The 139,649-nt window shown below is 34.9% G+C and overlaps 8 protein-coding genes and 4 pseudogenes across 9 annotated transcripts; 5 read left to right on the forward strand and 7 right to left on the reverse strand.

Moving 5' to 3' along the window:
* Positions 1-35,358: 35,358 nt before the first annotated feature.
* On the reverse strand, positions 35,359-37,229 carry LOC120124526. The gene is made up of 5 exons (XM_039143186.1): positions 36,783-37,229; positions 36,588-36,689; positions 36,207-36,507; positions 35,723-35,824; positions 35,359-35,653 (listed from the first exon to the last, which is right to left on the reverse strand). The coding sequence occupies exons 1-5, from the start codon at positions 37,044-37,046 to the stop codon at positions 35,547-35,549; spliced, it is 876 nt and encodes a 291-aa protein (XP_038999117.1). The 5' UTR covers positions 37,047-37,229; the 3' UTR covers positions 35,359-35,546.
* A 3,851-nt stretch (positions 37,230-41,080) lies between these two features.
* LOC120124527 (glutathione S-transferase U7-like) lies at positions 41,081-42,060 on the reverse strand. Its single transcript, XM_039143187.1, has 2 exons — positions 41,674-42,060; positions 41,081-41,547 (listed from the first exon to the last, which is right to left on the reverse strand). The coding sequence occupies exons 1-2, from the start codon at positions 41,986-41,988 to the stop codon at positions 41,188-41,190; spliced, it is 675 nt and encodes a 224-aa protein (XP_038999118.1). The 5' UTR covers positions 41,989-42,060; the 3' UTR covers positions 41,081-41,187.
* A 2,074-nt stretch (positions 42,061-44,134) lies between these two features.
* LOC120124568 lies at positions 44,135-46,010 on the forward strand (annotated as a pseudogene).
* Positions 46,011-46,216: 206 nt separating this feature from the next.
* Positions 46,217-58,017, reverse strand: LOC120124603 (annotated as a pseudogene).
* On the reverse strand, positions 50,411-51,337 carry LOC120124604 (annotated as a pseudogene).
* Positions 53,305-55,152, forward strand: LOC120124605 (annotated as a pseudogene).
* Positions 58,018-68,334: 10,317 nt separating the features above from the next.
* Positions 68,335-72,463, forward strand: LOC120124576 (serine/threonine-protein phosphatase PP1 isozyme 2-like). The gene is made up of 4 exons (XM_039143216.1): positions 68,335-68,758; positions 71,573-72,132; positions 72,212-72,396; positions 72,427-72,463. Exons 1-3 carry the CDS (start codon positions 68,581-68,583, stop codon positions 72,386-72,388), a joined length of 915 nt encoding a protein of 304 aa, XP_038999147.1. The 5' UTR covers positions 68,335-68,580; the 3' UTR covers positions 72,389-72,396; positions 72,427-72,463.
* Positions 72,464-86,774: 14,311 nt separating this feature from the next.
* Positions 86,775-91,605, reverse strand: LOC120124606 (serine/arginine repetitive matrix protein 1-like). The gene is given in 15 exon segments (XM_039143231.1): positions 86,775-87,340; positions 87,343-87,496; positions 87,584-87,733; positions 87,843-87,914; positions 87,995-88,258; positions 88,307-88,757; positions 88,760-88,929; positions 89,124-89,180; positions 89,268-89,312; positions 90,119-90,252; positions 90,369-90,455; positions 90,544-90,711; positions 91,005-91,127; positions 91,239-91,328; positions 91,428-91,605. Coding segments are annotated over 15 exon segments (2,406 nt in total). The 5' UTR covers positions 91,449-91,605; the 3' UTR covers positions 86,775-86,920.
* A 1,752-nt stretch (positions 91,606-93,357) lies between these two features.
* LOC120124554 lies at positions 93,358-94,242 on the forward strand. The gene has a single exon (XM_039143203.1). The coding sequence runs from the start codon at positions 93,358-93,360 to the stop codon at positions 94,240-94,242; it is 885 nt and encodes a 294-aa protein (XP_038999134.1).
* A 10,639-nt stretch (positions 94,243-104,881) lies between these two features.
* Positions 104,882-108,283, forward strand: LOC120124607 (D-xylose-proton symporter-like 3, chloroplastic). Of its 2 annotated transcripts, XM_039143233.1 has the most exons (14): positions 104,882-105,197; positions 105,276-105,376; positions 105,588-105,666; positions 105,794-105,853; positions 105,960-106,026; positions 106,105-106,229; positions 106,321-106,422; positions 106,502-106,879; positions 107,020-107,067; positions 107,173-107,235; positions 107,340-107,420; positions 107,535-107,633; positions 107,830-107,967; positions 108,044-108,279. In XM_039143233.1, the coding sequence occupies exons 1-14, from the start codon at positions 104,991-104,993 to the stop codon at positions 108,176-108,178; spliced, it is 1,683 nt and encodes a 560-aa protein (XP_038999164.1). In that variant the 5' UTR covers positions 104,882-104,990; the 3' UTR covers positions 108,179-108,279. The 2 variants fall into 2 exon arrangements, with proteins under 2 accessions (XP_038999164.1, XP_038999163.1); XM_039143232.1 differs by having other exon boundaries at positions 107,340-107,633; positions 108,044-108,283.
* Positions 108,284-109,972: 1,689 nt separating this feature from the next.
* Positions 109,973-111,318, reverse strand: LOC120124567 (transcription factor PCL1-like). Its single transcript, XM_039143211.1, has one exon. It carries the CDS (start codon positions 111,008-111,010, stop codon positions 109,973-109,975), a length of 1,038 nt encoding a protein of 345 aa, XP_038999142.1. The 5' UTR covers positions 111,011-111,318.
* A 7,519-nt stretch (positions 111,319-118,837) lies between these two features.
* Positions 118,838-124,366, reverse strand: LOC120124555. Its single transcript, XM_039143204.1, is given in 3 exon segments — positions 118,838-122,251; positions 122,606-123,255; positions 123,415-124,366. Coding segments are annotated over 3 exon segments (5,016 nt in total).
* Between the last annotated feature and the right edge of the window lie 15,283 nt (positions 124,367-139,649).

A 139,649-nucleotide genomic window follows, 5' to 3' on the forward strand; every position in this document is an offset into this window, starting at 1 on the left:
CCTTTAAGTTGCCCAGATATATGAAAAAAATATTCCACCATCTTTGCTAAATCCTCCACACGAACTCATAATGGCAAAATAGATTAGTAGCAGTTTCTTGCTCCTTAAGGTAAAACACATATAGACATGAACCTGGAATCGAGACTCCTCATTTAAAGAGCTCTACTGCAACAGGAATAAACAAACGCATCCACCTTAGGGACTAGATTTTCCCAAACCAATTTTCAAAAGCTGTCGGGATCTGAGACACATCTAACTTCATTCAAACAAAAGTTCTTAGGGGAGTAAAGGCCATTCGGCGAGCCTAGTAAGCTTAGTTGATCCTCACCGGAATGACCCAACATAGCTTTATTGATCACGTTCAATAATTCATTCCAAATACTGCTCTACCAATTAAAAAAAATGCTCTTCTTAATTTTATATTCCATGACCAGAAGCCACTCAAAATAGAACCGAACTCGGCAACCCTACCCTTCGTCTCCACTGCCACACCGAATATCCTCGAAAAAGAAGATTTTAGCGAAGGGACCTCAGTCCAGAAATCAACCCAAAATTCGATGAATTTTTTTATCCCAAACGACGCATCTAACATTGTTTGTGAATAAATCAACTGGGTTGCATAATGGAGACGAGATGTTCTGTCACACCTCAGACTTTTTTTTTTGGATGAATTATTTTCGAAATCAACGACAAATGATCTAAACCACACTTTGCCTCTAATATTTTCCTCCACAAGTTATCCGGATCGGACCCAAACCTCTACAACCATTTATTCAAAAGAGCATGATTTTTCAATCTTAAGTCAAAGAAACCCAAACCTCCTTGCTCCTTAGGCAAACACACGCTGTCCTACATAACCCAGTGAATGGATCTACCTGTAGTTGAGCCCTAAATGAAATTAAAAATGATCTTATTAAGCTTCGAGGCTACAGCTACCGGTATTAGAAACAACGACAGATAATACATCAGTATATTAACTAGAACTGATTTAACCAAAGTGATCCAGCCCCAAAAGATAGTAGATTCCCCTCCCACTCGTCAAGTCTAAATTGAGATTTTTCCAAACTTGGTTTCTAGAGCTCCATCCAATTCCTTGACTGACCAAGTGAGAGACCAAGATACTTAGTGGGAAAACAATCCCAATCCCAATCACATCTGACAGCACCCGCCCACTCCACGATACAACTATTCTCCACGTTTTATCCCAAACAACTTTGACTTATTCGAATTTAGCCTTAAGCCCGAAGAAAATTCGAACACTAAAGTAGTCTTTTGATATTTCTAACTTGCTCGACATTTGCTTCAAGGAAAATAATCAGGTTGTCCACAAATTGGATATGTGAAACTCGAAAAGCACTAGACCCCACCGAAACACCCTTTATCAAGTCCTCACCAACAGCTTTACTGATTATTCCGCTCAAGGCTTCTCCAACAATGTTGAACAAAAATGGTGAAAGGGGACAATCTTGGCGGAGCCCTTTCTTGGTGCTAAACTTACTTGATGGGACATTGTTCACCAACATTGATACGGAGACTGTTGAGATACAAGAGCGAATCCATCTCCGCCATCTACTACCAAAACCCATTTTCTTCATGATGAATAGCAAAATAATCCCAATCCAACGAATTGTATGCCTTCCTGAAGCCTGCCTTGAAGATGATCGCTTTGCTTTTTCTCATTCTCAGGTCCTCAATCAATTCATTTGCTATAAGAGAGGAATCAATAATTTGTCTACTAGCGATAAAGGCAAATTGAGCTTCTTCCACCACTTCAGAGATACAATTTGCCAACCTCCTGGAGAGTACACGAGCCAAAATCTTGTATATACTACTCACAATGGAGATAGGATTAAAATCATCGAAACAGATAGTGTTATTCTTCTTAGGGATAAGATTAATACAAGATTAATTAAAAGATCTATTCAACAAGTTACCGTTGTAAAATCATCATAAAACTTCTTAAGCCGTTGAGCATAGGCCAAAACTTCTTAAAAAAAATCAAGGTTGAAGTCGTCTGACCCTGGGGCCTGGTTACAATCACACTATTTAATAGCGGACCAGTCCTCTTCTGAAAACAGCGCTTCAATATCTCTCTTTGAGGTCTTCCCAATTTATTGAATTAAACATCAAAGTCTTTAATTGGAATAGTGCCAACTTCGTTGAAACTTGCCCGAAAGTGATTGACAAAAGCCTATAAAATTTGATTGTGTTCATTAAACATCGAATTCTCAATTCTGATCGGATAAATGTGATTGAAACTCCCTCTTGGAATCACTTTGACTTGGACTTCTATAATCATTCTCTCACTTCTTGTCTGTATTTGGACCATAGCTTTCCTTTCAAAGATCTTCTCCTCAACCACCTCACTCTGATGAGACGAGGACAAAGTCAACTCTTCAAGAACTTCGATCTTCTTTTCTATTTCTAAAATAGAATCTCCATCCTTTAACTTAGCCGCAGATGTCCAAGCCTTAACTGCCCATTTCAACTCACTCAATTGAACACAAGGCCTTTCTCCGACATCTCAAGCTAATAGATTTAACCATATTAGAAAAACCTGTATCATCTGCCCAATGGGAGAACCATTTGAAAGGATGATATGCCCAAGCCATACCTTCTTCATTGATAACCACGAGGTTGTGGTCTGAGAGGCTTCGAGACATTGTAGACTAAGAAAGATTGTGATAACAAAGCAGAACTTCCGAAGAAATAAAAAACCTGATGACAACCCGTCGTTTAGATGTCAAATAAATATTCCTTAATCTTAATAAAAATAAAATAAAGAATAATATAAAGAGAGTAAGGTAGATCTCCAGAGACTCTATGAAGTAGTATTTGCTTATGGACTAGGCGAAAATTGCAAATAAAAGTAAAGGGGGTTTTGTTTCTGAAATAAAAGGAAGAAAAAATTAAACAAAAGTAAATTTAAATTGGGATTCAAATAATAAAAATCAGCCTCATGCTTTGGCTTTGCTTCAAATTTCGTCAAACATTGAATGAGAATTTAGCTTTGGATTTATGTCAGTCACAATCTATAGGGCCCTACCCCTATAACTTATTTTTCTCTCAAATAAACCGACAATACAAACCAACTTTGATTATCAGTCCTTATTTGGACTAATTGCGAAAATCGTTACTAGCACCAACTCAGTTAAAAAGCTTTGGAAAAACCCAACTCGAATTATAGTGTCTCGCTGAGGATCGAATCCTATCTCAGTTTCCCTTAGCGAACCGTCGGGGAGTGTGTTCACAGAAAGTCAAATGTGCTACAAGATGATCATTCCTCTAAACTTTTAATCGAAAACAAAATCAATCCAAGATGCACTTTTTGGAAAGAAAACGTTTTTATTATAAAAAGATGGCTGATTATCGATCATTGATTCCAAAAAACTGAGAATGTAACCCGAAGGATATTAAGTGTTTTTCAATTATCCCGAGAGAAATTTTGTTAAGTATGATAGAAATCATACTTAGAGTTTTTAAAAGAAAACTAAATAAAAATCTAGCAAAGTAAAAACTTAATAAATGAAGAAAGCAAGAACAAAGAAGTTCAAAAAATTCGAGATATGTATGAAGCTTACCCCAATGGGGTATTTATAGCTTCCTAAAAGTCCTAAAAATACTGAAGATAATTCTAAGAAATTACAAAAGATAATCCAAGCAAATTGTTTGAATTAAATCCTAAAAATAAAGATAATTCCTAAATTCGAATTTAATTTGCAGCAGAGTCTACTATCTTCACAAAAATGATGATTGGACCTTCTAGAAGATGCTGACTGGATACCACGTAAGACGAGTCATGCCCCAAGTCATTCCCACTAGTGCAGCCTTGACTCAAGAAAAATAAAAAATGTAGAATTTCGTCCTTTTTAGCATAGTTTCTGGAATCTAATGTCCTGCACAGAAAATAAGAGAAAAATGCCTAAATTAGCAATATAATCCGACGAACAAGGAGTAATTGACAATAAAATAACAACTATTTAAATCACTCCTCAAATTCCCCCTCACTTATTTGATACTTGTCCTCAAGCATTTCTCAATCAATGTATCAAAAATCTCAAGTTGCCATCTCAATTTCACAAAATTTCCAAGACTTCCAAGTAAATCAAAATCAAAGAAAATGATGAAATCCAAGAGCAGTCAAGCAAAAGGCATAACTAAAAGCAAGCTTAAGCAAAGCATAACATTCTAATTATTCGTTAATCTCAAAGAAACAAGACTTAGTACCTCACAGTGATTGACTTATTTTGCTCAATTGTTTCGGGTAAAATAATCGCTCAAGCCTAACTAATCAAAACATTTCCATAGGCTTGTAACTAAATCCAATGACCACTACTAAGTATGAACATTATGAAATAATCAAGAGGTCTTTAAAAGGGATGTAATGGGGCTAAGGTTCGGGTAGGATAAAGGCCAAAAACCTGGTTAAAAACTCAAGACAAAGAGAAGACCATTCCAAATAATTATTCAAAAGGAAGTAAAAAATCAAAGAAAGGAAAACAAGAAATCAAATGATGAAGGCTTATATATTTTTTTTTTCTTTTCTCCTTTTTTTTCTACTTTTTTCTTTTATGCTCTTATTAAAAACTTTTTTTCCTGCACTGATCGTAATAAAACTGCAATGTTTTTACACTGTTCGAACCAAAATGCACTATTTTTTCTACTTGTTCGAATAGTTTCCGATTTTCTTCATTATTTTCTTGCACTGTTCGAACCAAATATTTTTTTTCTTTTTTTTTCTTTTTTTGAACTCACTTTTTCCCCTATTTTTTCGTTTCAAACCAACCTCACATTTGTCTTGAAAAGGGTGACAAAAAGAGGAAAAACAAAAATAATGTAGGCTCGGGTTAATGATGTGGTAAACAAAGAAAAGGATAAGGCTCAAAATCAACTAATTAAGGGGAAAATAAACAAAGATATGCTATTTTTTTTTTTTGGAAAGAGAAAGGGTTAAATCCTAATGCCTCTATCACACTAAAGCATCACATTTAATCGTGTAGTCTCGACAAGCATTATGCTACAAGTTCAAGAATGTAAAGAATTAGTTGGCACACTCAAATTAAACAAAGAACAATAATGTAAATGTATGCTCATTAGGCTTCAAAAACTCACATGAAATGTTCAATTGTACTAAGTCATGCTATCAATTAAACTAACAAATGCATGGAATGCCAAAAATTTAAAGAAAAATAAATTAATCATGCCAATTGCTATTATGTTTCCTAAATTCAAAAAAATGTGAGATTGAAAATTCACAAGAAAAATCAAAGAAAAAAGTTGAAAATGAGATACACAACGAGAAATATTACAACACGTCAATTCAAGAAAAATTCAATTCCAAGCAATCAAATAAACAAGGTAAGATTTGATGCAATTTCTACCCCCTCACTTAAGTCATATTGTCCCAATATGAAAATTGAATGCACAAGAGAGGGAATAGAAATACTTCCCTATTTAACATTGGTCATGTTCGCGACTATGTTGAGATGGGCCTGGGAAAAAGTAAGAGAGAATCTTGACAAGGTTCGTCTTGATGGAATCAAGTCAGTCATGCACTTCATTGATCTCATTGTGCACATCCAACTGCAGATGCTCTTCTGGTACCGCATGTGGAGTGGTCCTATTAAGAAATATGAGCGCATTGAGCGGGTGATAACTCCGTAAAAAGACTATATTTTGGGTCTTTTACTTCAGTTATTGATTATATAAAAGTCATTGTCATAAGATTTTAGTTTCATATAGTTGCATTTAGGACATTTATTGCATTTGGTGGAAAGGTTTTACCTTGGCTAGTTTTTCTTTATAAAATTGATGTTGCTGATAAGAAGGGTTGTGTGTTGGTTGTGATGATGCAGGTGATAGAAAATGATCGAGGAGGAAATTATTTGCCATGGAAAATTTTGTGCGAGGGCTAAAGGAACTGAAGACGATGACCATGAGGAATAATTTTTGCCACAGCAAGTTTTATCTTGCAAGTCTGGACGCAGTACAAGACAAAGTAGATGGCATCGAGCGACCAGTTGTCCAAGAAACCTCACGTGAATTCCCTGCCCCTGCTGATATTTTGGGACCACCGCCAGCTTCTTTAAAATCACATTTTGCGCTTGATTACAAAAATAAATGAGGAAATTTCAAGGTCACAAAACCCTAGAAATTCCCCTCTATAAATAGAAAATGATGCCTAACATTTGAAAATCCCCATTTTTTTATTTCACCTTTTGATCTTTAGAAGAGAAAACAACATCCTTCTTCTACACCTTCTTCATTTTCCTCCTTTCTTGGTATCCTCCATAGCCAAACTTTGTTGTAGTAGCAGCTAGGCCCTCGAGAGAGGCTAGCCCGCTAGAGCGGTCCATGGTGGTGGTTTGATGTCATGGCAATAACCCCTGTTTTGGGAGTTATTTTCTCCTTGTTCTTAGTTTCTTATATTTTTAATGGGATTATACTTATTGATGATTTGGGATGATTTTAGCCACACCCTGAACTGATATATTTGGTGTTAAATTTGTTGGGTTGATGTTTATTTTGTGTTTAATGGATGATTAAGTATATTTATGTTTAATGTTGTTTTGTTCACTGTTTTAACTTTATATCGTAGCATTGTAAGAGATTTTGAGAGATCCCCTTATGTCACGACATAAAATTCTTAGTCTTAATAAGAGCTATTGAGAGATAGCCTTCTTTCTAAGAGTAGATACCTAATATCAAGATAGTTATGTTAGATATATGTGAATAAGGGAACTAAAATGGGATAGTGAGGTTATAATTTACCTTAGAGATAAGGAGATGGTTTCAAATGACTAAAAGGGATAATATTTAATCGATAGCCTAGGGCCACAGTTTACGCTGAGAGGTATTGTCGTGGCATTAGTTTTTTCAGGTTCCTTACTAGAGATAGCCTAGGAACACTTCTAGTAAATCCTGTCGGGAAGCATAGACATAGTGTACTTAGATCACCCTAGGCATAGAATAATTTCTCTTAATAGCAAATCCAACCAATTACTCCTTTAGAAGCTTGATTGTGTGAGGTTGTCAGCCTATTTCTAGAGCTCAAAAATTTCTTGCCTTATCAACTTTTAATTGTTTACCTTCATTATTTTCTTGCCATGACAAAAAATTCATGTTTACTTCACTTCACTAAAATTTCTTGCCATAGCATATTTTCCACCTGTTAATACCATCTGCCACATCATAATTTTCTTGTGTTTATATCATTGCATTTAGATGCTTAGATTTAGTTTGTGACACCTTTTTGCTATAACATCTTTTGAAAGCCCTACAACCCCTATAGAGACAATACTTACTCACTAATATATTACTTGCATCGATTGTGTATATTTGCACATATTTACGTGCCATGACACTATATATTTACACGCGATCAAGTTTTTGGCGCCATTGCCAGTGATTGACAATTGTTTTTTTAAGTTTTGTTATAGCATTATTTTAATTCTTTATTTTTTAGTATGAATTTATTTGCTATTTTTGTTTACCTTTTTTAGGTGTTGAGTTATTGCAAAACCTATAGAAGACCCAATGAACCATTATCTCATTTTGAACCTAAAATCGAGAAATTTTTTCATCAAAGAAGATGTATTAAAAGAGCTCAAAGAATTATATATGAAGTTCAAAATGAAATAGAGGATCATGAAGTTCTAAATGATGCAACAATTCATAATAATGATGTTATAACTCGACCATGAACTATTAGAGATCATTTAGTTCCCACCTTGGATGATATAAAACCTGGTATTGTAGCTCTTGAAATTCAGGCAGTCCACTTTGAGCTTAAACCGGTCATGCTTGACATGTTGACTTGATTGGGTAGTTTGGTGGTGTACCTCATAAGGATGCAAAGTAACATGTTCGAGCATTTTTGGAGGTGTGTGATTCATTTCGGTAGCAAGGTGTGTATGAATATGTGATGAAATTGAACTTGCTTCCATACTCATTAAAAGATCGTGCTAGGGCATGGCTTAATGGAGTACCTTTCGGCTCGATAAAATCATGGGCAGACTTGTGTAAAAAAAATTTTCTACGACATAATCCACCCAATATGAATAACCATCTTAGGAATGCCATAGCATCTTTCTGTCAAGCTGATGATGAGTCTATGTTTGAATGTTGGGATAGATACAAGGGACTCCTACGCAAGTACATTGACCATGGATTCCACAATTGGGCGCAAGTTGTTATGTTCTACTATGGTATGACTGCTCCAATTAGGATGATGCTAGATGCTACAGCAAGTGGTACTTTACTAGTCAAGTCGCATAAAGAAGCATTTGATATCATTGATAGGATAGCGGATAACGACTATCAATTCTATTATTCAAGGCTAGGAACATGGAGAAAAACTCAAGGGATATTTGGGTTTGATGCCGAGGACTCTATTTCAGCTCAACTGTCAACTATTACTAATATGTTAAAGAATATTCAATATCCTAGCAAAGTGAAGGAAGTCAAGGTTTCAAGTTTTGCATATATTTTATGCCATGGCAATCATAATGTGAGCAAATGCCCTGACAACCACGAGTCTACCAACTATGTGGGGAACTTCAATGGGAGCAACAAAAAACCTCTACTCGGACACTTACAATCTTGGATGGCTTAAGCATTCTAATTTTTCTTGGGGGAATCAAGGAGCCAACAATGCCAGTAACTCAAATTGGCATCATATCATGACTGAACCCCTAAGTTTTCAAAAATAATTGACGTGGAAAAATACTAACCAAGGGTCAACATCTTCAGCGAACACCAGCTCTTTGGAATCTACTCTCCAAGACTTAATGGCAACTACCAAGGCTCTATTTCAAGATCACACCACATATATTGAGAGCCAAGGGGCATGTTTGTAAAGTCATAGTTCATCTTTGTGAGCCTTGGAAATCCAAGTGGAAAAAATGGTTGCAGCAGTACATGTACGCCCATAGGGTAGCCTACCTAGTGATACTAAAGTCACTAAGGTTGAAGACTCAAATCTGATGGAAAAAAGGGATGAGGGTTCAAAGAGTGCAACCAATGATGACAGGAAAAATATTGCCACAACAAAAGATAAACCCCCACTAACAGACATGAATGAGCAAAGGGTAACTTCCAATGTCTTCAACATGCTCAAATATGTTGATGATTCTAGGGAGTGTCAATCGCTTCAAGATGTGGAATCTAAGATGGAAGAGTAAGCTACAGAACTTTACCACAACAAATTTTTATACACTAATGATCACTTGAAGCTCGATGAAGAAGACGAAAAGGAGCTCGAGGATATTTCGAAGGAGATGAGCCAATCTAGCTTACTCATAGCTAGACCAGGTACAAAATTTAAACCTTTGAATTTCATTGAATTTACTCATCCTAAACCCCAAGTAACTGGCCATCTGTCTAGGCTAAAAATTCTGAAAGAATTAAAGAATGAGATGAAGATTAAGGAAAAATTCCCTGATGAAAAATTATTATTTGCCAAAATATTTTTGTGGTATGTTGACATTTCAATTTTCTCGTTAGTGGTATTTTGCTTCCTTACTACGATAGGCAGAGAAAGAACAAGGTCATACACGATGGTGGCTACTGTCATTGGAATGACCCCTACCTCTTCATGGAATTCACTGCCTAGATGATTAAAAGTTGCCACAGTGAAGAGGAGCGAAAAGAGATCATATTCCACTACTATTCAGCTTCATGTGGAAAGCACTTGGAAGGAGAGATGACTACTGAAACGGTCCTACAATTATGATATGAAAGACACGAAATGTCAGAGCAAAATATTTTGAAGGTGAAACTGTTATATGTGTGAGCCATTTTGGTCTATACTGGTGCTCTGATCGAACACGACAAAAATGTTATCTCAATTTAGGATGTTTTGGAGTTTGTATAACTTCAACCCTCTTTAATTTTTTTCTATAGCAATTTTGTTGTTGTTGTTTTTATTGTTGTGTGTTGTGTGTTTTTTGTTTTTATTTGATTTATTTCTTTATTTACTTTTAATATTAGTTTTTTTTTTTTTGAAGAATAGACTTCCAAACATGTGGACAAGTGTAAAGCCCCCATGGATGCTACACTCACTTAGAAAGAAGACTCAATTGTTGTTGGCACAAACGATGCAATTATTGATGATGTCCAACCATATGCACAAATGCCAAGGCAAAACTTGTAACACCTCTGACCAAGCATTGCTTGAAGAGGACAACCAATCACATTTGTGTTAGAGTATGCCCAAAGACCAATCATATGATGATTGTAATAATACTTTTATTTACCGATTTTATTGAATAAAGGCATTGCCGCTATTATTTTCATTTATATATATGTGTTTAACATAAACTGAAAGATAATAAAGTCCATATAATGACATAATTGTTATTATTAAAAGATCCCTAGTCAAGTATTATTATGGGCATGGACAATAACAATACACTTAAGATTAATATGTTATTGATTGATGACAATGAGTTGTCATTGACATAGAGATGTTAGAATTGATACATGATTATTTTGTTAGAGAACAATGTATTAGATTGACCGACCATGAGCATATGTCTTGGATTATTATGTGACAGTCATAACATTGCTCATGGTGATGACTATATGTATGATCCTCAAACTTGAGATCAATACTATCCCAACATATATTGTTGTATGTTTTGATACAGCTAAACAAGCTCCGTAACTGGTTGCTCTATAAAGCCTGTTATTGAATATATCTCAATATATGTTGTGGGTGTGTATGATTAAGATAGGATTTGTCCTTCCTACATAATAGGAAATATATCACAGACCACTTGATTGAGTAAGACTAGAAACGCATGGCCATGCTCGAATAAGTTTATATGAGATATCATAAACTATTCGTTAATTAAAGTCTACTCTAGATAACAAGAAACAATAGATGGGCTATACAAGTGTGACTATTCCAAGACTTGTGCCTATTCTAGATATAAAGGACATAAGGATGTAATACATAAAAGAGTAATCACCAAGATGATATGTCAAATCATATTTTCTTGTAACTTAGGTGACAATGATATATTGCTAGATGTCACTAATTGTATGTAATATTATAATTGTTCTAATAATTACTGCTAACGTTACAAGAACCTACAAGGTTACACCCTAGGATTGAAACGAGCAAAGATGTACAATTGTTGTACGTTACTAAAATATATATCTAGAGTTAATTAAATATATGTTTTAATAATCCCAAATATTTAATTTTAATTAATTAAATATATATTTAATTAATTTGAAATAATAAAATCCCTAATATGATTAGGGTAACTTGGATATAAGAGGATTATTAAATTCCAATTAATCAAATATAGATTTAATTAATTTGAAATAATAAAACCCTAATATGATTAGGGTAACTTGGCTATAAAAGAGTGTGTTAGGTCTAGCAGCCATTGAACAACACACACTTAAAAATTTTCAGCCGTTTTCTCTCAAAAGAGTTTTAGGGAAAACAAACATTGCTCTTAATCGGGTGAACTGAGTAGAGGTGGAGACGTGATTTCGTGAAGGCTTAAGATTCGAACCGATCTGTACCACCAGTATTCATTGTTGTCTTTGTTGTTTTTCAAGGAACCCACTATAAGTATTCGCATCTCTTCCTCCCGATTTTAGTTTTTCATACTTGGATCGCTGGTGAGACCGTCGAGTTTTTGTTTCTGCTGCTCCATGGGGTGCGCCGACGGTCCCAACAGTGGTATCAGAGCCACTTGTACGATCTGATTTTGGGTTAAATTTTTGGTTGATGCGATATGTATGAGATGCATATTCTATTTTTATCGATTTCGGTAAATATGTTGATATCATTGTTCGAATCGATACCCACAACGATTAATATGTTAATTTATTAATATGTTTTTCAATCGATTTTTGTTGGATGATCTATGGGAGTGCGATAGCAGATCGCGTTTAGCAGTGGAACAATGATTGTTCCGATGTAGAAAACTTTCGGGATTGAAAATCCCAAAAGAACGATTCTGTTGATAATTGTTATCAAATCGTGAAGTTTTTCCATGGAAACAGAAGTACTGTTTTTCAAAAAAATCCTACCGGTATATATATATATGATATGTTTGTTTTGCATGGTGTTTGATATGCATGGTTATAGCCCTTGTTCAGTTCATAATGGTTTATTTTGAAATACGGTATGCGAGCCGTGTCTTTCTATACCTCTATTGTATTTCTCTTCTCATCTTACTCCCTCGTATGTAAAACTAGTTTCTTTAAAATTATAAATCTATGAAGATTCACAAGGAGCAGAAGAATGGCGAGAAGATACCTAGAGAGCAGTCTTAGGCTTTAGGGTTCTTGGTTCTCCCATTGGCTTGGGATGGGCCACCTTAGTCATTGGTTTGGGCTATAACCATTGCATCTTATTTATTGATATATTTGTTATGTATGCAATGCATCAAATGATATAATAAGAATAAATATTGATGAGATCAATAAGGGTCTAATATTAAAACAAACAATGATGAGATAATTACGCAAATCCCTCTTTATAATCTAAGTTAACTTAACCATCTAATATTTACCCTCGTTAAGGCTTTGATCAATATTGTGTAGCCTTTGCCAAAGCATTGGCACATAAATCTATCTTGGTTAAACGCGAAGAATAAGCAAGTGATATTCACCGGTTGAAATATTGGTAATAACTTAGCTAGGTTATTCTAATAGGATTAGAAACCTAGAGGTTAAATATTTGGATAAGTCATGAGATGACTTGAACAAAAGTTGTTCACCAAAATGAGGAGTTACATTAGACGTAACTAGTCAAGTGTTACTTACCTAAATAATCACTATCCTAAAAGAAAAGCCAAAGTTGATTTAGGAAATTGATGTATTATGGATCCTCACCCACTAGAAAAATTTTTGTTGAATTTTTCTAAAATTTAAACAAAGAGGGTTTTTAATTTTGAATAAAATAGTGGGAGTAATTTATAAATAAAGTCTTATTTATAAATTTAAATTCGGTAAATTTACTTACTTTAATATTTCTATTGTTATAGATTTAATGGCAAACAATACTTTATCACTGCGATCACTCCTTGAGAAGGATAAACTTAATGTCATAAACTTCCTTGACTGGATTCATAATTTGAGAATTATTCTCAAACAAGAAAGGAAGGAATATGTCATTGAGGAACCTGTTCCTGATGAACCGGCAGCTAATGCTTCAAAAGCTGACAAAGACAAATTCAAGAAACATATGGATGATATGTTAGATGTTGGATGTCTAATGCTTGCCACCATGACTCCTGAGCTTCAGAAGTAACATGAGGACATGGTTGCATATGAGATGATTCAAAATCTCAAAGAAATATATGAAGGGAAAGCACGTCAAGAGAGATATGAGACCTCTAAAGCTCTATTTCAATGCAAAAGGGCAGAGTGAACTCTTATAGGAGCTCATGTCATCAAGATGATGGGCTACATCCAAACGTTGGAAAAGTAGGGATTTCCTCTCAAACATGAATTGGCTACCGATGTTATCATGCAATCGCTGCCAGATAGCTTTAGCCAATTTGTCCTTAATTTCAACATGAATAAAATTAACAAAACTTTGTCACAGTTACTTGGCATGTTACGAACTGCTGAAAGTAACATGAGAATGGTTGGACCTAAGCCCATTCTGATGGTCCACAAGGACAAAGGAAAGGGAAAGAAAAAGGTAGTAGCAAAATGGTAAGACCAAACCAAAAGGAAAAAATGCATTGAAACCCAAAGGGGGAGTTAGCAAAGAAGAAAAATGTTTCCATTGCGATAAGACCAGACACTGGAAGAGAAACGGCCCTGTTTACCTTGAAGAGGTCAAGAAGGCAAAAGAAAATGAAACGTTTGTTTCAGGTATTTATGTTATTGATGTTAATTTGTCAAAATATTTCTTGGGTATTAGATACCGGTTGTGGTTCTCATATTTGTACTTCTGTACAGGGACTGCAAAAGAGAAGGAATCTGGCTAAAGGAGACGTGGACCTACGAGTGGGAAATGGAGCAAGAGTTGATGCATTATCTATAGGGACATATGTTTTATCTTTGCCTAGTGGAATTGATTTAAATTTAGAGGATTGTTATTATGTGCCTAGTTTGACTAAGAACATTATTTCTATTTATTGTTTGGACAAGATTGGCTTTGGGATTATTATTAAGAATAATTGTTGTTCTTTTTATCTCGATAGTGTTTTTATGGTTCGGCACAATTGGTTAATGGTCTCTATATTTTGGATCAAGATAACACCATTTATAACATAAATACTAAGAGATCAAAAACAAATGACTCGAATCAAACTTATCTTTGGCATTGTCGTTTAGGCCATATAAGTGAGAAACGCATATCAAAACTCCATAAAGATGGATTCTTAGATTCATTTGTTTTCGAACAATATGATGTATGCGAATCTTGTTTGTTAGGAAAAATTACTAAAGCTCATTTTAATAGTAAAGGTGAGCGAGCAAGTGATTTATTAAGGTTAATACATAGTGATGTATGTGGACCAATGAATACACAAGCCAGAGGTGGATTCCATTACTTCATTACTTTTACTGATGACTTCAGTCAATATGGGTATATTTATCTTATGCGCCATAAATCTGAAGCCCTTGAAAAGTTTAAGGAATTTAAAAATGAAGTACAAAATCAACTAGGAAAGAGTATTAATACACTTCGATCAGATCGAGGTGGAGAATACTTAAGCATAGAGTTTGATGAACTCCTACAAGAATGTGGGATTGTCTCACAGCTTACACCACCTGGTACACCACAGTGAAATGGAGTTTCTGAAAGAAGGAATCGAACACTGTTAGACATGGTTTGACCGATGATGAGTCATAGTGATCTTCCAACTTCTTTTTGGGGATATACACTTGAAACAGTCGCTTTCACACTAAATCGTGTTCCATCTAAATCAGTTCAAAAGACACCATACAAGATATGGACTGGGAAATGTCCCAGTATGTCTTTTATAAAGATTTGGGGTTATGAAGCTTATGTAAAACATCATATGTCTACAAAGCTCGAACCTCATAAGTGTATATTTGTTGGATATCCTAAAGAAACTAAGGGATATTATTTCCTCAACCCTAACGAGAACAAAGTGTTTGTTGCTCGAACAGGAGTTTTTCTCGAAAGAGAATTTCTCTCGAAGAAAGGGAAGGGTAGAAATATTGAACTTGGAGAAGTTCAAGAACAACAAATAAATGAACCTGAAGTTGAGCATGTTTCACAAGTTATTAAGGAGCATTCAACAGATTTAAAAACACAATCACTGCGTAGATCCACAAGAGAACATCGTGCACCTGAGAGATTTGGATTTCTCGTTACGACACATGGAGATGTTCTTCTTATGGATCAAGATGAGCCCATGACTTATCAAGAGGCAGTGTCTAGCCCAGACTCTGAGAAATGGCTTGAAGCCATGAGATCTGAGATGGATTCCATGTCAGTAAACCAAGTATGGACTTTGGTTGAACCACCTGAAGGGGTCAAACCTATAGGGTGTAAATGGGTTTTCAAGAAGAAAACTGACATAGATGGTAATGTACAAACATACAAGGGGCGATTAGTCGCTAAAGGTTTTTGACAAGTTCATGGTGTAGACTATGACGAAACATTCTCCCCTGTAGCTATGTTTAAGTACATTCGAATCCTGCTCGCAATAGCTGCATTCCATGATTATGAAATCTAGCAAATGGACGTCAAAACCGCCTTCCTTAATGGAAAACTTGAAGAGGATGTGTATATGACACAACCAGAAGGTTTTGTCTTTCCAAGAAATACTGGGAAGGTTTGTAAGCTACCGAGGTCTATTTATGGACTAAAGCAAGCTTCTCGAAGCTGGAATCTTCGTTTCAATGATGCAATCAAAGAGTTTGGTTTTATCAGAAATGAAGATGAGCCTTGTATTTATAAGAAGGCTAGTGGGAGCATTGTTTCTTTCCTAATCTTGTATGTAGACGACAGACTCATCATAGGAAATGATATACCCACTTTACAGTCTGTTAAGACTTAGTTAAGTAGTTGTTTTTCTATGAAAGATTTGGGTGAGGCAGCGTATATCTTAGGAGTTAAGATCTATAGAGATAGATCAAGATGACTTCTAGTTCTGAGTCAAAGTACATATATAGACAAAGTGCTGAAAAGGTTCAGTATGGAAGAATCCAAGAAAGGATTTTTGCCTATGAGACATGGCATTTCTCTTTCTAAGGAAATGTGTCCTTCAACTCCACTAGAAAGAGAACGGATGAATAAGATTCCATATGCTTCGGCTATTGGTTCTATAATGTATGCCATGATATGTACTCGACCAAATGTATCGTACGCTCTAAGTATGACGAGTCGATATCAAGTAAACCCTGGTGAAAATCACTGGGTTGCGTTTAAAAATATCCTTAAGTACTTAAGAAGAACTAACGATAAATTTCTTGTCTATGGAGGGGAGGAAGAGCTTAGTATAAAAGGTTGTACTGATGACAGCTTCCAAACTGACAAGGATGACTCACGATCGCAATCGGGTTTTATGTTTTGTCTTAATGGAGGTGCTGTGAGCTGGAAAAGTTTGAAGCAAGACACAGTAGTTGATTCTACAGCAGAGGCTAAATACATTCCAGCCAGTGAAGAAGCAAAAGAGTTTGTTTGGATCAAGAAGTTTATATCAGAATTAGGGGTTGTTCCCAGCATATCAGATGTTATAGAACTCTGTTGTGACAATAATTGAGCCATTGCACAAGCAAAGAAACCAAGATATCATCAACGATCCAAACATATTCTTAGGCATTTTCATCTCATTCGAGAGATCATTGATCGAGGAGATGTGGAAATATGTAGAGTACACACGGATGACAACATTGTTGATCCCTTGACGAAGCCTCTTACACAGCAAAGGCATGATCGTCACACTGAGTCACTCGGTATTAGATATGTGAGTGATTGGTCTTAGTGCTAGTGGGAGATTGTTAGAGTATGCCCAAAGACCAATCATATGAAGATTGTAATAATACTTTTATTTACCGATTTTATTGAATAAAGGCATTGCCACTATTATTTACATTTATATATATGTGTTTAACATAAACTGAAAGATAATAAAGTCCATATAATGACATAATTGTTATTATTAAAAGATCCCTAGTCAAGTATTATTATGGGCATGGACAAAAATAATGCGCTTAAGACTAACATGTTATTGATTGTTGACAATGAGTTGTCATTGACATAGAGATTTCAAAATTGATACATGATTATATTGTTAGAGAACAATGTATTGGATTGACTAACCATGAGCATATGTCTTGGATTATTATGTGACAGTCATAACATTGCTCATGGTGATGACTATATGTATGATCCTCAGACTTGAGATCAATACTATCCCAACATATATTGTTGTATGTTTTGATGCAACTAAACAAGCTCCGTAACTGGTTGCTCTATAAAGACTGTTATTGAATATATCTCAATATATGTTGTGGGTGTGTATGATTAAGATAGGATTTGTCCTTCCTACATAATAGGAAATATATTACATGCCACTTGATTGAGTAAGACTAGAAACGCATGGCCATGCTCGAATAAGTTGATATGAGATATCATAAACTATTCATTAATTAAAGTCTACTCTAGATATCAAGAAACAATAGATGAGCTATACAAGTGTTACTATTCCAAGACTTGTGCATATTCTAGATATAAAGGACATAAGGATGTAATACATAAAAGAGTAATCACCAAGATGATATGTCGAATCATATTTTCTTGTAACTTAGGTGACAATGATATATTGCTAGATTTACATTAGAATTGTTCTAATAATTACTGCTAACGTTACAAGAACCTACAAGGTCACACCCTATGATTGAAATGAGCAAAGATGTACAATTATTGTAAGGTACTAAAATATATATCTAGAGTTAATTAAATATATGTTTTAATAATCCTGAATATTTAATTTCAATTAATTAAATTTAGATTTAATTAATTTGAAATAATAAAATCCCTAATATGATTAGGGTAACTTGGATATAAGAGGATTATTAAATTCCAATTAATTAAATATATATTTAATTAATTTGAAATAATAAAACCCTAATATGATTAGGGTAATTTGGCTATAAAAGAGTGTGTTAGGTCTAGCAGCCATTGAACAACACACACTTAAAAACTTTCAGCTGTTTTCTCTCAAAAGAGTTTTGGGGAAAACAAAGATTGCTCTCAATCGAGTGAACTGAGTAGAGGCCGAGACGTGATTTCGTGGAGGCTTAAGATTCGAACTGATCTGTACCACCAGTATTCACTGTTGTCCTTGCTGTTTTTTAAGGAACCCACTGTAAGTATTTGCATATCTTCCTCCTAATTTCAGTTTTTCGTACTTGGATCGCTGGTGAGACCGTCGAGTTTTTGTTTCCGCTGCGCCATGGGGTGCTCTGACGATCCCAACAATTTGAACTTCTCCACATGGGGAATTTAAGCAAAACAAATCCACCGCCATCAAAGTAGATGTTAATCAAGGTACGTTGCATTGCATTTCATCTTTAGTTTAGTTTCCATGCATTGAGGATAATGCATCCCTCAAGTTTGGGGGAGGTATTGTTCATACTTAGTCATTTGCATTGATAATGTTTAGTATAATTTTTTTGTTATGGCATTAGTTAGGAATAGGCTAGTTATTTGGAATAAGTTAATGATGTCCGATGATGATAAAATTCTTTTTACAATGGCTGGAAATTAATGTACATGACTTTTGAGGAGGATAGAACCAACCCTAGGACCTAATTCTTTGTGACTCTTTGAACACGATTGCATGTTTTCTATGCTTAAGGAACTTAGAAAATTTTTATGAAAGAAATTTTGCATGCCTTGGCATAAAATTTTGGTAATGAACTAAACTGCTATATCAATGTTTGAAAAGGCTAAGTTAAACTCCTCAATATTTTGAATTGTGTTGAATTGCAAATAAATGTCTCGACATAACTGTAGAGTGACACTCCTCTGTATGATAGCATTGCCTGGAAACCCTTTGAATAAAGGGCAGCCTTAGCACAAAAGTGAATGAAAGTATTCACGAGATGACTTTACTTAACTAGCTCGGAGATGGAAGGTATGCTCTCATTCATCTAGAGTGAGGGATTGTAGTTGTGATAGTGTGACTCCCCTTGTGCAGTGCTAAAAAATAAAAAATTGAAAAATTAACAAGTTAAAGTGTTGAATAAATATGAGTAATTTTGTGCTTAATGAATAATTTTATGCCTTGGGAAAACAAAAAAAACTTACTTAGAGACTTTCTAATTTTGTTAAGCATAGATTAGATACAATCACGCACATAAACACTTGTAAAGGATCTTAACCTAGGGAAAGGTACTTGACTTCTCCATTAATCTAGCATGTTGAAGCCAAACTTTTTGTTGAGGGCTAAAATTTTAGACCACTTGACTATCCTGATTTAGACTTTGCCATAACATTTTATTTTTCTGTTGTTCATTATCCATTGCTTAGGGACAAGCAATACCTTAGGTTTGGGGTGTGATAACTCCGGAAAAAGTCTATATTTTGGGTTTTTTTACTTAAGTTATTGATTATCTAAATGTCATTGTAATACCATTTTAGTTGTATATAGTTGCATTTAGGACAATTATTGCATGCGATGGAAAAGTTTTGCATCGTTTAGTATTTCTTTATAAAATAGATGTTACTGATGAGAAATGTTGTATGTTGGTTGTGATGATAAAGATGATAGGAAATGACCGAGGAGGAAATTATTTGCCATGAAAAATTGTGTGAGGGCCAAAGGAACTGAAGAAGATGACAGTAAGGAACAAATTTTCTACGACAAGTTTTATCTTGCAAGTCTGGACACAGTACAAGACAAAGTAGCTGACATTCAGCGGCCAGCTGTCCAAGGAACCTCACGTAAATTTCCTGCCCCTACTGATATTTTGGGACCACCACCATCTACCTTAAAATCATATTTTGGGCTTGATTACAAGGGTAAATGAAGGAATTTTAAGGGTACAAAACCCTAGAAATTCCCTACTATAAATAGAAAATGATGTCGAACATTTGAAAATCCCTATTTTTTATTTCACCTTTTGAGGTTTGGGAGAGGAAACAATATCCTTCTTACCCACCTTCTTCCTTTTCCTCGTTTCTTGTTGTCCTCCATAGCTGAGATTTATTGGAGTAACAACTAGGCCCTCGAGATAGGCTAGCCCACTAGAGCATTCCATGGTGGTGGTCTGATGTCACGATAATAACCCCTGTTTTGGGAGTTTTCTTATCATTGTTCTTTATTTCTTATCTTTTTAATGGGCTTGTACTTAATGATGATTTCAAATGATTTTAGCAACACCGTGAACTGATCTATTTGGTGTTGGATTTGTTGGCTGATGTTTATTTTGTGTTTAAGGGATGATTAAGTATATTTATGTTTAATGTTGTTTTGTTCACTATTTTAACTTTATGTCGTGTCAATGTAAGAGCTTTTGAGAGATTTTCTTATGCCACGACATAAAATTCTTAGTCTTTATAAGAGCTATTGAGAGATAACCTTTTTTCTAAAAGTATATACCTAATATCGAGAGAGTTATGTTAGATATACATGAATAAGGGAACTAATATGGGATAGTGAGGTTTTAATCAACCTTAGAGATAAGGAGAGGTTTTTAAACGATTAAAAGAGATAACACTTAATTGATAGGCTAGGGCCACAGTTTACGCTGAGAGGTATTGTCATGGCAATAGTTTATCATGTTTCTTACCAGAGATAGCCTAGGACCACTTCTAGTAAATCCGCTTGGGCATCATAGACATAATGTACTTAGATCATTCTAGGCATAGAATAATTTCTCGCCGCAGCAAATCCAGTCAATTACTCCGTTAAAAGCTTGATTATGTGAGGTTCTCATTCTATTTCCAAAGTTTAGAAATTTCTTGCCTTAACAACTTTTTATTGTTTACTTTTACATAATTTTCTTGCCACGACACAACATTCATGTTCATTTCACTTCACTAAAATTTTTCTCCATAGCATATTTTTCCACTTGTTCATACCATCTGCAACAACATATTTTTCCTTTGTTTATACCATTACATTTAGATACTTAGATTTAGTTTGTGACACTTTTTTACTATAACATCTTTTAAAAGCCCTACAATCCCTATGGAGACGATACTCACTCACTACTATATTACTTGTATTAATTGTGTATACTTGCATAGATTTACGTGCCACAACACAATATATTTACACACAATCAACGGGGTAATGGTGTCAGGAGGAACAATGTGTGTTGCATCGGGGGTGCTGGTGAGAAGTCACATCATGTCCAAACGATATGCAATGTGAGTAATATAAGGTCCAATAATTAATAGGTGATCAGAACGCACAACTCGTTTGAAAGCGCGAGCGAACCAAAAGCTCAAGTTTACCTTCGTACCGGTTTGCATACACCACAAGAAAAATAATTTGACCTTACTTAAACAAGACATAGTAGTATTATATGCTAAGAACTAGTGGATATAGCATAAATCAGGATCGTAAATATGTCCTCCCTTCGTCGTCTTAGCATTGTAGGTGGAATGGGTCAATCTGAGTGCCTTGTAGGCCATATCTGTGTCAAAATCCTAGGACATCTTACGTAAAGCAGTCAAATAATCACGATTCATGACATCTGTCATGAATCCCATGGAAAAATTAAAATCAGATAAATATATGGTAAAATGTTGTCCAAGCAACTAAAAAGAAATAACGCCCGATGATTTATTAGTAACGACACGATGAGGCAAGAAAGTAAATGTAGTATAAAATTCAAAAACTAACTTGTAAATGTAGTATAAATTTTAAAAACTAACTTGTATTATGTACTACATCTAATTTGAGAGTATAATGTCCAACCAATCTCATTGAAGTACATCATAGTCTCGTAAATGTAAAGTATCAAGAGTGCGCTCGGAATTATACTTGCAAACCTGAAACTTACGGTGTTTGATGTTATCGAATCGCCAAGCTTCCTCATTATCAAAGTCTAAATAACCATGGAGAACCTCCTCAATCAGAATGGAATAGGTGCACCCACGACGATGACGCTCACAATAATAGTCGTGATCGGGTACGTGATCAACGTGCATGGGGGTTTCTCTCGAGCTTGCAGTGAATGACGATGAAGTGTGCGATCTGCCCAGATTATTGGGGAGAGGGTGAGACGTGAACGAAAATAGGAGATAGAGGTGTTTCAGCTGGAAATTCGCTCCTAAAATCTTCTGAATAACCAAACATATGATGCAATATTAGTAAAGGCTCAATTTCAATAGGTTCAGAATTTACCTTGGATTGTTCGAAAATTATCGAATGAGCAAAAAATGAATGAGCGACATCCGACATGGATTGAGAAAAGGATCCCGATGGTATGGAATAAAATATGGGATTTGACAATGATGAAGGAATATTTTACTATAGTCTAGATGGACCTACAGAACCATGCGATTGCACTACGAAATCAATAGAAGAATATGTGACCGAATGAGACGATAGCATGCGAGCGTGATCCAAATCGGAGTAGGAGAATGTGTGCGTGGCTGCTACACATGTCGACCTCCATGTTGAGCAGCGGGTTCGAGGGCACGAGCGGGCGGTAGATGCAGTAATGAATCAGAGTTGCTCAGGATTTAATTGATGGGTGGTGTAACAAAACAACAACGGTTACCACCAAGAGTAACTGACGGTCGAGATGGGTTGCCAGATTGATTTCTTGTTGTCACTATTGTGAGGAAAATGAGATGACCAGAGAAGAAACAAGGGCAATCGAACAAACGAATATGGGTAATCGATTAGAGCAATGGTGTTAAATTGGTGTAACAGTGTTGGTCGGCGCAAAAGAAGGGTAGAGAAGGGAAAGGTCGAGCGGCAATGGGTGAGAAAAGAGAAAAAGAGTTTTTTTGGGTTTTTAATTTGCACGTGAAGGAGAGGGGGTTATAAAAAGAAAAATAATTTAATTGAAAGTGGGGATTGGGAAATAATAATTTGGAGAAGGCATAGTGCTTAAAATTGAAAAAATGAGATAGGGACTAAGTAGGATCCACACGCAAAAAAGGACAAGATTGGGGAGTTTGGCAACTGAGAGAGTTTGATTAACAAACAAAAATGTGTTGGAGTATTTTTGGGGGGAAGGGTGATGTTGGGCGGAAGGAGGAAAAAAATTGTGTGTGTTTTTAACTAAGGGTTTTGCTATAATACACCGGTTTGGTATAGGGAAAGCTAACACGCACCATTTAATTAAGGAGAAGGGTCTGGGAGAGTTGTTGTCGTTTGACTTTGTTGTTACTATTGCGTGTTGTGAGTACTATGATTTGGATGCAAATTATGTGCAAGTATACACAGTTGCACAAGTAATAAACAGTAAGTGAGTATTGGTCCCACGAGGATCAGAGGAAATTGCAAGTTAAGTTAAAGCATGAATACTAAAATATCTAATTATAGTTAGTGTGGTAGTATGCACAAATGACAATGCAATGGCAAAATAGAATGTGTGCAGAAGGGGGTTTAATGGTATTGTGGAAATGTTATGTCAATGTGGTAGATAGAAGTATCGCGACAATAGAAGATGTATTTGAAATGTAAACAACTGAAAATGTTAATGTAAAATGAGTTGAGAATTCAAAAATAAGTAAGAAGACTTAATAATCTTCACACAACAAGCTACTATGGGAATGAATGGTGAGGTTACCAAGGAATCTTAAGCCTTGCCTCTCAGAATGATTCAAGCTTCTATGATCTATTTGCTCGACAGAGTTTACTAAAAGTGTCCTTACGCTATCTCTAGTCATTAGATCTGACAGATAAAAATGTCACGGAAAATTCTCTCGGCCTGAGCAATAACATATAACCTATCGAATAAGCTCAACTCTTATTACTCATTGAAATCCTACCTTAGTTTCTCTCGAACACTAAAGTTGGATTAGGCTCTATTTATTATGTAAAACTCATTGCTCACGTTAATCCTCCCATAGTTTCTCTCGAACACTAAGGATATTTAACCTAGTTTATCTAGAACACTAAGTAATGTAATTAAAAAATAGACACTCTCAAGCCTCCTACAATCCTAAGTAATTTAACACAATGTGCAAAACAAAAAATGAACATAAAAACCTCAAATCATTCATTAAAACAAAAGCTTAATCATCCATGACAAACCCACATCAAATAAAGTTTAGTTTATGGTGAGGTTCGAAATATCCAAGTGAATAAATCATTCCATATAACCCAAGTAATCGAAAGAAAAATGAAGCATAAGGGTGGAGAAAACTCCCAAAGCACGCTACCGGTTGCTTTTCGGACCACCACAAACGGCACCTTAGCATGCTAGATCCTATTAGACTTCTAGCTCTCCACTCCCTTGAGCTTGACTATGGAGGTACCTTGCAAATATGAAAATGGAAAGAAAATTGAGAATTTTCAGTTGCCTCTTGCATAGCTCACTCTTTCCCTAAAAGAATTCTCCCACATTTTAGTGCCCGCCTTTTCTATTTGTACTACGGGAATGTCTTAGGTTTTAGTGCAAAAATTCCCATAGTACCCTAAGGTACATTCCTCTCACATGGAAATGGGTACAAAGGTGGTTTTGGTCTCCTCCAATATGGTTAGCAACACATAACACGTGATTTACAAGACAGCTAGCAGCTCCCACAAAAATATCTTCTTCAATTTTGTCTTTTTTGCACACAGTAGTAATCCCAAATTCCTTTGGAAAATCACCTTTTTCACCATCTAGAAATGCAGCCGAAATTCTGTATGCTTACCCTTTGCTTCATCAACCTGCACATCATCAGTAAAACACAGTCTTCCCCGTAAAATATCACCACACACAAGGTAATAGCCATGGCAAATCTAAACCAGTACATACAATTATATGCTCCTAAATGCATCTATGTGAACCTATATGTGCTTTAAGATAGCCAATAACTTAAGTGAAAATACCCTAAATATAGCCTTTTTATGGAGTTATCAGCTGCGGGGAAGGATTTTCATCTTGTTCGATCAATTTCGTGCTATTAATCTTATTCAAATTCGACTAGGAACAACAGGGGACCTACAAAATGAAAATTAAAAATTAAAATTGATAAAAACATGAAATCAAGAATCAAGAATAAAAATTAAAAATTAAAAATCGAAATAAACTAAGAAAAATTAAAAATGGGTTACCTCCCATTAAGAGCTATTTTTAACGTCGTTAGCTCGATGACCTTTTTTTTAAATCACATGTTCCTCCAATTTAATTCCTTCGACTAAACCAATTGGAGTGTTGTCATGATACGACTTCAACTGCACCATGAGGAAATAATTAAATCACCGTGTATGGTTTGAGCCACTTCAATTTAAGATTACCTGCAAAAAATTTAAGTTTAGAATTAAATAGCAAAACATTTTGCTCGACATCAAATGATTTAAAAGAAATCACGTGGTCATGGAATTGTTTACCCACCCAATAAGCTCGATGCTCCAATTTAACCTACAAATGGAATGGATTACCGGAGACAAGGCGGTATGGAGACATTCTAATGGGACCTTTGTTAGTGGTTTGGTACGCCCATAGTGCATCAGGAAGTTTAAGACTTAAACCTTTCTGATCTGGTTTGACGATCTTCTTAAGAATTGTCTTGATTTCACGATTTGATACTTTTGCTTGCCCATTTGTTTGCGGATGGTAAGCTATCGCAATTCTTTGGGTTACTCCAAATTTCTTCATTAGCGCCTCAATTATCCGATTTGATGAAGTGAGTTTCTCGATCGCTAATAATTGCCCAGGGTGTACCAAACCTAAAAAAATAAAAAATTTCAAGAAGTTAACAGTTGTTCTTGCATTATTATTTTGGGTAGCTTTACTTTCTACACATTTAGAAACATAATCTACCGTAAGAATAACATATGTGTTTCCAAATGAAGAGGTAAAGGGACTCATTTAATCGATTCCCCATACATAAAAAATTTCACATATGTTAATCGAATTTCGTTCCTTCGGCCTAAATTACCTACACGTTGACATCTATCGCAGGTTTTACAAAATAAGTAAGTGTCACAAAAAAATAGTAGGCCAAAAAAACCACATTCCAAGATTTTATGAGCAATTTGCTTCGATCCAAAATAACCGCCACAAGAATATGAATGACAAAAATTTAAAATTGAATTTACCTAATCTTCAACGATACATTGTCGCATTACTTGGTCAGAGTAGTGCTTCCAAAGGTAAAGATCGTCCCAAATATAAAATTGAGATTCCCTTTTTATCTGATTAATTTCTGCTCTTGGTAAATCTAACAGTAATTTACCTTGGTCAAATAATTTACCATATCAGCGAACCATGGAGTTATTTTATTCGCCAACATCATATTTTCTTCGAGAAATTCTTCCTGAATTAGCATATCAGACGTAGAGAGGGGTATAGGACAAAGGTAATCGGCTATTATGTAACACCCATAACCCGTATAATTATACTTATACAGATTATAGATGTCACCTGAATTTCTTAAACCATTTTTTAAATCAAAAGTAATTTAAAATTTTATTTTCTTAAAATGGTAAATGATATTATAAAAATATCATATCATATGAATCATGTTTCGTTATAATAAATTTAGGGCAAAAGATTTTATTTTTATGAATAGTACTGTGAACAATGTACCGATGCACTGCTATAGTAACGTGAACAGTGCACCGATGCACAAAAACATCGAATTTAAAATGTGTATTGATGCACTGCTACATTAATGCTACAGTAATTTCAGCAAAATATATAAAACTCATAAAAACTTAACCTTTCACCACTATAAAGTTACAATTTTGTTTCCAAATTTGTTCAACAAAGCAAATAGAATATTAATAATTACATGTCACTATCTAAGTCAAAATCCCATCTTAGGATGTCTTATTGATATTTTAGTGTATTCTTGGATGCTTGGAGTGCCCTGTACTCTTTACTCTATTCTTGGCTTTTCACCTATGCGTGAAAATCATCACACGCTAAGTATATACTTAGTGAGGCAATTTAAAATAATAAACAGTGCAATACAACTCATGCATGAATTTCAATGTCAAAATCAAAATGCCATAAAATCATGTTACCTGCATATCCAATATTTTACCATGATCAAAATAATATAAAATTTCTTATTTATATTTTTACCATTTATCCCATAAGCTCGTAAGCTTATTTTACCAATATACTTACCATTTATCCCATATGCTCGTAAGCTTATTTCCATAGTTACCATTTATTAAGCAATAAACCATAATCCATAGACAATAGCCCAATATAACACCCTGAGGACCTTGGGTACACGAGTCAAATATAAGCACCGTAGTGCTAACCCGAGTATGACACATAAGGTCGTGCCCACCATATACACTAGGTATCCTTTAGTGTATTCCCGAATATGCAACCTGCTGCTGGACTCTATGGCATGCCAACAATACCTTGTCCCTCAATGACTTACTTGGGCATATGGTCTATTTTATTTGATCCATCCATGGCAAAGTATATTATCAATATTTAACATTGGGTAGTTCATACCCGAAATAATATTCATGGTAAAATATCACATTATTCATGATCAATGCATTATAATTTTACACTATGACATATCAATGTCATATCGAAGTTATAAAAATGACATATTATCATGCTGATATAAACAAGGTAGACTTGTCGCAAGTCTTCCTGATGATGTATAAAACATCCATGTATAATGTCATGCATGTATTGCACTCACCTTGACACTTTATAAATTCCAAAATATGTGTCGCACTATGTTCCACAATAAAACCCTTTATATTTTACTTGTTTCAATCGCAAATCAATCACAATCTGTATAAATCACAAATTCATAATGATACATATGTTAGTATTGTACAAACATAAACATATCCCAAAATAACTTCATAATATACTTGAAACTCATTTTCTATCAACATACTTAACACTTAATAATTCCTTAACATTGGAACCAACTTTTCCAATTTACACAAAATGATCCTTAACCATTTTATGACTTAAATTATTAATACCAAAAATTCCAGCAATGAAATTGTTACCATTCAAATGCTTTTACAAAGGTACAATTATATTTAAGTACCCTAACTATGCAATTGTTGTACTTAAATCACTAATCTTTTCAAACTTCCAAAATAGTCATATTTCACATCTAAACACTCATTTCAATTCCAAAACAACATTTTCCAGCATAATACATCAACTATTAAATAATTATACAAACATTCATAACTTTTCTAAAATTACCAAATTGGTCCCCTAACTTTTCAAAAATTACCAAATGGTCCCCAAATTTTCTAAGGCCTGTAGAATACTTCTTATATCATTTCCAGACCTTATATAATTTTTACATAATTTTTCTCACTCAAGTACATCATTATCGAATACTTTATCTTTTAAAACTATGTTTTCATGATTTTGCTCGATTTTGATTCGATTCAAGCATGAAATCAACTTTCAATCAACCTTTTAACATCTCTACAATCAAATCCCTAATCAACTATCATCATAACACAAAGTTCTCCATCTTATAATTTGGCCGAATTTTATAGAATTATTTCTAGGAAGATTGAACATGTTCTAATCATCATACAAACTTGAATATGAATCTACAACCTCAAAAACATCAAGATTCATCATCAATTTCATGATCCCTTATATGAAACAAATTGTATAATTTGGGATCTTTGAAATCCAGCAAGATTAGAAAGTAATATTGGTGCCAAATGATAGCATTTTTCACGTAGATCACTTTTCCTATTTCACGGCATAACTCGAATTCCAAATGAATTAACTCAAAAATGGAAAATAAATATTTTTCCCTTACCTCCAAGCTATCTCACGTCCTTTTCTGAAGAAGATGAACATCTTGGCATGATATTTTAGATTGATATCATGCTTATCATCCTTTAAATTAATATTTAATTCATTAACTTGGGAAAATACCAATATACCCTTAACGAAACTTCATAATTACCATAAAACCTAGATACTTATCCTTATCATCTTCCAAATCATGAGACATCAACATTATCTTCTGCCATTAGTCAAAGATGAACAAAATAGTTTTTCACTTTACCGTTTCGCCCTTGAAATTTCCAAAAATTACAATTCAGTCACTTTAATCCAACGGTTCAAATTAAACATGGAATTAAACCATTAAATATTATTTTCCAACATTTTAAAAATGTGAAAATAATATTTTTATTTTATTATTTTCGTGACCCATTTGTAACTTTTAAAATTACATTTTGGTCCCTAAACTTTTCAAAGTTTATACTTTGGTCACCAAACTTTACCAAATTTATAATTTGGTCACTAAATAAATCCATTTATGAAATAACATTCTTTTTGGAAAAATTACCACTTAATTCCTTAAACTTTTCCCAGTTTTCTAATTTAACCATTAAACTTTCAAAATTTACATTTTAGTTATTATCTAAATTTTTGGGGTTTACATACTAAGTTCTTACATCCCTTATTATCCTTGATCTCCAAATTGAATTCTTGAAGAAGCAAGATCCATCAGATAACTCTCGGATTCACTTCCTTCTTGCTCATCAAATACCTTAATGTTTCATGATCATAAAAAACAATAATTTTAGTCCCAAGAAAATACGATTTAAATTTTTCTAAAGCAAAGATTATAGCAAATAATTCTTTTTCGTTCGTAGAATAATTTTTCTACGTCAAGTCCAATGTCCAATATGCATAGGCTATAACATTCGGCACTTTATCTATATTTTGACCAAGAATAGTGCCAACATTTGTGTCTGATGCATCACACATGATCTCAAATGGGTAGTCCCAATTTGGCAATTGTACAATCAAAGCCGATATAAGCTTATCTTTAAAGATATTGAATGACTCCTTGCACTCCGAATTAAAGTCAAAGACTTGCAATTTTTTAAGTAATGTATAATGGTCTCGCTATCTTCAAAAAATCTTTAATAAACATGTGGTAGAATCCTGCATGACCAAGAAAAGATCGTACTTCCCTTACCGTTGTGCGGTAAGGGAGTGAGTTTATAATATCGGTCTTGGCTTTATCGACCGTAATTCCATCAAAAAAATGATATGGCCTAGGATTAACCTCTTACCAACCATAAAATAACATTTTTCATAATTCAAAACCAAATAAAACTCTGGCCATCATTTTAGAACATTAGTTAAATTGAGAAGATATTTGTCGAAAGAGTTACCGTATACTGTGAAATCGTCTATGAAGACCTTGGTGCATTTCTCAATGTAATTCGAGAAGATGTTCAGCATGCATCTTTGAAATATGACAGGTGCATTATAGAGTCTTAAAGGCATCAGTCGGTAAGCAAATGTTCCAAATGGGCATGTGAAAGTCATATTTTATTAGTATTCTGGTGCAACCAAGATTTGGAAGAAACCTGAAAATCCATCAAGACAATAGTAGTGAGTTTTATCAGCTAATCTTTCTATCATTTTGATATATAAAGGGAAGAGGAAATTGATCTTTTTGAGTTAAGCAGTTAAACTTCCTATAATCGATACAGACTCGTCATCCATTCTAAACTCTAGTTGGAATTAACTTATCTTTCAAGTTCTTAATTACGGTAACTCTGATTTTTTTTGGGACAACATGGACTGAACTTACCCAATTACTATAAAAAATCAGGTAAAAAATGCCGACATCAAAAAACTTTTATATATTTTTCACAAATTCCATCATCAGTGGATTTAATTTGTGTTGACCTTCTCGCGACGGCTTAGCCCATTCTTTGATTTTTTATTTTATGCATACAAGTCTAGGGACTAAGACTCTTAATGTCGGTGATCGTCCACCCTATGACCTCTTTGTGCGTGCACAACATTGTCACAAGGGCCTCATCTTCTTATTTTCATAATTTATTCGAAATTATCAAAGGTAAAGTCTCGTTTTCACCCAAGAATGCATACTTCAAGTGTTCTGGAAACTGCTTTAATTCAATTTGAGGAGCCTACAAAACAGAAGGTAAAATTTAGAATTTTAAGGAATTAAACGTGAATTGGAATAAATAGAAAAAATTTCAAACTCTTTGATTTCTTCTTTGTATTCCTCCAATTCCCTACATAAATCATCAACAAAGTTAGATTCCATAAATTCATCAATTGTAGGGTCAATAATATCGACAAAATTTAAACTAGCGACATTATCAGGATGTCACATTGCTTTGTATACGTCGAATTTCACGACCTCACCATCAAATTGCATCGTAAGAATTCCACTTTTTACGTTGATTTTTGTATGTGTCGTACTAAGGAATGGGTGCACAAGGATAATTTCATAAGCATTATTTTTCCAGTCGTTTTCCATATAATTGATATAGAATTTCACCGAAAATATGAGTTTATTTACCTTTACTAAGACATTCTTCAAAAGTCCTTCAGGATAAATTATTGAGCGATATGCTAATTATATCGTAACTCTAGTATCCTTCAAGGGCTTAATCGAAATTAAATTATAGATGGTTAACGACTTAACATTAATATAGGCGTCCAAATCACACATTACTCGCTTTATTCCAACCTTACCGATTTTACAAGGAACGATGAACATACCTTGGTCCTTCAACTTCGACTGAAGCTTTTGTTGGAGTACGATTGAAACGTGCTCTCCCAAATTAACTTTCTCGTGCCTAGTCAGCCTTCTTTTTGTTGTGCAGAGTTCTTTAAAGAATCGGTCATACCTCAAAATCTTTCAGATTATTTCAAGGAGTGGTATGTTGATTTGTGGTATGTTGACTTCTACTTTATGGACTACATCCAAGATTTCTTTCTCCTCATCTTGTTTGACTCTTTTCACCAATCTTGAGGGAAAAGATGGTAAGACAGCTAGGGAGATGCACAGAATTGTCTTGCAATTGGTTATTATTTTTCCTTCGCGATTCTGTGTCAACTCTTCTTTCTCTCTAGGAGTTTGCACCAATTGCTTCATCTTTCTTCCAGAATTTTGACTCTTCTTTATTTCTCTGGGATTGTGCGTCTACCCCATCTGGTATAGGTTGTGCAATAAATGTACTGCTTCAAAGGTTGATTGTGCTCATATTTCCTTCAGGTTTAACTCAGTTTACAAAAAAAACTTGCCTTGTGACTTTAGTCACCCCAATGTTTGGGCTAATAGATGATTTTCTTGTCTATTTCTTGTAAGTACACCTCAGTTCGAGTCTGGAACTTTTCTTGAGAAATAAATAGCCACTCAACTATAGATTTGGGTGATGTCTTTTACGGCTGATATGGTTGTTATGGAGGTGGCCTTGGTTGATAGGCTTGATTCAACCTAGGGTTTTGCATGTAACTGGAGTTTTGATGGTCTCTCTACCCTGGATTATACGTATAGTCGTGTGAATTTTAAGGCCTTTAGAGAGGTCCTAGGAAGTTACCCACGACATTAAATTGAGTGTTCGCCTCTTCTTGTAGCATCGGGCAACAATTCGTCATGTGATCGGGCAACAATTCGTCGTGTGATCGGGCATTATGCATATACTACATAGTCTTGTTGCTCCATTTTCCTGCAACAAGATAATTAATTATGTCAGTTAATTTATCAATTTTAGTTTCAAGCGAAATAGAGCTTATCTCGTGAACCTATCGGCTGGGTTCACTTGAAAACTGTTATGAATTCGTCACTATTGTCGAAATTAATTCACTTGCTACGTTTAGCATCATATTGATGAGAGCTCCTCCACTGGATGCATCGACCATTTTCATCTCTAAGAGAGAAAGCCCTTCGTAGAAGTACTAAAAAAATGCTTGCTCGGTTAATCCATGTTGCACACAACTTGCACAAAGTTTTTTAAATTACTACCAATAATCGTAGAGTGATTCCCCGTCTTTTTGTCACATTCCCATAATGTTTATTCTCAACTCGCTTGCCTTTATTGCTGGGAAAAACATCTCAAGAAAATTTTGAGTTAAATCATTCTGAGTGCTAACAAAATTCGACGGTAAATAGAATAGCAACTCTTTAGCTATGCCAGCTAAAGAAAATTAAAAAGCTCTTAACTTAATTTGTTCGTCGGGAACTTCTTGTGGTTTCATGCTTGAACAGACCAAGTGGAATTCTATGATATGTTTGTACGGACTCTCACTGGGAAGCCCGTGGAAGGTAGGAAGAAGATGTATGAGCCCCATTATGAGTAGAACAGAGTTTCGTCTTAAGGAAAGGCGATGCAAAGGAGTTGTTGAACAACGAGTGTTGTGGCCAACTCCCGAATCGTCTGATCGACCATCAATTCTGGTGGTTGCACGTGATCAATGTTAAGTGTGGCGTCAGGTATGGATTCTTCAGATTGGGCATATGATTTGGCTTATGATGATTCGATCGAGTGCATCGGATCTGAATAGAAGGTAGCATCAGATTCTTCGGGATTTGATTGTTCTTGTCACCTTCTTCTTTTATCTCAAAGTGTTTATCCATGAATTCTTCTAGCTCGTGCTTCGATCTCTGGGTCAACTTCTTTTAATGTGCCCAGGTTTCACTTGGTCATAAAAACAAAAACAAATTAACCAGTAATTTGTCGTAGTCCCCGGCAAATGCAACAATTTAACAACGCATCGTTTAGATGTCAAATAAATATTCCTTAATCTCAATAAAAATAAAATAAAAAATAGTATATAGAGAGTAAGGGTCAGGACTGTGGAGATTGTTGATGAAGTAGTCTTTGCTTATGAACTGGGTGAAAATTGCAAGTAAAAGTAAAATGGGGTTTTGTTTCTAAAATAAAATGAAGTAAAAATTAAACGAAAGTAAATTTAAATTGAGATTCAAATAATAAAAATCAACCTTAGGCTTTCGCTTTGCCTCAAAATTTTGTCGATCATTGAATGAGATTTTTGCTTCGGATTCATGCTGGTTACAGTTTACAAGGCCTAACCCCTGTAACTTGCTTTCTCTCAAATGAACCGACAATCCAAACCAATCTTTGATTATTCGTCCTTATGTGGACTAATCACGACAATCGTTACTAGCGCCAACTCAGTTAAAAAGCTTTGGAAAAATCCGACTTGGATTATAGTAGCCCATTAAGAATCGAATCTGATACAAGTTGATCCTTCCTCCCAACTTTTAATTGAAAACACAATTGATCCAACATGTAATTTTTGAAAAGAAAATGTTTTTTATTATAAAAGGATGGTCGATTACCGATCTTTGATTCCAAAAAACTTAAAATATAACCCAAAGAATATTGAGTGCTTTTCAATTCTCACGATCGGAATTGAGTCATTGCTTCAACCTTTGGCTTATGAGAAAATTAGCTAAGTATGATAGAAATCATATTTAGCATTTTAAAAAATAAATAAATAAAAACTAGAAAAATAAAAACTTTATAAATGAAGAAAGCAAGAACAAAGAAGAAGTTCAGAAAATTCGAGATATATTTGAAGCTTACCCCAGGGGGTATTTATAGCTTCCTAAAAATCCTAATAATGCTACAGATAATTCTAAGAAATTATAAAAAAGATAGTCCAAGAAAATTGTTTGAATTAAATCCTAAAAGTAAAGATAATTCTTAAATTCGAATTTGAATTTACGACTGAATCTTCTGACTTCATGAAAATGCTAATTGGATCTTCTAAAATAATCAAATTCGATTTAATCTTATCTTTTAAAAAAAACTAATATGATTTAAACTCGATCTTTATTATAAAAAAATTAAGTTTTATAAAATTAGATCAACTTAAAATCAGTCAAATTGTGATAAAATACTTATCCGTAACTGCATTTGAATTTTTTTTAAATTAAACTAAATTGATTATAAATAGTATATATTTTAAATATTTTTAATTATTTGACAATAAATAATAATAATTATTTTAACTATTAAGATAATTGATTCATGCATAAAATTAAATGCGTAAAAGAGGTAACAAAATAGTAGTTAGTGCATGTCATATGATTATTTCCCTATAAATCTGTTTAGCTTCTATGGTAAAATCAAATACTTTTCTGCCTATGAAATATCAATCGAGTTCTCATTGTATCTCAAAATCTGTTCGTCACAATCATGACGTACAAAGATAAATAATATACTAAAAACTAAAATTTTGATTAAGTTTATTTTCACGAATTAATTGATCATTAATTTAGCTACAAGCTATTAAATTACTTTTATTTTTAAAATAAAATTTATATATAAATATTTAATAATTCCATCAATAATTGTTGTGACAAAAGCTTATATATAAAATGAAAATAAAGATGGACATGAAAACAAAATTAAATTCTTATAGTGCTGATAGCTGATTTTTATTAAAAGTATTTTACAAAAAGGAGTAAAAGCCAAATCTGCAGCTAACAATGGTAGAGGAAGGTATACGAAGACTACCTACACATTTTATTTTACACGTGTCTATTCTCTCTAGATTCCCTATATCCATTTTACCACCATATCTTATCTGTCCTTTTGTTTCCTTCCTCTTTATTCCTTCCCGGAAATTTGTTTTGTTCCCTTCCATTCATCAATTACAAACCAAACACAATCCACACAAAGGCTTCCTTAATAAGTCCATTCTTGAGGTAGACTCACTTCTTCATGGTGGCTTGTACGCGGCACCGTCGCCCCGGACCGACCCTTTTGTGGCGAATTCATGATGTCGGAACCATCTGCATGGGATAATGAACAAGTTGTTAAACTAACATGTCAAAAGATAAATACGAAATTTCATTTCTTACTGTTAAAATCTGTAGTATTGAATCTTGATGGAACCCTTGTTTTCTCAAAGTGGAGCTTTAGAGCCTGAACTACTCTCGCGGGAATCAACACAGTAGCACACCCTAATCAAAACAAATTCCGATATGAGATAAAATTAAAAGTTTCAAATTATTCGAATCAATAAGATAAAATGTATTTTTGACATATGAACTAGGGACCCGGGAAGATTCCGGTTCACATTCTTGAAATCTTGGAGATCTAATTTGGTACTCTAGTACCAAAGTAGTCTATCTTTTATAAGCAAAATTATATTAGGTGAACAATAATAGAAAATACCATGCGATAGTTTGGCATAATTAACAGTCTACTGAGCACTTAACTATCCCCCAACTAATCCGACCAAACTCTGTCTAAATGTTAAAGCGACCCCATAATTAACATAAAAGTAACATTTCAATTACTCTTAAGATTTTTTTTATTGAAAGGAATGTACTTGTTTCTAACCTTGTTTCTTGCGTGAGTTGCAAGAAGTTCCGCCAGTTGCACGAGGCAAGAACACGCCGGTTCCTGAAGAACCGTTTTTCGAGACGGAGCCGGTAAAGAAAACCGCCCTCAAATCGGAACCGGTTTGTTTCTTGCTTTGTTGTTGATGTAGCTGCTGCTGATGTAGAGTATACCACAGAGTATTAGAGTGATAGCCATTGTTAAACCCTCCAAGGACTTTCCCTTTGCTTTGATGATGCTTGGTCTTCGGCTTTTGTTCTTTCTGCTTCATTGGTTGCTCTTGTTTCAGCTTGTAAAATTGTAAAATTATTACAAGTAAAATTACTACAATTATTTGTTCAAAAAAGAAAAGAAAAAAGGAAGATCCATGCTTACCTGCTTGATAGCTCTTATTTGTTCATCTATAAGTGCTTGTTTTGATTGAAACCCATGGCCATATGCTGCTGTTTCTTCATTTTTTTCAACCATAGGAGAACCATATGACTGAAAAACAAATGACAAAAAAAAATCAGTTTTTTCTTTTAAATAAGAAAAAAAAAAACAAGAAACCAGAAGAGAAAATCGAATGTTTGTTACCTTTTCATGTTTATCTTCATCTCGCAACATGAACTGAGCCATCTGGCGAGTGAGCTCGGCAATAAGACAGTCTTCTTCCTCTTCACTGCTCTCCGTGATGGTGGAATTGAGGTGATCGGAACCAGTGGGTGAACTCAGCTCTGAGCCAGACTCAGATGAGGCAAATAAGTACCGTTTATTGCTGTTGTTGCTTTGCAGGGCCTCAAAGTGATGATCTTGAGAAGAAAGGGTGAATAAGGCAGGGTCGTGTAGGTCAACAGCCATAATAAAGGAGAAAAATAAGTAAAAAGTTGTAAGGCCTGAAAGTGGAAGAAGGAAGCGGAGAGGGATTAGTTATTAAGGAAGATGCTGGGTGGACAATTATTGCCTCAACACTCAAAGGAAAACATTAAATAAATTGACAACGAGAGAGACAGAGGGAGAGATTCCTGTGGGACTTGCAAGCTGATGTTATACGGAATCCAATTGAGGAATAGGCCAACTGGGTTTTATATATTAGTACCACTTTTTGACCCTTGGATTGAAAGGGAAAAAAAAGTAATTTCAACATTTACTTATTTTTATTTTTGAATTTTAATTTTTTTAAATTAAATTTATCCAACAAAAATAATAATAGATCTACTAAATTCATATAATTTTTTGTCCTTTTTCCTTTTTAAATATTATATATTTTTATTTTATTTTGTATAAAATAAAAATAATTATGTCGTGATTGAAAAATAAAAAACAAATGACATGAGGTTAACAAATGTTATTTTTCTGTTAATTAATTTAATTCTATAATAAATAAATAATTGTTGTTAAAAGAAATAAAAAATAAAATTAATGTATGTTTTTAAAAAATTAAAAGGTCAAAAATATAATTAACCCAAAACTTTTAGTATAAAGATAAACAAGAAACTTAGTAAAGAGTAAGGATTGTAACCTAGTCCAAGGAAAAATTCTTAACAATCATTATTTAATTTACTAATCAATTAATTCAGATGAAATAATATAAAAAAATTATTATGAGACGTCCTTTGAATTAATCTTTTTATTTATGACATCAAATTTGAATTTCTCATTTCATATAAAAGATCTAATACCTACGGATGGGAATGGGACCCAAACCAAACGAGTTCCGGTCCGATCGGGTCGGATTTTTTAAAAAAATTGCTTCGGGTCAGATTCGGGTTAAGGTGGAAAATATCCGACCCGGCCTGACCTAGAAAAAATATAATTTTACCTTATATATTTAGGAATAATTACAATAATATCTCTCTATATATATATTTTTTCAATTAAATCACCGTTTCTAACAAAAATAAATTTTTTATTATTATTTCGGGTCGGGTTAAGTCGGATCGGGTTCGAATTTTATCTCAAAAAAATCGGGTCGGGTTGGGTTAGGACGAGTGAAAGATGTAAAATTTTTTGGTCAGATATGGTTGACCCGAACCCGACCCATGCTCATCCCTACTAATACCTCATCCCTCTAAATTAGGTTATAATTGATTTTGTTTAGTATTTTTTTTGTCTATTATAAATTATAAGAAGTGTAATAAATTCTGACGGTACAGTTTGTTCCAACAACGTTAAATTGCAAACACAACTGCCATTTGTTAGCGAGTAGTATTCCAAGTTAAACCATAACAAAATTAAATCGAGTTGTTGAACGAGGTACAAAAAAAATTTGGTGTTTATGTACTTAAATATATGATTGGATCAATTCATCCGATCGTTTAAATAAAAATTGGACTGGTCTAATAATTCAATCCTATAAATTAATTAAATTAAAATTATTTTTATAATAAAAAGAGAGAGAAAATAGTTTTTAATGATGGACTTTTGTTTTTGTTTACTCGGATTTGAGGAATAATTTATTTATATAAGGTTGAGCAGTTGGTCAACCAAAAAGGAAGGGATACATGGATTAGGTGAGAATGAATGGAGTGAGTTAGTTGGGGCAATGGGGTTAGCTGTGATTGCAAAATGATTGGAACAAGAAAAGGGTTTTGGAAAATCAAACTTCAACTTTTGCATACGATGATTTTGATATGCTATCGAAAACCTTTGTTTCTTTTGCATAAATCCTTCAACCATTTCCACACAAATTGCTTATTTCCCACCTACATAATTACTTCTTTCCCTAAACCAACTCAACTTCAATTTCTGCCTCAAGCTTCAGTTTAGAATGGAAAATATATTTGGATAAGACCCACCTTCGGGAACAGTGTAGAACTTAAATAAATAAATAAGTTTAAATTGACAATCTAAGCATTAGATTTACAAATAATGAGACTTGGACTTAAGATTCTTAACATCACATGGTGTTGAGTTACCTTTATTTAGGTTTACGACCATAAAAACAGTTCGAGAGGTCGAGATGCCTTTGCCCGATAACGTCAAGGTAAAGATGTCTCAACTCTACATGCACAGTTTGATATGTGTAGAGATACCTCCGCCCATCGCAATACACTATCACAGATTGAATAGTCTCCTCTACCTGACTGAATGACGTTGAGATACCTCGCGCCCTCTAAAACAAATGTTATCACGTCCCCAAACCGATACAAAGAGTTGAGAGCCTTCGATTCGGCTTCGAAACGCGTTTGCCAAGTAATGTCATGGCAAAGATGTCTCAAATTTACCTATAGTGTACGAAATGTATATAGATGCCTCCGGACCCCTCGTACGCTACATATAGACATAAAAATTAATTAATCATATTCATATAGTCGAATTAATAAAGTCAATATTTTTTAATCTCTTTTTTTTGTACAACAAAATTTAGGTCAAGGGTGAGTCTCTCAGTCCAAGGCTAAAGTATACCTAAAACCCAATTGAGATTTACATATAAACTTATAAATTACCCACGATGGTAAGATTTAAACTTGGACTTACAAGCTCAAATTCATGAATTCCAACCACTTGAGTCAATACTCATTGGTAATATATTTTTAATTTCATATACATATCAACTATCACTAAAAATGTCATATACTATACATTGAAAACGTATTTTTAAAAACACGTAACATATAGTTTTCTTAAAACGGTTTTTAAAAACATATAATATATAATTTTTGAAAATATATAGTATAGTTTTTAAAAACATATTGTTATATAATTTTGAAAACATATTATATGATTTTGAAAATATAATATTTTATATAGTTTTTTAAATATATTAAGTTTATTATTATTATTATTATTATATTCATTTTTTATTTACTTATTGCTTTAGGTCCAAGTCCGGTCCAATGAAAGGAGTCCAAAGGTCCAAGTCGAGTTAGGGTACTACGAAGCCTAATCGGGTAGCCTGACCCAGCAAACCCGGTTAGGTGGAGAGGGTCTGACCCAACCCGAATCAAACTATGGTTTCATATCAAAGAAGGGCGTCGCACACATCACAATCGTTAGATCAGGACAAGGATCAACGACCCAGATCGAAGGAAGCCAGGGTTTGGACCTAGCATTGGTGCCGCACGAGAGGGTGCATGAGAACCACGCACAAGAAGCATTCACCCAAGAATCCGGGCCAGTTTTCGGTGACCAACCGACCTAAATCTTCGGGATCTCAAACACTCAAATACCAACAAAATCAAGAATGATTCGAGACTGAACCATCCCTAAAACTCTCGGCAAACAACAACAGCCACAAAGCCCGAGTAAATCGGGAAACAGGGGAAACAACCCTAAAATGATCAAAAACAACCCCGACCGGGGGCTATATAAATACCACAGCAACCACAGAGGAATGACACAACAAATATAAGAGCAACCAAGAAGAAACATAAACAAAAAATCAAGGTAAAAAACGAAGCAATATTCGACAAAGCAAAAAAAAAAAAAAAAACCAAACAGCAAAACCAAAGTCTTCGAGCAAACAACAAGGGAAAACACTAAAAAACACAAAAAGAACCAAGGTTGAGCGTCGTCTCGGTTTGGAAAGGGAGGAAGGCCGTTCGTCGCCAATGCTATAACAAAGTCAACAATTATTTTTTTTTCTCTTTCTGAAAAGAAGAAAGTCAACAATTCAAATTAGTCTAACTCGAACCGAAATAATTTGCGCAACTGTTTGAATGGTATAGATTTTTTGAAGCTGCCACCGTCTGCATATATGTTTATACTTGATCTACACAACCATCAATTCACTGTTAATTCGAAAGTGGCATACATTTGTGTAACTGCTGTATGTATGCATGTATTTTGCTTTGTTCTGAACACATGAAACTTTTTTCAAAACATTTAGCTTCAAATATGTTGATCGGCAAATAGTTTTTTCATCACTTTGTTTGCTCATCTGCTGTTGCAACGGCCAAAGGTACATACCCTTTGCACTTCAACAAAAGAAAACTCTTATTCTCTTCAACAAGCAGAACACATACCATAATAGAAAGCATATAGGTTCATTCTAAAGGCTTTACTTGGAAGCAGACTTTATGGCTTCGAGTCGAGTCCGGATATAAACAAGATGTCTCTCTTTCGGGATCCGGCATACCTCGACAACATCTATTGCAACCACCTTTTCGATCCATTCAAATATGATTGGGAATCTCTCTTTTGTGAACATGTTGATTCCCAAAGCCTCTTGCAGGTTTCTAAACCAGAACACCAGGAAATTGGCAACAACAATATCAAGGTATCCAATAGCCTCGCCTGCAAAATAAGGCTTCCCTTTGAGTTCATTCTCTAGCAACTTAAGCTGCTCAGATAGCTCTTCCATGGCCTGATCTTGTTCCTTCCCCGTTGTAAAACTAACCTTCCTTGTGGTGATCAAAATCTGCAAACAAGAAAATGACTCAAACCCGAAGTGGGCCGACTCGAAAATCAGACCGACAAACTCGAATGGTTTACATGCATAACTGAAGGTGACATAACAAAAGGTTTTAAGTCAGTCTGATTATACCTTTTCGTCTATGAACTTAGCCCAGAACCGAGCTATGGATCTCTTGTAAGGATCCCGAGGCAGAAGAACCGGATTGTTTCTCCATGTTTCATCGATATACTCTAGAATTACTAATGATTCCGGTATTGACTTCCCATTATGAACAAGGACTGGGATCTTTTGATGAACTGGATTATACTTTAGAAGCAAAGAACTCTTGTTGGACAAATCTTCTTCAATGTATTCATATGGTATTCCCTTAAGTTTCAAGGCCAATTCAACCCTTCGGCTATAAGGGCTAGCCCACATGCCGAATAGCTTCACTTCATCGGCCATGGTTCACCACTCCCATTGCTTTATCCGCCTCTCTTATAGCCGATGAAGTTCCCACAATTGCTGTAACACGAAGAGATCTCTGCATGAATCTTGTCCGTGAAAAAAAAAGGCACTGGAATCTCAGCCTTTTGAATTGCACCTTGCAGTCTAAGTGGATGACATTGAAAAACAAAATTGAAAGCTAGGGTTGGATCGAGATTTTCCGCCAATTTCTGTGTATTTTTATGTATTCTTAAGTCTACAATCCCATGATTGGGAGCACAAATTAACGATGGTGGCCGTGGCTCATTGCTTCCGAATGATTGCTTCCCATGATATATATATTCTTCTTTTATCCCTACACTATATAGTCCATTTGTCTTTTATCCCTACACTATATAGTCCATTTGTCTTTTATCCCTACACTATATTCAACTATCAATGGAAAATTGTTATGCCATTTCTGTAACGTTTATTATCTATATAAAGACTTAATTGAGATGTCATTTTATTTTAGGAAGTTATTGAATCATAATTTTTAAAATTAGAGTTCGGTTGAGTTATTATCTCATGCATGGAATTGTTTAATTATTTTGTGTAATTTAAGAACCATTTTTAGATAATTTCAAAAAGTTGAGAAATATAGTGTTACAATTGCAACTTTTTATTACAGTTACCAGAAAAGAAACAAGTTGAAAAATGCATTGACTAATGATGTTTGTAGCGTAGTACATTCTGTGAGTTCATTCATCCACTGTCGCAGCCTGATTCTATTCATATTTGTACATTTCCCGATTTGTCAATTTTCCAACTCCCTCTTAAACGGCACCGTTATACTTCGTTCCCTCGCCAAAAAGCCAAAACTCGTATCTATAAATTAAATCTTTCGGCCGTTTCAAATATCAAAATCAAAGGCCCCCTTTTCCACCGTCTCTCCATTGGTCATCGTTTTCCCATTTCTTTTCATTCCATAATTATCGGTAGTTCTGTAGTACAGTAACTTAATATATAACTAAATAAAATAATTATAAAAATATTAATAAATATTAACGGTAAAATCTTATTTAAAATATTACTTTTTATCGAAAATATTAATTTTACTATTTAATTTTTAGTAAAATATAATATTTTAAATAATACTCAATATTAATAATTCCAATAAAAAAATATTTAAAATAACAATTTACTAAAAATTTTAAAAAATATTAATATTTTTTTAATATTAACGGTAAAATCTTATTTAAAATATTACTTTTTATAGAAAATATTAATTTTACTATTTAATTTTTAGTAAAATATAATATTTTAAATAATACCCAATATTAATAATTCCAATAAAAAATATTTTAAATAACAATTTACTAAAAATTTTAAAAAATATTAATATTTTTGATAACAAATTTAGTTACTATATATTAATTCTGTCTTACCTTAAACATTCTCTTAACTCTTCCTTTTTACTTAATTCCCTTTTTCTTTTAACTTTCAGTAGAATTTATCCTAAACTATCCATTCCGAGGGCAAAACTTTCGAGATAATGTTCTGAAATAAATTAATTCACGAGCTAATGCACTCCCAAAATTAATTGCTCAAATAAGGTGAAATCTACAGTGTTGGTCGTAGGTCGCCATGCACTCCGGGCGACCTTGTAGGTCACCATACACTCCGGGCGACCTACCATTGATCAAACAGAGAGAATGAACGTGAGAATGAACGTGTTGCATGGCACATGCACGTCCCAACACATAGGTCGCCATGCCCTCCGGGCGACCTTGTAGGTCGCCATGCACTCCGGGCGACCTACCCTCGTTCGGCTTCCCTCGGATTCCCTCGCATAGCTCGCTCGGTTGCCCTCGGATGCCCTCGCATAGCTCGTTCAGATGGCCTCGGTCGGATGGCCTCGGATGCTCTTGGATGACCTCGGATGCTCTCGGATGGCCTCGGTCGGATGGCCTCGGATGCCCAGCGTGTTGGGACGTGCATGGCACATACAATCTCTTGTAGTTCGCCGGGAAAATATGGCGACCTAGTAGGTCGCCTGGAAGGCATGGCGACCTACTGCCAACACTGTGGATTTCACCTTATTTGAGCAATTAATCTTGGGAGTGCTTTATCTCGTGAATTAATTTTTTTCAGAATATTATCTCGAAAGTTTTGCCCCATATTATCTTATTTTCCCTTTTCAGATTGATTGATTTCTTTTCTTCTTTTTTTGGGATCTTGCAGGTTTGAGAGAGAAGTGGAATGGCGCATAGAGTAGATCACGAGTACGATTACCTCTTCAAGATCATGTTGATCGGCGATTCTGGAGTTGGAAAGTCGAATATTCTATCTAGGTTCACCAGAAACGAGTTCTGTTTGGAATCTAAATCAACAATTGGCGTCGAGTTCGCTACTAGAACCCTCCAGGTTTTATCATAGTTTCAATCAACTCAATCTTTGATTCGTCTTCGTGTATGTTTACTTTTTCCTGCTGAAAATTAGTTGTTCTCGAAGTTCTTGAATTTTGAGTGATAAATTATCTTCTTGATATTTTAGTGTGTTAGAAATGATTATGATCTAATTTGCTTTAGCGGAACTTTGCATGATTAAGCTGACCGTGAACTTTATGCTACTTAGTTGCCTAATTGGTATCTCAAAGAGTCATCTCAGTAATGTGACATGAGAAATCCGATCGCCTTTTCTTGCTCAATGATTTTAAATTTTGAAGTTCGTTTTGAAGACGATGTAGCTAGGCAAGAAAAAAAAGACAATCGAATAGTTATGATTGTCAAAGGTGCTTTAACATTGTAGTTGAGTTCAGAAACATGATATGAATATACGAATTATTCAGTCTAATTTTTAGTAACAATTTCTACATGTTATGAAATGTTCAAAGCATACTGAATTGAAAACTGAGTTATTATTATTTATCCAAGCTTTTTATGATGTTTGATTCTAATGTTAATGATATGGAGTATATTGTTGTTTCTTATGGACCTATGACATAATTGATTTGGTTCTGAAAAAGACCAAACTGTTATTTGTTGGCTTGTCATAGTAGAGTTGCTAGGACCCCTTAATATGATCCCATATTTTCAAACCTTTAATCCAAAGTAATTTTTAATATTGTTGGTTAGTGCCCATGATTATGCAATTTGGTAAACTGTTGGTTTTGTTTGTATTATGCAACTAATTTCTATCAATTTTCATGATCTAGGTGGAGGGAAAGACTGTTAAGGCTCAGATTTGGGATACGGCTGGCCGAGAGAGATATTGAGCTATTACTAGTGCTTATTACAGGGGAGTTGTTGGTGCTCTTCTTGTCTACGACATAACTAAGAGGCAAACCTTTGATAATGCTCAAAGGTGGCTGCGCGAGTTGAGGGACCATGCAGACTCTAACATTGTAATCATGATGGCCGGAAACAAAATCCGACTTGAATCATCTCAGAGCAGTCTCGGAGGAGGATGGTCATGCTCTGGCTGAGAGGGAAGGTCTTTAATTTCTCGAGACGTCGGCACTGGAAGCAGCAAACATCGAGAAGGCATTCCATTCCGTATTGAATGAGATCTACCATATCATAAGCAAAAGGGGATGGCAACCCAGGAAGCAGCTGCTAGTATTGCGCTTCCGAGCCAAGGAACCACCATTAATGTATCAGATGCATCAGGCAACACTAAAAAAGGATGCTGTTCTACTTAACAAGGTGATGGGTTAAATTTGAGGAAGTGGAAAAAGTTTCTAGCGAGTTGTCCTTTTTCCTATTCTTTTTTTTGGCTGAGAGAGATGCATGTAGAATACTTGGCTTTTGTTTTAAAGGAACCCTATTGTTTGGTAGTAGTATGATAAGGCCGGCTTATACTTTCCATCCTTATATTCTCGACGCGTTCCCCTCAGAAGTGGAAGTTGGAAGGTTAGGTGGGAAGTCGCTATTAGAAAAGGAGAAGCATAATTGGTTATTTTGATCTAGTCTCTAACTTTGTAATAATAGTGCCTCCCCTTTTATATTTAGTACTTTGATGGTTCTGAGAATTGAAAGGTTGTAATAAGAACTGGCAATTTGGCCGATTGGTAGGTTTGAGTTGAATTATTTTAAGCTGAAGTAATTTCAGTTTCGAGTCATTCAAATTTATTATTAGTTGATTTTGAGTCGGACCATTTCAAATTTGGTTAAGTTTTTCATTTTTAGGGTTTAGGCTGAAATTGGCAGGTATGTAGGTTTATTGGCTTTGTACAAATGGAAAAAAAAAATACAAAGAAAAGAAAGATGTGCTAATGTGGTAATAAATTATGAAGTTGATAGGCATACATACACCAAGTGGGATTCGAAAATCCAATATTTCCAGGCACTGACTCCGTGGTCAAGTTTACAAACTGCTATAAGCCTATCACTGCTCGATTTGTACAGTTATGAGATGAATTTTATATGTTTTTTCACAGAAATCCCTGATCTTGCTAATTATCTCCTTAGACTCGACTCCTCGCTTTGCAACTACATGGCAGGACAATACAAGTTTCCCTACAGTTATTGCCCATACGTGTAGGTCATGAATGTCTTCGACTCCATCGATACCCTTGATACCACTTTCCAGGATCTCGATATTAATGTCTCTCGGTGTCCTTCCCATCAATATATCGAAAATGTCTCTAAGCATCGGTAGAGTGGTACTTAGGGCCAGCGAAGAGAAGACGAGGGTGCAGAGAAGATCAATGATCAGCCACTTCGGTTTTAGCCAAATAACGGCTCCTGCAATCATCACCCCGACAGACTGAATTAGGTCAGTCATAACATGCAAGTAAGCTCCTTGGAGATTTATGTTCAATATCTTCTTCTTTGTACTGCTCGGCGCTAGACTAGTTTCACCTTCCTCGTCTAAATCACAAAGTTTGCTGCTGTGATGGTGATGGTGATGTTCATGGTGGTGATGGTGATGGTGATGTTCATGGTGGTGATGGTGATGGAGGTGGTGATGATTGTCCCCAAAAACATGGCAACTGTGGTCGTGACCCAGCCAAAGGACTAAAATTGAGTTGATAACAAATCCGAATGCTGCAACTGCAAACATGAGTGCCCCATTTACCTCCTTTCTATCGTGGAGAAGCCTGTCAAGCGCTTCATAAATTAAGAGTAAAGATATGAGCCATATGAGCTGCACAGATATAAGAGCACCAGGACTTCAAGACGACTGAATCCGAAGGAATGGTATGATGTTGCCTTCCATGCTGAAGCCCAGACCGTGAAAAGTGATATGGAGAATCCAGCAACATCAGTGAGCAAGTGGGCGGCATCTGTCAGAACCGCAAGGCTATGGGCTTTCACTCCACCAATAATCTCTACTAATATCACCATAAGATACAAAATAATAAGCCCAGAAAGTTGCGATGCCGACTTCCGTCGTTCCTTTGATTCCAAAAAATAAATTTTTTATTATTATTTCGGGTCGGGTTAAGTCGGATCGGGTTCGAATTTTATCTCAAAAAAATCGGGTCGGGTTGGGTTAGGACGAGTGAAAGATGTAAAAATTTTTTGTCAGATATGGTTGACCCGAACCCGACCCATGCTCATCCCTACTAATACCTCATCCCTCTAAATTAGGTTATAATTGATTTTGTTTAGTATTTTTTTTGTCTATTATAAATTATAAGAAGTGTAATAAATTCTGACGGTACAGTTTGTTCCAACAACGTTAAATTGCAAACACAACTGCCATTTGTTAGCGAGTAGTATTCCAAGTTAAACCATAACAAAATTAAATCGAGTTGTTGAACGAGGTACAAAAAAAATTTGGTGTTTATGTACTTAAATATATGATTGGATCAATTCATCCGATCGTTTAAATAAAAATTGGACTGGTCTAATAATTCAATCCTATAAATTAATTAAATTAAAATTATTTTTATAATAAAAAGAGAGAGAAAATAGTTTTTAATGATGGACTTTTGTTTTTGTTTACTCGGATTTGAGGAATAATTTATTTATATATAAGGTTGAGCAGTTGGTCAACCAAAAAGGAAGGGATACATGGATTAGGTGAGAATGAATGGAGTGAGTTAGTTGGGGCAATGGGGTTAGCTGTGATTGCAAAATGATTGGAACAAGAAAAGGGTTTTGGAAAATCAAACTTCAACTTTTGCATACGATGATTTTGATATGCTATCGAAAACCTTTGTTTCTTTTGCATAAATCCTTCAACCATTTCCACACAAATTGCTTATTTCCCACCTACATAATTACTTCTTTCCCTAAACCAACTCAACTTCAATTTCTGCCTCAAGCTTCAGTTTAGAATGGAAAATATATTTGGATAAGACCCACCTTCGGGAACAGTGTAGAACTTAAATAAATAAATAAGTTTAAATTGACAATCTAAGCATTAGATTTACAAATAATGAGACTTGGACTTAAGATTCTTAACATCACATGGTGTTGAGTTACCTTTATTTAGGTTTACGACCATAAAAACAGTTCGAGAGGTCGAGATGCCTTTGCCCGATAACGTCAAGGTAAAGATGTCTCAACTCTACATGCACAGTTTGATATGTGTAGAGATACCTCCGCCCATCGCAATACACTATCACAGATTGAATAGTCTCCTCTACCTGACTGAATGACGTTGAGATACCTCGCGCCCTCTAAAACAAATGTTATCACGTCCCCAAACCGATACAAAGAGTTGAGAGCCTTCGATTCGGCTTCGAAACGCGTTTGCCAAGTAATGTCATGGCAAAGATGTCTCAAATTTACCTATAGTGTACGAAATGTATATAGATGCCTCCGGACCCCTCGTACGCTACATATAGACATAAAAATTAATTAATCATATTCATATAGTCGAATTAATAAAGTCAATATATTTTTAATCTCTTTTTTTTGTACAACAAAATTTAGGTCAAGGGTGAGTCTCTCAGTCCAAGGCTAAAGTATACCTAAAACCCAATTGAGATTTACATATAAACTTATAAATTACCCACGATGGTAAGATTTAAACTTGGACTTACAAGCTCAAATTCATGAATTCCAACCACTTGAGTCAATACTCATTGGTAATATATTTTTAATTTCATATACATATCAACTATCACTAAAAATGTCATATACTATACATTGAAAACGTATTTTTAAAAACACGTAACATATAGTTTTCTTAAAACGGTTTTTAAAAACATATAATATATAATTTTTGAAAATATATAGTATAGTTTTTAAAAACATATTGTTATATAATTTTGAAAACATATTATATGATTTTGAAAATATAATATTTTATATAGTTTTTTAAATATATATTAAGTTTATTATTATTATTATTATATTCATTTTTATTTACTTATTGCTTTAGGTCCAAGTCCGGTCCAATGAAAGGAGTCCAAAGGTCCAAGTCGAGTTAGGGTACTACGAAGCCTAATCGGGTAGCCTGACCCAGCAAACCCGGTTAGGTGGAGAGGGTCTGACCCAACCCGAATCAAACTATGGTTTCATATCAAAGAAGGGCGTCGCACACATCACAATCGTTAGATCAGGACAAGGATCAACGACCCAGATCGAAGGAAGCCAGGGTTTGGACCTAGCATTGGTGCCGCACGAGAGGGTGCATGAGAACCACGCACAAGAAGCATTCACCCAAGAATCCCGGGCCAGTTTTCGGTGACCAACCGACCTAAATCTTCGGGATCTCAAACACTCAAATACCAACAAAATCAAGAATGATTCGAGACTGAACCATCCCTAAAACTCTCGACAAACAACAACAGCCACAAAGCCCGAGTAAATCGGGAAACAGGGGAAACAACCCTAAAATGATCAAAAACAACCCCGACCGGGGGCTATATAAATACCACAGCAACCACAGAGGAATGACACAACAAATATAAGAGCAACCAAGAAGAAACATAAACAAAAAATCAAGGTAAAAAACGAAGCAATATTCGACAAAGCAAAAAAAAAAAAAAAACCAAACAGCAAAACCAAAGTCTTCGAGCAAACAACAAGGGAAAACACTAAAAAACACAAAAAGAACCAAGGTTGAGCGTCGGTCTCGGTTTGGAAAGGGAGGAAGGCCGTTCGTCGCCAATGCTATAACAAAGTCAACAATTATTTTTTTTCTCTTTCTGAAAAGAAGAAAGTCAACAATTCAAATTAGTCTAACTCGAACCGAAATAATTTGCGCAACTGTTTGAATGGTATAGATTTTTTGAAGCTGCCACCGTCTGCATATATGTTTATACTTGATCTACACAACCATCAATTCACTGTTAATTCGAAAGTGGCATACATTTGTGTAACTGCTGTATGTATGCATGTATTTTGCTTTGTTCTGAACACATGAAACTTTTTCAAAACATTTAGCTTCAAATATGTTGATCGGCAAATAGTTTTTTCATCACTTTGTTTGCTCATCTGCTGTTGCAACGGCCAAAGGTACATACCCTTTGCACTTCAACAAAAGAAAACTCTATTCTCTTCAACAAGCAGAACACATACCATAATAGAAAGCATATAGGTTCATTCTAAAGGCTTTACTTGGAAGCAGACTTTATGGCTTCGAGTCGAGTCCGGATATAAACAAGATGTCTCTCTTTCGGGATCCGGCATACCTCGACAACATCTATTGCAACCACCTTTTCGATCCATTCAAATATGATTGGGAATCTCTCTTTTGTGAATATGTTGATTCCCAAAGCCTCTTGCAGGCTTCTAAACCAGAACACCAGGAAATTGGCAACAACAATATCAAGGTATCCAATAGCCTCGCCTGCAAAATAAGGCTTCCCTTTGAGTTCATTCTCTAGCAACTTAAGCTGCTCAGATAGCTCTTCCATGGCCTGATCTTGTTCCTTCCCCGTTGTAAAACTAACCTTCCTTGTGGTGATCAAAATCTGCAAACAAGAAAATGACTCAAACCCGAAGTGGGCCGACTCGAAAATCAGACCGACAAACTCGAATGGTTTACATGCATAACTGAAGGTGACATAACAAAAGGTTTTAAGTCAGTCTGATTATACCTTTTCGTCTATGAACTTAGCCCAGAACCGAGCTATGGATCTCTTGTAAGGATCCCGAGGCAGAAGAACCGGATGTTTCTCCATGTTTCATCGATATACTCTAGAATACTAATGATTCCGGTATTGACTTCCCATTATGAACAAGGACTGGGATCTTTGATGAACTGGATTATACTTTAGAAGCAAAGAACTCTTGTTGGACAAATCTTCTTCAATGTATTCATATGGTATTCCCTTAAGTTTCAAGGCCAATTCAACCCTTCGGCTATAAGGGCTAGCCCACATGCCGAATAGCTTCACTTCATCGGCCATGGTTCACCACTCCCATTGCTTTATCCGCCTCTCTTATAGCCGATGAAGTTCCCACAATTGCTGTAACACGAAGAGATCTCTGCATGAATCTTGTCCGTGAAAAAAAAAGGCACTGGAATCTCAGCCTTTTGAATTGCACCTTGCAGTCTAAGGGATGACATTGAAAAACAAAATTGAAAGCTAGGGTTGGATCGAGATTTTCCGCCAATTTCTGTGTATTTTTATGTATTCTTAAGTCTACAATCCCATGATTGGGAGCACAAATTAACGATGGTGGCCGTGGCTCATTGCTTCCGAATGATTGCTTCCATGATATATATATTCTTCTTTTATCCCTACACTATATAGTCCATTTGTCTTTTATCCCTACACTATATAGTCCATTTGTCTTTTATCCCTACACTATATTCAACTATCAATGGAAAATTGTTATGCCATTTCTGTAACGTTTATTATCTATATAAAGACTTAATTGAGATGTCATTTTATTTTAGGAAGTTATTGAATCATAATTTTAAAATTAGAGTTCGGTTGAGTTATTATCTCATGCATGGAATTGTTTAATTATTTTGTGTAATTTAAGAACCATTTTTAGATAATTTCAAAAAGTTTGAGAAATATAGTGTTACAATTGCAACTTTTTATATTACAGTTACCAGAAAAGAAACAAGTTGAAAAATGCATTGACTAATGGTGTTGTTTGTAGCGTAGTACATTCTGTGAGTTCATTCATCCACTGTCGCAGCCTGATTCTATTCATATTTGTACATTTCCCGATTTGTCAATTTTCGAACTCTCTCTTAAACGGCACCGTTATACTTCGTTCCCTCGCCAAAAAGCCAAAACTCGTATCTATAAATTAAATCTTTCGGCCGTTTCAAATATCAAAATCAAAGGCCCCCTTTTCCACCGTCTCTCCATTGGTCATCGTTTTCCCATTTCTTTTCATTCCATAATTATCGGTAGTTCTGTAGTACAGTAACTTAATATATAACTAAATAAAATAATTATAAAAAATATTAATATTTTTTAATATTAACGGTAAAATCTTATTTAAAATATTACTTTTTATCGAAAATATTAATTTTACTATTTAATTTTTAGTAAAATATAATATTTTAAATAATACTCAATATTAATAATTCCAATAAAAAAATATTTAAAATAACAATTTACTAAAAATTTTAAAAAATATTAATATTTTCGATAACAAATTTAGTTACTATATATTAATTCTGTCTTACCTTAAACATTCTCTTAACTCTTCCTTTTTACTTAATTACCTTTTTCTTTTAACTTTCAGTAGAATTTATCCTAAACTATCCATTCCGAGGGCAAAACTTTCGAGATAATGTTCTGAAATAAATTAATTCACGAGCTAATGCACTCCCAAAATTAATTGCTCAAATAGGGTGAAATCTACAGTGTTGGTCGTAGGTCGCCATGCACTCCGGGCGACCTTGTAGGTCACCATACACTCCGGGCGACCTACCCTTGCTCAAACAGAGAGAATGAACGTGAGAATGAACGTGTTGCATGGCACATGCACGTCCCAACACATAGGTCGCCATGCCCTCCGGGCGACCTTGTAGGTCGCCATGCCCTCCGGGCGACCTTGTAGGTCGCCATGCACTCCGGGCGACCTACCCTCGCTCGGCTTCCCTCGGATTCTCTCGCATAGCTCGCTCGGTTGCCCTCGGATGCCCTCGCATAGCTCGTTCAGATGGCCTCGGTCGGATGGCCTCGGATGTTCTCGGATGACCTCAGATGCTCTCGGATGGCCTCGGTCGGATGGCCTCGGATGCCCAGCGTGTTGGGACGTGCATGGCACATACAATCTCTTGTAGTTCGCCGGGAAAACATGGCGACCTAGTAGGTCGCCCGGAAGGCATGGCGACCTACTGCCAACACTGTGGATTTCACCTTATTTGAGCAATTAATCTTGGGAGTGCTTTATCTCGTGAATTAATTTTTTCCAGAATATTATCTCGAAAGTTTTGCCCCATATTATCTTATTTTCTCTTTTCAGATTGATTGATTTCTTTTCTTCTTTTTTTGGGATCTTGCAGGTTTGAGAGAGAAGTGGAATGGCGCATAGAGTAGATCACGAGTACGATTACCTCTTCAAGATCATGTTGATCGGCGATTCTGGAGTTGGAAAGTCGAATATTCTATCTAGGTTCACCAGAAACGAGTTCTGTTTGGAATCTAAATCAACAATTGGCGTCGAGTTCGCTACTAGAACCCTCCAGGTTTTATCATAGTTTCAATCAACTCAATCTTTGATTCGTCTTCGTGTATGTTTACTTTTTCCTGCTGAAAATTAGTTGTTCTCGAAGTTCTTGAATTTTGAGTGATAAATTATCTTCTTGATATTTTAGTGTGTTAGAAATGATTATGATCTAATTTTCTTTAGCGGAACTTTGCATGATTAAGCTGACCGTGAACTTTATGCTACTTAGTTGCCTAATTGGTATCTCAAAGAGTCATCTCAGTAATGTGACATGAGAAATCCGATCGCCTTTTCTTGCTCAATGATTTTAAATTTTGAAGTTCGTTTTGAAGACGATGTAGCTAGGCAAGAAAAAAAAGACAATCGAATAGTTATGATTGTCAAAGGTGCTTTAACATTGTAGTTGAGTTCAGAAACATGATATGAATATACGAATTATTCAGTCTAATTTTTAGTAACAATTTCTACATGTTATGAAATGTTCAAAGCATACTGAATTGAAAACTGAGTTATTATTATTTATCCAAGCTTTTTATGATGTTTGATTCTAATGTTAATGATATGGAGTATATTGTTGTTTCTTATGGACCTATGACATAATTGATTTGGTTCTGAAAAAGACCAAACTGTTATTTGTTGGCTTGTCATAGTAGAGTTGCTAGGACCCCTTAATATGATCCCATATTTTCAAACCTTTAATCCAAAGTAATTTTTAATCTTTGTTGGTTAGTGCCCATGGTTATGCAATTTGGTAAACTGTTGGTTTTGTTTGTATTATGCAACTAATTTCTATCAATTTTCATGATCTAGGTGGAGGGAAAGACTGTTAAGGCTCAGATTTGGGATACGGCTGGCCGAGAGAGATATTGAGCTATTACTAGTGCTTATTACAGGGGAGTTGTTGGTGCTCTTCTTGTCTACGACATAACTAAGAGGCAAACCTTTGATAATGCTCAAAGGTGGCTGCGCGAGTTGAGGGACCATGCAGACTCTAACATTGTAATCATGATGGCCGGAAACAAAATCCGACTTGAATCATCTCAGAGCAGTCTCGGAGGAGGATGGTCATGCTCTGGCTGAGAGGGAAGGTCTTTAATTTCTCGAGACGTCGGCACTGGAAGCAGCAAACATCGAGAAGGCATTCCATTCCGTATTGAATGAGATCTACCATATCATAAGCAAAAGGGGATGGCAACCCAGGAAGCAGCTGCTAGTATTGCGCTTCCGAGCCAAGGAACCACCATTAATGTATCAGATGCATCAGGCAACACTAAAAAAGGATGCTGTTCTACTTAACAAGGTGATGGGTTAAATTTGAGGAAGTGGAAAAAGTTTCTAGCGAGTTGTCCTTTTTCCTATTCTTTTTTTTGGCTGAGAGAGATGCATGTAGAATACTTGGCTTTTGTTTTAAAGGAACCCTATTGTTTGGTAGTAGTATGATAAGGCCGGCTTATACTTTCCATCCTTATATTCTCGACGCGTTCCCCTCAGAAGTGGAAGTTGGAAGGTTAGGTGGGAAGTCGCTATTAGAAAAGGAGAAGCATAATTGGTTATTTTGATCTAGTCTCTAACTTTGTAATAATAGTGCCTCCCCTTTTATATTTAGTACTTTGATGGTTCTGAGAATTGAAAGGTTGTAATAAGAACTGGCAATTTGGCCGATTGGTAGGTTTGAGTTGAATTATTTTAAGCTGAAGTAATTTCAGTTTCGAGTCATTCAAATTTATTATTAGTTGATTTTGAGTCGGACCATTTCAAATTTGGTTAAGTTTTTCATTTTTAGGGTTTAGGCTGAAATTGGCAGGTATGTAGGTTTATTGGCTTTGTACAAATGGAAAAAAAATACAAAGAAAAGAAAGATGTGCTAATGTGGTAATAAATTATGAAGTTGATAGGCATACATACACCAAGTGGGATTCGAAAATCCAATATTTCCAGGCACTGACTCCGTGGTCAAGTTTACAAACTGCTATAAGCCTATCACTGCTCGATTTGTACAGTTATGAGATGAATTTTATATGTTTTTTCACAGAAATCCCTGATCTTGCTAATTATCTCCTTAGACTCGACTCCTCGCTTTGCAACTACATGGCAGGACAATACAAGTTTCCCTACAGTTATTGCCCATACGTGTAGGTCATGAATGTCTTCGACTCCATCGATACCCTTGATACCACTTTCCAGGATCTCGATATTAATGTCTCTCGGTGTCCTTCCCATCAATATATCGAAAATGTCTCTAAGCATCGGTAGAGTGGTACTTAGGGCCAGCGAAGAGAAGACGAGGGTGCAGAGAAGATCAATGATCAGCCACTTCGGTTTTAGCCAAATAACGGCTCCTGCAATCATCACCCCGACAGACTGAATTAGGTCAGTCATAACATGCAAGTAAGCTCCTTGGAGATTTATGTTCAATATCTTCTTCTTTGTACTGCTCGGCGCTAGACTAGTTTCACCTTCCTCGTCTAAATCACAAAGTTTGCTGCTGTGATGGTGATGGTGATGTTCATGGTGGTGATGGTGATGGTGATGGTGATGTTCATGGTGGTGATGGTGATGGAGGTGGTGATGATTGTCCCCAAAAACATGGCAACTGTGGTCGTGACCCAGCCAAAGGACTAAAATTGAGTTGATAACAAATCCGAATGCTGCAACTGCAAACATGAGTGCCCCATTTACCTCCTTTCTATCGTGGAGAAGCCTGTCAAGCGCTTCATAAATTAAGAGTAAAGATATGAGCCATATGAGCTGCACAGATATAAGAGCACCCAGGACTTCAAGACGACTGAATCCGAAGGAATGGTATGATGTTGCCTTCCATGCTGAAGCCCAGACCGTGAAAAGTGATATGGAGAATCCAGCAACATCAGTGAGCAAGTGGGCGGCATCTGTCAGAACCGCAAGGCTATGGGCTTTCACTCCACCAATAATCTCTACTAATATCACCATAAGATACAAAATAATAAGCCCAGAAAGTTGCGATGCCGACTTCCGTCGTTCCTTTGATTCCAAATAAATGTTTTCTTGCAAGGAAGTAGAAACAGAGAAGCATTTCGACCCTACTGGATTTAAAATGACAGTATTTTCTTCAGAGACCAGTGGCAACTCGATTTTCATTTGATCTTTAAATCTCAAAATGGGGTCTTTTTCAGGATCCATCCTCCTGCACAACAGGACCATATTGAGTCAAACAAATAAACAAGATGAAGTTAAAACCCTTAACACACAAACTTCAGTTTCATTCAAACTGCCAAATCAATGTGTGATTAAACAACTTGTAATGATCAAGGTCATCAATAGAAGCTCGGAGCGATCGATCAATTCCTTTCGAGTTTCACTTTCACAATTTTAACTTGATGGAAAGTTTCTCCAAAGTTCATGCACAACCAAAGCTCTTGAATCAACAGGACTGAACAACAAAAGAACTAATATATATCATCCCTGTCTCTTCTAAATTAAGAGACAAATCAGTTTTATACACAATAGCTCACAAACTAAACCAAAAACCAATGTATATTGATATCCACCTCCTACAAGGACACAGGCTCAGCCAGGCAGATAAAAAAAAACTATGCATATAGCTTCTCAACTCGATATAATATTTTTTCCCCGTAAGGATCGACTCAATATAATAGAACAACTATAGAGGGGACTTATATTTTACCCTCATTGGGGCAGGCTAAAGTTAATTTCCAAAGGCGAATTGAGGCATTAAATGTAAATACTAAAGGTATATATGCACCCAAAATTTACTTCTCTTCTCTTGTATGATAGCTGGTAATACCTCTGAACCTCGTTCCTTTCAATAACAAGCAAACACTGAAAAAAAAAAATTGATTTTCTTTATGGGTTCTTGTTCCTCGACTTCACATCCCTTCAAGTCGATGCATAAACCTCAAGTATGAAATTGGTACATTGAAGGTACTGAATTGATTCATTCAAAGTTCATAATTTCAGCATATAACACACAAACCCTAGCTAGGTAACTGGCTAAGGCATTGAACAATAACCATACATGGAAGAGGGAGAAAAGGGCTTAAGGTTAGAGACATGGGAATACGGGTTTTGATTTTAGAAGTGCAGTTTTGTAATCAAATTCATAAATTTGTAAGAGATCCCTATTCAATGATGAATTTTGTGAATTTGCATGCATTTCCTTATTACAATTTACATGAATAACAAATGAAATCTAAATTTCATATACCCAAAATGCATAAAAAAATCCTTTTTTTCTATTCCAGCTAAACTTATATTTCTAGCTACAATTCGAGAACAGCAAATCAAATACCCATTCCATAATATCTCAAGAAAAACGCAAATTAAAAAAAAAGAAGAAGATAAATTTACCAGAGAACCAGAGCTGAAGGATCCAGAAAACAGCAGAGGTCCGATCCTGAAGGAACACTATTCAAGCAATCTTACCGTATAGATTGGGATTAGGTCAAAATCTATAGAAAAAGAGAAACTTCTGATGTGGGAATCAGCAATGATGCAGACATCAAAACATTATTACGAGTTTCTGAAAAAAAATATAGATTCCTTCTCATAAGACAGCAGATTTTGAATTTATAAAGAATCTTTTCACTTTCAGTTCCGCAAAAAAAGGATGAAGCTTACATTACACGCGCCAGAAAGCGATTGAAATGGATTATGCCAGCCAAAGTGTTGTCTCCTCTTAGAAATAACAAAAATAAACAAAATCCACAGTTTAATTAGTTTTTTAGTTTCTCTGTTCTTCTCCGAAGAATTCTAATTGGGAAGTATTTCAAACATTCGGTAAATTTGTGGTTTTCGTGCTTCTACTTGATTCCAGTTTAAAATTCGGTTCACGTACTTTTATTTTACCTAGTTTTAACGAGTAAAATTCACATATCATTCATCACCTCTGTCACTTTTAAAACGATATTTATCTAGTTATTCTGAGCTAACTACATCACATATCTTCAAAGTATAACTCTGTTCTTTAACTGTATAAAGAAATAAGAAATTTAGCTAAAGGTGACAGGGAAGAAGGGAATTTGAGTCGACAAAGGAGCTCACTTCTGGCTAGCTAAGGCTAGCAGTATAAAAGTTTAGTTCTTAAACTTTTAAATGTTTTAATTTCATTCCTAAATCATGACAATAATTTTAAATTAGTCATTAAATTTTTTAACATTTCAATTTCATTCCTAAACTATGATCTTTATTATAAATTGGTCCCCCAAACTTTTTTATTATTCCAATTTCGTCCTAAGTTATACGTATGTTGTAACACCATGAATTCTGAGTTAGTAGTTTTGGGCTAACCTGAGAGGGTTTTGGATAAACTCATTAGCCTTGTGGAAAGTCCCAAGTTTGTATTGAGTTGAGCCCAAATAGAGATAAAAAGGGTATTTTTGAATTGAGGCTAAAGTTAAAGGGTCTAAAGATGTGATTTATCCATTTTATAATTAAGAGTCTGAAAACCCATTAATTTGGGTGATGTAGTCGGTAAGAGAATGAGGCAAAAGTTGGTCATTTTTATCTCTTTTTCTTCATCCAAACTTTTTTTCTTCTCTGGCTTCTCTAGTTCAAATGATCAATCCCTTAGCAAAAGGATCGATCCCTTTGACCAAATGATTGATCCCCTTGAAAAAAGAATTGATCCCTTGGAAAACAGTGGGTTTGGGATCGATCCATTGATAGAAGGATCGATCCCTCAAGTAAAAGGATCGATCCCTTCCCAAAAATGATCGATCCCTTTAATATAATAGTCAAAATATTTGAAAAATGATTGATCCCTTTCGTAAAAGGATCAAACCCTTGTGTCTTAAGAGTTGCATGTGACGGCTATGTTAATCCCCAATGGCTCCAAAACATCCCTAATGGTTAAAAATAGCTAGTAATTCATTCTAGCTTATAAAAACAACCCAATGACACTTGAAGAAGGTTACCAACACCTATCCAAGCAATCAAACACAAGAGAAAAACTTTTTTTCTTTATTTTTTCTCTCTTGTAACTATTTGTGTTTTTGTGATCTTTAATTTGTAAACATCTTCCTTTTTAGAGGTTTTCTTGTTTACAATTCTTTTACTTTGTAAAGGGGTTTTGGTTCTAGCTTAGCCTTTGAAAAGCTAGGGAGTTTGTAAAAGTTATCTTTTTGTCCATAGAAAAGAAAGAACAAATTAGTGGATTTGTTGGAAAATCCTAAGTGAGGAGCTTAGGTAGTGGATGTAGACTTCATTGAGAAAGTTGAACCATTATGAATCATTTTGCAATTTTTCCTATCCATATACTCCTTACTCCCGAAATTTCAAAAAACCAATTAACCCTCTCTTGGCTCATTTTCAATTTATCAAACGAGCTTCATCAAGCCTACAATTAGTATCAAAGCGGGTCACAAATCGAAGGTCTAATAATCTTATTAGGATCCTTGAAGCTCTACATCAATTTACTAAAGCAACCGAGAATATGTTTTTTTCCTCCGGCACTTACTTCATCTAAGATTCTCAACCAGTTAACAAGCCACCCTATTTCAATGGAGAAAACTATGCTTATTGGAAGAATATAATGATGCTCTTCATTCAAGCTACTGATCTAGATGCTTGGAGCTCTATCTTGACGGGTCACTCTACTTCAGCTAGAGCTATGGCGGAATGGAGTGAAAGAGAGAAGAAAGAGTTCCAACTTAATGCTAAGTCCATGCACATTTTGTTTTGTACATTAGGCCCGAATGAATATAGAAGAGCCTCATCTTGTTCAAATTCCAAAGAGATATGGGACAAGCTCTAAATCACTCATGAAGGAACCGATAAAGTGAAGGAAAGGAAAATTGGGGTCTTCTCAATCATAGCTACGAGAATTTCATGATGAAATTGGATGAAGACATCAAAGCTATGACGGATATATTTTCCGTGATTGTCAATGATCTTAAGGGACATGAAGAGATCATCCCTAACGAGAAGCTTGTTAGGAAGATGATATACTCTCTTCCAAAATCTTGGCAATCGAAGAAGACAATTATCATTGAAGATAATAACTTAAAAACTTTTTCGCTTTATGAACTTATTGGCCCCCTTCTCACTCATGAGATGATGTAAAAGGAGGAAGGACAAGAAGAATAGAAGAAACAAGAAAAGAAAGAAAAATGTGTTGCCTTGAAGTCCTTAACTCAATATGAAAGCACCTCAAGTGAATAAGATGATGAAGAAGAAGAATAAATGGCTAAGTTTTTCAAGAAATTTAGATGATTCATGACATATAAAGAAGATAATAAGCATGAATCGAGCAAGAAAAAAGATCCCTCGATATGCTTTGATTGCCAAAGGATGGGACATGTCAAGTATGAATGTACTCTCCTAAACAAGCATGGGTCAAGCAAAAAGAAGGCATTTGTGGCGACTTGGAGTATAAAGAAGACTACGATTATGAAGAAGCCAACCTATGTCTCATGGTCATTCAAGAAGATTCAATGCTAACTTCTAACTCTTTCGATTTAAAATTCCTATTCATTTAAAGAGTTACAAGATGCATATGATGAGTTATATTTGGAATTTGAGACCATGAATTACAAATATAAGAAATTAATTTCAAAATTTAAAGTTGAAAATGATTTGATTTTTAAAGCAAAAGTTGATTTTAAAAAAAAACAAAATGAAACTTTGAAAAATGATTTAAAGCTTTCAAAAATCAAAAAAATGATTTAGAAAAAGAAAATTTTGATTTGAAAGCTTAACAAAAGAAAAGGAATTAATTTCTAAAAACAACTCATAATGTTTAAAAATGACAAAATGCTCACATTGTCATTTTCATGGTCATTTGGAACATACATGTCCTTTAAAGAAAGGAAAACGTTTTAAAATTAGACAATTATGGGTTCCTAAGGAAACAAGGGGCATTGAAACTAACGTTCAAGGATCCAAAGCAATTTGATACCAAAATCCACATAAATGTCTCTTGTAGGTGTATGGGAACAATGGTGGTGAAAGTGAAGATATTCAAATGCTCTAGCCACACTTGAAAAAGAATGGGTAACCTCTAAGATTATTTTGATTATATTGCATAATTGGTTGCTCATTTGGTTTAAGCATGCATGAGTTTTGATTTTTAAATGATTTTATGTTTTCTATCTCATGTATATTAAAAAGTGTTGTGATTAACATTTTCTAAAGTTTTAATGATTTTTCATAAAACGTTTGTTCATCATAATGAATTTTGGTCAAAATTGGTTTTAATGCTTTGTTTTTACAAATTTTAATTTTTGACCTTAATTTAAATGTTTATGCATGTGATTTATTGCAAACGACATCTCTCTAACAATTGATATCAATTTTTCAAATGCATAATATTTTTGGATAGCTTATGCACATGCACTTAAATACAACAATTGGTATTGCATAAAGTATATTAGACTTGGATATATTGAATTTCATGTACTGCAACATATTTATTCATCTTTGTTGAAATTCATGTCTTTTATGTGTCAATCTTTTAAAGTCAATTTTTGTTTGGAATGCATTTGTTGAAGGGGAACTTTTGATTTTTCAAATGGTTTTAATGTTAAAATTCCTACTTACTCCTCATTGTTATTTTGTACCTTAAAGTTTGAATTATTCTTTATATAATAAAAAGGGGGAGAATATAGGTTTGAAAATTTTAATTTCAAGAATGAAAATTGGGGAGCTTCAATATTTTCCTAATAATTCTTTTTTTTCATTAAATGTTTTAATAAGGTGGAGATTTTTGTCAAAAACTATTTTTCAAAGGTTTTGTTATATCAAAAAGGGGGAGATTGTAGAACTTATATTTTGATATAACAAATAAGGGCAAAATTTTTGTTGGACTAAATTGAATTTATTCAAAGTCTTCAAAAATAATTCAAAGTACAAATAAAAGTTAAAAATATGTTTTTAAATGTTTTTCAAACTTAGTCGAACCTTTTCAAAACATATTCAATCATTTTCTTGCTTTAAAGTCATGTTTCAAAGCTTCTCTAGCTTAAAGGATCGATCCATTTGACCAAATGATATATCCCTTTGAAAAAAGGATCGATCCCTTGGACAATAGTGAGTTTGGGATCGATCACTCAAGTAAAAGGATTGATCCCTTCCCAAAAAAAGATAAATCCCTTTCGTATAACAGTCGAAATATTTGAAAAAGGATCGATCCCTTTGGTAAAATGATTGATCCCTTGTGCATTAAAAGTTGCAGGTAACGACTATGTTGATCCCCAACGGCTCCAAAACATCCCCAACGGTTAGAAACGGCTAGTAACTCATTCCAACTTATAAAAAAACCAAAGGACACTTGAAGAAGGTTACCAACACCTAACCAAGCAATCAAACACAAGAGAAATACTTTTCATTCTTTATTTATTTTCTTTTGGAAATATTTATATTTTTGTGAGCTTTAATTTGTAAACATCTTCATTTCCAGAGATTTTCTTGTTTATAGTTCTTTTCTTTTGTAAATGGGTTTTGGTTCTAGCTAAATCTTTGAAAATCTAGGGAGTTTGTAAAGGTTATCTCTTTGTCCTTGAAAAAGAAAGAACAAATTAGTGGATTTGTTGGAAAATCCTAAGTGAGGAGCATAGGTAGTGGATGTAGACTTCATTGAGGAAGTTGAACCACTGTAAATCATTGTGCAATTTTTTCTATCCTTATACTCCATACTTCCTAAATTTCAAAAAGCCAATTCACCCCCTCTTGGATCATTTTTGGTTTTTCAAACGAGCTTTATCGAGCCTAAAAGTATTGGATGAACAATACTGATATTGCTCTTCATATAGCCAAAACAATGTGTTCTTGGTTGGGTAGTATTGGTACTCTATTCATAGAGTAACAATATTTTTCCTTGGGTATCGATACCCAAGGTAGGGTATCAATACCATCATTAAGTTGCAAATTCTAGTAGCCAAATTTGATATCATTACTTGGGAAGTACTTATACCACTCAAATAATAAGCACTGGTACCCTAAGTAAAAGTATCAATATTGATTTAATTTCTAAAGCATCGAATGTAAACATTTGATATTGGTACCTATAATGGTATTAGTACCTTAATATATAACTAATGATACTTCATATAAGGGTAATAATATTATAAGGTATTCTCAGAACATCAAATGTAACTCTAGTATACGTACTAAGGGAATGTATCAATATTGTCAGATCGATATCAATACTAAATGGCTAAGTATTTGTGCCATCGTATTTAATTGGTTAATAAGTTAAACTTTGAGTTAAGGGCTTGAGAAGGAATCTAGAACCATCAAAACTTCTCCAATGAACTTACAAATGAGAACAGTAAATGAATACAACAAAAGCTTAAGAATCTTATGAAGTAAAATGCCATAAAACTTATGCCTTTGTGTGATGCTTGGGAAACAATGAGGATAACCAAGTTACTATAGCAAATACGATGATCTTCTTGTTTAATTAGAAATATTCGGATATATCTCAACTAGTGTCAAGACACTTATCTTTGTTGACTGGATGAAGATATCTTATAACGCCTTAGATTTTGGGTTAGGAGTTTTGGGACTTCCCGAGTTGGGCCTTGAATTAATTCCTTAGTTTATGAGAAGTTTTGACCCAAATGAGATGGATTTGGGCTTAAACCAAGCCTAATGAAGAGTAAAAAGGGATTTTTTTAGTCTGCAATCAGAATCAAAGGGACCAAGAAAGTAATTTCACCATTAAAGATTTCAAAAGTTGAATAGTTATTAATTATGAGTGATATCACGTTGTCTCCTCCCTCTTTTCTCAACTCTTCTTTGTCTTCTTCTCTTCTCTTAATCTCATTCTTCTTCAAGATAAGCCTAAAGGTGGAATCTTTATAGCATTCCAAACCCCATCAGCAATTTAAAGGTAAGAATCATAACCATCATCTCCTAACATAACCATCATCTCCTAAACTTCAATTCAAGCCTTCCTTTGCAAAGTTTAGCCATGGTAACCAAAAATAGGTTTTGTGGGGGTTTATCAAACCTATGGATTTTAATTCATTTCTATAGATTTTTAGGCTTAGGAAATGTTTTTAAAGTTTCCTAAACCTCAATATCCATCTAGTGACCCTCATTATTTGATTCTTGCTTAGTGAGAGATGTTGGAGAGAGCTCTCAAGCTAAAGAGAATGAAAAACTTACTTTGGGTTGAGCTTTGAGCACCCCCAGTAGTCTAAACGCTCTAGTAACTCAATCTTAACTAATCAATAACATATGTAGTTCATCTAGGTGAGATTTGGTAAGTTGCATAAGCTTAAAGCATTCATGGTAGATTGCATCATTTGAGTGTTTTCGGCATGTTTATAGACCCATTATGACCTCTATTATCACATAAAACATCTAAAAATCAGTTGGATACCTCAATGGGGGCATTTGGGTATGAAAATATAGGATTTTCGTGCCAAAACAGAGCACCCAGTAGCGATTGTATCGATACTGGCCTTCAGTCAGGCATAAATTACGCAGTTTAGTATCGATATGCATTCATTGAGTATCGATACCAGGGCAGAAGTATTGATACTCCCCATAGGGGTATCAATACTTAGGTATTTTTCAAAATATCGAATCGACATTTGGTATCGATACTCATTCAAGTATCGATACCCCATCACCTTAGTATCGATATTCATATGAGGGTATTGATACTGCCTTAATCCAAAAGCCACGTCAGCCAAGGGGTATCAATACCATCAGGTGGGTATCGATACCCAAAGTTTAGTATCGATACTAAAGGATCAGTATTGATACCCATAAACAGATTTGGATAGATAATCCAAGAATTTAAGGATGAGATCGGAGGTACCCTAAATACTCTAATAACAACAAATAAGACTTCAAGCGAGAACAATAATAGATATCATAACAGTAGAAATAGTAACAGCTAGGATTTCATAAAACTAGCATTGTTTGACGCTCGGAAAACAACTAGAACACCCGAGTTCCTCTTTAGCATAACACGACAACCAGTGGATATCCAAGTCAGTTCCAAGGCAGTTCAATAAGCCAACTAGGTGCAAATTCCTCAAGACTAGACGGAGTAAGTTGGCTAGTGTATGTTTCTGTTGTAACTCCAGATCTCACCCTAGATACCCGAGGAATGCTAGAGGGGTGCATGAGCTTCGATATGCAGAACCGTCAACCGTACCATGATACCTACTCGGTAGTTAAATCAGTAGCTTTACATGTTTGGACTTGTGTCTTCAACTATCTTATTTAGTGAATACATGTAGTATAGTAAAGTTATTAGCGAGGCATTGAGCACGTAAGTTTGGCGTTCGGAATGTGTTTACGTGTGCAAGTTCTTAGGGGCAGTTTAAGGGGAGTTATCGTCACCAGACATTCCAATATAGCATACCAGGCCATCAGAGACCATCAGAGTACATCTTGAGTCATCTTTAGAGTGCATATACTATTTACGGACCTTGTGTACTATTTAGTCGTAACTTTGATTATGTTTAGTATTGTATTATTTTGGATTTATTTTGGGTGTTCCCCATTGTTTTGTAAACTCAGATTATTACCCCGTTTTACTTTTACTATTATGGATAATCTATTTCAGTGATTTATTAAGCAGTTTTAAAAGAAATTTTAAAGTCATTATTTCGGTAGTCCCATGTAACATTATAATCCATGGATCTTCGGGTCAAATTGGATTAGAGTGTTACATGTCCTAAGTACTCCAAGGGGTAAACGAGCCTAGTATACATTTTTATGTAGAAATTCCAAATCTTACCTTAGATACCCGAAGGTATCATAGATAGACTAGAGGAGTGTAATTCCCAAAATACAACAAATCCTTCAACCACGCCATGATGCCTACCTCATTTTGTTTGTATTAATGTTCTTATATGTTTATGTATTTTCCTACTAATATGAATATAGTGAATACACGTAGTATAGTATAGTATAGTTATTTGTGTGCACTGAGCTTGTGAGCTCAACGTTCATAATTTCTTTCCGTGGTAGGTTCTTTGGAGGTATCAAGAGGAGCTTATTATCAACTCATGTTCCATATTTGTCGAGGCATCAGAATACGTCTTGAGTATACTTTAGAGTGAATATAATATTCATAGACTCTTGTATATTCGAGTTGACTCTATTCTAATATAATATTATGTTATTATTTTGGATGTATTCGGGAGTTCTCCGCTTTTGTAAACTTGAATAATTATGTTTTATACACTGTTTCAATTGATGGCATTTTAAATAATGATTACTACGTTGTTTTAAAGAAAAATTTAAGTTAGCCACTTTGGTGGTCCCCGTGTAATGCTTTAGTCTTTTAAATTTAATATCGGATTGAATTAGGGTGCTAAATTTAGTGGTATCAAAGCGTCATGTTTAGTTGTTCTTAAGACCCACATGTTAGAATCAATAAGAATCTGTGTATTTACATGCCTCTTGATTGTCAAAAATACTTGTTATCTAAACAGAATGGTAGAGATGAAAGTCGTGCCTCTAAAATATCAAGAGTATTTGTTATTGTGACATTTTTTTATTCTTCTCAGCATCAATAAATTTTATTTTTATTTTTATTATTATTATTATATATTTTTATCTTTTTGCATTATTACGCGCACACATATATATATTATTTTTATATCTTTTACTTTTTACATTTTATCTTTCACGACTATTTCCACTTTAATTTTATTATTATATATAATTTTACTAACATATATGTAAATAATTTTTTTATTTTCTTTATTTTTCTTAATCTATATATTTATTATTTATTCATCACTATTTTATTACACTATTTTTCTCTTATCGTGTTTTTATATTTATTATTTTGTCATTATTATTTAATATGATCGCCACTAATATTTTTATTTTGAGACAACATATACTTTTTAACTAGGTATTAATTTTACCACAAATGATACGTTTGTCAAAAAAACTATGTATTATTTTTAGGGTGTTAACCTATTCCGAACTCAATTTTAATTATAAACTTAAACGTGAACCTTTCAAAATATATATATATATATATATATATATCATTTTATAGGTATTCGATCATATTTAATTCAAAGTAGTTGATGAGACGATCCTAACTATGTAACGAGTTATTAAAAAAAACTCAACACATTTGAACTACCATAAAATAACTTCAATAATATATTTAATCTAATTAATATATTATTAAATGATAAATTAATTCAAGTCTATTGGATTAAGTGGTAAGGAATTTGAAGCTCTTTAAGCATGGTTTTGGGTATGTATATTTTTAGTGATCTGTGATGGATTATAATATAGTATATGTTCAACATTCGCTTAACCAATTGACAATGAATATATACACTTTGTAGACAATGTCGTTTAAGCTCAAAACCTCTAAAGAGAATAATACTCCATTTAACTACTAAGTCTCTTGGATTGGAAAAAAGTGTGAGAAGTGATTTTTTTCTCCATTTAGGGGTCAGTCTGGCTCAGTTTTAGATACGGTTAGGATTCATATGATTAAGTAGAGACTTGATGTCCTTCCGTCTCATCTTTTTATTTATTTAAATTATTTTAGGAAATTTATATACATTTTTAAAAAATATATATATTTATTTTTTAAACTGTAAAATTTTAAGATTTTTTATTTTTAGAAATATAGTTAACAAATTATAAAATCAGACAGATATAACAATCGATAGTGTTAGTAATCAAAATATAAATGTTATCAATTTAAAACTATTTTTTTTTCAAAAGAAAAAACTTTTTAAATATTAACGGTAAAAACGAAATCTTAACAAAAAGTTTAGTACCGTTTGTATAATTGACCCTTAAGAGAAACAAATTGAGGCTCTTATAACATCAATGAATGGTTAATTACAAAAAGTATATTCATCGATTCCGACGAATGGAAATATAAACTTCTCCGCCGTATCGGAGTTGCAGTCGCCACCACTTTTATTTAAAATGCCGTTTTCTTTCAATTTATATGCAGAATAGCTATAGTTTTAGTGGCATTGATTTAATCCAAAAGGGAAAGCCAGGCCAGGCGACGTTCTTCTCCGCCTCTTCCTTTTCAAAGAACGCCAAAATGAAACCAAGTTGAAGAAACCCAGAAGAGAAAACAAATAATTTTGACGAATTCTTGTTTTTGGATCGATTTTGATTATCTGCAATGGACCCTGCCATTTTGGACAGTATCATATGTCGTTTATTGGACACTAAGCAGGCAAAGTCAGGGAAACAGGAACAGCTGATGGAAGATGAGATCCGTAAGCTTTGTATTGTTTCTAGAGAAATATTTCTTCAACAACCCACTCTTCTTGAACTTACAGCTCCCATTAAGATCTGCGGTACGCCTTTACGTTTTCATTCTTTTGAATATATATACATATATGCACACACACAGTTTTTTATTTGATTCTTGAATTTTCCATTTGAAAACGGTGGAACTTTTGTTTTTGTTTTTTTTTCTTTAGGTATTTTGTTTTCAGGATTTTGGCGTTTCAAGTTTTGGTTTGATAAGGAAAAAAGTTGAAAACTTTAGGAATGTTTGAATGAGAAGAATTGAATGCATTGAAGGATTTTTTGTTGTTGGAATGATCATATATGTGCTTAGGATCTGCATTGAGAGAGTTCTTTATTTCTTATTTAAGTTGCATTTGAAATTAATGTTTATGATGTTGTTCTTGGTATGATTGGTTTCTTGTCCTGATTTCTGATTGAGGTAAAATTGAAGTATGTGATTAATTGTGGTTTGGAATATATTGTAAATGAGGCCTAACCCGTTGTTTCTTGGCTATTAACCAACTCTGCTATGAATATAATCTGAATTAGATGAGAGATCTTGATGGTCCGTACTTGACACAGTCTTGATGCATTGCATCCTTTTTTAGGTTTCCTCTGGATTTTAATGCTATAGGAGGAAGAGAGGGTAGTAGCTACAGTCTAGGTACGAGAATGTTTTTATTCTCAACGGCTTCTTTCAACCTTAGTTACTTGAGGATGCCATGTAAGGACCGGAAAGTCCGAGGTTGAGAGAAGTCGGCCATTTCAGGGGAATGGATAGGGAAGATAGAAGATTTACGTTGATAATCAATGACTACACTTAGATTCGTTGATTGTTAAACTAGAACCCATTTATTAGTTGAAATTTATTATGTAGAAATGCTTATCCTAGAATTGGGGAATTATGAGGTCAAGAAAAGAAAAAAAACGTGAAAGTTATGTTACCGTTTCTCTTCTTTGCTGGAATAATCACTTGTTGGGAGGGTAGAGAAGATTTTTGTATGTGAAAATTTATAAATTCAATTAGATCATAAACTGATGAGCAGGTTGCTTTTTGTAGGAAGGAAAAAAATATTAATTCATGCCCTTTAACTGAGTTGAAATAACTAATTGTAAGCAAACACCTTATTTGATCTCATTTTGTAGCTAATTTTCTATCCAATCAGGGTATACAAATCAATTTGATCTCATCTGTATATAAATTATGTGCTTTGGAGATTGTCAAATCTATGCAATAATGCAAATCTGTGTTTTAAAAAGCGCGCCTGAGGCGCTTTGAGGCGCTAGGCGAGGCGAGGCGTTTAGAAAAAAGCCTCCGACCACCAAGGCGGCGGCGAGTACATGAGGCGGCGATTCAGTCGTCGGAGGCGACGAGGCGACGAGGCGATGCTTTTAGCGATTCACGTACAATGACCCATTTTTAAATTTTGAGTCTGGGCTCGATTTTCTTCCAACAGTCAGACCTTTTAAATTCCAATTACTTACATTAATGTATTCCTGGAACTTTGAACTGTCTCTTGACCTTCTAACGTCCAATTTTTAATTACTGTATGTCTATAAATCATGATCCAAGCTCTCTAGTTTCTCCGATGCATACCCTGGAGCTTCTTTTCCCTCCTAAAATTTTCTCTCCCTCCTCCATTCATGCTTAATTCAGCGATTGTTCTACGTTGAAGTTGAAAGCAGACTCCTTTCTCAGTTTCTCCTATCTCCTTTCTCGATTTTCTCTATTAAGGTAAGTCTTAATTTTAAAATTTGTATCACTGTAGTGTATGTACAATCTGCTTTTCTTTTCCCCTCCACTCCTACATGGTTAATTTACTTCACTGTAATTTGTTTAATTGCTTCATCTTCAATGTAATTTGTTTAATTGTTTATATATTGGAAGACACAAGCTTTCTTTATCGGTTATCATAGCTGTAGATATATAATCCGCTTCATTGTTAAGGTGATCTGCTTACTTGTTATTTTGTTAAGGTAATATGTTTAATTGTTTATCTATAATATGTTTAATTGTTAGGTAATCTGTTTAGAATTTAGATATATAATCCGCTTCATTGATGTTGATGACGATGATGATGAAGACGAGTTTTAGGCATTTTGATTATTGATGATGTTTTTATTTGTCTTTTTGAGATACAATATGACCTATGCTACTTGGTATTTTTGCTTATTAAGTTGTTTTGTGTTTGAGGTATGGTTATAAAATATTTACTGTAAAATTAAGCGCCTCGCGTACGTGAATCTCTCGCCTCAAAGCGCCTCAAAAAATTGAGGCTCTCGGGTAGCTAATCGCCTTGGAGCGCCTCACGCCTTTTAAAACACAGATGCAAATATCTTCCTAAGCTTGCATTTTACTTCTCTACTTTATACGCATGAACCTTTGGCATTGGCTTCTATTGGAAGACTAATATTGAATGATTAATTGAGCGAGCTCAAAGTTCTTAGGTAGTGTTTGAAAACTAAACCTAATTTTAAAGAAAATCAATGGTGAGGAATTCCTCATACTTTTGTGAATGTGTCCTGTTATAAGTAAATACTAAATAGTATCAAAAATTAGAGGAAAGGGTACTTGTGTGGTGCAACTGGTTAGTTTCGGCTATGAATAGGTAAGGCAATGCAACCTAAAGAGATATTGTAAAGCTGCTTATTAGTTTCACATGTGGAACAATTTAGAGTTCTAAACTATCACGTTCAGTTTATGCAGAGGAGGCAACTATATCAAAATGGTAAAGTTAAGACAGGAAACACGGAATACATCTCAATATTTCATGTGCTATTTTGAACATAGTTCTGGATATATCTTCCTAATTTTGATAGCTGGATTAAACTTTTTAAAAGAAATTTTAATAATTTGTGTTCTGTCTTTCCTTGTTCAGGTGACATTCATGGACAGTACACTGATCTTCTGCGGCTTTTTGAGTGTGGAGGTTTCCCTCCTAATGCTAATTATTTATTCCTGGGGGACTATGTTGATCGTGGCAAGCAGAGTCTAGAAACAATATGCCTTCTGCTGGCCTATAAGATCAAATATCCTGAGAACTTCTTTCTTTTGCGAGGGAATCATGAATGTGCTAATATTAATCGGATTTATGGATTTTATGATGAATGCAAACGAAGGTTCTCTGTGGGAGTTTGGAGGACCTTTACTGAGTGTTTTAACTGTCTTCCCGTGGCTGCTGTAATAGATGATAAAATATTGTGCATGCATGGTGGTCTTTCCCCTGATCTATCAAATTTGGATCAAATTAGGACTTTAACCCGTCCAATAGATGTTCCCGAGTCTGGTATGCTTTGTGATTTACTTTGGTCAGATCCTGGTAGGGAAATCAAAGGGTGGGGTATGAATGATCGGGGAGTCTCATACACCTTTGGCCCAGATAGAGTTTCTGACTTCTTAATGAAAAACGATATGGACCTTATTTGCCGTGCCCATCAGGTTAGGCACTTTGCTTACTTTTTCTCTTAGTGATCTGTTTGAGTGGAAGCTAAACAGCTGACCATGATGCTTATTTCAGGTTGTTGAAGATGGCTATGAGTTCTTTGCTGACAGACAGCTTGTTACAGTATTTTCAGCTCCCAACTATTGTGGTGAATTTGATAATGCGGGTGCAATGATGACTGTTGATGAAACCCTAATGTGTTCTTTCCAAATTCTGAAACCCGCTGAGAAAAAGTCCTCCTGGTTCCATTGAGGAACATGACGACTTCTGTGTCTGTTCCTACATAGAATTTCTGATGTAAGTTTCATTCTATACCATGAAGCAAATTATCTATTTCTCAGAGTTTGAAATGTTGGTTTTTACTGATTGTAGTTTAGGTTATATGTTGAACTCTTATTTTTGTTTCAGTGATATTTGGTTTCAAGCCATCTTTTCATGCTTATGAACATGCTGAGAGCTCTTCAGCACTAATAATATCTACACATAAGATTTATTTATTTATAGTTACAAAATTGGTAACGGCTTGACACATAGGTCACAGAGGTCACATGTCCTGATGCTCTATAACTTAAAACTTTTGCTTTTGATTTTTTATCATTTGCCATCATTTCTTGTGTTTATGTACATGTTTTCATGGAATTCTTGTGAAATCTTGCACTTTTTCCTGTTGTTTATTAGTTTATAGTTTGTGGTTAACAAACATGTAATATTCGATGCACTGTCGGTCCATAAGAGTCTCATGTCGTTAACAAACATTTAATATTTGGTGCATCAAATATAATCCCTTTGATTAAAGCTTGCATAGTTTTTCCAAAAGCTGTTTTCAGTTGTGATAGTGATTGCTTGTTTGTTGTTAACCCCGTAAGTTTTTGGTCATCCTACTCATTCTTGTGAAGCTATCTTTTACTTTGCCATTGTTGGTTTTAACATATTTCTTGCAATGCAGCTGTGACCGGAGACGACGGATCTTCGGCCCTCGAAAATTTATAACCGAAAAGCAAGACATGATTGTTCCACATCGGGTTAACCGATGTGTGACACGTGATGCTTTGATTTAAATAAATAAATGATAAAAATTTGTATATTACTTTGAATTTTGGATGGCAACAATTGCTACTGAACAGGGATGGGAACAATGGGTTCCTTCTCTTTGGTTCTTGCTCTTTTCTTTTTGGGTGCAAAGGGGGTTGTAATTTAGGGATTGCGTTTGAATCCAAGCTTTGAGAGTTGATTTATTGCTTAAAGTAATGTTGATTTTGATCAATAGATTTCTTGTATTACTACCCCCAATGAAATCAGATACCATGAAGATCCTATAGGCAGAGCTGGAAGTTTTGCATCTCTTGGGGTTACTAACACGCTTGTAATAAGAAATTGGGCCAATTGTTGATGATTATAACAATTAGCCACTACGATTAATTTAAATTACGAAGTTCTGAAAATTTATTTAAATGAGAAAATAATTAAATTACCATTTTCTTTTTGCAAAAACACTTATTAAATTTGATGTGATTGTCCGAATAATAATCTATGTATATGTTATGTTGATATGACATCATTCGTCTTATTTATTATGTCAACTTGGGGAAATAAAATTTGATTCCACTTAAATATATATTTATATTTTTACATTTTTTTTTTTTTAAGTCATACGAGTTACTTCAAATTTTTTATTCGAATTTTAACTTTGAGTCTAATTTAAATTTATAAAATTTGAATAATTTAAAATCTAAACGATGTGGTTTTGGTTTTTGATTAAGTAATTTGGTTATGTTTATGATTTGATTCTTAATATTCTTATTTGAGCAATTTTTCCTTCACTTTTGACAAAATTTAAATCGCATACTCTTCGCAACTCCAGAATACTTTTGTAACTTCAATTTCTTTTTCAAAATATATTTTTTAATTTTTTCAATTTAACCCTTTAGGATTGTATTTTATTTAATTTAGTCCTTCCATCGAAACTCTTCGTTGTTTCTTTCTTCTCATCAATTCTTTGAATCCTTTATACTTCAACCAATATTTTATTTGCAAAATTTCTTCTTTAAAAAATAATATTACAAATATATTATATAATTTTAGATGATATTTGATTTATTAAATATCATTACAAATCTTATTTACACATATGAAAAGCATACATACATACATACATACATACATACATACATACATACATACATACATACATACATACATACATACATACATACATACATACATACATACATACATACATACATACATACATACATACATACATACATACATACATACATACATACATACATACATACATACATACATACATACATACATACATACATACATACATACATACATACATACATACATACATACATACATACATACATACATACATACATACATACATACATACATACATACATACATACATACATACATACATACATACATACATACATACATACATACATACATACATACATACATACATACATACATACATACATACATACATACATACATACATACATACATACATACATACATACATACATACATACATATACCGTAATATTATAAATAATTATATTTAAATTTAAATTTAAATAAATACTCAAACAACTATATTTGATTCAACTCAACTTGGACATAAATTAGACTAAAAATATTCACATAAAATTTGAATAATAAAATAATATTCATAAACTCAATTAACTCATGTTTTCCTGTTCTATTCTACTTGACTCGATTGAGTATTCACATTTAACAACAACAAATAACTTTAAAATTATAAAAGGAATTAAAATTTCTAAAAACTTAACATGAAACATACGTAAATTGTGGTGTATGATGAGATTTTTCGAGTAATTCATGAAAATTTAGAAAGCCTTTCCATGTCTAGTATGGTGCTTACATGGATTATTTGTAAATTTTCTTTTGAAAAACTGTTATGCACGATTTCACGCCAATACTCGTAAAAATTTAATGCTAAAGGTAACATTTCCATTAAAAAGAAGAAAGAATCAAATTTCATAAGAAAATGAAGATGAAATTGATAAAAGAAATTTATGATGATGCCTAATTGTAGATATCCATTTTCGTCTGAGACATCAAGTGTTTTTTTTTTACAATATTTATATTATTATATAATATATAACATATATAAAATAATTTCAAAAAATGTATATAATATATGGTTTTTGAAAATATATATTTTTTGAAAATATATATATAATTTTTGAAAACATATTATAATTTTTGAAAATATAATATATGTTATATAGTTTTTAAAATAAATATAGTGTATGTATTATTTATTATATTATATATATATTATTTTATATTTTATATTTATTATATTATATTATTATTATTATTATTATTCAATTTATTTCTAGGTTCAAATCCAATCCAAATAAAAGTCGAACAAAGTCCATCCTGGTCCAAGTCAAATAAAAGTCCAACAAAGTCCATCCCGGTCCAAGTCAAAGGCAAGTCCAACCGGTCCAGAGTGAAGCCCAACCGAAGTAAGCCTGACTGTTGAAAACATTTTGATGTTTCGATATAACAAATTAAGTTAAATGAATTTTAATATTTTCTAAAAGATTTTCTAAGTATATTCGATATAATTATTCGAATATCAAAATATTACTCCAAGTCTTTCAAAGTTCATTTTAATCCTTACTAAAGTGTAAAATTGTGTTTTATACTTAAACTATTTTTAAAACAAATTTACAAAGTATTTCGAACCGTTTCAAAGCCAAGAAAAATCAGATTGTCCAAGGGTACAGATTCCCCCCAGGGGGTACAGATTCCCCCCAGGGGGTACAGATTCCCCCTGCAGCTTTTTGGCTCCGAGAAAACAGAATGTCCAGGGGGTACAGATTCCCCCCCAGGGGTACCGATTCCCCCTTGTCTAACGGTCGAAATCAGATTGTACTTAGGGAACCGATTCCCTATGAGGGGATATCGATTCCCCCCACGCTCCAAGCTGTTTTATTAATGGATTCTCATCTCCAAACGGCTCCAAAACATCCCCAACGGCTATATACGACTTCAAACACATTCCAAGCTATAAATACAAGCTAAGGACACTTGAAGAAGCAAGAGAACAACTATCCAAGCAATCAAACACAAGAGAAGAGTTTTTCAATCTTATTTCATCTTTCTCTTGTAAATATTTTATTCTTATGAGCTCAATCTTGTAAACACCTGCCTTAGAGAGGTTTTCTTGTTTACATCTTTTATCCTTTTGTAAAGGGGAAAGGTTCTAGCTTACCAGTGTAAAAGCTAGAGAAAGGTTCTAGTTTAGCCCGGAAAAACTAGGGAGTTTGTAAGGTTACTCTTTATCCTCAAAAGAAAGAACAAATTAGTGAATTTGTTGGAAAATCCTTGGTGAGGAGCTAAGGTAGTGGACATAGACTTTGGTTGAGAAAGTCAAACCACTATAAATCGTTGTGCAATTATCTATCTTTCAATCTCTTTACTCCCTAAACACAAAACCGTTCCGACCTCTCTTTACAAATCGTTCCGGTTGTCGATTTGAGCTTCCGAAAATCCTAACAATTGGTATCAGAGCCTAACTTGTTAAGAAGGTTTAACCACCTTGAGATGAACCTCGAAGAAGCTCTACCAATTCCTGACACAACCGAGAAGATGGCTTCCACCTCCGGCTCGTTCCACATGGAAGACTCTCTACCAACCGACAAACCTCCATACTTCAATGGAGTCAACTATCATCATTGGAAGAAATTAATGAAGGTATTCATCCAATCCAATGATCTTGATGCATGGGAGATAATCGAGAACGGCTACTCTTCTCCAAAGAAGAAGGAGAAGAAGAGGAGTGACAAAGAACGGAATAAAGCTCAACTTAGTGCCAAGGCTATGCACATGTTGTTTTGTGCATTTTATCATAAAATCTATGAAGGGGTTTCTTCATGTTCAAGTGCCAAGGAGCTTTGGAATAAGCTTGAGGAAATCCATGGAAACAAGAAAGAAGAACCAACAAAGGTAGTGTCTCTAATGGCTCGTGATGAGCCCGAGGTATCTTCTAACTCAAATGAATTTAATTCATATACGTTTGATGAGTTACAAGATGATTTTAATAGGTTATATTCGGAGTTTGAGACCATGAACTCCAAATATAAGAAAATGATTTCAAAATTGAAAATTGAAAATGATTTTCTTTTGAAAACAAAAATAGATTTTGAAAGCCAAAATGAAATTTTGAAAAAGGATTTAGAGCTTTCAAAAATAAAAATTGAAAGTTTTGAAAAAGAAAATTTTGATTTAAAAGTTAAGCTTGAATGCTTAACAAAAGAAAAAGAAATCATTTTAAATAATCCATTTAGTTCAATAATGACAATATGCTCACATTGTCATTATCATGGTCATAAGGAGCATACTTGTCCTTTGAAGAAAGGAAAATGTTTTAAAATTAGGCAAGTATGGGTTCTGAAAGGAACAAGGGGCATTGAAACTAACGTTCAAGGATCCAAAGCAATTTGGATACCAAAATCTACTTAAATGTCTCTTGTAGGTGTGTGGAAGCAATTGTGATGAAAATGATGATATTCAAGATGCTCTAGCCACACATGAAAAGGAATGGGTAACCTCTAAGTTTAATGTTTTTTAATTTTAGTTATTTGGTTGCTCATTTGATTTTAAGCATGCATGACTTTTGGTTTTAAATGATTATACATCATTGTTTTTAATCTCATGTATGTTGAAAAGATGATTATGATGAACATTTAAAGTTATATTAATTTTTAAGAATTTTTAGTTCATCATAATAAATTTGGTCAAAATTGGTTTTAATGCAATGATATCTCTTAACAATTGATATCAACTTTTCAAATACTTTGATTTTATAAATCTTTAAAATTTTTGACCTAAATTTGAATGTTTATGCATGTGGTTTAAATGAAAATGATATCTCTCTAACAATTGATATCAAAAATTTTCAAATGCATATAGAAAAACTTTATGCATATGCTCTTAATTTTAACAATCGATATCAAATTTCAACAATTGGTATTGCATAAAGTATTTTACACTTGGATACATTGAATTTCATGTGCTACTAACATGTTTGTTATTCTTTGTTGAAATTCAATTTTTTTTAAGTGTCAAGGCCTTAAAGCATAATTTTATTTGGAATGCATTTATTGAGGGGGAGCTTTGATTTTTTTTCAAATGATTTTTAAAATGTCAAATTTACTACTTACTCTCCAAAGTTATTTTGAACTTCAAAGATTAGAGTCTTTTTGATTTAACAAAAAGGGAGAGAAGTGTTAAGGTGTTAAAGGGGAGAAGTGTTAAAGTAAGGGGGAGTAATTTCAAACTTGATTTCAAAATCTTAAAATTACTCAAATGTTTTGTTATATCAAAAAGGGGGAGATTGTTGAAAACATTTTGATGTTTAGATATAACAAATTAAGTTAAATGAATTTTAAGATTTTCTAAAAGATTTTCTAAGTATATTCGGTATAATTATTCAAATATCAAAATATTACTTCAAGTCTTTCAAAGTTCATTTTAATCCTTACTAAAGTGTAAAATTGTGTTTTATACTTAAACTATTTTTAAAACAATTTTACAAAGTATTTCGAACAAAGTCAATAAAAAATCATATTGTACAGGGGTACAGATCCCCCCCAGGCGGTACAGATTCTCTCCTACAGGTTTTTGGCTCCTAGAAAACAGAATGTCCAGGGGGTACAGATCCCCCCCAGAGGGTACCGATTCCCCCCAGGGGGAACAGATTCCCCCCAGGGGGTACCGATATCCCCCTGTCTAACGGTCGAAATTAGATTGTACTTAGGGAACCGATTCCCTATTAAGGGATACCGATTCCCCCACGCTCCAAGCTATTTTATTAATGGATTTTCATCTCCAAACGGCTCCAAAACATCCCCAACGGCTATATACGACTTCAAACACATTCCAAGCTATAAATACAAGCTAAGGACACTTGAAGAAGCAAGAGAACAACTATCCAAGCAATCAAACACAAGAGAAGAGTTTTTCAATCTTATTTCATCTTTCCCTTGTAAATATTTTGTTCTTGTGAGCTCAATATTGTAAACACATACCTTAGAGAGATTTTCTTATTTACATCTTTTATCATTTTGTAAAGGGGAAATGTTCTAGCTTAGCCCGTGTAAAAGCTAGGGAAAGGTTCTAGTTTAGAACGGAAAAACTAGGGAGTTTGTAAGGTTACTCTTTATCCTAAAAAGAAAGAACAAATTAGTGAATTTGTTGGAAAGTCCTTGGTGAGAAGCTAAGCTAGTGGACGTAGACTTTGGTTGAGAAAGTCGAACCACTATAAATCGCTGTGCAATTATCTATCTTTCAATCTCCTTACTCCCTAAATACAAAACCGTTCTGACCCCTCTTTGCAAACCGTTCCGGTTATCGATTCGAGTTTCCAAAAATCCTAACACTGACCCAGCTAGCCGGGTAAGGCCCAAGTCCGTTTGCCTAACCCAACAGGGGATAGGATTTTATACTTTAGCACGGGTGTCGTATCAACCAGAGCCATTGGATCTGGCTCTTTGATCCAACGGCCAAAATGCATCAGATTAACTTTTCAATGGCGTGTGTCCTCCACGCGCCAGTATGGTTTCTAACTGGCAGAGATTTTCGGCACCTGAAAACTGGAAAATTACAAAAATCAGAGCAACTCGGGACTGAACCATCATGAGATTTTCTGCCAATAACGAGCAGTAACAAACAGAAGCCCGAATAAATTAAAAAATAGGGGAAATGAACCCTGAGGTGATCGAAAATAGCCCCGACTAGGGGCTATATAAAGACCACACCGAGTAGCCAACAAAAATAAAAAAAAGCAACAGTACATAGCAAAAAAAACAATCGAGCACCAAAAAGTCGAAGTGCACCGAAACCCACATCAAATATACAAAAAAATCAAGCCAAAGCAAAAACATTTGAATTAAAAAACACAAAAAGATCAAAGCTTGAAGCTTTGCTTCGTCAAAGGTCGTCGGGAGCACGTAGGAATCTCATCGGAAAAGAAGAACCACCGGAAGTTAAAAAGGCTCACCGAAAAAGGTAAAAGTATGAACCTTAAAATTTGGATCTAGTCGATTGGGGTCTTTTTAGGGTGAATGGGCTTCAATTTTGTACTCACAGGGCCGGGAGGAGTATTTTGGTTGAGTTTGGTTTTTTCAGCCACAAGTTGTGGTAACCGGAGTGGCAGCCGATAGTGGTCTGAGTGACGAGGATGTGGTCGGCCATAGGTCGGTTGAGGGTTTGGGTTAAGAGAAAAATGAGAGGGAGGAGAGAGTTTTTTTTTTGGTGAAATGGTTAAAAATGAATTTTTTGTGATTTTAAGGGTATTTATAGGGAAGACCATTGTACAATTATGAAATAGTTAAATTATTTTCACAGTCCCTGCACCTTTAATGTGTAATTCATTTTGGTCACATATTGTAATTTTGCCCTAGAATTTTTTTGTTCAAAGCATGTTAATTAGAAATATATGTGGTTAGGAATTGTTCAAGAAAATAACATGTGAGATAAGAATTTTTATTATTATTTTGATTATTATTACTAATTTATTGACTTGTTTTCTTTCATTTTTGTTTTATTTCCTTTTTTTCATTTACATCATTCAAAGAGGTGTTGAACCGCAAAGTGTTCGTTAAAACTTAAATAGTTTGCATTAATGGAAAAAGGAGTTATAATGCGAGAGGTCAAAAATACAGAAGTACGGTTATGGTCAGAAAAGACTCAGAAGGAAAACGAGGACAATATACAATACAACTATGTGTCAGATCTGGCTGGCTACGCTTCCATCAGCCTCAAACAAAATGATACTCAAGAGTTGCGGAACATTTGGGACAGTTGGAAAACTGACAGAAAACAGAAGTTTTGCCAGTTATATCGCACACTTATTCTATGTCAAGATAGATGAATCCCTAATTCGAGCCCTGGTCCAATTTTTGAATATGGGATACAGTTGTTTTATATTCAACCAAGAAGACATGGTGCTCATTAATGAGGAGTGCACTACCCTGTTACATTGCGAAGGAATTAGAATGGACTAGGTCTTCATCAAATATATCAAAAGTCATCCTTTCAAGACTGGGTTGGTAAAGGTTGCAGGGGTTGATGAAAAGTGGTAACTGATCGAACTCAGCACAAAGGAAACATGATCAAGATAGTAAAACTATGGCCGAATTAGAGAGCATTGCGGACAAATTCAAGAAGCATGCAAATGAGCTCCAAATAATTCCCTTTGATTGAGGACATCAGTGGTGTTTTCGTTGGGAACAGGCTCAGCAAAAGGTGAAGGCTAGGGATGCAGTCCTTCAGGATTTCTTAGAGCATGTATAGAAAGTGGCTCGTCAATTGCATGGTTTGGCAAGAGAAGTCGGGGTGGTTCGACAAGGTATTCAGCCAGTGACAGAAGAAGCAAGAAGACTTGTCAACTAATTAGAAGTCGTTCGGGGTCTAGAAGATCTAGATAAATGTACCTTTGAATTGTTTTTGGTCTTTTAGAAATAACATTTTTGTCCCAATAAATACTGTTTATAATAACAGATACGTTTTGGATCAATGAGTTAGAATCAAGATTCATTGATTGAACAGATTGTTGCAAGGTTGTATGGCCTGAATCAAATTAGTGCTCATGGGGCAGGGGCATCTGAAGGGGTGGTTATACCACCTACTCCGCAGTTAGTTATTTCACCTGGAATCTTGTCAGGACTTCAAGGGGACTCATCTGCTGCAAAAGCACAAGCTTCTCCGGATGATTATCGTATTTTGGATTTTGATGAGGAGGAAAAATCCAAGAAGATGGAGGAGAAGATCAAACATTTAGAAGACCAAATGAAAACGGTTAAAGGAGATGACAACTATTATGGAGTCGATGCTCTGGAATTAAGTCTAATCCCGAATTTGATTCTTCCTCCTATGTTTAAAGTCCCAGATTTCGAGAAGTTTGATGGGAACAGTTGCCCCTTAGCTCACATTACCATGTTCTGTCGAAAGATGACAAGATATGTCAGAAATGACCAGCTCATGATTCACTGTTTCAAGGAGAGTCTGGCAGGTTCAGCCATTCGATGGTACAATCAACTGAATCATTCACACATCATGACATGGAAAGGTCTTGCCAAGTCGTTCTTAGAGCAATACAAGCACATGAATGACATGAGACTAGATCGTGTTATGCTGCAAAGTATGGAGAAAAAGCATAACGAAAGCCTTAGGCAATATGCACAACGATTGAGGGATTTAGTCGCGTTGGTTCATACAACTTTGGATGAAAAAGAAACAAGGAAGCTTTTTGTACATACACTGAATTCTCCTTTCTTCGGGCATTTGGTTGCAATTATATCTGGAAATTTTTCTGATTTGGTGATGGCCGGAGAGATTATAGAAACGACCATTAAGAAAGGAAAGATATAATGAGGTGAGTCAAGTAGAAGACCTCCCATAAAGAAGAGAGAATGAGATATCAACAACATCAACGTTTTCAACACCAGTAAAAATGTTATCATCTCTAAATCAAAACCAATTGCAACTGTACTGTCAGATACTTATAGACAAGATTCGAGGGAACCATTGAGAGAAAGAGAAATGAAGCATTTTTTATCCTATTCCCATAACATATAAGGAGCTTTATCAACAGCTTTTTGACACACATGTGGTGTCACCATATCTAGAGGAACCTCTAAAGCCCCCATGCCCCCATGCCCCAGGTGGTATGATGAAAATGCACACTATGAATATCATGACGGTGTCCCGGGGCATGCTATCGAAAACTGCCTTGCCTTTAAGATGATTATCCAAAGAATACGCAACAAGAACTAGATTCACTTCAATAATTCAGAGACCTAATGTTGCACATAATCCTCTGCCTAACCATCAAGAGAATGGGGTTAATGCAATTATCGAGGAGAATGACAAGAATGTCAAAACTAAAGTTTCCGAAATGAAGTCACCTCTGGCTTGGGTATGGAGGCAAATGATAAATACGGGGTTTCTTGTACCGCATCCTAGCACATCAGATTGTAAAGGTGGCAGTCATTTCTGTTATCACAATGAGGAAAAACATGATGTACAAGAATGTGTCAAATTTAGAGCCTTGATCCAGCTAATGATGGACAGAAAAGATGTAACACCCCCAACCCGTATCCGACCCGGATCCGAGTCTGAGGTGTCACATTGACTTTTCAAAACGTTTTTCTTTATAATTAGATAAAAACATAAATTCACAATTTTAAAAAAATGAATACTTTACATCAATTAAAACTCAATTGGTTCTACAAACATATCAGAGCATATTCAACTCAATTAATTGTACATGCCAACTATATTCAATATAAAAAATACATAATCATATATATTTCTTTTCTGATATGAACTTCTTAAAGGAGATGTTGACATGTCTTGCTCCTCTTAGCTTCTCTTCTCGTTTTCCGGAACCTACGTGTGAAACACTCACACGCTAAGTCGATGACTTAGTGAGGCATATAAACATATAATGGAAACTCTAACTTATAATCATGCATGAACAATTACTACATCATATCATACACAAGCATATATCCGTTCATATATCAAATCCACATATGTACATATATAATTATCTTCTTTCTTATCATTATCATATTATTATCATTAATATTATCGTATAATCATGTACTTATCATTTATATACATCATATAACACATATATTATTTCACAAAGGACCACACCTATAAGCATATCAAGTTTCTTTATATTATCTCTTTGTTAGTCCATGTAAACATGTGAGAACTTAAGGTATGCAAGTACTTTGAGGTTGTGCACACATATGTTGTCACTACAGCTTGTATAAGGGTCCACTGAGTGGCATGTGAAATATGTCCCTAAGGACCTATCCATATGTTCCGAAGAACATAGGTAACATGTCCATATGTCCCGAAGGACATAGGTAATCATATCCATATGTCCCGAAGGACATAGGTAACCCTTGACTCTTAGCATGCCAACTATACCTCTAGCCCTCATAACACATAACATGGGCATTATTATTATTTATATCATTTCATATATTCACATGTACATATCACTGTTCATATGATTTCATATTCATATTCATATGTCACTTATCTTATAACACTTTATGTGTTCATATAACATGTATATCATTTTCATCTCTTGTTCACATATGTTCCCATATATCATATATATCACATATTTATATAATCCATTGTGTTCATATCATATAACTTATATTTGTATTCTTATATACTCACATAATTATCTATTAATCCAACTATTGACAAGTCAAATTTGGTTTAAAATTCAACTTATCAACTCTTTTCTAAGATTTCATTTAAAAACCACTTATCTTTAATCCTTTCTGACTTAATTATCTTAGGGTTTTAAGTAATCTTAAGCCTTCCTTGAACTTTTTTTTTATTACTCCAAGAATCAAAACCAACTTTAAAACGAAAGAATTAACCAACTTGAGACCAACTTACCTTATCAACATAGCCACGGGAAGAGGAGGAGAAGAAAACCAACCAAGACTCCAGAGCTTTCTTTCATTTCTCTCCATCTCCACGTGTTGATCTCCTATATAAAGGGAGAAATAAAATCCTTCCTTAGAAAAGAAAATTTTACCCCTTACTTCACTTAATATTTACTAAACAATCATCCATAAAATATTACCAATTTAGTCCCTAAACTTTTCAATCTTTCAAAAAGACCTCCAAGTTTCAACATTTCCATTTTAGTCACTAGCCCCGATTTTGGGATATTACAAAAGAGCTGCTTAATATACTTTTTAGTGCCTAAACTATACCTCAAAATACGATTTGATGTCTAAAGCTTTTTTTCTAACAATAAGCATCTAACGTTTTCTCAGTTATACTTTTAGGTTCCTACCATTATATTTTTTATTTTTGAATAATAAAAATATTATTTCTTAAAAAATAAAAAATTTAAAAGTTTAATTAATTTATAAAAAACTAATTTTTTTAAATTATAAAATAACCCCAAAAAACCCTAAAATCTATAACTTCAAACTCATTTTCAGCCATTGTCGGTTATCCCCGGCCACCATCTCCATCGCCAAAAGGCCACCTACCTATCTCTGCCACCCATTGATCGGTTATTACTTTTGACATTACATAAAATCTCTAAATACCTAAACCCTTAAATCCTTAACCATAACTCTAACCCTAAATTTAATCGATCATCATTATCGTTATTGCCATTGACGGTCGCCATTGCCGCTGTTGGCAACCATCTTCCCATTCTCGTGTTTTGTTGGGGGAGGGGGAGGGAGAAGGTTGGGATCTTTTTAAAAAAATGTTTTTTCGATAATATATTTATTGTTAATAAAAATAAAAGAAGCATAAAAAAATGTTTAAAATTTTATATGTGTGACACGTGTCAGATAACAATCAAACTTAGTGATTGTTACGGTCTAAGCACTTAAAAGTATAATGTTGGAACCGTTAAACGTCTATTATTAGCAAAAAAACTCTTTAGACATCAAATCGTATTTTGAGATTAGTTTAGGAACTAAAAAATAAAAAGTGTACTAAGCTTCTTCTTTTTTTTGGGAAGCTAGCATATTTTTCTGGACATTATAAACTATCATTGCCTAACCATTTCTATTTTCTCATAGGATTTTTGGTACCGATAAGGGTTACAGAAAATTGAAAGCACTAAAACGTAGCTGATGGAGTCGAAACATAATTGAGGCTGAGCTTTCTTCTCTGCACGTCGTGTGTTCAATTGCTGTTTTTGCAGCATTGTTTCTTGCAGCATTTAGCCACATGAATGATACGTTGCTGTCCTATTTGCAACTCTCTTTTACCTTCTTAGAGTACCTCTAATTCTTTTGCTATGCACAACTCGGGTCTCTCCTCAAATACGCATCTACCGTGAATAAATCTTTAATTCTAAAAAAGTGACGTGGGAACTTCCTTTTTTGTACAAGACTGAATCTCTAATCTTCACTACAGTGGGGGAGATTGATGCCATATTTTGACCCAAAAGATGTTCTTAAACCTCAAATAACTCCTCAGATCCACCACGACTACGCTTACGTTGGCCGTACTGCGCCTGCCCAATGCCAGCGCCTCACTGACCATTTACCAGCACAGCAACATTCATTTCAAAGCCTAATAAGAAGCAGCCCACGGCAATAAACTACCAATAACGACAAGTGTTAAACTCATCTGACCCTGATAATTACGCACTTCAATACCAAAGATTCTCTTTAGAAGCTGATCAAGGACAAATCAGAACTCGTCCCCAGGTTGATTTCTTCTCCTAAAGAGTCCATAAAAGGAATTAAAACTGCACTCTTGAATTGAACTCAAATTCAAACAGTTACATATATAAGATATATCCATTAATTAAGGAAAAAAAATGAACACATCCTACCTTTTAATTACTCCATACTATTAAAAAAGAGAAATAGAGACCCGCAGCACTATGCCTAACAAAGCTGGCATTAATGTTACTTAAATTAATGAAAACTGGAAAACAATTTCCAAATTGTGGGAAAACAGTTATTACCAGAAATATAGCGGTAAAGGTCCGCAAAAGGTTGTACTCGAGAAATCCTCACTTATCCAGCTGCCAGCAGTAAACACAAACTACATTAAGCTCTAACCAATAAAGACAAGCTTTAAAATATGAATATTTGTTCGACAAGAAAATACATGAAATAACACATTAGTGCCAAAATAAATAAAAAAGTTTCAGCCAGTGATGCCTTCTTTGCTTTGAGTGACTCGAGTGCCCTATTCCTTCTCTCAAATCTCAATTTCAAGCTTATTCTGCTCAGTCTCCGTCTTTTCATCAGAACTCGGATGAGACTTCCTCCTAACCACATCCTCATCATTGTTATCCTGACCTTTCATTTTAAGCTTCTCCATTTGTCGTTCTTCTCTTCTGCGACGCTGCTCATCACGACGTCTACGCTTTCTTAATCTCCGTTCTTCCTTCCTCCTCTTAGCTTCATTCCTATCCTCAATTTCAGAGTCGGCGCTTGAATCATCATCTGATGTAATTTCACGCTTCTCAGACCTTTTATGCTTTCTCCTCTCGTTATGCTTACTTCTGTGTTTACCACTTCCTTCAGAAACTGAATCAAAACAATTGTTGTTATGATCAAGTTTTTCAAGTGGCATCGGTGAGGTTTCGCTTTTGTGGTGTTTATCACCATCCTTCATAATATTTTGACGAGAACGACTCCAGTCATCAGATCTTTTTCCTGCTCCCAGATGCAATGCACTTTGCTTCTCACCTTGAAAAGAGTCCTGAGATAATGCTGGTGATCTCTGTTGATCCGAGTTCCCAGATGAACCCCTTTCCCAGAAGACCTCTTGCTGTAAGGAATAAACTAGAACAGTCATCGTCTAAAAAGATCCAAAAGATTCACTACAGCAAAAAATCCGATTAATCTGAAATCAAACCTGCTTCTGCTGTCTCCATCTTTACTGCCGCTGCCTTTACTGTCATGCTGTCCTTTCAATTCTCTCGATTCCCGTTCAGGACTGAAGCTATCATCATGAGCAATTTGCTCCCTCTGTTGCCTCATAGGACTGTCATGTAGACTTGACGTTCTTCAGAATCAACAATGTGGAAAAGAAATAGGTTGCATAAGCATGGATGCCAAAAAATAACAGATTATGATACAAATAAAACATCTCAAAACAAAGTTTAATAATTTACCTCCTATCTTCACTGGTAGACTGTTTTCTCTGTGATGGAGATCTGCAGACAGGAGACAACTTTCCAGACATTCTGCACCATACACTTCAGCCACTTAATAAATCTAAGAAGTTTCGAATTAACAAAATCTGTAGAACAGGAAATTAACTTACCGTTGTCTTTCCCCAGGAGAAAGAAAAGGTGATCTTTGATCCTTCTGAAACTTCCTAAGCGGTGAAGATCTACATTGCAGGGGAGAAGCAGATCTTGATTGATAAGGTGAAGGAGGCTTACCATGTGAAGGAGTTATTGACCTCCGGCTGGTGGCTGGTGATCTACAGCATTCAGGAGAGGATGACCTATGTCTTGGTGTTGATGATCTACGACGGCGATGTCGCACAACGGAGGGAGACCTGTTTTGCAAAGGTGATGGAGATCTACAATGAACAGGTAATGGAGATCTACGATGAACAGGTAATGGAGATCTACGATGTGTTGACGAAGAAGATTTGCGGCGCACAGGGGAACGAGATATACGGTGCACATCTAATGGAGATCTATGTTGACGAATAAGAGACGGAGACGTGCGATGTCGCATTGATACCGGTGATTTATGATGTCGGATGGGAGATGGTGATCTGCGACGCCGGATGGGAGATGGTGATCTGTGACGCCGGTTAGGAGACTGTGATCTGCGACGCCGGATTGGTGAAGGTGACCTACGATGTCGGACAGGTGATGGTGATGGTGATCTGCGACGTCGGACAGGTGATGGTGATCTGCGACGTCGGACAGGTGATGGTGATCTGCGACGTCGGATAGTTGATGGTGATCTGCGACGTCGGACAGTTGATGGTGATCTGTATCTATAAGGAGAACGCAATCTACGCCTTACAGGCGATGGTGATCTGCGAGGTGAATGAGATCGAGACCTTGCTTAGTATAAGATGATCTTCGTCTTGAAGGAGAGCGTGATGACTGTGGTGACGGTGAATATCTAGAACGAGGAGTTGGAGATCTTCTTGGGGAACGATATTTCTTATCAAAGGAAATGGAGCTCCGTCGAGGATGAGGTGATCTTGATACACTCCTAGATTTCTCTTTGCCACTGCAAGAAAATTCAGATGCTAAAATCTCAAAAAAAAATCTTTACACCACCTATGCTTATGAAGCTATTAGAAACATAAAAATTAAATGTGTGGTCATCCATGTCAAGTATAGAAAGTTCAACATAAAAAATCATCCTAGTTCAATGATCAGAATGTATTTATGCCATTAGTTCTATAGATTGAGAGGACATACTCTGAATAGCTTCTTGAATTAGAAAATGATCTGCTGACTGAACGAGAAAGTGGTCTTCTGCACATAAACCCATGATATTTAATAAACAGGTTTCATGATTGCAACCTAAGCAATACATCTAAAACCTAGCGGTGATTAAATTACCGAGGGGATGGAAGGAGAACAGTTGAACGAGGAGATCGGGAACCCCTGCAAGAGATTAATACAATAGAATTGTTCTAAAGGTTAAAATACAAAGTTTTAAACATTTTGCATCCATTTACTTCAAATATATATATTTTATTTTTAAGAACCACTGCATCATAATCCCTCAACTTACAGAACTACCATTGAAACGAAAAGGCTACCAACTCTAGAGCTGAGCAAAGAACAAAAGAAAACTGAAAACCAATTCAAATATAAAAATAAATATTTTACATTTAAAATGATGAAAATAACAGAAAAATACTATATGAAAAATTATTTTAAAATGATTAGAACAATTGAACCGGACCGATCTGAACTGGTGGAATTCAGTTCAGATCGATTCATGTATCTCTGGTATTCGGTTTGGTTTTAAGAGAAAAAACAGAATACCACATGGACAACCACGTTTTTTCCAAAACCAATTCAAAACGTTATCATCAGTGATCACTTCAAGCCATTTTAATGCACAATCTTCAACTTCAAAAAATTGAAGTTCTTTACAATTTAGTACTCCCAGCTCGGGAGTAGGGAAAACAGTCCTATAGAATATGAGGGGAAGGGGGGGATGCTACCTAAAATTGCATAGTCCAAAACTCAATTGGTTTTGCGTAAAGAAAAAAAGAGAAAATATCAAATTCCAAATTCCCCACCTCCCAAAAGAAAGCCCCAAACTAACAACAGCCGCAAACTTTTAGCTGATATGATACTACTTGATCTGTACAAAAGCCACAGCCCACACGTATGACACAGAGACGGGAGGGGGAAAAAGCACCAAACAAAAGCTAATATAAAGAAGCTAAATTGCTCACCTCTTCCTTCCGAGACCATTCCTTTGGTCAGCATCTCTCTCTTCCTCGTGGGATACACTTGAACCTTTTGGCAGCATATTCTTCGATGAAAGATCCAACTCCATATCTGCAGCCTTGCTTTCATCCCCATTGTCCTACAGTAGTTTGAGGTAAAGGACATGAACCCAAATAATTGCAGAAGCTAGCTGAGTGGCATAAAAAACACAAATGGAAGTCAAAACCAGAAACACAACTTCAAAGTTGCAACAACCATCTTTCGTAATCTCTCTTCTTCAAGTTCTCTACTTTCCTTATTCTTCTTCTTCTGAATCTCGTTTGCTATCAGATCTGACTCTGCCTGCAACCATCCACACTAACATTGTTAAACACGAGAAAAGAGAAGCACTAACAGAGACGCAAACCAGAATCCTAGAGATATTTTTAACCTTTTTCTTCCTAGTTTCTTCTTCTTTGGCATCCAAGAATTGTTGAGGAACACCACTTGCATTTCTCTGCGCACTAAGCAATAGAGTCCAAAGCTCTTTCATGAACTTTCCCGTATTCTTCTCCATGAATCCAGTGAGGGATATCTGAACTTCCTTGCCATTAACTCCCTGCATAGGAATAAACAACAAGATGGATTATAAATAACATTGAACGGTTACCAAAATCCCAAACTGACATACGCTTAGCATGAAAACCATAAGATAGAAGATACGGCCCATAGTTCTGCCAAAGATTTAATGAGTGACCATCCATCAGTGCGCACTTTCTCGCTGATACAACGTACGTATTCAAAGTTTTTGATCCCACTGCTAGCAGTATCACTTTCGAGCCACATAGAACTATAATAGTACACAATCATTACTAGAGAAAACAAAATCTATAGGGGAATACACAATAATACCTTTCCATCAAGAATACCATAGATGAAGTTAATTAAAACTTCATCTTCAAAACCAAGAAACTCAGTTACCCGAGTCGCAATCCAAGGTCTCATAACGTCCATCTTAACCTTCGTCATATCAACCTGAAAAAGAAAAGTAACAATGTTTCTTTCCTTCAAATAAAACCTAACATAGAACATTAACGCAAATATGGCAAACAATTATGGCAGAAAATGGTGCATTTAAAAACCAACCAGATGCTCTAATTCGGGAGCGAATTTCTGGGATTTCAGTAGCTTCGCCTGCTTATTCGAGAACCGAGTGTCTTGGTCAGCCGAAGTACCCTAAATTTGAAAAGAATAAATAAATTAGTCGGAAACGGAATCGATTTCGAAGATCTAAATAATACAGTACACACGAGGGGGAATATTAAAGAAAATTACCCGGAAAAATCCGCCCGACATTTTCAGGGTTTGAAGCGTGATTCCTTATTTAAGATGACGAGTGCTAGAAATATTCGTTAGAGAAAATGAGAGATCGGTATTTAAGATGACGAGTGCTAGAAATATTCGTTAGAGAAAATGAGAGATTGGTACTTCAATTTTACGCCATGAAAATGGAAGTCTAGGGTTTGCGGATTAAATTTGAGTCTAGGTGAAAGTAGGAGAAGAAAAATGTTGAATGCTTCAATTAATCCCTATGCTAATTATAAATTATAAGTTTAATCTATATATTTTTAATTTAATCATTTTAGTTTTATACTTTTCAAATTTCCATATTTCATATTTCACTCAAATAATAGAGTTAAATATATTAAATCAAATTTCATTATTAATCCCTATGTTATATGTAAATTTTAAATTCAATTTATATTCTTTAATTTGATTAATTTTACGTTTTTATAAATATGCAATATCATTCTTAAACACAACAATTAAATGGCTTAATATAAAAACAAGTGCTTAAACTATGTCTCGAAAAACATTTTATTGCCTAAAGAATTTTTCGTTAAAAATATGTGTCTAATGTTTCCAACGTTACGTTTTTAAGTGTCCAATCGTTAATCACCTTTAAATATATTCGTTAAGTGATACGTGTCATGTTCTAATAATTTTGAGAATTTATTTACAAAAATATATTTTTATTAAAAGAAACTTAAAATCCCAAACAACAGCAAATTATGCCTTTCCCTTCTCCCCTTCTTTCTTCCCCCTTTTTCATTTCCCTTCTATAGACGTCGGTCGGTCAGTCGTGACTGTCACCGTCACTGTCATCAACGCCTACGTCGACCCCCAATCAAACCCCTATTGGTCTTTTTTCGTAATCTTCCATTGTTTGTCGTGGAAAAATGTTAAAAGGTTCATCAGATTTTAAGCCACCGTAATTATTCTTCGTCGATTCCGACGTTCATAAGCCACACCGTCACCACCATTCGGACCACCATGCAATTCTAATCAAAACCCAATAGTTCAACGATGATGATGATGGTCGGAGATGGCCGACTACGGTTGGTAATTGGGACTAAAATGAGAAATTTTAGTTTTTAGGGTTTTCTTATAATTTTAGTAAAAATTAGATTTTTTATAAAAAAATTAAGCTTTTTATTTTATAAAAAATAAAAATTTAAAAATATAACGATAGACATATAAAAATATAACTAAGAAAACGCTAAACATCTACTTTACGAAAAATTCTTTAAATATTAAAACGTTTTCAAAACATAGTTTAAACACTTATTTTGTATCAAGCCTAACTAAATCTATATCCATCGAGATGCAATACTAACTAAATTTATATCCATCGAGATGCAATACTATAACTAGTGTACTACAATAGCATATTCTCTGGTTTGTATGTTGTTTTAGGCTTCAAAAATTTACTCATGGTAGATTATTATTATTATTTTGTTCGGGAAGAGAGTGAAATCCATACAATCACCGATAGGGATTGCAAACGGGCACGACAGGTACATATACTCATTCTCCATCTCTATATCTACCTAATATTTTTGTATCCATTACATATCCATCACCTAAAACGAATAATTTTTTTAAATTCACATCCGTCCACACATGTATATTCTCAAATCTACATCAACCTACATGAAACCTGATAGACTACGAAATATTTTCCAAATATTTTGTATTTACTGTTGTATATTTAGTTGCCTAAATTATAGCCTAATTACTAAATTATAGCCTAATTGTAAGGATTGTATCTACTAATGACTGTGTATATATTGAACCCCTGTGGTAATGAGAAAGGCACGAAATTACATTCTTTCCTGGTATCAGCTACGGTTGATCTATTATAGCTTCCACAACCCTATTTTTTTCTTCCTCTTCTTCTCTATCTTCTGTCCTTCCGTCTAACATGGCTCCCACATCATCTTCTTCATCCTTTCACCATGCTCTTGTTGTTTCTAACATCAAGACACATGTTCCCATCATTCTTGAGATGGAGAACGTCCAGTATACAAATTGGGCGGAGTTATTCAAGGTCCATTATCGATCTCACAAGGTTCTTTATAATATTATCCCACCAAAATCTAAGGACGGGAAGGCCACAGAGTCGACCACCCTTAGTCAGGAAGAACAAGAGCTGTGGGATACGTTAGATGCTGTTGTGGTTCAGTGGATTTATTCCACGATTTCGACAGATCTCTTGAATACCGTTATTGAAGCCGATGTTTCTGCCATGTCTCTATGGAATCGTCTTCGCGATTTGTTTCAAGATAATGAGAACTCTCGTGTCGTTTCCTTGGAACACGAGTTTAACAACACCTACTTGAAGGATTTCTCCTCGGTTTCTGTATATTGCCAGCACCTCAAAATACTTTCCGACCAACTCAAGAATGTGGGTGCTCCGGTTTCAAACAATCATCTTGTTCTTCGCACGGTGGGTGGTCTCACACCGGCTTACAAGGGAGTTGCTTCTGTTATTCGCCACAAAAATGTACTACCACCTTTTTATGAAGTTCGATCGATGTTTGCCTTAGAAGAAACCAGCATGAAGGAGGTGACGGCTGATGATACGATGATGGTGACTAATCATGACACTGATGAGATTTCTAATCATCCTCCTCTAGGTCGCGCACGTGGGAAACAAAACAAGCACTGCGATAACAAAAATCGCAAACCTACTAGTAGTGGAGTTCAAACACCAGGTGCTAGACGTGGTGGCAACCGTGGAGGTGGTCCGAATTTGGACGGTGGTCAGCAGGGTCCGATGCAACCACCATGGGCTATGCCTCCTTGATCGACATGGATACAACTACCTTGGGCCATTCCTCCTTGTCCATATCCGACTCAACCAAGTTGGACCACGACAGCCTGGTATTCTAGGAGCACGACCCCAACAGTAGTAAGCCTATGCTACAGCGTCCCAGTGGGCTCCGACGGATATTGAGTCCGCCATACACACCGCGTCCCAGTGGGCTCTGACGGATATTGAGTCCGCCATGCACACCATATCTCTCTCTCAACCAGATCCAAACTGGTATATAGATACTGGGGCGACGTCTCATATGACATCAACACAAGGTAATCTCTCGTCTTATGTTAATATGAGCAAAAATAATGGTGTTACTGTTGGTAGTGGTCAATCAATTCTAATTCGTGGTTACAGTCATACCTTATTACCTTCCTCGAACCCATCTTTATCTCTTAAACATGTCTTGCATACTCTGAATCTTATTAAAAATTTAGTGTGTTCGGAAATTTACAACTGATAATAATGTGTCAGTGGTGTTTGATCCTTGTGGGTTTTTCGTGCATGATTTACAGACGGGGAGACGTCTAATGAGATGTGATAGTACCAGCTCTCTCTACCCAATCACTCCCACCAGGCCACATCCAACCTCCTCTCTTACTGCCTTGCTTGCTTCAACGCTTTGGCATGACCATTTAGGTCACTCGGGCGACTCCATTTTATCTATTCTTCAGCAAAATAAACTGATTACTTATAATAGTCCATCTAAGTCTACTACTAGTCAATCTTGTGTACTGGGAAAACATATTCGGTTGCCTTTTGTTCTTTCAACTTCTCAAACTTTCATGCCTTTTGATATTATTCATAGTGATCTTTGGACCTCTCTGATTTTGAGTTCTTCGAAACATCGTTATTATGTGCTTTTTTTGGATGATTATTCGAAATTCTTGGGGACTTTTCCCATTGCTAATAAATCACAAGTATTCTCCATTTTTACTAAATTCCAAGCTCATATTCGTACCCAGTTTGAACGAGATATCAAAACCATACAATGTGATAATGGGGGAGAGTTTGATAATGCCTCTTTTCGGCAATTCTGTGAGTCTCATGGCATTTCTTTTCGTTTCTCCTGCCCTTATACCTCCTCACAAAATGGGAAGGCCGAACAAAAAATAAGATCCATTAATAATATCATGCGCATACTACTTATTTATGCCTCTTTGCTACCTTCTTTTTAGCATCACGCGCTTCATATAGCAACCCATCTTTTGAATATTCTTCTAGTACACTACTAGCCGATGCGTCTCATCTACAAATTTTACACCACCGGGTTCCCTCTTATTCTCACATTCGAGTTTTCGGGTGCTTGTGTTATCCTCTTATTCCATCCACGACTATTCACAAATTACAAGCTCGATCAACTCCCTGTGTTTTCTTGGGTTATCCCGATAATCATCGAGGCTATAAGTGTTTTGATTTATCCAACAATAAAATCATAATCTGCAGGTATGTACAATTTGATGAAACTATCTTCCCTTTTGCCAAAGTCCATCAACCTAGTACAGGTGATTATGATTTTTTGAATGATGGCGTGTCGTCGAATCTTCTTCATAAAAACCAACCACAACAGCCTCCATTTTCTTCTCCTACGGCCCAGCCAGTCATGTCTTCTCCAGCCTCTCACTCATCTATGAGCAAACATTCGCAGTCCCATCTCCTCTAAAATCCTCACTAATTTGGCCCAAACCGCCCCATGTTCCATTCGAATGCCCTGTCACCCGCAGCCAGCATGGTATCTTTAAGCCAAAAACTATATTTGACCCATCCGAGGCCCATACTATCACGGTTACGAGATCTCCTCTCCCCCGTAGCCCTGTGGTTGCACTTCGTGACCAGAATTAGAAGTTGGTTATGACTGACGAATATGATGCTCTTATTAAAAATAAGACGCGGGATTTGGTACCCCGCCCTCCTGGAGTTAATGTCATTCATTCTATGTGGATTTTTACTCATAAAATAAAGTCTGATGGTTCATTTGAGAGGCATAAGGCCCGTCTTGTAGGTGATGGTAAAACTCAGCGTGTTGGTATTGATTGTAGATAGACTTTCAGTCCGGTAGTGAAACCAGCAACAATTCGTACTGTGCTTAGTCTTGCCCTGTCGAAACAATGGTCGATTCATCAGTTAGATGTAAGCAATGCTTTTTTGCATGGTGACCTCAAGGAAACGGTTTATATGCATCAACCTATGGGATTTCGAGATCAAGTGCATCCTGATTATGTCTGTTTACTGCGTAAATCTCTCTATGGGCTCAAATAAGCCCCTCGGGCGTGGTACAAGAGGTTTGCTGATTTTGTTTCTTCCATTGGTTTCTCTAACAGTAAATCAAATACTTCCTTATTTCTTTACAAACATGGGTCGGATATGGCATACCTACTGTTTTACGTTGATGACATTATTTTGACGGTGTCTTCTGAGTATCTCCGTAAGTCTATAATGGCTCATCTCAACTCTGAGTTTGCTATGAAGGATTTGGGTTTCTTGAACTATTTTCTCGGCATCAGTGTGACTCGACACAATGGTGGGTTGTTTTTATCACAACAAAAATACGCTGAGGACATCATTGATCAAGCATGCATGCATTCTTGTAAGCCCAGTCAGACTCCAGTTGATACCAAGCCGAAGGTGAGTGCCACCAACGGTGCACGATATGCTGATCCAACGCAGTACCGCAGCCTTACGGGTGCCCTGCAATATCTCACTTTTACGTGGTCGGATATTTCCTATGCAGTTCAGCAGATTTGTCTCCATATGCATGACCATCGGGATGAACATATGAACACTCTCAAGCGTATCATCCGGTATATCCAAGGTACTCTTCATCTTGGTTTACATATTTCTCCTTCCTCCATTACCGATATTGTCTCTTATATGGATGCGGATTGGGGAGGTTGTCCCGATACTCGACGATCCACCTCCGGGTATTATGTCTTTTTGGGTGACAATTTGATCTCATGGTCGTCCAAACGTCAGCCTACGCTTTCCCGATCAAGTACCGAGGCAGAATACAGGGGAGTTGCCAACGTTGTCTCGGAATCTTGTTGGCTTCGTAATCTTCTTCTCGAACTCAATTGTACAATCCTTAAAGCAACAATGGTTTACTGCGACAATGTGAGTGATATATATCTTTATGGAAATCCCATTCAACACCAGCGTACGAAGCACATTGAAATGAATATTCATTTTGTTCGAGAAAAAGTTGTGCGGGGTGAGGTTCGTGTTCGTCATGTGCCGTCTAGGTACCAGATTGCAGATATTTTCACTAAGGGGTTACCCCTTATATTGTTTGACGATTTCCGGACCAGTCTTAACGTTCGAGATCCTCCCGTTTCGACTGCGGGGGAGTGATAGACTACGAAATATTCTCCAAATATTTTGTATTTACTGTTGTATATTTAGTTGCCTAAATTATAGTATAATTACTAAATTATAGCATAATTGTTAGGATTGTATCTACTACTGACTGTGTATATATTGAACCCCTGTGGTAATGAGAAAGGCACGGAATTACATTCTTTCAAAACCTTGTGACTATTGACAAAATGGCACATGACACTTTAAAAATTATTTATTCATTTTTTTAGAAAAGTAAAACTCATTTCTCCTTTATTTTTTCAAAAAAAAACATATAACACATACTTACACCGATGTAAATGTATGTTAAATGTTATACTTTTCATTTTATTAACTTACACCGGTATAATTATGTATTATATGTTTTTATCAAAATAAGGAGGAAATGAGTTTTGATTTTTTAAATAAAAAAATAAAAAAAATTATTTGTATAAAATGTTACATGTCATTTTATTAGTGGTCACAGAGTTCCACGTTACTTTTCGTGTCGGAAGTTGATGAACACGTTAACGACAGAAAACATCATGTATGAAATCAAGAATTTTAAAACATTATGTATGAAACTGAGAATTTAATATACTTCATGTATGAATTGGGTAATTAACCCAGTTCATAATGGTTTAAAATTTATTTGGGTGGGCTTATGCGGGACAGGTATATACAAGGGGGCGGATACTGGGTAGGTAAGATCTCAAACCCATCATCTACACACTACAAATGACGGATATAACTTTTACATCTACACTCGCCTATTATCTACTAAACTTATGCTTATCCCCGTTTCAATTAAAACGAACGCAACACAAAATCCACAAAATTATACGCATCCCTTTCTATTCGCCCGTAAGGCCGCAAGATTATCGCTTGAATAGCCAACAAAGTTTAAATGGTAAATTACACTCCTAGTCACTAAACTCTTAGGATGCTTGCGCTGACTGTGGGGATATAAGAGCAATGTTCTGTGAGTGGCATTTTCCTATAGCTATAGGAAAAGAAATGTTATGTTGCAGTTGTTTTAAGTTTGTTTTGTAGAAGGCAGATAAAAGAAAGTCGTGGATTTACTGCTGTTTTATTCCTTTTGATTTTCTTTCTGCATAAATCTCCTTCCCCTCCCCTCGGCCTGAGTTATGTCGATGTTAAGAGAAACGAGTTCCAAGTTGTAATCCACTGTGGTTTGTTAAGAATAATTCTGACACAGGTAAGTTGTGTTATGACTGCATTTTTGGACTATGCGTGTACCAAGAAATGCATGCACCTCAATCATCCCAGTGTTTAAACGCAGAATCTCAATAAATAATAAATTTTTTTATCATTAAGATTATTTAATTCGTGAAAATGATTTTAAATTTGATTAAAGAAAACAAACACAGTTTCACACAGTTACTGCTCTGAAAAACTGATAAATTGTCTGTTTATTTTAAGTAAAACAGATTCTAAAAAATGATTTTCAAAAAAATGAATTACACTTTTAAAAAATCTGGAAATCATTTTACAGTTTATTTAGCTTTCAAAATGACGTAATAAAAGGGTATATGACTTTCAAAATGACATAATAAAAGGGTATATGACTTTCTTGACCCTTAAACTTTACAACTGTATCATTTTGGACTTGAAACTTTTTTCCACTTTATTTTTTTCATTTTTCTTAATTTTTAATTGTTTTCATAATTTTTTTTGTAAATTGCCACGTATTTTTCGATTTTGTATTTTCAATAATTTTCAATATTATTTTTTATAATTATTTTAAATTTATAATTTTTTACAAAATAATTGATGTAAATAGACCAAAAAGATTTAAAATTTTAAATAAAAAAGTTAAACAATTTAAGGACCAAAAAAGAAATTAGAGCTATAGCATTAAAAAAAATCTTAGCCGCTCCTTTTTTTTATAGTTTGTATCATTTTTTATAAATCAGATCAATTTTTTTCTTTGATTTTGTTTAGCTGTTGACAACATCGATTTTGATATTGGTTGTTGTCCATCCGTTTCTATTTTCTCTTTGTTTCTTTTTTTAATTGTTAAATAAGAATAATTATGTCTTTATGACACGTTTTTTTCTACCTTTGTGGTACATTTTTCGTTTTTTTTATCGATCGTTTAGCCATTCTTTTATTTATGTTTTCTCATGGTAAGATTTGACAACATCACGACTTGTCCAGATGACGTTTACTTGTAATCATGTTGATATTCACTGCTATGAACCCTTATATCGATTTGGATGCACGATTTTACATTTGTGGATAGTTTCTCACAATGCTCGATGCTGATTTACGATTCTCAGTAATCTTTTAATAACTTAATCCCTTTTATGATTCGTTTGTCAAAATAGACAGATTTCTTCATATTTAGTTTTTATTCGAGTCTTTTGGTTGGATTTTTAATCTTTTTCATGTATGATCCTTATATGATATAAAATTGCTAGTTTCAATGTTATAGGAAAATGTCTAAATTTTGTGTTTAGTTTAAAATGATAGTTGTAAACTCTTGGGGGCATTTAGTTTGCGTAAAAGATCATTATCAAGGGGAATAATCTTTCCTGACATTGTATTCTCACTTTGGTTCGCAAAAAAGATCATTACCAGATAATAATTATTACCAATAGTAGCATTTTTTTTGTTATTGTCTCCAAATTCTTAGGTAATGAACAATTTCCACCACTTTGAACACAAATAAATTCTTTTCATTTGGATCCTTTTCAATTCTTATTCATCATGCTTTACTCAAAATTATAAACTTAATAATAATAATAATAATAATAATAATATACAAAAATAAAATATTAAAAATTTGAGTAGTTAAAATTATTTGATATTTTTAATATTTTAATATTAATTATTTTAAAATTTTATAAGGTGAAAATATTATTATTATAAAAATATAATCATTTAAAAATATATAATTTTTAGTTATTAAAAATAGATCTTATACACCGAAAAATAATATACCTGTCCATTTGAGACCATAATATTATTTTTTATCTTATATTATATTTTATATAAATAAATGTGATACTTATGAAAGTTATCTAAAAGTATTTTGATATAGTAATTATATTAATTATATGTTAAATGTATTTTTTTTAAACTAGGATAGTGTAACAATTAACATATTTTATAAACTTTTATTCAAATATTTATAATTTAATATTAAAGTTTAACTTGTTAAAAAAATATGTCATAAAGATAATTTTATAAAATATGAATTCAAATAATCTTACATTTCTCCAACCAAATAGTGTAATCTTACATTCTTGATAAACAAACCAAATAAGATAATACAATCTTCTCTGAGTAAGGTTAGATTCCAATAATTTATTTCCAAAAATAACTTTAAATATTTTCATTTTTTAATAATATTAACTACTTCAATTAAAAAGATATAATAGAGCTAATAAAATTCATATATGCCGAAAATTCATCGGCAAATCAAAAACTAAACAATGCACGTGAAAAGCAAGGATGCCCAAAATACACTAGGTTTTTGCTTACAAGAAAGATCAATTAGAATCTGATCCGTTTATTATAAGGGTATAAAATAGTCTATGAACTTTTAGGACACTTGCATTTTGGTTACTCAAAATTTAAAATTTATAATATAATCATTGAACTTTTAGTTCATTTTTATTTTAGTCCTTACTGTTACCACTCGTTAGTTTTTGCTAACATGACACTTAACCCTATTAAATTTTTTGACGTGGCATCTTATTCTTCTTCCTCATCTTCTACGTTTTCTTCTTCTTCTTCAAAATAATCATCTTTAGCTTCAAAACCCGATTCTAAAACCGACCTAATATGCAAGAGGGATGAGAGATAGCAATTACCAAGCTACAAAGACAAGTTGAGAACCTACCTTAGCTTAAAACTATTCAAGAGAACCCCCAAACGAACTGTTCCCCAATACATCAACTTTAAAACTACTAGGAACCATAATAAAGCCAAACAATCGTCGTTTCCATGGGACATTGAGAAGGAAAAGTAAGTTGAAAAAGAAGCAAAGTTCATGACTTTACCTTCAACAAGCTTGATGGGTTTCTTGCACATCACTGCCCCAGCACTCCAACTCACTGAGTTGGTGGGTTGAATCCAAAATCCATCGCTACCAACACATGAATCACCATATAAAGTAATATTGGACTCAAATTTTGGATCTTTACCAAAATTATTGAAAGAAAAAGAGGAACTTTGCTCTCCAACCAAGATTTTGAAGAAGAATAAAGAAGAAGAAAAAGCAGTAGAGGGGGAAGAAGAAGAAACTGCCATGTCAAAAAAAATAACGGGATTAAGTGGCACGTCGGCAAAAACTCCCGGTTGGTAACAGTAGTGACCAAAATGTAAATGAACTAAAAATTTGATGATTGCATTGCAAGTTTCAAAAGTAGGGTGACCAAAATGCAAGCACCCTAAAAGTTTGGGGACTATTATTATAGTTTACCCTTATTACAATAATAAGGCTTAATAAAAAATAAGTGATTAAAAATATATCAAAAAACGTTTTAGTGCCTAAAGAAATTTTCGTTAAAAATAAGTGTATAAAATTTTTTTCATTACATTTTTTATGCTTACAATTAAAAAAATTGTTAAGTGACACATGTCACGTCTAATTTTTTTAAATATAAAAAAATTTGAACTTAATACATATCACTTAATAGGTTTTTTTTAGCGGTAAAAATTTAAAAATATAACAAAAAAAAACTTTAAACATCTATTTTTTAATAAAATTTTTTAAACACCAAAAAATAATTTTAAGTATTTTAGAGACTTATTTTTATATTAAACCTAATAATAATTAACGTCTGAATCATTCTTCATCTTTCTAATTTTGTTTTCTTGGAAAGGCCAATCTAATCTATAGTCAAAATCATTACACGTTGATGGAAGTTGGATTACTGGATATCAAATCAACATCCCTCGCATGTAAATAAAGTAAAAAAAAAGAGAGGGTAAATTGTAACTTTAAAGATGGAGTTCTCGATCATTTCACTGCAATCACTAATACTATTGTCGGAACCGTATTTCGGTTATGCCTCGAAATTGGAATTCGACTTAAGAAAAATGAATTGGAGTCGTCACCGATCATTTTAAAATAAAATTTAGGTAGATCGGACACCATCTTACCTGATCCGCGTTTCACCATAGTTAAGTAGGATTCGGGAGTCGATTACGGTCAAAGAATGATTAGCACCCTTGAACCGCCATTTCGGTATCAATTAATTTATTGGTTGTCTTGATTGCGAAAATAAAAAATTTAAATAAAAAATTAAAAACCCGATTTGAATTACTTATCTTTGATTGGTTAAAAGTATCCTTAAAAAGTCAAAAATATTAAATAATAAACAATAAACAAATTTTAAAAAATTTTAAAATTTTTTAAAAATAATAATAAAATAAAATTAAACAAATACCCATCTTCATGAAGAATACGAATTGTGTGATTAAAAATGAATCGACTACTGTTGGTGTCTTGACAGTGCGAATGAAAAATTAGCTGCCATTAGTGTCTGGGCTAGCATTTGCCATACTAACAACTCCGGGTCCAACGTGGGTCAACTTGAAGTTTTCATATTTGAAGGTACACATCCATATATACTTTTGCCTCCAGTTCCATTTCCTTTATCAAAATCCCGAAGCATGAAATCTTTAATGACACGATGGAAAGCAGAACCTTTATAACCAAAGCCAGGACACGATGGAAAGCATAACCTTTATAACCAAAGCCTTTCTCCCTTGTTTGTTATCTTTGATTGTACAGGTGCCACCTCAGCACTGGCCCGAATATGGCGGAGAACACGGGGATTTGTCTGGGTTGAATTAAGAGAGGGAAGACAAAATGACCCAGAGAAGAAGCGCGATGAAGATGAAGACGAAACCGAGAGCTTTTGAGGAAGCTTAAGGGCATTGCACATTGGCGATGACGTTTGATTCTTTGACAGGGTTTTTGGACTTGAAAGCAAACCTACATTTGACAGGGACACGAAAGGAGCCGCCATGGGAAATATCTGGAGCTGAATGGTGTTTGAATCAATGCCAAAGAGACTGGTAAGGATCTGGGAACTGATTTTGGGGATTTGGATTTTGGGGTTTATTTGCTTAGCTCGATGATGGCCATTTTACCGACCATTTTCTTTTGATGAGTAGAGAAAATCGAGAAGCTTTGCTTTCGAGTGATGAAGAGAGGAAGAAGCGTCATTTGGGATTGGATTTGGTCGGTGACGATTGCATCGAACCCTCTCGTTTCCTTGTTTTGATGTCGTTTATGAACTACAAATAGACCACTTTGCTCATCATTCTGCTTCTTTTCTTTTTTCCGAAATGCTTCCCCCTCCCCTGTCTCCTCTTCGTTTGTAACCCCCCTGTGATTTAAATAATAAGCAAGGCACATGTGGTGGGGTTAGTTGAACTGAACGTGCAAGGTGGAGATAGTGGGGTTAATGGGATAGTAGGGGGTTGTTTCACATGTGGCCTACAAAATAAAAAAATAAAAAATATTATTAACAATAATAATAAATAAAATAAAATAAAATAAAATAAATAAAAATAAATAAATAATTATATGAGAAAATGTTTTTGTAGACCCGAACAAAAATGAGTGTCTACAAGTACGATTATATATGCTGATTTAAAATCATTTTTGAAGGGTAAACTACATGTCAAGTAATTATATTATTACTTTTGAAGGGTAAATTATAACTTTAAAGATCTTATTTTGGTATTTTTGCTATTAAAAAATTAAGAGAATTATTGATACAATATTTTTTTCAAAAATAATATGACAATATCTTATGTCTAGAGATGAACTTAGGGGATGAGACGGTTGCCCCCTAAAAATCTAAAATATATGTTGATTTTATATTTTTTTCTATTGAAAATTTGTTTTCGCCCCCTAAAATTCTATAAGTTCAAGTTTGTCCCCTCTAACTTAAAATCATGCATCCGTCCCTGCTTATACTAAACATATTATTATCTTTTTAAAAATAATCTTAATATTTTATTAATATTAAACTTTTAGTTACTTTTGTTAAATTAAAATCTATATATGTGTGTTTTTTCAAGACATCTTAAACAATATCATTTTGATGGATCATCTGACTATATGTTATGTCATCACATCGTTTATGATTTAGTGGTTAAGTGACCTAAAATGTTGTAATGTAAAAATTGAATGATCAAGTTAATAATTTTCAAACTTTAGTGATCAAAATAAAAAATAAAAGTGAAGTTAAGTTAAGTCTGGAAAATGTTGTAATTTACCCGATAAAAATTGAACAAAACAAAATAGGAGGTGGATAATAAAAGCGGGCCAATTTTCCCACCACCTGTCAGATTTTGTTTTTCTGTTCTCTGATCTTTTCTTCCTTCTTCCTTCTTCCTTCTTCCTTCTTCCAATGGCTTGCGGTGCCACTGCTCAGCCTTTGTTGAACCTCGAACTCTCACACTCACAGCAACCAAAAAGGCCTTACACTTTCTCTTTGTGTTCCTTCACCAAGTCACGACTTTCCCCAAAGCCTTTTTCTTTTCAATCCAAAGATCACACCAAGCTCAACATTTTCGCAACTCCATCACTGTTTTCCAGGAAGAAACCAGGATCCCATGTAGGAGTTCAACAATTAATTATCTTTTCATCTTTGGGTCGTCTCTTAAACATTGAATGCTTTTGATTGTTCTTTTAGGTTGCTGCCCAGAGTGATTATTCTTCAGGGGAAGAAGCTAGCTCACTTTTACCCGAATCAGCTTATCAAGAGCCCTTTTCTTGGTCTTCAGTGATTTTGCCGTACGTTTTTATCTAATCCCCTTCTCTTCCTGTGTTTAATTGACTTTTCTACTACTGGGTACTTCTATTTTTTTGTTTATTTTTTTGGGTTTGAATTGCATGTTCTTTATTATTTGTTGGGTAAAGGGTGCATTTTAGAAAATTTGAAGAGCTAGATCATTAGATTATTTTCAGATTTAGTGATGGGAGTAATTTTGATTCTTGAAATCAGATTTTTGTTTCCAGCTCTGGGAGGGTTATTATTTGGCTATGACATTGGTGCCACCTCTGGTGCTACAATCTCTTTGCAGGTGCTTCAACAGATTACTGTTTTTTTCTGAAGACTTGTCCAATTAACTTGCCATTTAATGTTTAGTTAGCAGTACCTGCATTAGAAGATTCTATTCTTGTCTAATATCTTATGTTTGATAATGTCAGTCGCCTGAGCTTAGTGGAACTACTTGGTTCAACCTCTCAGCTGTTCAGCTGGGTCTAGTGGTATGATTTCTTGATGATACTCAGAAGATTTGATGCATCATTTGTGGACATTTTTTGTTCTTTTTCTTTCTGTAATATGTGATAACGTTTATTCGTTTGAGTGCAGGTCAGTGGTTCCCTTTATGGGGCCCTTCTTGGTTCCCTCCTTGTCTATCCAATTGCAGATTTCCTCGGTACTCGACTCCTTCATCATACCTGGAGCATGTACATGTGAATTTATCTTAACATGTAGTTTTCGTTTGTGTGTGAAGGAAGGAGGAGAGAACTCATCATTGCTTCTCTACTATATTTGCTTGGTGGTGTGCTGACTGCTTATGCTCCAGACCTTAGTGTTCTCTTAGTAGGACGGCTACTCTATGGCCTGGGTATTGGATCAGTGAGCTTCTCGAAACGGAATGGTGGTATTTCTGGTAAATTTATTATGTTGTGCTTACGTGTAGCATTCTTGAATGTTTGTCATTTGATAGGCTATGCATGGGGCTCCTCTGTACATAGCAGAAACTTGCCCATCTCAGATACGTGGTACACTAATATCTCTAAAAGAACTATTCATAGTTCTGGGAATTTTGGTAAGTTGTTAAAGATGCTATTATTACCTACATTATTTCTTTGTAAACAAGTTCAGCTTAAGTGTAGCTTCGTCTGTAGTTGGGCTATTTTGTGGGAAACTTCCAAATCGATGCTGTTGGGGGATGGCGATACATGTATGGATGTAGTGCCCCGATCGCATTACTAATGGGACTAGGAATGTGGAGTCTTCCACCATCACCACGCTGGTTAATTCTCAGAGCGGTTCAAGGTAAAGCATCTTTACAAGAATACAAAGAAAAAGCAATCCTTGCCCTAAGCAAACTACGGGGTCGAGCTCCGGGTGATGAAGCATCCGAGAAGCAAATAGAAGATACCCTAAACTCGGTGAAGTTTGCCTATGCGGAACAGGAATCGGAAGGAAATATCTTGGAGGTACTTCAGGGGCCAAGTTTGAAAGCCTTCATAATTGGTGGAGGTTTAGTCCTTTTTCAGCAGGTATCTCTTCCTCCTTGTTTAACAATACTGTTTATTCAGTTTGCTAATTTTTCTGTTTCTTTTTAACTGATGTAAAGATGCGAGAAGGGAACACTAAAAACTTTATGTTTAAGGGTTTATTTACAACCTGATTATGACAGATAACTGGCCAACCAAGTGTTCTGTATTATGCTGGTCCAATTCTACAGGTAACTGATAATTGAAACTTCCTTTTTCTCCTTTTTTAAATGGTTCATCTTATATAATGTAAAATATCTGAACTATATAATGCATGTATAAAATTGTTTCTCCAGAGTGCTGGATTCTCTGCGGCTGCTGATGCTACCCGCCTTTCTGTTGTTGTAGGTTTGTTCAAGGTAATTCTTAGTATTTCTCATTATCTAACTTTTGATTCAGGGTTTATCAAATTACCTTATTCACGATGCTGATTAAGTACTGTTGAAAATATCTCTTTGCGTAGTTACTGATGACTTGGATAGCCGTTGCAAAAGTTGATGACCTTGGTAGAAGACCTTTGCTGATTGGAGGTGTCGGTGGGATTGTATGTAACCTATTCCTCTCATTTCTGTTTTTATCTGTTTTGGCCTTTTGGGACTTGGATATGTTTGTTTCCATGGAAGTTCTTATTTGCCTTTATGAACTTGTTGCACTGCAGGCACTTTCTTTGTTTCTGCTTTGTGCTTATTACAAATTTCTCGGAGAATTCCCGTATGTTGCTGTAGCCGCACTACTTCTCTATGTCGGTTGCTATCAGGCCAGTATTCTTTTATTTGCTTGATGAGAGTGTTTCTGCTAGACCATCTAGGATCAGAGATTTTAATTGTTTGCACATAGAAATTGGAAAAGGAAAAAAAAGTCAGGTTCTTAATTGAGCTAACATCGTCGATATGCTTTCAATGCCGGTGAGATCAAGTTAATTTGACAAGTTTACCTCATAAACGGTGTTGCAGGTATCATTTGGGCCAATCAGTTGGCTGATGGTGTCTGAAATTTTCCCACTGCGCACAAGAGGGAAAGGCATTAGTCTTGCAGTTCTAACAAACTTCGGTTCAAATGCCATAGTTACCTTTGCATTCTCACCATTGAAGGTATTTGGTTCAACACTCTACAGTCAACTTCGAAAGTAGTTCTCTTCTAATATCTCATGGTGCTTATGATTTGCAGGAGCTGTTAGGAGCTGAAAATCTTTTCCTTCTTTTCGGTGCGATTGCTCTGTTATCACTTTTGTTCGTGGTGTTTTACGTCCCGGAGACTAAAGGTTTGAGCTTGGAAGAGATTGAATCCAAGATCTTGAAGTGAAGAAGCTCCTTTTAATTAATAACCTTACCATGGTTCTTGTAAGACTACTATTTAAGATACATGTACACTCGCAACGTACACAGATTCTGTATCATTGTCCCGTTTTTAGTTTATGAAGTGATACTATAATAAAGTGGTAAGTTTGTAATTCCGTTTTAGCATCCCATTCGTTGTCTATAGCATTTTCCTGGAAGCATGGGAAATGGGGTTGAAATGATACTATAACTTTGCAATTCTATAAAGTTGGGGATTTGTACCCAAAATAATATTGAAATTGGGGATTTGAGTCAAGTATTTCATATTTGTTTGGGTAAACTACATAAATGATCACTGAAGTATGAGTTTCTTTTTTTCTCAGTGCTGAAATTTTAAAAGTAACGAAACAATCACTAATGTTGTGGTTTTGTAACAAATCAGTCTTGACCTATATTACAAGAATATAAATCCTTTAACTCCCAGTCCTATTTCAATGCAATTTATTTGTCTTTGTTCTCCCCAACCCTCCTCGCAGTTTCTCCTATAAATACCCATCTCTCCTCCCTATCCCGTTCATCTCTATTGCTTCACCGTTATTTCTTGCTTGTTTCTGGTTTCCAGGGTTACATCCCTCAACTTTATGGTTCAATGGTGGTATAAAGTGAAGTATTTTTTTATAAGTTTCATTCACCACTGTTTGACATTATTTGCAGGTTTTGTTTAATACGTCGATTGGGGTGGGGCCTGGATGTTCATCTCTTGGTTTTGGTGCATTTATGGAACAGGGTCCTTTCCAGCCAGGAGATGTAAACTTGGTCAAGATTCATATTGATGGAATTTGGGTAAAAGCTTTTAGTATAGTGCAAGTCTTGGAGAAGTTGAAATTAGTTTCAAGAAACTGGTTTTCATTTTCCTTTTGAACAGAATCAAACATCTTGAATGTTGAGAGTCCAATTGGAGTTGGATTTTCCTACTCGAATACTAGCTCGGATTGCATCGGTGTTAAACTCAATGATACTTCTACAGGTGAATTCAACATGAAATGAGGCCTTTTCAGCTGAGAATCTGAGATTCCATGTTAACTGATTCAAAGAATTCCCGCAATATAGGAACTCTGGTTTGTTCCTTGCTGGGGAAAGCTATGCAGGCAAACTTTCTTTACTCTGTTTTGGTTAATTTTTGTAAAGCATAATAGTTTTCTGTTAAATGCAAAATAAAAATTCTTCCTGCACCGACAGATTGATAATTGTTTATGTTACATTATGGTCTAGAAATTACAATGATTCGATGCTAGCACTATTGATTCATGAGAGGACGGACACACCTGTGGAAAAGGTTAGGAATAGTTCCAATCTGAATTACCTGTTCCGACTGATAGTGTTTTTGAAGTCAAAGGGATGCCAACTCAACGTCCAAATGTGCCCCAAAGGACTTCTTCTGAACTAAGGTTAACAGCTGAGTGGCCAATTTGTTACAAAACAATAACATTATGGATTGTTTCGTTACTTTTGAAACTTGAAAAAAAGAACCATTTATGTTATTTACCCAAACAAATATGAAATACAGGAACTCAGGCCCCTGACTAGGCTCCTATACGAGAATCCCACTCTTTGGGGTTTGATTATTGAGATTGAGCAACATCTCCAATGTTTTTCGATTGTTGGGACTCCAATCCCTCAATATTACTTGGAAGAACCGAAGTTTCCACACAAATTACATGATATATACAATAATAGGTATACAACTAATATTCAAATCCAACCAGATTCTAATAATGAAAAAAGAAAGAAAGGAACTAACCCTTGTACAAAAATGCAGCTAGCTCAACTTATGGTTGGGAGGCATATGATTGGGCAACGACACCACCGATCCAGATTTATTCCCACAAGGCCAATATCTCGGCTGCATCCCGTACGAATTCGCTTCATACCCATTCTGCCGGTTATGATATCCTCCTAGATGCATAGCCATATGTCCGTACATCGGCATTGCTAAAGGCACCAAAGAAGGCATCGGTATAGGCATCCCTACATGCCCATCGTCTTTCCTACTACCACCAGCGAGACCATTTCCTCCGCCGCCGCTTCGGCTCTCGGGAAGACTCCGCGGCACCGGCGTTGACGCAAACATCTGATCGGATGCCGATGGTCCTTGGTTGCTTAACCCTTGCATTCTTTTCAAGTAAATCCGGTATTTCTGCAAATGGCTGGCGACGTTCTCGCGGGTCAAGCCTTCCACGTTCATTAACCGCATGATTGTTTTGGGAACCGCGTTTTTTATGCCCAAATGGGCTACCACATCTACGAATCTCTTGTGCAGCTGCGGCGTCCACACTAAACGCTGTCGTTTCAGTGTCATCGCTGATGGATCCTCCGAATTCTCTGTTGTCCTAACAGCTGAATCCGCTTCCTCTGCAATATCGACACCCGTCTTCCTCAACTTCTTCGGTTCAGAACCAGAACCGGAACCCGATCCGCCACCTTCCGGCTCAACTACCATCGGGTCGTCAAAAGAACAAATATCGTTATTATTGTTGTTTTTATTGTCATTGTAAGTGGAGAAGTGGGCTCCGCTTGATCGGATGGAGGAGAGGGTATCGTAAGAAGCTCGGTTGACATCAAGAGCCTTCCGACAAGGCTCCGGCGAGATGCTGAAAGCGGAGGCGAATTCTGGTGGAATTAAGGATTGAGATAACGGAGTTAAATCATCGCAGTCAGGTAATCCAATCTCCCATTCCAGAACTCTTTGGTCAACATCATCTTCGTTGTCAAAGACGGTGGTGTTGGCTTTTTCTGTAGCTTCTTCATCCTCTGCGCTGTTAAATTCAAATTCGCTTATCTTCACTTCTTCGCCCATGTTTTTGCCTCCAAATCAAGGATCTTATTAGTCTTCTTCTGAATGATTCTTCAAAATTTCGTTGTTTGATTCGGAAAGGAAAGAGTAAAATCTTAAGAGATTTTCAGATACCGGCGTGAAAATCGGGCGGCTATTTGGAACCAAAGAAAATTTCTTTTTTTTCCGAGGGAAAACAAAAAAAGAAGCGAAAAGGGCAAAAAAGTGCAATACCAGAATCCAGATCGTCTGCCGACGTAGACCACTTAGCCAGATATTTTTGATCTGCTAAATATCTCGGCATCCTAGATGTCAGGGTTTATACAGTGGTAAATAAACAAGGGGCAGTCATTGTTGGAAATAGATGGCTTCGACGACTTCTTTCTTTATAGCCGAATAACCAATAGGAGAAGCGTTCTTTATAGCCAAATAATTACACGACTTATCCTTTATATTTAATTTTATTTATTTTCAGTAGTTAGGTTTTTTTTTTAAATATCATCACCTTTATTTTTATTTAATTATGATATAATCAATCAAGTTAATCATCGTTAATAACAGTTAAATTTTTCATATAATAACACAATTGGTCTATGTTATTTATATTTTCTCTCAATTTAGTCTTACTTTTAATAAATTAAAATAAATTTATTCCTCCAATAGAATGTTATCACGTGTCACCATTCGATTGGAGAATTAATTTTATTTTAATTTATTATATTTATTTTCACTAATAAAAGAGTGACACGTGTCACCCTCTGGTTGAAAGAAAACAAAGGAAAACAAATTGAGGCAAAAAAAATTCAAACATTGGTCACTTAGGAAAAGTAAACATGTAACCAAACATTAAGCCAAGATCATTGCTTAGTCTAAAGTAGACAACATGGTTTATATATTTTATATTTTAGTGTATAATAATTAAATTCATAATATTTTATATATATTAACTTAAAAATATTTTTATATTAACTTATTAAATATATTTTATTATTAACTAATTTAAAATTATTTTATTTTTATTTTCATTTAAAAATATATATTTTATGTTAAAATTTATTTAAAAATATGACCAGATTGAGAGAATATGTAAATAACAAGGATCAAATGTGTGATTATACCAACTATTACATCACATATTCTATAACACCCCAACCCATATCCGACCCGGATATTCGTCCGAGGTGTCACATTAATTTTTCAAATCATATATTTGTGCAAAATAGTAAAAATTTCAACTTATATTAAATAAAACAATATAAATTTCATAATTTTAACCAAAGAGTTTACAAACTCAATCAATGCATGTCCGACTCAAATATTTAATTACATGCCAACTACAATCAATATAACAAATATATACAATTCAATTCTTTTCTGATATGATCTTTGGAAATGAGAAGCTGACCTGACTTGCCTATTCTTGCTCTTTTTCTCTGAACCTACGTGTGAAACACTCACACGCTAAGTCGTTGACTTAATGAGACATATAAAACGTATAATGGAAACTTAAATACTTAACCATACAAGAACATTTCATACCATCATATCATACCAAAATCATATAATATTTCACATAACCAAATGCATACATACATATATATCATCATCAACATTCTTATCGTTATCAATATTTTTATCATTAATTCCTTTTATCATATAATCTTGTACTTAACATTTATACACATCATATAATACATTTCACAAAAAAAAACATAACATAACATAACATACATTTTATTTATTTTATCTCTTTTATTAGCCTATGGTACACTTCTGAGAACTAAAGATATGCGAGTACATTGAGATTGTGCACAAATGTTGTCACCACAGCTCGTATAATTTGCACTGAGTGCCATATAAAATTGTCCCGGAGGACCACATATATGTCACGGAGGACCTAGTAGAATTGTCCCGAATGACCACATATATGTCCCGAAGGACCTCGTAGAACCCTCGACTCTTGGCATGCTAACTATACACTTAGCTCCCATCTCATATACTATGGGCTTTACCATTTACATCATTTATTCTCTTGATTTTACATAGTCAAGAATTCATATAAATTGTGTCTCATAGCATATATCACATGTACATGTAATCACATAGATTGCATCATATAACTTATACCACATAAGCATGTAATCACATAGCTTATTATCTTGTAGCTCATGTCAATCTTTTATATAGTCATTTAGATCATTGCCATATAACTTATATCTTGATCTCTTATGTTCACATATAGCATGTAGTATATAGAATAACATATAAACTTATACATATACTCATGTACACACTTTCATATAGTCTGTAGATTAATGCAATATAGCTTATCTTACATTATTCAATAATCACTTATATCAAATTAATTATATACTAGTTTCATATATTCACTTAGTTCAACTTCACATAGCTTGTTACATAGACATGTATTCTCATAACTTATAATCACATAGCTCCTATAACAATTCTCATATGGTTTCATAAATCTTTACCATATAACTCATATCACATAGGAATTTCACAAGACTTATATCATCATAGATTTATAGCTTATCTTACCTATTCATATAATCACTTATGTCAATATCTCTTAGCTTATATCTTATTCTCATATTTATTATATAGGTCAATGCTACTTAACTTATTTCACTTTCATTTAATCACATAAATCCATTATACCAGTTCACATAAATCTAATTCCTATAACTTATACCTTGTTATCATATATTCACCTAGATCATTATCACACAAGATAACATATAATACATAGTTCATGACTAACAATGCATATAAGTTATAAATATGTATTTATGTGCACAAATAGAAAACATATAAACAATATACTTGCATTCCTAAAATCATACAATCAAAACATTTGAAATAGACCCATCGTAAGTCTTATTTCCATAACACCATATACAATATAATATGCACTCACCTTAGCCTCACTAGTCCAAGCAACCCACTTATCTCTTTCTTGATCGATCTTATCTCATTGACTCATATGGTACTCGCTTTCGTTCGATATCTACACAATACATATAATCGATATGAATGTCTTAATTGTCGAAACGGTTTTTTCCCGGGTGAGATTTTGGAAACCACACCAGTTTTTAATTATTCTCTTTAGATTAAATTTAAATTAAAAATGAATGTGATTAAAAAACCTCTCGTTTCGAAAATTTGGAAATTCCTTTATGATAAAAATACAGTTCGAGGAGTCGCCACCAATCTTTGATTAAGGTGTGATTGGGCACCCAAAAACGTTTTGTCATTTTAAATAAAAATTAATTTTAATTAAAACAACAAATTTAGGTCCGTGTTACCAGAAAATGAGTTCGGGAGTCTGTTACACGTGGGGAAGGATTAGCACCCCCACAGTGCCCTAAATCGGTACCTAGTCGATTAATTAATTATCTTTGTAATAAAATGTATAAGTTCAAAATTAATTTGATTTATGATCCCCTAAAATAATATTTTTCAAAATTTTGGATGAAAGAATAATAATATTTAATTATTTCCTATCGAGAAGAAATGATCTATCATACCTTGAAGCAATCGATTCTTACTCCAATCGAAATAAAAAATATTGAAATTTCATTCTAAATTTCAAAATAATAACACCCAAACTAATTTTTAGAGATAAAATAATAATATTTCATTATTTATGATCGAACATTATTATTTTGAAAACCCTTTAAAAACACATGCAAAAGTAAAAAAAAACTATCAAGCAATTGATTAATTATTTATTTACCAATATTTAATGAGAACAAGGGTATTCAATTAATTAAATATCAAGAGACGAGACCATAGATTCGATCTAACTGTCTTTTCTCGGTGAATTTAATTAAAAGAATACGATCTTTTCCTCAGTCCCCAAATTTTAAAAATGAATATGTTTTAATTGGTGTCACTTATAGGATAGACTTTCATTTTAAAATTATCAAAAGTAACTTTCTTATCCGTTAAGACAGTCACTTTACGACAATATTAAAATGCTCGAATATTACCATTAATCAGATTATGTAATTAGGTTGAGTGATGCACGTGAGGATCTCATACAAAATACATGTAAAAATGTCATACAATTTGCAAATAAATCATCCGTATACTTGTACATATCAAAACATATCAACATGCAAAACCATTACGTGCAACTAATTAAAGAAATCAATCCTAATAATGGACTAAATTAAAATAAATTTACATGACTTTACACACCATAACGTCTTAGTTTAAAAATATAAATATGCTTCATATGGACCAAAATATGCCACCTATGTATGTATATATACATTTATACCACAAAGGACAAAAATAGCATATACCAAAAAACAACCGAACATAGTGCAAAATAACATGAGAATTAAAATGAACATACTATGGGATTAAAATGTAATTTAACAAAATTACGGGCTAGAAGTCAAAACAACAAGAAATTATAAACAACATAACATAGGACTAAAAAAGACATACAACAATTTAAGGTTCCAATGTCTAAACAATAAAAGTTAAATACAAAACTGCTTGGGACTGAAATTAAATGCGCATAAAATATAGAGACAAAATTATAAATATAAACCTACAATTAGGGACCTAAATGAAATTCACATGAAACTTAGGAGCTATAATCAGAAAATAAAAAACTTAAACACCCGAGTTGAATGCTTTAAAGCTCAAAGGATTAGCCAAAGGATTTACCCCTCCCTATGCAAAACACGGTTTTACAACTATTGAAACACTGTTATTTTTATGAATTAATATATATTATTTTAGATGAGAATTTGCCCTAACCTTGTTTACTAAACATAAACTCTCCCCAGCGACATTCTCCCCCTCTCTGACTCTCTTCACGAACAGCGGATGTACATCAAGATCCACAGCTCGTTCATCACTCGGTCGATCACCACGTCGTGGTGGCCATACTCCTCTCCGACCACTCCAAGGTAATATTTGCTTCCTCTTTTTTTACCTCTGCTTTCTATTCTGTTTTGTTTCAAAACTTATACTAAAAAATGAATATGATTTGTTACCTTAAAAATGCTTTGCTTTGTGCTGTCGGGTTGTTGATAAAAATGGGGAATTGCTTGTACGAAAAATCAAAGGAAGAAAATTGGTATTTTATTGATTTTGAATCAAAATCCCAGGAGACCCTTTTGTATTAATGACCCTCTTACAAATTGTTTTTGAAAGATCCCCTCTTTCTATTGAAGAACCGACCCTTACAATCTGTTTTCACTCGGGTTTCATCTGTTGATCAAAATCCTCCCTTCCTATTTTACAGCTTTCGAATGACATATCAGAACCCCTGCTTGTTGGTGAATTTTGCCTATCTCCTTTCTATTTTTTCCTTTTGCTTCTTCCTCTCCTCTGACTCTCTCCTCCATCCCCGTTGAAATTTCCCCTATTTATGGTTGTTTCGAATCCACTTTTTTCTTCAATTAGTGTTGAAGCAGGTATCTTTAATCCCGTAATTTTCGGGATTTGCTTTTTTTTTCAACGATTTAGGTAAACTTAATCTTTTGTGTTGACATTGGTTTCAATCCAGTCACATTTGCTGAGATGGCCAGATGATGACAACTTTTAGAAGTATTTGGTGGTGTCTCTATGTTGGCTTGACACTGCAGTAGGAGACATGCGTGGATGACAGTTGAAGTTGATGGCAGCTTGCTTTAGGATTTTAGCAAATCCTAAATTCATTAGGTCGGGTTACTGAACCGGGTCACATGGGCTTAAACCAACATCTTGTAATTCGGTTGATATTTGTAACTGGGTCTTGGGTCTGTAAAATATAATATGTAACATTAATAATCACAATAATAATAATAATAATGTATTAAAAGACAGGACGAAAAGTTAGTGTCGACAGCTGCCCCTCTTTGCTCATTCTTGTGTCAACAAGAATAGAGCAAAGACGAAGAGACAGTGTGTTTTTTGTCCAGTCAACTTCATAGTTTGAAATATGATAAAGGATCTGTTCCGCTGTCACTCAGGGAATATCAGATCTGGGAATGTTGATCCACTCCACTGTTCTTCAGGTAAAATTAAATCAGGGTAGACTTGTTCCATTATCACTTATGGAATATCAAATCTTGAAAGAGATTTGATCTGTTCCGCTTCTCCTGAGGGAATATCAGATCTAGGAAAGTTGATCCATTGAATCAGGGTAGACTTGTTCCACTGTCGCTCAGGGAATATAAAATCTTGAAAGAGAGGGATCTGTTCCACTTCCTCTGAGGGAATATCAGATCTGGGAAAGTTGATTCATTGAATCAAGGTAGACTTGTTCCGCTGTCACTCAGGGAATATCAAATCTTAAAAGAGAGGGATCTGTTCCACTTCCTCTGAGGGAATATCAGATATGGGAAAGTTGATTCATTGAATCAAGGTAGACTTGTTCCGCTATCACTCAGGGAATATCAAATCATGAAAGAGGGATCTGTTCCACTTCCTCTGAGGGAATATCAGATCTGTGAAAGTTGATTCATTGAATCAAGGTAGACTTGTTCCGCTGTCACTCAGGGAATATCAAATCTTGAAAGAGAGGGATCTGTTCCACTTCTTCTAAGGGAATATCAGATATAGGAAAGTTGATCCATTGAATCAGGGTCGAACCTGAAAATTAACATTAACCTTTGTTAGTATATGTTTAACGATTCAAAAATATCATACCTGAAAGTCTCAGGATAATAATCTTTGGGAAAGATTTCTCTTGCGGAAGCTTGTCTTGCCCTGACCAATCATGGAAGTTCGAATTGGTTATTACTATGTTTGGTCTTTACATCTCTGTCATTTCTTTTAAGAGAACCTGCAAGCACTCATTATTATGCATTTTATGCCATGATCTTGTTTATGCCTAAAATGTGTGCAATGATGCAATTATTTTGAGAGTATTTTCTTTTCAAACGAGAATTTTCTTTTGTTAACGGCCTTGTACTTCAGACTGGTTTAGGCACGAAAAATCAACAACAATTCATCTCAATCGACAATCCTAGTTGGGCATTCTTTGGTTGAGCCTGACTCTGATTCTCTTTACTCTTTGAACCCATGTGCTTCTCATGACCCACAATTTAATTAGTAATAAAACCTCTTGGGTTATCCCCAATTGTTAAGCATTTGCGTATATCCCAAGGCTTTAACTTCTTATGGTCTAACATTGCACAAGCTTTATGCTAAAACCATTTTCGGCTTCAGAATATCTGTATTTTCCAAAACTTTTTGTACAATAATGCACAATGATCTCATGTTTCCCGAGCTAATCTACATGTTTTTATTTTTAATCAGGATATTTACAATGCGGTTAAAAACATCTTTTTATTTATAAATAAAGAGTTTTTTTTAGTGAATACATGACAAACTTTTAAAAGGAATAATTAAAAGAAAATACAATAGGCGTCATCAGACATCAATAGAACGAATGCTTTTGAACTGGCACGCCGTAAGAGACCTGAGTGTAGCTTCTGTCAAGGGGATCTTGATGATTGTGGTAATGCGTAAGGGTGTGAAGTTCCCCCTGTACTGCCAAATTCCCTACTGTTGGATATCATAAGCCAGCGTTTGAGTCTCGTTTACTTTCTTGTTATCCAAGCTTTTCAATTTCCAACCCTAACCCATGACTATCATATCAAGCTTTCAAAACTAATTCAAAACCTCCACTATGCACGAATTCTGAATTTACACCATTCTCAAGCTAACCTTTACGGGTTTTCAACATGAGACCTTTTCTGGTTTCAAGACGCCCTTTACAGGTTTTTATCTTGAACCCTTCTTTTATTTTTCTTTTTCTTTTTCCTCATTTTTTCTTTCTTTTTTTTTCATTTTCTTCCATTCATTTTTCCATTCATTTTTTCAGGCAAAATACTTCTTGACTGCATCAGCATTCACAGGGTTAGATAACTCTGGTCCATCCATCTCGGTGAGGATCAAAGCTCCTCCAGAAAAGGCCTTCTTTACCACATAAGGTCCTTCCCAATTTGGCATCCATTTTCCTCGAAAGTCTTTCTGAATTGACAAGATCTTTCTTAGCACCAAGTATCCTTCTTGAAACTCTCGTGGATAAACCTTTTTATTATGTGCCCTTATCATACGTTTCTGGTACATTTGCCCATGACAGATAGCTTTTAATCTTTTTTCCTCAATCAGGTTCAATTGATCATACCTAGCTTGCACCCATTCTGCTTCATCTAACTTAACCTCTGACAGCACTCGTAGTGACGGAATCTCAACCTCGATGGGTAACACAGCCTCCATACCATAAACTAAAGAAAATGGAGTTGCCCCAGTAGACGTCCTCACTGAAGTTCGATAGGCAAACAGAGCGAATGGTAACTTCTCATGCCAATCTCTATAAGTCTCAGTCATTTTCTGTATGAGCCTCTTGATGTTCTTATTGGCTGCCTCTACCGCTCCATTCATCTTTGGGCGATAAGTGGTGGAATTATGATGTTTAATTTGGAATTGTTTACATACTGACTCCATCATCTTATTATTTAAATTCAAGGCATTGTCAGTGACAATCCTTTCTGGTAGCCCATACCGACAAATAATTTCTCTCTTCAAGAACTTGCAAACTGTTGACTGAGTGACATTTGCATAGGATGTCGCTTCTACCCACTTAGTGAAATAGTCTATTGCCACAAATATGAAACGATGGCCATTAGAAGCTTTGGGTGAAATTTGCCCAATGACATCCATGCCCCACATAGAGAATGGCCACGGAGCAGTCATTACATGTAATGGATGAGGAGGGGTGTGGAGCTTATCTCCATAAATCTGGCATTTGTGACATTTTCTGGAGAAATTGATACAATCAGTTTCCAGAGTTGACCAATAATATCCAAATCTCATTATTTGTTTAGCCATTACATGTCCATTAGCATGTGTACCACATACTCATTCATGCACATCTTCAATGATTGTTCTGGCTTCTTTGGCATCTACACACCGTAACAAGACTTGATCATGACTTTTCTTGTACAAGACCTCACCATCAAGCACATATCCTGCTGCCATTCTTCGAATAGTTCTTTTGTCATTCTCAATGGCATGCTTAGGGTAGCTTTGATTTTTAATATATTGCAGGATATCGTAATACCAGGGATTTCCATCCTCTTCCTCTTCTATGCTATAGCAATGGGCTGGATACCCGTAAGCTTCTATCGTAATAGGCATCATGCTTGAATATTCATTGACTTTGAAAGCTGCTGCCAAAGTGGCCAGAGCATCCGCCATTTGATTCTCTTCTCTGGGGAGATAATGAAATGTCACCCTCTCGAATTCTTTAATGAGCTCTAAGACCAACTTTCGGTATTCTACCAACTTCGTATCTTTTGTTTCCCATTCACCTCTGAGTTGATAAATTACCAGGGCTGAATCTCCATATACTTCGAGTATTTTCACTTTACGCTCAATGGCAGCTTTCAGACCCAGAATACATGCTTCATATTCGGCCATATTATTTGTGCAATCAAAATTCAATCGGCTGGTGAAAGGATAGTGTTTTCCACAAGGTGAGACGAGAATTGCCCCAATCCCGTGCCCTAAAGCATTAGAGGCACCATCGAAATTCATCTTCCACTGTTCATTAATAAAGGAAACTGCATTCTCTGTTGAAATAACCATTAAATCTTCGTCTGGAAAATCGAAGTTCAGTGGTTCATACTCTTCAAAAACCCTACTTGCAATGAAATCGGCCACAACACTTCCTTTAACTGCTTTTTGGCTTACATATTGGATATCAAATTCTGACAATAAGATTTGCCAACGAGCCAATCTTCCAGATAAAGCAGGTACATCCATTAGATATTTTAGAGGATCAAGTTTAGATATGAGCCAAGTAGAGTGATACAACATATATTGTCTGAGCCTTCGGGTAGTCCAAACTAAAGCACAACACAACTTTTCTATTGGTGAGTACCTTGTCTCGCAATCAGTAAACTTTTTGCTGAGGTAGTAAATTGCTCTTTCTCTTTTCTCAGTTTGATCATGCTGCCCTAATACGCACCCCATTGAATTCTCAAAGATTGATAAGTAGAGGATTAATGGTTTGCCGGATATTGGTGGCATTAATACTGGAGCATTCGACAAATATCCTTTTATTGCTTCAAAAGCTCCCTGGCAATCATCATTCCATACCCCTGGGTTATTTTTACGGAGAAGGCGAAAAATGGGATCGCACTTCTCAGTTAATTGCGAAATAAATCGGGCGATGTAGTTTAATCTTCCCAGAAATCCTCGAACTTCTTTTTGTGTTTTTGGGGGTGGTAAATTCTGAATAGCTTTGACCTTGTCAGGATCTACTTCAATCCCTTTTTTGCTTACTACAAACCCCAAGAGTTTTCCCGATGTTACCCCGAAGGTACACTTGCTTGGATTGAGTTTTAACTGGCAGCTCCTTAATCTTTGGAAGAGTTTCCTCAGATTCTCGATGTGTTCTTCCTCCGTTTTAGCTTTAACAATCATATCATCGACATATACCTCGATTTCCTTGTGCATCATGTCATGGAATAGTGTTACCATGGCCCTTTGATAGGTTGCCCCTGCATTCTTTAGTCCGAACGGCATCACCTTGTAACAGAACGTACCCCACATGGTGACAAACGTAGTTTTTTCCATATCATCTGGATGCATCTTTATTTGATTGTAACCTGAAAACCCATCCATAAATGAAAATAGAAAGTTTCCAGCTGTATTGTCCACCAGGGTGTCTATGTGTGGCAGAGGGAAATTATCTTTCGGACTGGCCCGATTAAGATCTCTGTAGTCGACGCACATGCGAACTTTCCCATCTTTCTTTGGTACTGGAACGACATTTGCTACCCATTCCGGATACTTGGCTACTTTCAGGAACCCCGCATCAAATTGTTTCTTTACTTCTTCTTTAATTTTAAGTATCATTTCAGGTCGCATCCTTCTGAACTTTTGTTGTACCGGTTTACATTCAGGCTTTATTGGCAATTTATGTACCACTAATTCAGTATCTAACCCTGGCATGTCCTCATACGACCAAGCGAACACATCTCTGTACTCTCGAAGCAGCTGAATCAGACTTTGTCGTCCCTCAGCAGATATGATGGTGCCAATCTTTATCTCTTTTTTATCCTCCTCTGATCCTAGATTCAAGATCTCAATGGGCTCTTCATGAGGCAGAATTTGTTTATCTTCTATTTCTACCATTTTTAGTAGTTCAGAAGATAAGTGGCTTCCCTCATCACTATCATAACCTTCAATTTCCCCTTGACATATGGACAACTCGAAATCTATCTTCAGGTCAGACTCATCAGCATTCATACTATTGATATCGGAGGTCCTGAAAGAATAACGAACGAGAGGATATATACATATACAAATACAGGAGAATCTATCCCATATCGAAATAGAATGAAATAATAATATATAAAAAAGAAATAAATAAATAAAAGAATGGAAATGATGATATTTGTCATTTCGTGAATTAAGAGGAATGCATCATTTATTTAAAAAAAACAGATAGATTAACCCCTTACAAGAGATCACCTATTGCCTCAGGGTTTAGACAATAGGGAAAGTTTTTGTGCATTACTCTGAAATAGTTTTGTAAACTACAGGTAATTCTTCTGCTGTCCAATTGTTTAGCACAAAGCCTGGTGGTGCGGGGTAGATGCCCATAGCCCTTCCGTCTTCAATTCCTTCCTCTGATATCACATTTACGCCCAAATCCTTCAGGTTATTTTTAATAACAGACTCTTTTGATGATCGACTCCCCTGAAACATATGGCCCCCAGATATGAAGGTGTCACGCAACAATGGGAAATTCATGGGTTCCCACTTAATATCTTCCCCGACTAACCTGGCTTTCCTCCTTTCCTGGCTCTTTTGAACATTTTTCAACTTTTCCTTTAAGGTCGGGCGATATCCCAAACCAAAACGATCTCGCTTAATACCAGGAAAAACTGGACTAATATTTCCCTGTAGGCGGCTTCCCAACCCACTTCCAACCTTGGCTCCTCTTCCCATAGTCATTTTCAGTTCCATTTTGGTACAATTGGATAGCCTAGGCTTCAGAATTTTCTTTCTTTCGGCAACAAAGGTGGCATTAATGAATTCCAAGGCTCTGAAAGAGCACTCGACCGCATCTTCATCTATTTCGACATATGGAGCGGTAGTAGATATGGAAGCAATGATATCTTCCTCAGCATTAAGGCATACCAGTCTCCCCTCAATTACGAATTTGAGTTTCTGATGCAAAGTGGATGGCACAACTCCTGCTTGATGGATCCAAGGCCTTCCTAACAAGCAGTTATAGGAAGGCATTATATCCATTACAAGGAATTCGACCTCATAGGTTGATGGTCCTATGGTTAAAGGAATATCGATCTTCCCCAGCACCTCCTTCTTTGTTCCGTCAAAAGCTCGAACGATGCTTTGGCAATTTCTCATGTATGTACTATCAACCGGCAGTTTTTTCAATGTCACTAATGGCATCACATTCAGGGAAGAGCCATTGTCGATTAGTACTCGTGATAACACATGTCCCTTGCACCTGATGGTAATATGCAGGGCTTTAGGATTGCCCATCATTCCGGATGGGATCTCGTCATCAGAGAAAAAGATGAAATTATCCGCCTGAATATTTGAAACCAGCCGATCTATCTTTTCCACTGGCACATCTTTCGGTACGAAAGTCTGATTCAAAACTTTCAGTAATGCATTTCGATGTGCCTCAGAGCTTAATAGTAGAGACAGGATCGAGATACGAGCTGGCAACTTGTGTAATTGCTCGACGATGCTGTACTCACTATGCTTCAAAAATTTTAAAAACTCTACAGCCTCGTTCTCTGTTACCGGCTCATTGATTGTTGACTCATTATCTTTCATCATTATCTCGACCCTTTTTCCTTTATCAGGGGCCGCTCTTTTCTCAGGTTCACTGATTTGGTTAGGAGAATAACATCTCCCACTTCTGGTGAAGTGGCCTACCTCATCCACCTCTTTCTTAGCATCTTCTGAACTCTCAACATTCTCTATTTGGCATCCATACCTCCAAGGGACCTGTTTGTTGTCTTTATAAAGAAATGACGATGGAGGCGTGATCATCACTTTTGGGATTAACCTTTCTATAGTCCGAGCTTTTGGTGTGATGACTAAAGGGTAGTTAGTATTGTAAACTCCTTTGGATGTGTCTTCAGAAGTGCAAATCTCAATCTCTTTCTCTTTCGTAGCCTCATGGTAAAATTCCATGTCTTTATTATCCATCAACCTTTGAACCAAGGCCTTGAACTCGTCACAGTTTTGAATGGCATGATCCTCGCAACGGTGATAGGGGCAAGCATACTTATTCTTGTTAGCATTAAAGGTCAACCAGCCTACTTTGACTATTTGCCCCCATACCCAATGCATGGGTGACTTCACTTCATTGACTTTGGTTATGACTTCATTCTCTTTTTATTCAATAACAACATTGACCCCTGTTCCTGCATGGTTCGGTAGTGGGTTCTGAACCACATTAGGCTGCTCACTATCACCGAAGTTGATAACATTTCTTTGTCTTAATCTCTGCACCAACTTTTTAAAGGCCAGACAGTTTTCAATTGAATGCCCCGATGCCCCCGCATGATACTCACATTGAGCATTGATGTCAAACCATTTTGGGTAAGGAGGTTGTATTGGAGAAGTGTGGTAAGGTGACACCACATGTTTGTCATACAGGATCTGGAATAATTCTTTATAGGTCATGGGGATAGGGTCAAATTGAACCCTTTCCCTTTCCTGTCTTGGTTCTTTCACTCCTTGTTGGACATGATTTAATACTGACGACGCAGTGGCCGGTGGTCGAGATACTGTAATGTTATTAGAATCATATTTCTTCACATTACTGACCTCATTATCTTTTCTTCTCACTGGAGGCTTTCGGCTAGATTCCCCCCCGTCTAGCTTCCCACTTTTGATCGCCATCTCGATCATTTCTCCTGCATTAACTATGTCAGCAAAATTCTTAGATGAATTTCCAATGAGATGTCCAAAGAACGGGGCCCTCAGAGTATTTATAAAAAACATATTGGTTTCTTCCTCCTCTAATGGTGGATGAACTTGCATAGCCACATCTCTCCACCTTTGAGCATATTGCCTGAAACTCTCATTGGATCTTTTTTCCATACTCTGCAACAGAATTCGATTCGGCCTCACATCTTTTACGTGCTTATATTGCTCTAGAAAAGCCTTAGCCAAATCCTTCCAGGATTTAATCTGAGCTCGGCTTAGCTGATTGTACCAACGGATTGCTGAGCCTGCCAGGCTCTCTTGAAGACAATGAATTAATAGCTGATCGTTTCCCACATAGCCTGTCATTTTTCTGCAAAACATGGTAATGTATGTAGAAGGACAACTGGTGCCATCAAATTTCTCAAAGTCTGGAACTTTGAACTTCGGTGGCAACACTAAATCGGGGACCAAACTTAGTTCTCTGGCGTCAATTCCATATAGGCTAGCATCTTCTTTCATAGCTCGGAATTCATGTTTCATTTGTTCCCATTCTTTCTTAATCTCCTTATCCTGTTCTTTTTTGTCTTCCTCATCCAAATCAGGGACATCTTCAATTGGTTGTGGGTTTGTCGAAGAGCCAGGTAAGTTCACTTGTATTTTTTTCGGTTGGATGGTCGTGGCTTGTTGTGTGTGGATATACGGTGGTGTGAAGCCAGGGGGATATAAAGGTTCCTCAGCAGCAGGACCGATAATTGGAGCCTCTCCTTGGACCACACTATTTCCCTGTAGCAAACTAACCAACTTTGCCATCATGTCATCTTGAGCCTTCATTATCTGTTCACGCATTTCCTCTTGCGCTTTCTTTAAATTCTCTTGTATTTCAGCTTGAACCTTCTCTATATTGACAATTCTATCATCCATTGCCTTTTTTCACGTGTTGTATGGATGCTTATAAGTGTCCAGTATTCTGCCACAATATTTTTTATTAATCATGGTGTTTTATTAATGAGGTGTGAAAAATGTGATTAGAATGTTATTCATAAAAGGAAATGCAATGTAGATGCAATATGAATGCAAGATGAATGCAATACAAGGTGTTGATTTTGGGACGATTCCTTAGAACAACTTTTTATATAGGAAACGAAGCTCAATTACAAAGATTAAACAGATCACAGATACAATAGAGCTATCTCTCCTAATTGTTGGATATGTCCCAATAATTCCACTATCTTCTGGTTTTCTTCTGCCTCTGGATCCAGTTCTTCGATCACATTATCAGCTTCCTGTGACAGATCAACCAAGTGATGAGCCACTCCTTGAGCTTGATGTAGGTATCTTGCAATGAGATCCTCCCTTTGCTTAACTCTCCACTGAGCTTGCTCCCAACGATAGCGCCATTGCATAACTCCTTCATAAGGGACCAACGGAAGTTCATTTGCTCTTTTTTGCAAATCTTGAACTAAGGCCTCAAATTCATTCGCACGCTTCGTCAATCTTTCCACTTCAGCATGTGAACTACTTTCTCGACTTCGATATCGTTGCAAAACAGTCTCTAAATTCAAGACCCTATTCTTTAATTTCTTATTCTGGGTCTGATTCTCTAGCAACTGTTGTTCAAGGGCATTTTTGTCTCTCAAGAGTATTTTGGCCTGATGTCTACTCCGTTTGAGTTCTTCACTGCTTTCCCCAACTTCTCTTTTCAGTCCTGCCACTTCTTGCCTCCATTCAGTAGAAGACTTACTAGAGCTATCAGATGCCTGGTCTTTGATCATTCGCTGGTGTGATAAATGGAGGTCATTGAAATCCAATCTAAGTTGCTTCTCCACTTTTTCAATCCGATCAGCCCGACTTTTTTGGATGTCAGTCTCCAGCCCTTTCTGATATACTTCATCTTCTAGCTTTTGTAAAGTTACTCTCCATTGTTTCCTTTCTGCCTCAAAATCAAGCCTGGCTTGCTCGAGCGGAGACGGGATCACCCTGAGGTGTTCTTCCATAGATTGGATATTCTCTTGATTGCCTATTGGAATATTATCATTAACTCGGTTGCTTCTCCACTCATCGTATCCTCGAGATAGCCTTGACTCAAAAGTAAAGAGATTTACCCGATGGGTGTGTCTCCAAGCATCAGTGATCCCTTTAACTTTATTCTTATACAGTTCTCCCCTGAATGCAAACTCAGACTTAGATAACTCCCTTGTTGCCGGAATAAACTGTCTCGACCCAAATTGTCGGGAAACCAGTAATGGGGTATACCCTACAGATCCCCAAATACCAGGTAATGGGACCCAATCTCTATCTCCACATTGATACAATATGTCAGATGAGATATTCCATGAGGTACGCCATAATATGTCACTGTCTCGGATATTTTTGAAAATGATCATCCACTTTTCCTCAGTAAAACCCCCAGGCCATTGTCGAGAAATGAAATCCTTCAACGGTGAAAAACCATCTAAGAAGACCCGACCAGGTGCTCTCTCGACGTGTTTGAAATGACTAAGGATCCAGGTTAGCAACAATGGTGCACAACCTATGAATCGTCCTTCCCCTTCTCTTCGGCAAGAGCTCAGGGAACGAAATGTTTCTGCCAGAATAGCTGGAACAGGATCCACATGTCTATCCAATCTTTCGAACAGGTCTACCACTGATACATCAATATGCCCGAGAACTCTTGGGAAAATAACCAATCCATAGATACCTAAAGCAAAGAAGTCAATCTTTTTTCTTCGATCAGGATGACAGTCAATCAAATCTCTCATAAGGGTCCAAGTAACGCATTCGCGGTCTCCTTTATTTTTTATGCCTCTCATAACCCATTCTTCACTCATGCCAGTCATCAGAACAAGTTTTTTCTTAAATGAAGGAGTATTTGGGGGTTTGGTGTATACTTTGTCTACTTGGAACCTCGGACAGCGAATCAAGGCACGATACTCCTCTATAGTAGGTGTCATGTCTACTCGGCCAAATGTAAAACAGCTATAAGCGGGATTCCAAAACTGAGCTAGAGCTCTAAACAAATTCCGATCAATCGGGATATCAAGGAGATATGAAATGTCACCATGGAATTGATAGAACAATTGCTTATCGGACGTTTCCCATCTTCCCCAAATCTCTTTCAGTTCGTTCAGATCATTCTGACAAACGTTGATGTGAGTATACCCTCTCAGCTCTGATATATACCCTGGTGATAAACTGTCTCCATTTGTTAGTTGAGACTGCTCGGACCATATCAAGACGTCTGCATTGTCCTCTATTTTTTGAATCATTCGTTCCATAATACTAGTCTTCTATATGGACATCAGTCATGGATCAACACCAATGAAATGAATATTGCAATGCAATATGAGGATAAAGTAAACAAAAAGAAAGAAAATCGGTCAGTAATCATAAATGAATTGACTAAACATAAATCAATTTATCGATAAAACCTACCCTACATGTTAGCTACCCAATCATACTTTAGTAGATCCTACCCATTCATGATTTCTACCCATATGCTTTTCACAAAAATCCTAACCGCATGATATCTAATTCACATGTTTGTTCAGGAAAATAATCCTAACCGCATGATTTCTAGTTCGCATACATTTATTCAAAAAGTGAAAATAAATGACTCAAAAACTTTTCCTTGTGTACCCTCCTCACGGGACTCCTAAGTTTCAGGTCAGGCTCGACCTAAATTTGGGCTATATGTTCACTATATGCTGGGTTCAGTTCTAAAGTAAGAGGTTCTCGAATTGTCCTTTGTCGGTGCCCTCTTGGGCTACCGAACCCTCAATCCTGGCCCATCACAGGCTTTCGGATTGAGTTCAATTTGAGGGGACACACTTCCTTATGTCATTGCGGAGGTGAAAACCTCACGAGGATCATAAGGTGTGAGCCCAAGGAGCATTTCACTATCCCGCACGGAGGTGAAAACCACACGAGGGAGTAGTTACTTTCTCCTACTTAAATAGGACGGAGCGGGGTTTTAGCTCATGTTATGCGAATGCAGTTGTGCAGTGTGTGAGGAAAAGCGAAACAAAGCAAACAACACTAAAAATAAAACTCAAGACCCTGAACAATTATTTAATCTGACAACATTAGCAAACAGATCAGTACAACTATTTAGTGGTTAAGCAAATTAAGAGTCAAAAAGCATTCAAAACTTATTTAAAACAAAACAAGGGATCAAAAACCAAATTAGAACGAACTTGTATTTTTTATTTGCAAAGACAATTAATTAATCAATTATCGGCCTGACTCTCTAAAATTGTCCCCAGCGGAGTCGCCATGCTGTCGAAACGGTTTTTTCCCGGGAGAGGTTTTTTAATCACATTCATTTTTAATTTAAATTTAATCTAAAGAGAATAATTAAAAACTGGTGTGGTTTCCAAAATCTCACCCGGGAAAAAACCGTTTCGACATTAATTTGAATCAATATGAATCAATCGTCTATAACATAAGCTATAAAAAGTACTTAATTCAAAATTTCCATATGAGTAGTATCGGTACCCAAGGTACAGTACCGATACTTCTACCCTATGGTATCGATACTATACTTCAGTATCGATGCCCATACTCAAATATCATCCATTTTCTCTTTGAAGTATCGTACTGAATGAACATTACTGATACCCCTTTCCCAGAATTTTCTTATTTTAACCCAAAAATTAACTAAACTTACTTAAATCTTTATCTTTAACCTCTTTTTAAACCTTTAAACTATAGTATACTTATTAAAATTAACTTACAACACTTTAACATCCAAAATTCCCATTGAACACTTAGAACAAAAAATCATACCAATTATTCAACATGTTCTAAATCCCTTTCTAACACTTTAGATTTCTTATTTCAGCTCATGACAAGTCAAATTTTACTTCAACCTTCATTTACAAACTCTTTCTTAACAATTCACTTTAAAACCCCTTATATTCAATCTCTCATAATTTGTAATTCCTTTAGTTTCTACTTTTATTTTAGCTTCCTTAAGCTTTTTTAACACTCCAAGAATCAAAACCAATTCTAAAATGAAAGGAATATTAAATTGAGATCAACTTAACTTATTCATGTAGTCACGGGAAGAGAAGAAGATAGTTGAACGGCATTTCTCCAGTTTTTTCTCTTTTTTCCTCCTCATTCTCCACGTGTTTTATATCCCATAAAAGGAAAGATAAAAATCCTTTTTATGAAAAAACCATAATACCCTTCCACTAATCCAAATTTGTTATCAAATCCTACACAAAATTCCACAATAAATCCCTAAACTTTCCAAGTTATTCCAATCAAACCACTAAGTTTTGAATTCTTACATTTTAGTCACTGACCCGATTTTTGGGATGTTACATATTTTGTTAATTGTTAAAAGCAATTAACCCGTGATGACCACATCTTAATAAAATTAAACCAAAGGTGACCCTATCTTAATTAAATAAAAATGAAAGGGACCATATCTTATGTTTTTTGAAATCAGTGACCAAAAGTGGACAAAACAAAAACATAAGTGATCATTCGTGTTGTTAACCCTAAAGTTTAATTCAATTCTTTTTTAAAAATAATTTTTTAAATTTAATTTAATATTAAAAAAATTTAACTCGTAATTTTATAATTTAATTATATCTAAAAATTTTAAATAAAATTGAATTTACAAATAATACTTAAATAATTTGAAACTTTTAGTACTCAATAGATTATTTTTAAGTTTGAATCGAATCGATCAACTATATATATATATATCACATATAATAAATATGAAGAAATATATATGTATATCATATATAATTATAAAAAACATTTAAATTAAAATCAATTAATACTATAATATTATAAATATTTACAATTAAATTTAAACATAAACTTAAACAACTCGAATCTGCTCTAATTTCGTAAATTTAAATTGACTCAAAAAATAATTCAAATATATTTTAAATTATAAATTAAAACTTTTTAGCTCAATTAAGTTAAAACTTTTTTATTCGATTTAACATGATTGTATGTTCAACCTATAAAGGTGCGTTTGGTTCATGGAATGTAGCATTACCTCCGGGAATAGGGTTATCAGAATGTAACATAACCTAACACATTACTGGGAATGTTGCATTGTTGTGTTTGGTTCATTTAGTAGGAATGTAAGAGTACAATGTTTGATTAAAGGAATAGAAGATTATTGAAATGTATATCTTACCAAATTGTCCTTATTATATATCGATTTTTTAAACAAGTTGAATTGTAAATATTCAAATGAAAATATTTGTATAAAAGATCATAGCAAATATATAATTTTACTATTTTTAATTTATATATTTTCTTTAAAAAAATTAAATTCATAAAATTTATATAATTTTTTACAAAATTTAAAAGATAAATATGTTTAATGAAAGAGTTTAATTTTATTTTAACCCCTGAACGTCATATAAAATTCTAATTATGTATTTTTTTGTAAATCTAAAATAATTTAAGGATAAATTTGTAATTTAACTTTCCTAGAATTTTTTTATTCAACGAGAGAAGAAGAAAATTTTTGAAATTTTTTTGTTAAAGACATTTTAGTCCAAAACACCGGGAATATAACAATACCTAAGGGATTGAGGGAATCACATTCCCGATAATAAACCCCAAAATATCACTATTGAAAATAACTTATTACTGGGGTTGGGAATCTTTACAATCCAAACGAGGGAATCACATCCGGAAAAAAAAATTCCCCCGGTAATCTCACAATCCCCATCCAAACGCACCCTAAGGAGAAGTGAATGTTGGTGAACAACTTAAATGAATATTTGATGAGCAACGTGGAATACGGGGGGGTCGTTAGATGAAAAACTATGAGTTTATCAATGGTATTATCCACTTTCTGACCAAGTTCTTTTATATGTGAAATAAAATACTATATGAAAGATAAATCCCAACTCAGCATAATTAAAAATGCAATATAAACACGAATCAAATTATTTTAATGATTAATTATTTTTAGATGTGTTAAAATCAAACACGTACGACTGCAAGATATTGAGTGCTCGTTATGAAATAATTGATTGTATATCCCATACGGTACCCGTCTAAAAGATGGGATTGAACGATGACAAGAGATCAATACACCAATTAAGCCGGGTTCGGAGACTGAGCATCAATCCTAAAATTTCAGCACTCAGCATTGAAGTAGGCTGGTTACCCCCAAAAAGAAGAAAGGAAGCGACAATTACGTACAGCTTTCTGGTACCTGTCTTTGATTCCCTCTCCCAATGACATCGATAATTGCTGGTTTTGATTTTGTGTTGCCACGTTTGTACAAGTGATATGCTCCCTTCAGACACGTATATAACTTCAAGTTTGTGTCATATATATACAAATATGTTGTATAGAGTCAAATCAGGAACGGCACATTCCGTTCTTGTTGTTGCAATTTATTGTTTAAGTGTTTTTGTTTCATTATAAAAATAATAAATATTTATACAATATAAAGGACACAAACATGAAGTTCAGAGTGCCTTCGTTCCAATTTAGGCCTATAAGCCTTTGCAATGTAATTCCCAAAGTGGATTTTCCGCACAAGATGAGTCAATTTAGGCCTATAAGCCTTTGCAATGTAATATTAAAAAATATCGAAAATGTTGGTTTTTCGGTTTCAAAATATCCTGAACACTTGCATTGATGAAGCTCAGAGTGCCTTCGTTCCAGGTCGTCTCATCTGAAATGACATCACCATGGCATATGAGCTTTTGCACTCTTTTATTTTCAAACGGAGGACAGGTTATTTTGCTTTTAAACTTGACATGAGCAAGGCCTATGACAGAGTGGAATGACAGTTCTTATGGGTGGTAATGGACTGTATGGGATTCTCTGACCATTGGATTGAAAACATCAGGCGTTGTGTTCTGTTTCATATTCTGTTGTGTTGAATGGTTCAATTGGCAGCACTTTTACTCCCCAAAGGGGCTTGCGACAAGGTGATCCCTTGAGTCCGTATCTCTTCCTATTGTGCAGCGAAGGGCTTTCATCTTTGTTTCGTAGGGTAGAAGACCAGGGAATTTGGAAGGGGGTTCAAATAAATCGTTATTCTCCTTAAGTTTCTCATCTGTTTTTTGCGGATGACAATTTAATCTTTGGCGAAGCTGCTGCTACGGTTGCACCTACTCTAAAAAATCTCTTTAGAGTATATGGTAATAGTTTGGGGCATGCTATTAATTTTGACAAATCAGGGCTATTCTTTAGCTCTAATGCGATTGATAGTAACACGAGTGATGTCAGGCGGATTCTCGAAGTGGCTAATACAAATAACCCGGATAAATATATGGGCCTCCCAGCTATTATTGGCAGAAAGAAGAGAGGGGAGTTCTTGCATATGAATGATCAGTTAAAGGCTCGAATCCAAAATTGGAGTATTCGATCTATGTCACATGGGGGAAGGAGGTTTTTATAAAAATATGTGTTGCAAGCTATTCCCCTGTTTGCTATGTCCTGCTTCTTATTTCCAAAAAGCTAATGTACGGAGTTGGAGTCCATCTTGGTGAGATTTTGGTGGCAGAAGTCGGTAAGAAAAAGAGGTATTCAGTGGTGCACTTGGGAGACTTTATGTTCTCTTAAGGAGACGGGGGTCTTGGTTTTAGGGATTAGGCCAAATTTAATATTGTTCTACTTGCTAAGCAGGGATGACAGAGTTTTATTAATCCATCTTCGCTAGTTAGTATATTGCTTCATGCAAAGTACTTCCCTCGAGGATATTTTCTGTCTTGCAAACTCGGTTCTTATCCCTCGTACATTTGGAGGAGCATTTGGGCATCGCGAGGACTTTTAGAGAAGGGAATTTGTTGGAAGGTGGGCTCGGGGACTTCAATCTCTGTCTGGAATGACTTCTGGATGCCAGACAGAATCCCTTATCGGATTTCATCTCCTCGGGTTGATGACATTGTATTGGTTTCGGACCTTATTGATGCGAATTCAAAAGACTGGAATTTCGTATTGGTGAACAATTCTTTCTTGGCGGAGGATGCTGGGCGTATCCTTGAAGTCCCAATCTCTCGTTATGGCCTTCGAAGACAGTTGGGTTTGGTGCGGTGAGAAGTCGGGAATTTATAGTGTTAAAAGTGGGCATATGCTCCTTTTACCATTTGAAGGAGATTTTCAGAACTATGGTGCCCTATTTCGAAATTTATGGGGTTGTTCTTGTCAACGCAAAATCAAGATTTAGTTTTGGAAATTTATTCGTAATTTTATACCTTCTAAACATAATTTATTTGGTAAACGACTATCTCACGATCCATATTGCCAGAATTGTGCCTACACTGTTGAATCTAATATTCATATTAGCCGTGATTGTATTCTTGCAAAGGAGGTTTGGAGTGAGCGCGATATTTATTGGCCACCAGGGGTGAATTCTTATGATTATGTGGAGTGGTTAGATTGGCTCTTTTCAAATTTGCACCGTGATGTTTGGCCTATTATTTTAGTTTGCAATTGGGCGTTATGGTATGCTAGAAATCTTCAATACCATGAAGGAAAAAAGAAAGGGAGTGATGAATTAGCTACCTTCATTCGTACTCATTGTCATGAGTTTAATCTTACAATTCAGCAAACTAGGCCGTCTGTGTCCAGTGTTGAAGTCCCTTGGCGTCCTCCTCCCCCCGACTGGGTAAAGGTAAACTTTGACGCTAGTTTTGATCCAAAATAGAATAAGGGGTGGTCATGGGTAATAGTGAGAAACAATGAAGGGCAAATTATGAGAGCTAGAAAAAGGAAACTTCAAAACGTTACCTCTGCCTTTGCGGCAATGAATGCCTTAGACTTGGTAATCGATCTGGGTTTTCAACGGGCAGTAGTTGAAGGTGATTCTAGATCGGTAATTAGTAAGCTTAACTCGAATGACAGAGACTCGTCTGAGATTAACACTTACATTTGGGATGGAAAGGTTCGGGCTCAGGATCTACATGCATGCTCTTTTTCTTTCATCCCCTGATCGAGCAACGAAGTGACACATTTGTTGGCGTTGGAAGATGACAGGTCCTCTGGTGACAAGTTCTGGGTTAAAGAGGCTTCTCGAGCTGTGAAGGTTCAGATGGAAAGGGAAGCTCGGGTCTTGTACCCACATTGACTTTTCTTTCCCTTGTCGTTTTGTTTACTCAGGTCTCCATTCTTTTGTTTTCGTGGTATCCCCTGCAGAGTGCTTCAACCTTCTGGTTTGTTCGTTTGGTGCAATGGAGTTGAAATGGCTGACCCTGACTTTTCATTTTTCTTTTGTTTTTACTCTCCAGTGATGCACATTTGTTCATGTCTTTAAGTTTTATTTCCATGTTTCAATTTTTTTTGGGATTTGTATTTGGTTTTTCTCATTAATAAAGGGCCGACGATTTAAGTTAAAAAAAAGTTAAAAATGTTGAAGTATAGGATATTTATGTTATTCATTTAAGGCTTAATACAAAATAGTGTCCAAATTATGTCTTGAAAAATGTTTTAATGTTTAAAGAATTTTTCGTTAAAATAGATGTTTAACGTCTTCTCAGTTATGTCGGTGCTTATTGTTTATTTTTAAATTTTTAAATAATAAAAATATTATTTTTAATTAAAAAACTAAAAACTTGTTTATAAACCCCCATTTTTTTTTACTAAAATTATAAAAAACCTTAAAAAACTAAAATCTATCATTTTAACCTTCGTTACCGATCGTCGTTGATCATCTCCAGCCACCATTGTCATCGTCGAACGATCACCCACCCGTCGCCACCCACCAATTGATTAATCGTCGTCCTTATCATCACCAAAATCCCTAAATCTAAAATCCCCAAAATCCAAATCCTTAATTCTCAATTTCAATTTCCCAACCCAAACGCTCGCCAACCATCATCGTCATCGTCGAACAGTTTGGTTTTGATAGGAATTTCATGGTGGTTCGGATAGTGGTTGCGGTGTGGCTTATGGACGTCGGAATCAACGAAGAACAACGATGGTACCCGACGAATCTTTGAACGCTTCTCCACATCAAACGGTGACATATTACGACGAGAGGTCAACGGGGGTTTGATCGGGAGTCGACACTGGTACTGATGACTGTGGTGGTGACGATCACCTCTAACCGACTGACAGCTATAGAAATGGGAGAGGGGAGGGAGCACGCGGGGCTGCTGTTTTGGGTTTTGGGTTTTTTTATTACAAAAAGTACTTTTATTTTTTAAAATTTTTAAATAAATTCTCAAAATTGCCCGAACGTAACACATGTCACTTAACGGGTATTTTTAACAACGGTTAACGTCCGGACACTTAAAAATATAATATTTGAAACATTAGATACTTATTTTTAACGAAAAATTCTTTAAGCACTAAAATGTTTTTCGAAATATAATTATAAAAATTATTTTTTATTAAACCTTCATTTAATATGTATCCGGTCAAATTTGTGTATTAAATTTTCAGATTTAAGCTAATCCGGCCTCACTTAATTATTTCACATTAATGAAATAGCCAAGTATCTTAATGAAAAGTATTGGATTTAACTTTGATTATAATATTAATATAAAAAATAGTTTCTGAAAATATCAGACGAGCTTTTGAGCCAATTGGAATCAAATCTGATCCAAAACCTGTTTTAAGGCCCAGATTATGGTCACTGTGTATATGTTAGGCCCAGTCAAATGTTTTCTCAGACTAAGAAAATCTTTTAACAAATTTGAGTTTTTCTTTATTTGATTGCTCAATTCTTTTTTATTGTTTAATTTCAAAATATTTTATATTTTTTAATCTTTTTTGTAACCATTCTTTTATCAGAGGAGAAATAAATCAGGTAATGATCAACACCAAGTTGATATAATTGGATGAAATACTAAACACCTTAAATAAGGTTAATGATTCGATTATAAGAATTTATTAATGGAGTAAATTGAATTTAGAGGATTTTTCTATATCGAGTTTTCATAATACTTGATTCGGATGAGTTAATTGATAGGCCAAATATTGGTGGTTAAACAAAAAAATAGAGTTAATTGTATTATACATCCCCATAATATGTATTTTTTTTTAAATTGATTCTCAAACTTTTAAAAATTCCAAATTCATCCTAGATTATGAATCTGTTTCTAGTTTGGTCCCAGAATTTTAAATCTTAAGAAATATAGAGACTAATACGAAATGTGAACTATAATCTTATTTCAAATATATTGTTTCAATTGAGAAGTTAAATTTGTAGTATTTTTTTGTTTAACCGTCAATATTTGCCTTATTGATCGATTATTTTGGATCAAATTTTTTCAATTCCTATTATGGTGGCAACATTTCCAATCCAGTGTGCTCCATTTGGAAACACTAAGGCTTAGTTTGTTTTCACTGTGCAACCTCTTCAAACTTCTTATGTCTGCACCGCGCAGAAATTAGGCTTCGCAGACCGTTTGTTTTTTAGAAGACATAAGCTCTTCAAACGTGTGCGCGAGCTCTTCTTGGTGCAGACATGATTTTATGTCTTCAAAGGTCTGCGGGAAAATTAAAATCATTTAAATCTAATTTAAAATTTTAAAATTTTAAAATATAGATTGATTTATTTTAAAATATGGATTGATTTATTTTAAAATATGGAAAATTTTATTTTAAAATATAGATTGATTTATTTTAAAATATAGATTGATTTATTTTAAAATATGGATTGGTTTATTTTAAAATATGGATTGATTTATTTTAAAATATGGATTGATTTATTTTAAAATATGAAAAAAATTATTTTAAAATATGAATTGATTTATTTTAAAATATGAAAAAATTTATTTTAAAATATGGATTGAATTATTTTAAAATATGGATTGATTTATTTTAAAATATGGATTAATTTATTATAAAATATGGATTGATTTATTTTAAAATATGGAAAATTTTATTTAAAAATATGGATTGATTTATTTTAAAATATGGAAAATTTTATTTTAAAATATGGATTGATTTATTTTAAAATATGGAAAAATTTATTTTAAAATACGAATTGATTTATTTTAAAATATGGATTGATTTATTTTAAAATATGGATTGATTTATTTTAAAATATGGATTGATTTATTTTAAAAAATTTATTATTGTAGTTGTATGTATTATTTAAATTTCAGTATTATAAAACTAAAATTATTTAAATTTCAGTATTGCAAAACTCTTTTAAGTTTAAAAAATCAGTTTATTTTATATTTCAGTTTATTTTAGCAGTCTGCAGACGTTAAAAAACAAACAGTCTTCTTCTTGCAGACTGGAGACTTTTGCTCCACCTCTTCTGCTGCAGATGTAGTCCGCAGACTGCGGACCTTTTACATCTTCAAAAACAAACACCACCTAAGATTAAAACTCTTAATATCATTTAAAAGATTTAATGTCTCGTCTTATTAGACCAACTGATTGTCAGTAACTTTATGATTTTTTTTGAATGATTACTACCTAGGGGAGGAGAATGAGAATTTTGCTCATAATAAGTATTGAACTCATATTCTAAAAGAAAATAAAGATGTCAACTAAAGCTTTTAACCTGGAAGGAAATGTTCATAAACAAATCTCGTTAAATTTCAGTCCCCCTTTTGCCTTCAAAGACTATTATTTTGTGTCCATTGTTTCTTGTGAAGCTCCATGAATGGAGTGTTGGATTCCAACACTTTATTGCAACCTGCAAGTTGCTTGGACTAACATTTTCTTTTTTAACCTTCATCCGCCATTGTTGTGATTAATAGACAAGCACCCAAATAGACTTTCGTTTCTGATGTGAATGATTAAGCATGATGTAATTGAGGTGACAACAAGGAATCAAAGATTATTCCCAAAAAAGGAACCTCAAAGTGAGCCTGGATAGATGCAAACAAAATGTCTGTTAGATCCAACTTTAAAGGCGTGCACTTCCACAATCAACTTTGACATTATTCTTTTAGGAAGAAGAATGGAACATCAATGATTGCTCTCAAACCCCAAATCTCTTCCATCTTTTGATCTGGCACCCAGAATCTTAGGGTATACTAGTAGTGTAAACGATTGGTACAAATTTCAGTTTAAATTTCATTGTGAATTATGGAATATTGGACAGCATGGTTAAACAAATTCTCACGTATGCTGAACTAGTATATAATTAGAGACTACCAATTAATAGAAATTGCTGCTATTGCTGATTCTGATTTTTGTCATTAAACTCACGAGTCATGACACATTTGGTACAAACTGAGATACTGAATTCTTTACGTATTTAAATTCGAATTTTATTTCACGTGAATGTGAATATATAAACAAATCCGATTAAAATTAGAGATTTATTTTTAAAGTAGAAATTGTATCTGTGACCCGATTTTTAAGGTAAAATTCATATATGACTTTATATAAAAGGTGAAATAGAGATCTAACTGAAAATATAGGTAGAAGAGTGTTATAACAAATATCTTTAAACATATAAAGTTTAATTATATTGATTATCCAAAAAAATTCAATTATATTATTATTCTCGGATTCTTGAATCAAACCTTATGCTTCAAAATATCCGGATCTACCCGAATCTGATTTTCCAATATATATATATATATAATATAAAATCTAATCAACACTCATCAAATTTGAGTGAAGTATACACTCCACCAGGGATAAACTTAAGATTTTATAATAAGGTGACGAACTTAAAATTATAAATTTTAGAAGAAAAATTTAAATTTATAAATTTTGAATGAGTGAAAACAATTTTTTAATAAAAAAATACGTAAAATATTTATAATATAACATAATCTTAAAATTT

The sequence above is a fragment of the Hibiscus syriacus genome, unplaced genomic scaffold (assembly GCF_006381635.1).
Source record: "Hibiscus syriacus cultivar Baekdansim isolate YM2019G1 unplaced genomic scaffold, ASM638163v2 tig00110419_pilon, whole genome shotgun sequence".
Taxonomy (NCBI): Eukaryota; Viridiplantae; Streptophyta; class Magnoliopsida; order Malvales; family Malvaceae; genus Hibiscus; species Hibiscus syriacus.

Excerpts from the sequence above, each read along its gene's own strand:
- LOC120124607 (XM_039143232.1), top strand. The coding sequence starts at position 104,991 with ATGGCTTGCGGTGCCACTGCTCAGCCTTTGTTGAACCTCGAACTCTCA. Across the intron at positions 105,198-105,275 it reads GGAAGAAACCAGGATCCCAT|GTTGCTGCCCAGAGTGATTA; the intron begins GTAGGAGTTCAA and ends TTGTTCTTTTAG. Across the intron at positions 105,854-105,959 it reads CTGTTCAGCTGGGTCTAGTG|GTCAGTGGTTCCCTTTATGG; the intron begins GTATGATTTCTT and ends GTTTGAGTGCAG.
- LOC120124526 (XM_039143186.1), bottom strand. The coding sequence starts at position 37,046 with ATGGCTGTTGACCTACACGACCCTGCCTTATTCACCCTTTCTTCTCAA. Across the intron at positions 36,508-36,587 it reads ATGAACAAATAAGAGCTATC|CAATTTTACAAGCTGAAACA; the intron begins AAGCAGGTAAGC and ends GTAATAATTTTA. Across the intron at positions 35,654-35,722 it reads CAATACTACAGATTTTAACA|ATGGTTCCGACATCATGAAT; the intron begins GTAAGAAATGAA and ends TATCCCATGCAG.
- LOC120124567 (XM_039143211.1), bottom strand. The coding sequence starts at position 111,010 with ATGGGCGAAGAAGTGAAGATAAGCGAATTTGAATTTAACAGCGCAGAG.
- LOC120124576 (XM_039143216.1), top strand. The coding sequence starts at position 68,581 with ATGGACCCTGCCATTTTGGACAGTATCATATGTCGTTTATTGGACACT. Across the intron at positions 68,759-71,572 it reads AGCTCCCATTAAGATCTGCG|GTGACATTCATGGACAGTAC; the intron begins GTACGCCTTTAC and ends TTCCTTGTTCAG. Across the intron at positions 72,133-72,211 it reads TTATTTGCCGTGCCCATCAG|GTTGTTGAAGATGGCTATGA; the intron begins GTTAGGCACTTT and ends TGCTTATTTCAG.
- LOC120124554 (XM_039143203.1), top strand. The coding sequence starts at position 93,358 with ATGGCTCCCACATCATCTTCTTCATCCTTTCACCATGCTCTTGTTGTT.
- LOC120124527 (XM_039143187.1), bottom strand. The coding sequence starts at position 41,988 with ATGGCCGATGAAGTGAAGCTATTCGGCATGTGGGCTAGCCCTTATAGC. Across the intron at positions 41,548-41,673 it reads CTAAGTTCATAGACGAAAAG|ATTTTGATCACCACAAGGAA; the intron begins GTATAATCAGAC and ends TCTTGTTTGCAG.